At 41.9% G+C, this 105,620-nt stretch overlaps 7 protein-coding genes and 2 pseudogenes across 10 annotated transcripts; 7 read left to right on the forward strand and 2 right to left on the reverse strand.

The window, feature by feature from the left end:
* Positions 1-12,149: 12,149 nt before the first annotated feature.
* On the forward strand, positions 12,150-31,328 carry LOC146571628 (uncharacterized). Of its 2 annotated transcripts, XM_085281324.1 has the most exons (4): positions 12,150-12,339; positions 12,438-12,493; positions 30,311-31,149; positions 31,267-31,328. In XM_085281324.1, exons 1-3 carry the CDS (start codon positions 12,260-12,262, stop codon positions 31,144-31,146), a joined length of 972 nt encoding a protein of 323 aa, XP_085137450.1. In that variant the 5' UTR covers positions 12,150-12,259; the 3' UTR covers positions 31,147-31,149; positions 31,267-31,328. The 2 variants fall into 2 exon arrangements, 1 of the variants encoding a protein (XP_085137450.1); XR_014893251.1 differs by lacking the exons at positions 30,311-31,149; positions 31,267-31,328 and adding an exon at positions 12,746-13,191 and having other exon boundaries at positions 12,255-12,339.
* Positions 16,953-18,444, reverse strand: LOC146571629 (uncharacterized). The gene has a single exon (XM_085281347.1). The coding sequence runs from the start codon at positions 18,354-18,356 to the stop codon at positions 16,953-16,955; it is 1,404 nt and encodes a 467-aa protein (XP_085137473.1). The 5' UTR covers positions 18,357-18,444.
* On the forward strand, positions 18,839-22,104 carry LOC146571630 (uncharacterized; annotated as a pseudogene).
* A 4,055-nt stretch (positions 31,329-35,383) lies between the features above and the next one.
* Positions 35,384-38,439, forward strand: LOC146571631 (uncharacterized). Its single transcript, XM_085280900.1, has 3 exons — positions 35,384-35,601; positions 35,695-35,750; positions 36,479-38,439. The coding sequence occupies exons 1-3, from the start codon at positions 35,576-35,578 to the stop codon at positions 38,326-38,328; spliced, it is 1,932 nt and encodes a 643-aa protein (XP_085137026.1). The 5' UTR covers positions 35,384-35,575; the 3' UTR covers positions 38,329-38,439.
* A 10,570-nt stretch (positions 38,440-49,009) lies between these two features.
* Positions 49,010-53,875, forward strand: LOC146571632 (uncharacterized). The gene is made up of 4 exons (XM_085280901.1): positions 49,010-49,231; positions 49,325-49,380; positions 50,548-52,908; positions 52,983-53,875. Exons 1-3 carry the CDS (start codon positions 49,206-49,208, stop codon positions 52,653-52,655), a joined length of 2,190 nt encoding a protein of 729 aa, XP_085137027.1. The 5' UTR covers positions 49,010-49,205; the 3' UTR covers positions 52,656-52,908; positions 52,983-53,875.
* A 4,831-nt stretch (positions 53,876-58,706) lies between these two features.
* Positions 58,707-70,089, forward strand: slc12a3 (solute carrier family 12 member 3). Its single transcript, XM_085280902.1, has 26 exons — positions 58,707-59,093; positions 59,168-59,311; positions 59,871-59,946; positions 60,041-60,136; positions 60,240-60,379; positions 60,478-60,588; positions 61,317-61,428; positions 61,513-61,643; positions 61,790-61,874; positions 62,169-62,329; positions 62,936-63,043; positions 63,381-63,504; positions 64,413-64,514; positions 64,619-64,774; positions 64,858-64,957; positions 66,038-66,149; positions 66,261-66,398; positions 66,560-66,666; positions 66,839-66,921; positions 67,125-67,202; positions 67,299-67,397; positions 67,492-67,603; positions 67,963-68,049; positions 68,810-68,948; positions 69,060-69,127; positions 69,265-70,089. Exons 1-26 carry the CDS (start codon positions 58,809-58,811, stop codon positions 69,404-69,406), a joined length of 3,096 nt encoding a protein of 1,031 aa, XP_085137028.1. The 5' UTR covers positions 58,707-58,808; the 3' UTR covers positions 69,407-70,089.
* Positions 70,090-70,613: 524 nt separating this feature from the next.
* herpud1 (homocysteine-inducible, endoplasmic reticulum stress-inducible, ubiquitin-like domain member 1) lies at positions 70,614-80,613 on the forward strand. Its single transcript, XM_085280903.1, has 8 exons — positions 70,614-70,964; positions 71,722-71,799; positions 74,121-74,198; positions 74,917-75,050; positions 76,049-76,159; positions 76,249-76,617; positions 78,759-78,870; positions 79,088-80,613. Exons 1-8 carry the CDS (start codon positions 70,812-70,814, stop codon positions 79,259-79,261), a joined length of 1,209 nt encoding a protein of 402 aa, XP_085137029.1. The 5' UTR covers positions 70,614-70,811; the 3' UTR covers positions 79,262-80,613.
* Positions 80,614-81,692: 1,079 nt separating this feature from the next.
* On the forward strand, positions 81,693-95,493 carry cetp (cholesteryl ester transfer protein, plasma). 2 transcript variants are annotated; one of them, XM_085280904.1, is made up of 18 exons: positions 81,693-81,826; positions 82,060-82,353; positions 82,859-82,973; positions 83,053-83,184; positions 85,099-85,169; positions 86,682-86,769; positions 86,842-86,911; positions 86,999-87,059; positions 88,953-89,044; positions 89,195-89,294; positions 90,242-90,321; positions 90,910-90,960; positions 91,034-91,186; positions 91,320-91,387; positions 92,755-92,797; positions 93,169-93,238; positions 94,401-94,486; positions 94,567-95,493. In XM_085280904.1, the coding sequence occupies exons 2-18, from the start codon at positions 82,212-82,214 to the stop codon at positions 94,642-94,644; spliced, it is 1,500 nt and encodes a 499-aa protein (XP_085137030.1). In that variant the 5' UTR covers positions 81,693-81,826; positions 82,060-82,211; the 3' UTR covers positions 94,645-95,493. The 2 variants fall into 2 exon arrangements, with proteins under 2 accessions (XP_085137030.1, XP_085137031.1); XM_085280905.1 differs by having other exon boundaries at positions 81,711-81,826; positions 82,055-82,353.
* Positions 95,494-95,671: 178 nt separating this feature from the next.
* Positions 95,672-97,525, reverse strand: LOC146571636 (uncharacterized; annotated as a pseudogene). The gene is made up of 4 exons (XR_014893252.1): positions 97,273-97,525; positions 96,701-96,947; positions 96,232-96,369; positions 95,672-96,112 (listed from the first exon to the last, which is right to left on the reverse strand). The product of XR_014893252.1 is annotated as an uncharacterized LOC146571636 (transcript).
* Positions 97,526-105,620: the final 8,095 nt, after the last annotated feature.

Below are 105,620 nucleotides of genomic sequence, written 5' to 3' on the forward strand. Positions count from 1 at the left end.
GAATCACACTGGTTAATTATTTGCAGAGTAAAGCGATGTGCTGAAAGACTAAAAGATCCCTGAGAACACAGGCTAATGAGCCTTTGTGTCTTCATCATTTTCTGCTGAATATAAATTTCATGCCACAGATGGTGGAAGTTTAAAATTGAACAAATTCTTCAAAGTTTTTCTTTCCTTTTCAGAGAAAGCTTCTTTTGCAACATAGCCCTTGTTAGAAAATTGAGCTTGTGTGGAAACTGGACATAGTTGCAGTTACCTGTTGCTCAGCAATTCAAGTAATACCTGGATTTGGTACACTGTCAGGGTTTGTGCACATGTGTCTTTGTGTGTCTCTGTGTGCCATTAGAATGCCGAGTGTGTGTGGCTGAGCCCGGGCCTGGAGCTTGCTGGAGCTCTGGGACAAGATCAGGGTCCGACCTCTAATGGGGTCGGCTGCCCGTCTCCACTGGTCCTCTGGGACTCCCACCCTTTGGCCGTGGGCGCCCCAACTAGGCCCTCCCTCCTTCTCCTGCTGGGACGGGCTCGGAGATATCGCTGAGATGTGCGGACTTCGGTCTTCAGTACTCATGCGGGGCTGTGAATGGCCCGGTTCTCCTGGATCCTTCTCGGTCTGCCTCTTGCTCCTGGGGGCCGTTATTGTGACTTCCCTCATGTTTAAATACATTTTGTAACAAAGACACACACACACTTTCATATCTTAGTGAGGACATCTAATTGACGCTTATCCTAACCCTAAACATGTATGCCTAACCCTGACCCTAACCTAACTGTAACCCTGACCCTGACACTAAAACCACTTTTTGAGTTTTAGAAATGCTTCAAACTCACGGGGACGGGCATTTTGTCCCCATAAGGGTCCCCACATGTATATTAGCCAAGCCAATTGTTGGTCCTCACAAAGATATCTAAACAGGTACACACACACACACACCACTAGAAGATTTTTGTACCTGTGCCTGTCCTGTCTTAGATGTTGTCATACTGTATACCACACACACCACCACATTTAATGTACTAACTGGAATAACATGAATAGAAACGAAGAAATACGCATATAAAATTTACACATGAAGAAGAGGAGCCTGTGGAGAACTCATAGAGCTGCTCTGGTAAAATGTGTTTGGCACAACAGTTCAGATTATTCAGACAGGATTTTAAAAAGTAAATAAATAAGATTTTTCCTCCATTACTACACAGCTATTGTCATGACACAAGGTCTTTGCTAATGGCTTCATACTTTAACCACAGTGAGTGGAGTGAGATGTTAAATAGCATTCAAGGACACTAGAGTTGTTACTAAAAGTCACTGAACATCTTTCTGCTCACTTTTATCACTAAGTGATTGTTGATTACTTGGATGAGAAAAGTCAGCCAAGATCATAAGCATGGTTTGATTCGCTCAATGACAAGAGGCAGACTGCTTAATGAGCTCAGTTCAAATGCAGTAAGTGAACCTCTGGATCTATACTGCAAACAGCTGGTGTTTCACTGATGAAGCTGGTTATTAAAGCTCTGTGATTGAGCCTTGACTGGACCATGGAGGTTTTTTCTGTTCATGTTCAAGCTCAGCTTTGTTTTCTATGTTTATAGTTTATAAGTCAGCCTAATTTGAAGATTTCCCTGGACTTTGTGAGCTGTGGGTATGTGCACTAGCCTCTGTTTTCCCAGGAACACGCTGAGCTCGCCTGCATGCTGTGGTGAAGCTTTCGGATTCAGCCACAGACCTGCACAAAACCTCTTCCAAACATGTTTGCAGGGGATGCGGTGGTAGATGAAACCTGCTGTCCTCACAGTCTGAGCAAATCAAATCGGAGCTTTATCTTCAAAGTTATGGCCACAGGCCCTCATTGTGTTTCTTCAGACTGGCTTTCTGTGCTGTGCTGCTACGGTATTTGATTCAGCCGCCTCGGTGTGCTTCTATCTTTGCAGGAAAAGCACAGGTGTAATTTAGTACTGCATTTCATTTAGCAGAGCTGGCTGTGCGCGCTGATGGTAACTGCCACTGCCACAGACTGTGAATGGGACTAAATTATTGTAAGGAAATTTTGCCCCAGCCTCTGCTGTTTTTACAACACGCCAGAAAATCTGCCTTGAAAAAAGATTTGCTGACATTATGTACATATATGTAACGTGTTACGGAAACTTAACCTAAACAGCCAGTTTTAGCTGTTAGAAGACACAAAAGGAGGGAAAATGGGCTCACTCTCATGTGGCCCAACAAACAATGCAAAAGCTGAAATCAGACTTTAATAATAGAGCAATGGTCTGGACAGTGAATAATTCAGCTCACCGCCGATAGACCTCCTGCACAAGGCTGAATGCATAGTTGAGCAGCGTGTAGTCACTGCCACCTAGTGGCTGCTGTGGGAAAAATCAGATCAGGCATTGATACAAAGTAACCACAGAGCTTTTAGAGGCAGGGGCTTATTATCAGTTTGCTGCCATCAGGAAGGATACTGAAGAGCCTCCGGGCCAGAAGACGCAGACTGAGAGACAGCTTCGTCCATCGGGCTGTCAGGATGCTGACCATCTCTGAATCGAGAAGGGGGAAGAGCTGTTGCCAGTAGTAAGACGCCAGTTTCCACCTGAGAACATTTCATGTTTGAGGTGGTCACACCCAAGGTATCAGTGAGCCTAAAGTTGGCCAGTGGCTGGAGAGAATGAGAGTGCGAGCTGAGCTCAATCAGCACTCCTCCCTCACCACTGAACTTACCGATACCGGTGAGATACCCCTTACACTTGTGAATCTCCAGTGGTCTGTCCTTTTTCTGGGTCCCTCTCTTGTGGCTCCCTTCGGTCTCCGCCCTCCAGGATCCTTGCCAGCCCTGTGGTCGCCGAGACCTCCAAAGGGAACAAAACACCTTTTCCTACGCCTCCCTAACTTATCACGTTTGGGACTCTTTAATCAAAAGCATGATCCTAATTATCTTCTCCCTTATCTGATCATCAACATCCTGTACACAAAACTGTCGCTGCTGCAAGTGCCTCCACTCTGACCTAAAAGTCACCTTTCACAATAGATCACAAGCAAATCATTAGAAGCGCCTATTATACTGAAAGATCAAAGAGAAAACAACCATTTTAATCAATTAGGTTTAAGCATATAAGCAATTACTCATGCGTAAATTTCATCATAGCTAAAAGCTGCCTAGAAACAACTCCTGTGTGTTAACACCAACTTCATTTTAAAACTCACATTTCCTGTGTTATAACCTGTTCTTGATATAGCATTTTTATTTCATTTTGCTCCTCTATAAACTCTAGTTAGCTTATACAGTGGCCCCTTTTGTTAATGGCACGAATTATATCAACAAGTTTCTCCTCTTTTAGCATTAACAACACATAAGACACCTGTGGAGCTGCATGTGTTATTTCGGTACTTTACACGTCACACAGTTTCATTACAAGCAAAACTCCTATTCAGTTCCTCTTTTCTATCACTTGTTGCTAGGCAAGCTCAACTTCAGTTATAAGCTAAATGAATTTCAGGCCTTTGGCCTGACAGGTTTATGGATTCTATGTGTTTGTAAGCGTGTGCGGCCTTCTATGCTCTAAGTCTCTTACACAATAGATTGTCTGGACATCGCGCCAAACAAAGCTTAAGACCCTCTGTAGACCAAGCAACAACTCCAAATGAGCACAATCGCAATGTATATACAGTGGGGCAAAAAAGTATTTAGTCAGCCACCGATTGTGCAAGTTCCCCCACTTAAAATGATGACAGAGGTCAGTAATTTGCACCAGAGGTACACTTCAACTGTGAGAGACAGAATGTGAAGAAAAAAATCCATGAATCCACATGGTAGGATTTGTAAAGAATTTATTGGTAAATCAGGGTGGAAAATAAGCGGAGTTTAGACCCAGACACGGCTAGTGACGTCAGACTGAACAACCGGATATCAAGCTTTTAGCCAAATATAAGCAGAGATATTTGTATCTTTCTTAAAAATCCAGATCCTTACAGATTATTTGAGAAATGGATCAACAGCTATCACTACTTGAAGCACTTTAAGTCCTGCAGTGGAAAAATATCCCTTATTTCACCTTTGATCACACACTTTGGTTTTCCAGTGCAGAGCAATGGCCAAGAAAAGGAAAGACTTCCCCGAGTGAAAAAAAAGATGAAGATACAAGCTGGTGATGATCCAGAGCAGCTGGTCTCAGGAAATGAAGAAAAACCCTGATCACCTTCTCTACAAACACAAGGTGAGTTTAATGTTGTGGTTGATTTAGTTTTTCAAGGTATGTATGTTACTTTAATTATAAACTGCTTTTGTTGCAACAGAATGGTGTTATGTGTATGCAACTCTACGTGAATTATAATCCTTTGTAGGGCTGCGTGATATGACCAAAGTCTCATATCCCAATATAAGACGTATCTCTCCTGATAACGATATATATCACAAAATAGTGCATTTTCTGTAAATTCTGTGATTCTCGGGCAACTCGACTTATGTGAAATGTTTTCAGTTGGGCGTCGTGTACCTGGAGTCGAGTGTTTTGACCGATGCATGAAACTATACATTTTTAGACATGAGTTTAAACGGCCGCCATTTTCTTTCTGAGTATTTATTAGACGGCGTGCTGCAAGGAAAAGCCTGTTCTAACGTTTGAGTCTAAGGATTATTTTGAGCACCTGACGACTCTTTTTTGCTTTTCATTCGTAAACTCTCTCGAAACTCTTTCATGTGATTCTTGTGTAGGTGGTTAAAGAGGTTTGTCGTGTTCGAGTGGTGGTGGGGACCAGTTTGTGGCATAATTTGCATAGTACAGTTTTCTGGGGCGTGTCAGACTTTTCATAACCAAACCATGTCCATGCTACACTGGTAGCCCCTCATTTAACAATAAGGTCCTCGATTTCTTTTGACTGGTCCTTCTGGTTCTGCCTCATCCTTGCTGGCCATGCTGGTATTCTCTGTGCCTTCATCTGCGTGGTGACTGTAAGCACCATTTATAGTTACTTGATGTTTTTATTTGAGGTCATTTGTTTGATGCATATTCTGAAATTTTATGTTTGAGAATAATGTATATCATTTCAGTTTAGTTTGAAAAGTCTCAACAGAAACTTGAGCTTTATTGTGAAAGGTTTATGTGGAAAATAAACAAGCGGACGGCGGAGCCACACGATGGTTTTATCCTCACTGTTGGTAACGAAAGTACGCGTAAAAACAGTCACTTGTCCGTCCATAGTGTGGTTATTTTAAGTATAAGAGAAGGAGAGAACTTTAAGAAATAATATAGCAACTACAGTGACCATCAAAACCATGAAAAAAATATTGCCGTAAACAGTTTATTTTGCAACACCACAAAACAAAGAATAGTGTATAATATGAAACGATAGACATTTTTATATCGTAATCTGATATATATCGTCATATCGCACAGCCCTAATCCTTTTTTTGTTTATGTTGTTTATGCTCTAGGTAAAAAAAAATTATAAAAATACAAACTTTTTAAAAATGTCTTGTTGTTTCTCTTTTTTTCCTCAGAATAAATTGCGACTAGTCTCAATGGCTGACACGGAGGAGCAACACAGCGACACGTTAACTCCGACTGCTGCAGTTCCTGTATGAACTGAGCAACTCTTAAAATCCAAGGAAAAGCTGTGTGTATTTTACTTAAAGCTCAGATGGACCTTGATGTACTAACATGCAGGCTGCATTCAGGACTTTGTCACACTGTTATATGAAGAGCGGTAACAAGACTTTGTAGTAATTTGTCTTACTATTGTCTTATTTGTTGTGATTTAGGGTCTGTGCGCACTAGCAGAGGTTTTTGTTTGTAACTGTAACCTCGTTTTCAGAGCCTTGTCTAACATTTAATGGTCATGAAATATGTCAGACTTTTTCCTCTACTTAACCAGCTTAGAGAATTTGAACACCGTGGAGAAAAAGGTGTGCATTAAGGATTTTGAACTATGATGTTTAAGTGTTGTCACTGCTGAGGATTCGTGGACACAGATCCTTATTCACTATGCTGCTGTTTACAGTTTAACTTTTCATCAGAACAAGCACTTCTAATTATACTTTGCTCCTCACTGACAAAACAAGTCCCGTAAATACACTTTTATCTTTAAGTTTGGGACAGTAATCTGTCTTAATTTATTATGTGTTGTAGTTATCATATGGGGAAAAGTCCTGTGGTTATCCATCAGTCCTGTTCGAATAAACCCAAAGTTCAGGAACATCTTCTTTAGATCTGTTCAGTTGTATTCATGTGGCACCACTTAAACAGTCAACAAATTTTGACTCAAGTATGTTATATTGTAAGGTAAAGAGCCCAAAGAGTTAATCTCAGACAAATGTTCACACAAATGTGAATTACATTCACTTCATTAATGAAGTGAATGCAATTCAGTAATCAAAGGTGTTTGGCTATAACTGACTACATGTGTATACTGTATCATAAGTGGACAGAGATGGATGTAAACCACACCTTAACCATTTGGCTGAGGCAAAACTACCACAAGGCAGTGATTCTAACTAAAAGGTACTCTGGATATTATTAAATGTGAACATGTCGTTAAATATGACATTTTTTGTTTGTCAGGTGTCCTGTTTGAAGAAAACACTTGGTAGCCACTTGAATGAATGTAAATAAACACATTTACATGAGGGCAACCTGATTTCAAGGAAATAAAAATGCTCAAATTTGAAAGCTTGTGAGTTATTTTGTTCATGTATCAGCTGTTTAGTAGTTTTATGACAAGATGGATGCTGTCATTATATTTAAGTATAGTGTTTGAGTTAAGGAGAATAAAAGAATATTTAACATTAATTGTACCAATGTTGTTGTGTACGAAGCACAAATTAATTTAAGTTTTAATTTATGAATTTTTGAGTACATGGTGTACTAGGTTGTAATTGCATAGAAATGTACGTTTAAGGATATAAAGAACTATATTTAATGAGTTACAGTGAAAAGAAGTGCTTGGAAATAGTAATATAAACAGAAATTTCAATTTTTCTATTAACGGAAAATATCAGTTAATGATACAGAAAATATACTGTGAATAAACGGAATTTTCTGTTTTATAGCTGAAGGAAATGTCCGTAAATAGTACAGAGAGTATACTGTAAATCTACAGAATTTTCCGTTTTATCATTTACAGAAAGGTCCGTCAAACCTCCGTAAAAAAACAGAAAATGTACTGGCAGAAAATTACCAGGACATTTTCTGTTTTCTACGGAATATTTTTTTACAGTGTACACTTAGCTAGATTAATGCGATGGTGTTGTGTTTAGTATTATGCTTTGTTTGTTTTTTTGTCTTTTTTGCTTGTTTTCTATTCTTCTCTCAACAGGTGATCCAGGAGATTTTTATTTTTTTTCTCCCCCCCTTTCTCACTGTCCCTCTCCCCTTCTGTTTTTCCTTTCCTTCCTCTTTCTTTCTCCCTTTCCTATCCCTCACTCATGTCTGTCCCGTCTGTAACATCTGAAAATAAAATATAATAAATAATAAAAACAAAGATCGACCAAATGGACCAATACGGCAATGCCACGATGATCCATTTGGCAAAGTAAATCCATTGGGTATCCTTGTTGGTCTTCGACAACAATTCTGATGGCTAAAGAACCAAATGGGACAGGAAAAAAAAAAAAAAAAAAAAAAGAGAATGTCTCATGACAGTGACGTAAGCGAGTGCGACGTTCGTGACAACAGCTGTGTGCAGATCAACAATGGATCATATATCGAGTGCAGAGAGTATGAGCGTGCAGCGTTTAAAGCGTGGAAGTACTGACCTTACTTTGAGTTTGATTCCATAAAAAGTGACAAAAACATTAGTGTCTGTTGTGCGTGGGAAGAAAACTTCTTTTTACAGCGAAAAAAAACCCCTAAACTTGCGAGCAAGCACCGAGTAGCTACGACGTGATGGGAAACACAGAGAAACTCGCGGATTCTTCCACTGACCGCGGCACACCTGCACCAGGGTAAACCTCCGCCTGCCCCACTCCTGCTAAACAGGTGAAAATAGAGCAACAGGACCGCTGAGTCTTTGACTTTATTTATTTTCTGCTGTGTTTTACTTGCATCTATTTGAAAGACTGAGTGTAAACACAAAATATTTTATTTTATGTGCTGGAATGTGCAGAAAATAGGTTTAAATGTTAAACTAATTTCTTCCAGTCAGAGAATGTTGCAGATAATTTTCAGGTTGTAAATCGTGTTTTTAAAAAGTAACTAAGTAACTAAGTAATTAATTACTTTTGAAAATAAATAATCAGTAAAGTAACGGGATTACTTTTTTGGGGAAGTAATCAGTAATTAGTTACTGATTACTTTTTCAAGTAACTTGACCAACACTGCTGAGGACCAGATTACTTTAATTATTGTCTGATATATAAAACCTTATTTACACACAGAAACTTTCTGTTTACTGTGTCACCTTATTAGAAAGCTCAAATGTTTTGCAGCTCCATTCAGATGTTTGTGGTCGAATGTTGCTCGGTAATGGCTCTCGTTAAGTAAAGATAAGATAAGATAAGATAACTCTTTATTGTCATTGCACAGTCATACATAGTACAGTAGTACAATGAAATTGGAAAAACTGTCCTACGTCGGCACTACATATAACACAACACGACACGATATGAAACATCACAACGTAACAAACAACACAACACAGTATATTAACTTAGTATAAAAAAGAAGAATAAGTGTATGTGTATTGCACACTGTTATTATTGCACATTAATTATTATTGCACCTTGTTATAAATATAAATATTATTGTTATCGTTTTAAACATTGTTACCTCCCCCTAAAAAGTCCAGGGAGGTATCCAGTCAGGTCAGCTATTTACATTGATCAGGGTTATTGCCCTGTTGTAAAAGCTGTCCTTGAGTCTATTTGTTCGGGACCTCAGCAGCCTGAACCTCCTGCCAGACGGCAGCAGCTTAAACACCCGGTGTCCTGGGTGTGTGCAGTCCCGTAGGATGCTGCGTGCCCTCTTGAGACAGCGAGTGCTGTACAGGTCCTTCAGGGAGGGAAGAGGATGTCCAATGATTTTTTGGGCCGTGTTGATGACCCTCTGGAGTGCCTTTCTGTGTGCTGTGGTGCAGCTGGAGAACCACACACCGATGCAATATGTCAGCACACTTTCCAACTCCTGCTCCAGGAGCCTCTTACTAATAATGACAGATTGATAAAAAGCTCGGGGAGAAAGCAAACAACATCACTTTCAAAGTGATTTTTTATTGAGCCCAACTATGGTTGATTGGTTGGCATTTGGGCTGCATCGTTCACTTGAAACCACTTGGAATTCACTCATAATTCATGCACAATTAGCTCCAGATAGATAGCACCGCTTCAGCCACCTGATAGCAGCCCTATGATTTATCCACAAAGAATAGAACCATTTTTTCTCGGTTGTTTCCACCTCATTATTCACCAACACACACACACACACACACACACACACACACACACACACACACACACACACACACACACCTCTGTGCCTCACTTAATCTAATAACTCTAAAGTCCCCCCTCCCTCAGACAGGTGTCCCACACCATATTATTTCCCCCACGCGTGCCCGCCTTGCCTCTCTGAGAGTATACTTGACATTAAAAAGTTTGAGAAGCCTGTAATTCCGCAGCCTTCCAATTCACACGCCGCCGACCTGATTACCCATTCAGTGTGAAATGACATTTTGAAAGAGCCCCGGCTCTGACAGGTGGCTCTTTGTTATCATTATTCCAGTGTAACACCCGCTCAGCCCTGCTCACTGTGCTGTGCTGCGGCTTGTGCCAACTGTTCCCACAGAAAAAAAGGCACGGGCGCTCAAGACGCCCATACAAGCACACGCATATTGGATTGTTTAAATCAACACAGCCGGTATGAGGATGAAGTCCTAATCAGCAGAGCAATTAGCCACCGACTCAATGAGAGCTTTCTGGCAAATACATAAGCAAACATAAACAGAGGTGCACGTTTGCACACGCAGCATCTGAAAATGAAACAAAATGAGGTATTGATTGGCTGTCGGAGGGGCAAACAACATCATTTATCCCCCGCGGGATGACACGGAGCACAAAGGAATCAATCCAGAGGAGAACGAGAGGGGAATACATAGACGAAGAGCAAAGGCCAAACAAACGACAGCAGGCCGGCAGTAAACAACGCTACGGCTGATGGTCAAAAGGTTTAGACTGAGCTGCACAGCAACACACATTTTCCTTTTGAACATCTGACTTCATCATTTAGAGTTTTAAACGTTTGATTCGCAAATAATGACTTAACATATCTACTTTGAGCCCCCTTACTTATCATTTTAGAAATGTTTTATGGGACTTCTGTAGTTACCTGCTATAAAGATGTTTGACCACCAGGGGTCTAAGGAGCTTGGAAAGAAAAGCGTCTGGACTTCTTTGACTTGTTGAAGATGTTTCACCTCCGAGAAGCTTCTTTAGTTCTAAGAGTCAAATGGTGGAGAGTCCCAGTACCATTTGACTCTTAGAACTAAAGAAGCTTCTCGTCTTCCTTAGACTACCATGCCCTGGATGACTGAGAACCTTCAGACACCAGAGTGCAACGTTCACCAGAAAGGCTTAGCGTAATAGGACATGCCGTATTTTGTCTAACCTGTGTTTGCATGTGTCCGTGCTTAAACAGTGATTCTACAGCTGGGAGAGGCCTTCTCCTGTCCAACCCCCTCACTCTGTGACCTACGTCTATAAACGGATGGATGGAAGTGCTACATTGACTTGCTGTGCCATCTTGTGGTATGAATTAGTATTACACAAAAGTGCAGCCTGATCCTCGTTCAACTTCAGCCGATGTCTCACAGCGTAAATATTACTGAATGATATTTACTGACTAGAAGTAATAAATAGAGTCATCTTTTCCTTTTAACTTTAACACTGAGCCTGCAAAGCTAAATTTAATTTAAAATATGCATTTGCACTGTGGAAGACTCCAACCTGAGCTGGAGAGACAGAAATCCATCCAGAAAACAGAAGTCTGAAGCACATTAATAATATCACTGTGTGTCTCATAAATTGTAATTGGTAAATAAAAATGTTAAGTTTTTAATGTAGTTCTCCTTTATTCTGAAAGTGGTTTCATATCTTGACTGCTTTCATTTTTACAGCAGATTTATATAAGAAAATGTGATTGGTGAAGGGAGTTACAGCGAGGCACTGATGGGTCCCGGTATGTTTGTCAGTATTATTATTATGGGGGACTGGATTTAGGTTTCACCTGCAGCTACAGGAAGTAGATAATGCTGTGTTTGTTAAATTCAAACCAGTTCATCAAGCAAAAAGTCACTGCTGCTGCTGCTGCTGCTGCTGCTGTGGGCCTTGGGAGGAAATAAACCGGCGAGGAAATGAATAAGTCAAAATAAACAAGTCGACACCTTGTGCAGATCCATCATTATTAAGCTGCAACGGTGACTGCACAGCCGAGGTTCAATCTTTATGGCTCCGACAGCCAGCTTGCTTTGTTGTGACTGGAGTACCAAACAGACTGTTGGAGTACTGTGCATGCATGCAAAGTCACAGTCATAGCTGTGCGATCAGATGCATGGCTTCTTAAAGCAGTTAACATTATCAATTCAGAAAGTTTACTGCAGTTTTTTTATGATTTTAATGGATAAAAACTCAACTCCTAAATATATACTTAGGACGTTTGAAATACAGTGCATCATAAATAAATAAAATAAGTTTATGACAGAAATTTTTATTTCACTTTTCCTTTGTAAAGTCTGAATTTAGCAACACGGGTGAGGAGAAGACAAAGATCTGATGACTTCGGTGACATTTAAAGTATTAGGGATCTGCTGTATTGGGTGACCAATGTGCTTCGGCTTGTGGTCTTCATCAGGGTCATAAAGTCAGAATCTAGACAGAATTTTTTGGTCTTCTCTGGATTAAACCTGCGAGGCCCTGGAGCAACAGTTTATGTTTGAGCGACGAACAAAATGAACATGTATAAGTAAAAGGAGAGAGCAGCTGAGCAGAAAACCCTCTGCTGTAATGCATCATATCCTCTGCAGAAGACAGGCAAGTGCTCTCTGCTGGAGCAATCACATCTAGTGGTCACACCTGCGTGAGGCTGCCTGTGTGTGTCTCCCTCACACTTGTATGGGGGAGGGAGGTTGACCTGTTGGGTACCTCAGTTCAACTTCTCATTAAAACAGGCTAATTGGAAACACCTGCAGTAGGAAGGACCTATAAAGACAGCAGCATGTCCTGAACACTTGACTCAGAAGCACACTGGTGTTTGGCTGGAGTAGCTGACAGGGCACGACTGCATGCACAGTCCGGTTGGAGGGTTTGAGGACACAGCGAGTGCAGCTGCAGCAGTCATGGCTGCTCGGTTCCTCATTGCAAGGTACCACGTTTAAATGTGCTTTCATGATCTACACTTCCTGTACTCAGATGTGGACCTTTGTCTGGTTTTATCTTTACTGTATTTGTGCTGTTTGACAGGTTTTTACTGCTTTATGTTTTGAGTGATGTGAACTACTCCTCAGCCTTTCCAGGAGGTGAGCATGCTGAACCCGTGCCAATGATTTATGAAATGATAACTTGCTGTCTGACGTGAAGACTCCAGTGAAGTCATGCCTGCACCCACAGTCTGCAGCATCCCTTTAGAAAATACTTTATTCATTATTCTACAGACTTATGTTGGAGATTTAGGGAGAAAGTCTGACTGGGTACCCTCCCGGGTACCCAGTCAGACTTTCTCATTTCCTTCGCTGGTAACATAACCATTAATGTTCATGCTTTTGTCACAGCCTGATCAAGATGACCACGTTCTCAACCTCCAGTTCAGCTGGCACGGTGTGGTGAAGCCCGTTGGCAGTGCCTTCATCGGCACCAGCCCCGAGTTTGAGATGGCCGTCTTCACCATCGTCTTCCTCATGAACACGGAGAGAAGCACCACAGTTGTGGTCAACATTGACCAGTGTCAGATGGAGCTGGTGGTGATCAGACACGGGCGCTCACTCGGGACGGCGTACCCCAAACTGCTCAGCAGCAACGGCAGACATGTCAGGCAGCACGCACACTGATGTGATCCATCATTTTATTCACTTCTGATAAAAACTAATCTTTGTTCAGCAATACGTGGCCTCATTGATAAGGAACTGACCTGCCTAATGTACTGCAAAGGACATTTACATGTATTTCAAGATCACTGTGACCTCAGTAGCTTTCAATAAAATGTTACTTTGGAGTTCAACATTTTTATTTTGCACAGGTTTTTTTGTTTTTTTGGTTTTTAGAAAACAAGTCTTTCTAGGCATTTACATTTATTCAATGTAATATATATAGAACTGTGGCATGACCCTTGTGGGGACAGTAAAAGCGAACAAAAGCGAGATCCCGCAAGTGATGAAAAGTAAAGAAAATCATGTGTCCTTCCTCCCTGATGAGGCTTCAAAAAAGGTTGTCCTGCTCCTGTCATCCATGCACATACAACCAAGCATAGGACCCACTGAAAACCTGAAATTATTGGATTTTAAAACCAAGCAAAGGTGGTGTTGATACTTTTGACCAGATGTGCACTCATATGGCTGTGGAAGAAAAAACAAGAAATGGCCCCTTTGCGTCTTCTATGGCATGATCATTGTTGGTGTGAACTCGTGGACCATTCACAATAAGAATGCAGTGAAGAGAGGTGACAACCAAATGCAGAGGAGGCATTATATGCAGGCTTTGGCACCGACACTTATCAAACCATTGGCAGAGGCTTCCCTCTTCAAATCTGACACGTCAACTCACAGTCCTGATCTGTAGCATCCTCGACATCCCTACCCTTGTCACTCTTGCAGGTAAGGCAGGACCAGCAGTAGAAGAAAGTAGTATTCCCTTAGTGAGGTGTGCTGACTGCCCCGCAGGCTTGGACAGGAAGTGTGTCCATGCCATTATTACCCTGCGTGTACTGACAGCATGTAAGAGTGGTCCTAGAATTTCCATGTTATCCTTATTTAGGGCAGTGCTTATGGATAAATATCACAAAGTGGTGATTACCAGGGGAATTCATAGGGTGAAGAAAATATTTTAGTCAATTGATCATTTTCACCCACTCAAAAATGCCATTTCTTGTTTCTCTCTCCTGCAGCTGTTCGCATGTAGAACAGCTGTGCCTTCACCAGGGAAGTCTCAAATGTCCCTGGAAGGGCAGGTCAAACCCCAACTTTCCAGTGTCATTATTTTTTGTTTAGGAATTTTTTATTCTCATATTCCTAATTTTTCAGTAACTTTGGAGCATTTCTTTAGGGTCCCCCCATGACATTTGTTTTGTTAGACATGTTGAAAATACCACAGTTGAAAACAAAAGAAGACCACTCTAATTTTTTGTCATAATTTGATATATTTCTGATGTTAGTGATGGTGTTACTCTTTATAGTGACAGTGTTCTAGGGTTAAACATGACAGTGAGTTCAGCACACCGTTACTGTATACCCATTCGTTTCTCCCATACTTGAAACACATTTTAATCAAGAAGCATTAAAATTTATCAGAGTGTGTAAGGGCTGGTGTGTTCTGTTACCTTCAGGAGGGCAACAACTTCCATTTTTCCAGTTAAAAAGGGAAAACAAACAAATAAACAGCAAGTTTGTTTTTATTCATAAATTATGGAAAACTATTTGCACTGGGTGCATGTTTATGCACGGTCTCCAAATTGAACACTAGAAAAAACAATATGTCAGAAATGACAAACTGGGACAGCACGTTCCCCTTCACTCTGCAACTCTCTGTAAGCGAACAGCCTGCACACCTTTACAATGTTTTCTTTCTTCCTTATTGGAGTTATTTCTGAACCAGCTGCCTAATCCAGATCTTATTTCACCTAACTTCATATTTACTCTATCTCTCTATCGCTCTCCTGTTTTCTTTAATGAACTGCTTTGATGAAATTTTCAATTCCATTTTTTTTATATAGTGACAAATTACAACCTTTGACTTTGGAGGGTTGTACTTGGCCTGCTACGCTGGATGTAAGAAGCTCTTCTCTCAACTGATCAACATTCCCAAGGCCACAAGGTGGTCTAGTACATTGGCTGTTGCCTTTTCTGTGTACTGAAATGAGGGGATGCAGATAAATGCAATTGCTGTCGGACTATCCAGTCTTTGAGTGATGACGTGATGAATCCTGTTTCTGGGCCCAAAGTGGTCTGCATTTAATAAAGCTGATGTGTTTTTATCATGTTTTAATGTTTTCTATCTTGTTCTATTTAATCTCAACAAGCCTCTAAAACAGTCAGTGATCACTGTTGGCTTCTCTCAGTTTTTATTAGGCTACTACTAATCATTTTAAAGCTCAGTTTTTAAACCCTTAAGATGTAACTACAGCCCAGCCCATGCAGCAGTATATTAATGACTAACTTCGTATTGTGGATGGATTATCTCAGTGGTTTTCCTGTTTGGTCCATTTACAGCATCCTGCCATGGGATTGCATTTGCCCCTAATCATTGGGAACCCTCACATTAACTTTTATCGAGTGGGAAAAAAGGTTTCCGTTCGTTAGCGTTCCTCCTCCAGCTTTACTGTTTATGTTATGTTAATATAGCTTTGTTGCGCTAGCGATAACGTAGCACATCATTATATACCAGCTAGCCCAACCTCAGTAGCCCTACAAACGTTGCTGCTGTTTAGTTTTCTGTCTTCATTTATGTTGGAAGTGATAGCAGAGCTGTACGTTTTAATTTGTTTCATAAATTGCTCAGTCAGAACATGGTATATTATATTTAGATGGCCGCTAGCGAGCTAACTCCCTGCTAACTTCTAACTCCGTTAAATATCATAAATTGTGTTTTCATGGATGTCTGGATGTTAAACTTAATTGTTACACCTGGTAGAACAGCCACACTGATCATTTTATTACAGATGAGAGAATTTAGACAGTTTCTAACTCTCAGTAATGCTGCAGTGATCATTTGACTAAGGGACTTGCAGCGGAGTTTGGGCCCAGACATGGGCAATGACGTCAGACTTAAAGACCGGATAGGAAAACCCGGACATTTTTATCAATCTCAAAAATCACCCCAGACGCTCCGGATGGAATGTGAAAAGTGGACATGTCCGGGGAAAAGAGGACGGTTGGTCACCCTAATCAACTTACCTATGTCACTATACTTAAATATGTAGTATTCTAATACCTGGGAATACCTTAAACCTAGCTGTGGGCTGCACAGGGTTCTCAGGGAGCGCAATATTGAGAGACCAACAAAAGCACCACAAGAGAATAAGAAAACAATCCATAATGCAAAAACACACCAAAACATAACAACTCAAAATACTGGCTCAAACTGACCCAGAACCGTGACAGGTAAGGAGATGTCATTTCAGGACTTAAACCAGACTCTAAGAAATTGCTGTGTCTAATTTTGCGATGCTGCGAGTATCAAACTGGGTTCCGTCTGGAGGTTGAAGAGGAACTCTCCCTCGCCAGGCCGACAGCCGTCTGTGCCACAGTTTATCTCATCTCAGTTTATCTCATGGAGTGCAGGGCTAAATTTAAAATTATTAGATATTTAAGACAATGTATATATTCTTCTATGACAAAAAATACAAGTGTTCATTTAAGCAAATAAACAGAGCCGTAAGAGATGTTTTTCAGAAATTGTTGTCTTTATTTTGATTTGCAACTAACAAAATTTTTAAAAATTTGTAGTTTTTGTCGTGCTCTCTATTATGTGAACCCCTCACCTAATTTGTTATGTTTTTTAACAAATTAAACCCCAACAATCAAATGATCCCCTGTGAGCAAGCACTAGGCACAGTGGAAAGGAAAAACTCCCTTTAAACAGGAAGAAACCTTTGACAGAACCAGGCTCAGGAAGGGGCAGCCATCTGTCGCGACTGGTTGGGGGGTGAGAGGCAAAAGAAAAGAAAAATGAGAGCACAAGTTAGCTAAATGTTGCGCACGTTGTCTAACATGAACAACGTATGGTTTTCTGGACTGTGGATGAAAAGCAGTCCATCATTACTAGTCTTTAAAAGGGAACTAATCCATCACCAAGGTGGCAATATGGCTCAAGGAGGCCATAGACAGAGTTAAATAGGCAATCACTGTTAAGCATTGAAAAGCCCCAGTAAGCTGCAGGTATAATAAGGCCTACTGCGGCAACACCTAAACCTATTTTAAGTAGGCGTTTGGCACCATGACGCCATGAACCACTAGTCGGAGCCACGTCAGGAGATGGTTCTGAGACAGGACAATCAAGCTCTTCAGGTTGAAGACCAAGATTCTCCTGTGTCGACACCACATCAGGAGGTGGTTCCAAGGCAGGAAAAAAAAGCTCCTCGGGTTCAGGAGCAAGATTCTCCAGCTGCAGAGGTTCACCAGTGATGTTGTGAACAGCAGCTAATATTTCTTCTTCCTCCTCCCTTCTCAGCTCATCCTTAAGATTATTAATTATTTCTCTTTTCATTTTAAGATGTTCATAAAGTTCATCTATGAGATCTTCGTTATGAACAATCTTGAAATTTTGCTCTTTGACTTTTTCTTTCAGCCAAAATATTTGCAGTGTCAGACTTTCTGTTGTCTTTTCTTGATACTCAAGATTTTGTAAACGTTTCTTGAGATTTGTGTTCGCTGTTTTTAATTTGTTTATCTCAGCAGCAATGCTGCTGTTCTCCTTAAGGAGATATTCTTCCTTTTCCTGAAAGTCACAGTGCATCATTTGAACAGTTTTAACCTGTTCCTGCAATTTAGCCTCCAGAGATTCCACCTGTGACTGTTTGTCATCCAGAGCCTGTCTCACCCGACGCTGAAGAGTACAGATTTCTTTTTTCAGCTCAACTATCTGTTCAGTCTTGTGATCTATTTCTCTATTCTGTTTTTCTATTATCTCTTCTTTTTTTGATATTTTATGGTGAGCTTCTCCCACTTGGTGCTCAAGTCTCACTAACGCTTCCTTGAGATGTGCGTTCTCTTTCTTCTGTTCATTTCTCTCCCTTTCAATCTGAGACAACTCAGCAACAATGTTGCTGTTCTGCTCAAGCAGAGATGCTTCCTTTTCCTGAAATTCATGGAGCATCATCCGAAAGGTTCTAACCTCTGCTTGCAAATTTTTATTCTCTGCAACAATTAGAGCTTGGATGTTATCTGACTGTTGAGTCACTTCTTCAAGCTCAACCATGCTTTCCCTAAAGTGGACATTCCTGTCATGCACATCTGTACTCATTTGTTCACGCTCATTTTTAAAGCGATAGTAATTCTTTTTGTAATATTTCTTTTCGCGCTTTAGGGTGCTTAACTCCAACTGGAGTTCTTGTATTTTCATTTGAAGGTCCCTAGGCTCCGATATTTCTCTCTCCACTAACCCACATAGTTCGATTGATTCCGCTGGAATCGCTCTGTCAGACTGTGAATTATTGACTATTTCTCGTGACATTTCTTTAAAAGCTTAATGCAACGTGTCGAAAGAAAAATACGTGTGCTTAATTATTTAACTTTAAAATAGTCCCTTTCTGAAAGGTTTCTGGTTTTCTAAACACAACTCGCTGTTTCTGAAAATGTTCCAAGTGAAACTGTGTTTGCAACGGTGAAGAGGGGGTATTTATAGACTTTCGTGGCTGCGAATTTGACGTCAGCACTCTTTGAGCCTTTGATCCTTTGATTCTTTGGAACGTGATGTCACAGCAGGGGGCGTGGCCAGGATTTTTGGTCGAGGCGTCACATTAGCAGGCCAAGCAAATGTTTGCTGTATGGTCGGTCATATTATTCGTATGGTACAGTACGGAGCCCCGCAAGGGACATGGGAGAAAAAAATGAGAAGAACTTTTGCGAGCGCTCGCAAAAGTTACTCGGGATCTTGCAAAAGTTTTGCGAGCGTCCGCAAAAGATCCTGCTACTTTTTGATGGCGGTTCTGTTGAAGGGTGCGGTACGGTACGGAGCAGAAATGGAGGAGGATTTAGAACATTTCCTGCGGTCAAGAGAGGTCCCACAAGAGGACATCATACACATGCATCAAGACAAAGTAGGGGAGACCGGGGATAGTTGTAACATTTTTGACATTTCTGTCTGTAAATTGGAGCTCTTTTAAGGTAGTGGATTCAAAATGTAATGCAAAGTATTTACATGTCTCAAGTATTAAATAGTGCAGCTATTTTCTCTGCAGCACAATTACCCATTGCATGGTATGGCCTCAAACACAAAGAGTGAAATGTTACAATTAACCCCATAGTCTGGGTTAGTTGTAACCTATCCTGGGGTAAAATGTAACACAATGAAATAAGGGTACTAACAAAACATTAACGTGTAATCTTTGTTTATTCAACACATGAATGCACTTAGAGCCATTTATGTAGCTGTGTGTGTGTGTGTGTGTGTGTGTGTGTGTGTGTGTGTGTGTGTGTGTGTGTGTGTGTGTGTGTGTGTGTGACAGAATGCAGAAATCTAGCTTTTGAACATATTCCAACCCCCCAAAAAAGACAAGTTATGGAATTTTCTGCAACTGAATATTTCATTAATTTTGGTTGGTCTTCCTCGAGGTTGGCCTCATTGGCTCAGTGGGCATTATAACCTACAACTCTTGCACCAATTTTGAACATAACAATGAAGCTGGAAAAATGTATTTGTTCACCAACATCGCAATTCCATTACTTTTTATCCTGGCTTACCTTGGTGTGGTTTGCAAAGTTCTTCAGAAAGATGAGGAAATCTGTTTCTTGCACCCATCCTGATTTATTTCCACTACCAGTACTTCCTACTGGTCCATCTCTGACACAGTGGTCTGCATAATGTATGTGTGGGAACACAAACAGTGGAGGAATTGTGTTGCCAATGGCATTAACCGCATATACAAATGAAACCAGTGAACCTCTCTCTGCTGATGTTGTTGCCCCAACTTGTTTAATATAAGTTAAAGTAATAGTGTGGTAAGTTGTAACATCTGCATTATTGTTACAACTGACCCAGACTCCTATAGCCATGAACTAGCTAACATTACAGCCAACGGCTAAAACACTAGCACTAAAGACTTACACAGAATATATCCCCATAGACATACAAATAACATAATTTAAGTTTGATGAGTTTAACTGCAAAGCAAATAATGCTATTAGAAATTGAAATAAAGTAGAAAAACTTACTTTTTGCCATACAAATTACTTTTTTTCGTGTTAAATTGTCTGTGTTTGACAAAATGTGCTGATTTTTCACATGTGATAGCAGAACTGAATTGGGCGTGCACAGGATGAGTCACATCATTTGAAACTTAGCCCTGACTGGAGAAATTGGAAGTGTTACAACTGACCCACGTTACAACTATCCCCGGTCTCCCCTACGTATAAAATTCCGTAAGTCAAAGAACAAGACAGCATAAAACACCGGGGTTGAGAAGGCGAGTAACTTGTTGAAAAACACTTGTTGTATATGCAAGCCTTTAATGTTAACTCTTGTAAATATGTTCAGGTTAATTAACATAACTGGTTAAGTGCACATATGTTTTGAAATTTCATAAAGTTATCTGGCTGTGCCGTTACCATGGTAACGTGGACGCCACTGTAATACATCCTTTTACTCTTGTAAGTGAGACATGTAGGCTGAAAATAAAGAGGTGTATCTTTTTTCAATGTCTTAAAATCTATTGACATATTTTGTAGACTTTTTAAGAACATTCATGATTTTTAATAGGCTAAGGTAAAAGATTGAAGAAGAGTCTCATGAACTTGAAGGGTTAATGTGTCTGCTGTCAATTATTGCAGTACTTGCACAAATAAATTTCAAACATATTCAGAACATTGATATTTTAGAATCTGTATAATTCATTTACATTTCTTATGGAAAGTGCATGTTTTTTCTTGTACCCAGGACCATGGACTGAATATCATCGCACAAGGTTTGCCTTTAGATTCAAGCAACCAACTTTCCCCATCAAATTCAGGAGATCCACAGAGCCCCCTACGTGTATCAATTGGCAGGATAAAGGTTGTTGATGATCTTTTGACTGTATTTATGGACAGTAGCATAATGAATGTGACTTTAAAGTTGAACTTTGTAAATGAAAATGCTGTTGATGACGCTGGGGTGTCAAGGGAGGTTTACACTGCATTTTGGGAGCAATTTTTGGAACAGTGTGAAGGTGAAACTGAACGAGTTCCAAGGCTGAGGCCAGACGTTTGTGAGGCTAAAAGGCAAGCAGTTGGGCAGATATGGGTGAAAAGGCTTACTAGATCATGGTGTCTTTCCTGTGAGGCTGTCAAAAGGCATCAGTTGATGTAGACATTCTGATTACCGTACATCGTTTCTCAACTATCTCCCTCCTGTTGAGAGATCAGCTGTTGAGAAAGTTCTAAAAGGCACATTGGATGAAAATGATGAAGAGGACCTGCTTCACCTTTTCTACAAGGATGGGTTCCCACTTCCCATCACCTAAGAACAACATGCATCCTGCCATTGAAACAATGGCTCATGAGGCCATTCTCCAAGAGCCAAAGTATATAATGGATTGCTTCTCCACACCCATGGCACGTCTGCAGCTGAAACTGTCAGACAAGGAAAGTGTGTTGTCTCTGTATGAGACAAAGAAGGCCACAGGCAAAAGAGTAGTGCAGCTATTTGAAACAACAAAATTGATACTGTCTCAGGGAGAACAGACAACCTTTAACCATCTTCAGCGTTATGTCAAAAACACTGATGAACCAAAGCTGAAAAAATCCTGCACTTCTGCACAGGATCTTCTGTGATCTGTGTTGACAAAATTTGTGTGTGCTTTAATGCTGAAACTGGGCTCAACAGAAGGCCTGTTGCTCATACCTGTGGAGCTACCCTTGAAGTGCCATTTACTTACAGTTCTTATCCTGAATTTTGTACCGGGTTCGACAATGTCCTTTCCAGCAATTACTTTGAAATGGACATCATTTGAACTTGATGTGTGTACTAATGGTTACAGCTGTAATTGTTATATGTATGATTATCCTTGAGTTCATAAATTCTGTCTTTTTTTTTTATTTATCATTGAAGCATTTCATACATTCAGCCGTATAGTGAGCAGTCATCAATTTAATTTTCCGATGGTTTAGTTGTATGTTACCTCAGATTTCACAAGGACTTTTCATTGTTTAAAATGCTTTGAAAATGACTTTTCCTCTGCTAATGTGTTTCCTCTTTTTTGATAAATGAGTGCAAATAAAAGCAGCTCCAGTTATTCAGATATTTTAAGATAAAATAAATGTTTTAACTGTTCTCAATTTTCTTCCATGGTCCATATTTTTTAGTCCATCCATCTCTTAAACGTTAATGTTGATTCAGAACAAAACCCTTACTTTAGCTTGATGCTGAGAAACTGAACTTTTTAACATGGGGTTCTATGAGGGCTGGCTGGCTTTTGAATCCAGCACACCAGAGCCTGACCAGAAACTGGTCGCTCCTGATATGGGCGTCACTTATGGCTGCCGTAATAGCATTTGAGCTTCTGATGAGGTCACGCATGAGGCGTTTTCATAATAAGACACGAAACGAATGCTGAATAAAATTTGAAATGTTTCTGCTGAGCTATTTAACAAGTCAGCAGCGCCGCTGTGTGGCCAAATGAGCGTACTGCATCAAAAATCAAACGAGACGCTGAAAATGAGAGACGTGGATAGTTTTCCATTGTTTCTAATGCAGGACGCTTCGCACAGCATCACGCACACAGACAAAATTCTTTTAAAATAAATTATGTTAAAACGTTGAATTATGTTAATCAATGATGCGACAAAGTAAAAATACTCCATTACTGCACTCATGTAGAGTTACAGTATTCGAGAATTCTCCTGAGAGCTTTGGTTTTACACCAAACATCTGAAGTCAAACGTCTCCACTGCAGTGCCTTGCGGTCAGCAGCGGATCAATTCCCATGACAAAGTGGTCAGGATTCTACAGAGCATCCTGGTATTACCTCACCCTGTGAGGATTTTAATATGTCAGATTATATTCTTTTTTTTATATATATACATTTGTCAACAGAACACAAGTTTCCACTGAAATCACAGAAAACATACCTGACAGAATCCTTTGGTTGTTCCATATCCACCTGCACAGGAAACACCGGCAGGAAGACCAGGCCAGTGTTTCTTACAGACCTTTGGTTCAATGGCAGACACGTCCACCACCACTAATCGAACGTTCACACACAACTGGAGACACAACATGAAGTAAAAAATAGAAACACATTTTCATGTAAAAACTCTTTTAAAAATATAATTATTCTACAAATACATCACATGAAACTGATGCTGCTTTCAATGATGTCATTAGCATGTTCAGTGTTTTTGTATCCTTCATGGATTTCATTTTCTCTCAATCTTTACTTTGGGATGATCAGTGTGTGCGGTCACTGTGTGAGTAATCATTGAGAGGGAATTAAAAATGTCAACAATTTTAAACTGATATCTTTATTTCTCATTAGGCAATTGTCACAAGCAGGTTAATGTCAGCATTGCTGTAACCAACGGCTGTCAGAAGTCAAAGGTCATTTTTATTTGATGCTATTGCACTTAATTGTGTTTTATTTTCCCTCGAAATAACATCTGCCTTATCAATAACTTAGAGTGATCTGATCAATAAACACAAGTTTGAAAAAGTTTGTTTTTGGATGAACTTCATGAACAGGAAATCTAACTCACAACCGGTCACAGTGTGCAGCAGTGAGCACAAAGTCTTCAGTGATGAGGAATTCTCCACAGACATGTTGACCCTTGTTATTCTGAACTGATCCCATGTAGGGTATCGAGTTGTCCGGAGCTTTTGTTCCATGAAAAATTCCTGTTGAAAACTCTGGTAAATTAAAAAAAAAGAAGATGATAAAGTTAGTGTGCCGTTTACAGCCGTAAGATAAATCAGGTATATTTGATGTTCACACTGATGCCTTGTAGACATGGTAGAAAACAAAGAAGAAACTTGTGAAGACAGTGCATGGTGCCAGCAGGACACTCAAACTGTCCTTTACTCAGTAGAAAGACTTTTATACATCACGCGTCTTAGTTTGAAGGCTGGTCTATCGTTATCATCTCGACTTCCTGTCATGCCAACCTCTCTGCAGTGCAGGTTTGATTTACCATTATCTAATGTCAAAAGGGGGATGGTGCGTTACAAGGCAGCAAGAGAGACAGAAAGGCAGGAGAGTTCAGGTAAGAGTTGGATTTTAAATAGAGGGTTCTGTGTGCGGGCAGGCGGAGATGAGGATCCAAATGCAGGACTCAAACACAGAATTGTAACTCAAAACCTCAGCTTTATTGCTGGAGAAATTAAAACATGAACTGAACAAGGGTAGTGAACACGAAAATATTGACCACAGTATAAAACACACATCCGACGGTACGATGCGGCACTGAGCAAGGGCAAACACAGGGCTAATATACACAGGGAAGTAATCAGGGAATGGAAAACAGGAAACAGGGAAACAATACACACTAAACTAACACTAAACTAAGACACGGACTGGACAGAGAGAGACAGACTAGACACTGAACTAAACCAGCAAAAAACATGAGAACACAAAACATAAGAACTAATCCCTAAACAAGAATAACTAAAACATAGATTAATAATCATCATCATCATAACCAACAAAAGCACCACAAGAGAATAAGAAAACAATCCATAATGCAAAAACACACCAAAACATAACAACTCAAAATACTGGCTCAAACTGACCCAGAACCGTGACAGGTAAGGAGATGTCATTTCAGGACTTAAACCAGACTCTAAGAAATTGCTGTGTCTAATTTTGCGATGCTGCGAGTATCAAACTGGGTTCCGTCTGGAGGTTGAAGAGGAACTCTCCCTCGCCAGGCCGACAGCCGTCTGTGCCACAGTTTATCTCATCTCAGTTTATCTCATGGAGTGCAGGGCTAAATTTAAAATTATTAGATATTTAAGACAATGTATATATTCTTCTATGACAAAAAATACAAGTGTTCATTTAAGCAAATAAACAGAGCCGTAAGAGATGTTTTTCAGAAATTGTTGTCTTTATTTTGATTTGCAACTAACAAAATTTTTAAAAATTTGTAGTTTTTGTCGTGCTCTCTATTATGTGAACCCCTCACCTAATTTGTTATGTTTTTTAACAAATTAAACCCCAACAATCAAATGATCCCCTGTGAGCAAGCACTAGGCACAGTGGAAAGGAAAAACTCCCTTTAAACAGGAAGAAACCTTTGACAGAACCAGGCTCAGGAAGGGGCAGCCATCTGTCGCGACTGGTTGGGGGGTGAGAGGCAAAAGAAAAGAAAAATGAGAGCACAAGTTAGCTAAATGTTGCGCACGTTGTCTAACATGAACAACGTATGGTTTTCTGGACTGTGGATGAAAAGCAGTCCATCATTACTAGTCTTTAAAAGGGAACTAATCCATCACCAAGGTGGCAATATGGCTCAAGGAGGCCATAGACAGAGTTAAATAGGCAATCACTGTTAAGCATTGAAAAGCCCCAGTAAGCTGCAGGTATAATAAGGCCTACTGCGGCAACACCTAAACCTATTTTAAGTAGGCGTTTGGCACCATGACGCCATGAACCACTAGTCGGAGCCACGTCAGGAGATGGTTCTGAGACAGGACAATCAAGCTCTTCAGGTTGAAGACCAAGATTCTCCTGTGTCGGCACCACATCAGGAGGTGGTTCCGAGGCAGGGAAACCTCCAGCAGAACCAGGCTCAGGAGGGGACAGTCAACTGCTGGGACTGGTTGGGGGGGAGGGTGAAAAAAGAAAAAAGATGAAGAAGGTGGAGAATATGTGTTAGGGGGGACAGGAGAGGTGAAAAGTAAGATGGATCACAGGTGGAGGAGGACGAGGCTAAATCATCTGAATAAGCGGCAGAACCAGCCTTTTTTCTTCTTTTTCAGGTATTTTTCCATGAGCTCGTTCTCCAGGATAAGGGTTCTCAATTGATCATTTGTTTCTGCATTCTGCTGCTCGAGTTGCTGGCATCTTTGCTCCATTTCTTTTAAAGTTTCTTGTTTTTTTCTAAGCTTTTCTGTCAGGTCTTTGTATGCTGCCTCCTCCATTAGATTTGCCTTGCACATGTCTGTATTTCTCTCTTGCTTTTTGTTGTGCATCTCTTCTAACAGCTCATTTTTTCTCTGGATTTCTTGACTCGTACGCTGCAGGTCTTCATGTATTTTCTCTTGTTGTTGCTTTTGTGCCTGCATTTCAATTATTTGGCTCTTCAAGTCATTGGACTTCAACAACATCTCCTTAATGACCGCTGAGTGTTTCCTCTTCATTCCATCAATCCTACGCTGCATCTTTGAACATCGTTTTTCCAGTATTTCCTTTTCTCTTTGCAGTTCAGGTGTTTCATTACAAAATTCTAGATGCCTTCTCTCAAAGTCCCGGAGAATACGTTCTTCTTCTTCCTGTTGCTTTTTTTCTTCAAGAAGCTTTTTATTTTTGCACTTTGTTTTACCAAACCTGACTATCAGATCGTTGTACAATTTCTGTGTGGCTTTGAGTTTGTCCTGCATTTGTATTTCCTTTTCTCTTTGCAGTTTAAGTGTTTCGTCATATTCTTTATTATAAAATTCTTGCAATTCTAGATGCCTTCTCTCAAAGTCCTGGATAATACGTTTTTCTTCTTCCTGTTGCTTTTTTTCTTCAAGAAGCTCTTCATTTTTGCACTTTGTTACACCAAACCTGACTATCAGATCGTTGTACAAGTTCTGCATGGCTTTGAGTTCGTCCTGCATTTGTATTTCCTGTTCAGTCTTCTGTTGGTGGATTTTTTCAATTGTTTTCTCCGCTTCATTGAGCTTTCCTCGAAGCACCTGATTCTGTTTCTCAATGTTTTGGAGATCCCACTGTATCTCCTCAATATTAGCTTTCTTTCGTTGAAGCTGGGCAGATGTTTCTTTTAATTCAGCACTCTGTGTTCCTGATGAAAGAAAACGAGAAAAGATCTTCTCTCGTCCTTCATCAAACTTCACTCCCGAGCCCTCATTGATCATTTTTATATCAGGCTGGCGTTGCTGTTTTTCTTCCAGGTCTTTATTTCGTGCTTCCAGTTGTCTGCACTTTTCCTCTAGTTGAAGCTTCTCTTCTTCAATTTGTTTAATTTTGTAATGTAGGTCAGATTTTTCCTTCTGACTTTCCTGTAATGCTCTTTGGACTGATAAGACACCATCCGTGGTAATTTCTCCTGGAGAGATTGGCCGGCCAGAACACAAAGGACAGGGAGCATAATCTTTTTGTGTTTGTTGGCCTTTTCGTGGAGGCATGTTGGAGCCTGTGCACAGTGACTCTGAAAAGGCTTAGAAATATTTCCAAATGTATCTCTGGTCGAACGTTTGAAGGCTGTGAACAAACTGATTTTAAAATTGCTGCTTCTGATCCCTATTTATAGACTTTCGTGGCTGCGAATTTGACGTCAGCGCTCTTTGAGCCTTTGATCCTTTGTTCGATCACAGGATCACAGGATCACATGACAGCTGTGCGTAATTCTGCGCATGCTCAGAGAATACACATTGAGATGCACGGTTTTGTTTTGTTTAAATTTTTTTTAAATACCCTGAAAACAGTGTTGCCAACTTAGCGATTTTGTCGCTATATTTAGAGAGTTTTCAAACCCCCCTTAGCGTCGTTTTTTTTTTCTTCTAAAAAGCGACTAGCGACAAATCTGGCGACTTTTTCTGGTGTTATTGGAGGCTTATTTATGACGACTTTTGACGTGAAAGCGCTTGTTGCTCTTACTATCAACAAGCAGCGGGTGCTGCCGTGGGCACATCGCTCGTGCCAAAGCGCTCACAGGCGGAGGATAGTCCTCCTCCAGCCGCTATCAGGGCAGGAGATGTTCACGTGCGTCCAAACTGCAAATGAATCGCGCACGAGCAAAACCGCCGCTCCCGCACTGACTGTAACGCAGTCAATTCTTCTTTTACTGTTATGCTGTTTTGTGGATCACAAGGTTTAAAACTACGAGGGCCGGTGTCTTTTAGATCTCACCCTGGGTCAACACACCTGAATCAAATGATTAGTTCATTACCAGCCCCCTGGAGAACTTCAAGACATGTTGAGGAGGTAATTTAGCCATTTGAATCAGCTGTGTTGGTTCAAGGATACATCTAAAACCTGCAGGACACCAGCACTCGAGGCCTGGAGTTGCCTACCCCTGGTCTATATGATCTGGTCAGAGAGGCTGACTGCATCACCGCTGATGATGAGTACTAGCGGTTCTGAGACAGGAGAATCAAGCTCTTCAGGTTGAGGACCAAGATTCTCCTGTGTCGGCACCACATCAGTAGATGGTTCTGAGACTGGAGAAACAAGCTCCTCAGGTTCAGGAGCATAAAGAACGAGCTGACATTTTTCTCACGAAACCAGCGATCAGCTCAACAGACCCTCAGTTTACCTGCATGCATCCTCCTCCTCATCAGTCAGCTGTTTAACACCTGCTGCTAATTCAAGAAACACGCCTACGTTACCTGGTGATAGTAACTGGGCAGCCGGTACTCGATATAAAGCAATGTCAGCGCATTTTTCTGCACAAGATAAGTAAATATAGTGTTTTCCCAGAGCTGCTGGAGCTTGTTTCCTTACAGAGCACTTTATAGGCGAAGCAGCTTCATCAGCGGCTGATGTCCAATCACCGGCACACAGCTTTGAAACCTCACCTTAGTTTTAGCTCTCAGTGGTTAAACGCATGACTTCATTCACTCAGGTTCTGTCTGTCGGGTCACGTTTACTTCGCTGTTTTATTTACAACTGAGCAAATCGGTTTGGCTGAGGTTAAAGTTACAAACTCAAATTGTCGGAACAGGTTTGCTCGTTTCTTGGATTCATTTGGTGATTTATTAAATGTATAACTGTTATTCTAATCTGCTGCTGAGTCTCTTACACTTTTCTTTATGCTGTATATTTTCACGTCTCTGGAATAGTTGGCAGTTAGATAGTCAGCTGGGAAACTCTGTGTTAACTCATGGAGCTGAGGATATCGTGGATATGCTGACCTCGCTCCGTGGTGTACAGGGCCGTTTACCCTCATGATTAATATTCACAATAAAAATATTAGCCGAACATCATGAAGTCTGTATGTGTTTCATAGTGTCGAACAACCTTTGTACAGTTAAAGCCAGCAGTTACTACATGACGGAAACACCAACGTTATCTCTTTTATGTGTTTATACACAGGTCACGCTGATTACTGAACAAAAACCCAAAGATCAGATGTTAAACAGATTTATTTGCTCTCTCTCCTCCTTAAACATGTTTTTAATGTTAGTTATAATTCAGAATTGGCGACTGAAACACGTAGGACACATAAGAACATCAGGAAATAAAACACTGATAAATATAACCTCAGTAAAAGAAGTCAGCGGGGGTTATTACAGCTGTGTACCGGGGGTCCAGCGATGGACTTGTGGTTCTGTGAACAGCACAAATGCCAGGTGACTGTGAAATAACTAACAGCACTTCTTCCACAAATGAAGCCAGTAACTTACTATCCTAAAAGATTAGTCCTAGTTGCTTGTGCTTTACCTCCATGCGTGAGATGAGTATGTGCAGCAGCTTAAGCTGTACAATGTTTCAGGAAATAGTTCATTTCACCTTTTGACACTGTTAGTTCCACACGAGGTACACGAGAGATGCAGTAGCCTTGGTAAAAGTTGTAATATGATCGAGAGCACATCAATAATTGAAGTCTGTGAAAGGAGAGGTTTAAGAGTGTCCTTTTATTATTTACACTGGTGCAAGTTGTGTAGTATGTTATCCAGGCAGTCTTTTCTTTCACTCCCCACTTCAGATGATAAAGCTGTTGGTCACTAAACGTCTCTCAGTGTACTTTTTCAGGACTTTAAAGATATTGGGGTAAAGTTGTGATGCCTCATGTCCAAATCAGCAGGCTTAATTCAGTCAAAGGTATTTAAACAGATTGCAGTAAAACGAATCTACTGATGTGTTAATTGCACTGCCGTCCTTGCTCTGTATTTCTAATGTGACAGCTGCACACTTGGAGCTCCACTGCTTTAACGTGACAGCAGACTTTCATTCAGTGAGGTGGAAACTCTACAGGTTGCATTTACGACGCTTGTAATCAGTCATCGTAAGCTTGGCTGTTTCACTGGTGTTTTATTACCTTTTTACTCCAGTAATCACTTTAAAAGGTCAAGTTCTTCCCTGTTAAATTTGGAAAAGAACAATTGTAACTGTAGATGGTATAAAAATGCATGAATAGTATGCTTTGCCTGAGTGGATCAAGCAAATTAAGCGATTTCTTCTCTGATGTTAAAAAGGTATAAGAATGCAAAGGTCTACGACACTGGTTTAAACTCAAGACTGAAGTTGTATCCAAACAATACTGAGAAACTGAAGATGTACATGTGTTTTCAACCTGATAATCTGTATTCTTACCCATGTTCTCTCTCAGCCACAAGTCCTGTGCAGCCTAGAGCGTGGCAGGGTGGAAGAGGGGAACACGATGTGTATGGAAGTCCTCGTCCTTTCCAGTACATGAGGGCTCTGCGGCCGACAGATCCAAAGATCAACCCTAATGTGCGCGATCAGGTCCAAGTCCAATCCCCGAGCTCGTATCAGCCACGCTCTAATATTCCCGCCCACAGACCCATGGAAACGTATCCGCTCCAGCCTCGAGCACACAGAAACCACCTTGTGGCCAAGCCCAGGAGCTTTGACTTGAGCCTGAGGATTCCTTTTGCTCAGTCTCGTGATGGTGCTAATCCTCCTCGGTACGGACCAAGCGGCTTTATTATTGACAACAGTTTTAATAATCCCGGCAGACGCCATGGCCATGACGCTTCCAAGCTGGGCTACCAGTTCAGCTTATCCGTTCCCTTTTCACGAGGTTCTCCACGCCGCCAGGAACATCACGGCAGACATCGACACAGGCCTGAGGAAGCTGATTTGGGTCACCAAAGACCGCAGGTTTATGTGCCGCCTCATACAAGGCCGCACCCCAACGAGCAGCATCATCATCATCGTGAGCATCATCATCGTGAGCATCATCATCGTGATGAAGGCCGCCCTGGTCGGGTCTCTGCATTTCCGGAGCCAGATGGACTGGAACGCCCATCAAGGCCGCGCCATCCTCAGAGATATGTCGACCCTTACAGTGGCTACTACAACTCCCACATGAATCCTACGTGGAACGACTACTGGTGGTATTACCATGGACCTCACTGGGGTCATGTAAAGCATCCATCTTCTGACCCTTGGCCAAATTTCCATCGGTCAGCTTCAGACTGACATGGATGGAAGAGACGAGCCAAACTCGCAGGGCTCAGGTGGGTCACTGGTTTTTGGATATTACAACATGGCATTTCTTGATGGTTAAAACCTGTTCCTCATATTTCTTCCTCCTCCACAGCTCTACAGTGCAACAAGGATCTCCTGTATTTATCTAAAATAAAGTGTGAAAGCTCTCCTGCAGTTTCTCTCGTCTTCTGTCAGGTTGAAAGAATAGCTGAACATTTGGATTGAGGTTGATCTTTAGAGCTAATGACATTCATGTGTTTGCAAGCAAGAAGCAACAAGTCTATGCCTGAATATTAAAAGCCACTGACTCTGCAGCTCACTAAATATTTGGGTGATGTACATTTTGAACTGCATCTAGAGATGCAACTGAGCCCAGTATTTCACAATTATCGCAGGCTTGACACAAAATCAAGTGTCCCGTCTTTGAGCCAACTCTAGCCCTCACTTTCACTAGAGCTGCCATTTAAAAGTCCCCGAGAGTGAATCAGACGTTCCATCCTTCAGTAGTTGCTTGCATACAAACTTGAAATGGTTTTGGAACTTTAGTCGAGTGCCTGTCATAAGATTTTAATATTGCTACTCCTTAATCCAGTGCATCATTGTGGAAGAACTGTAAAATGGTTCTACTTCAAGTATTCTGTGCTGGCTGACAGTGGGGCTGATGGTAGGGGGAGTGGCAGAACATCTGTAAAGATGTGTTTGAGGGTTTTGTTAAAAGCTGAACCTCCAAGGTTTGCAAAAGTCAATAGCAATGCACAAAACACAAAGTCCATCATTATTCAAATAAGTTTCTTTAAAGAGGTTGAAGCACAGCAGTGACGCATCACAGCATAAAGGAAATGTGCAACAGACTAGAAAAATGCAGCAGTGCACTGGCACAATGAACGTCCACTAGGTGACAGGTACGTGCTCTGCAAGAGCAATCGCCTAAAACATGTGTTTGAAGGAACCGGTGAGCAGAAATTGAATTGTATGTTGGTGCTCTGTTTTGCAGAGAGCAGCAGGTTTCTCCAGAATGTGAGATCTACCTGGAACATCAAAAAAAAAAAAGCAGTGGGGCTCTTATGGCTTGGTGCACTGACGCCAGTAGTCTACAATGGGTTGTTTCAAAGGTTTCCACATCTCAGCCAACAACTGAAACAGTATTTTATTAAGCTGATGACATCTGAACCTCAGTGGTACAAGAGGCTCCTCCCACCAGTGTGTGGGTGTGTCTCAGTGTCAGAGAAGCTTTTAAATGCAGAGAGAAGAGAATGGCAAGACTTTTATACACATTTCCCCTCATGATTGCTCTTGAAGGCCACAGCATCCATAAATATTATTTTTCATCTCTTGCTATAGAGGATTATAGCTGCTATAAAGCAAACAAATTAACAATGAACTTAGGAAAAACTGATTATGGAAACTTTGTCCACTTCCATTCACTACTGTTCACTTCTTTCATGTTGGTTTTGGACTGTAGATCAATAAAGTTGTTTAGCTTGACTGTTTTGTTCTAACTGCAGCCACGATCTAATGTTGCCACCAAATGGCCAAAGGAGACTGTTCTACTCCAGCCTCCACCACAGAAGAAATATCAATCCCCAAAGCCCAAAAGCTACGAATTTGGTCTGAGAATTCCTTATTTTGATCTTTTGGTCAGAAATGAAGAGGGGGATTTGTCCAGTGAAGGACGTGATGGTGGAAATGATAAGATAAGATAAGATAACCTTTATTAGTCCCACACGTGGGAAATTTGTTTTGTCACAGCAGGAAGTGGACAGTGCAAAAGTTATGACGCAAAAATTAGAATACAATAAGAATAAATACAGTACACAACTGTACAGAATAGAATAAAATAATATACTATATACAGTAGAATAAAATAGAATAAAAATATACAATAAGATAAAAATAGAATACGAATGCTATATACAACTGAGTAAAAATACAACGATGACAGAAAGGATTATTGCACTTAGTGTTATTGCATATGTGTGGATGTGTGTGTTTGTTCAGTTAAAGTCTTTATTATGGAGTCTGACAGCAGTGGGGAGGAAAGACCTGCGAAATCTCTCCGTCCCACACCGTGGGTGCCGCAGTCTCCCACTGAAGGAGCTGCTCAGTGCTGTCACAGTCTGCTGCATGGGGTGGGAGATGTTGTCCAACAGGGATGACAGCTTAGCCGCCGTTCTCCTGTCACTCACCACCTCCACTGGGTCCAGAGGGCATCCTAGAACAGAGCTGGCCCTTCGGATCACCCTGTTCAGTCTCTTCCTGTCCCCAGCAGAGATGCTGCCGCCCCAGCAGACCACACCATAAAAGATAGCAGAAGCCACCACAGAGTCATAGAAGGTCTTCAGGAGTGGGCCCTCCACCCCAAACGACCTGAGTCTCCGCAGCAGGTACAGCCTGCTCTGCCCTTTCCTGTAGAGGGCGTCTGAGTTATGAGTCCAGTCCAGTCTGTTGTTCAGATGAACACCAAGGTACCTGTAGCTGTCCACAGCCTCAATGTCCATACCCTGGATGTTCAGTGGTTGCAGTGGAGAATGCTTGTGCCTGCGGAAGTCTACCACCAGTTCCTTGGTTTTACTGGCGTTGATCTGGAGGTAGTTCAGCTGGCACCAGTCCACAAAGTCTTGGGTCAGACCTCTGTACTCCTTGTCGTCCCCATCAGTGATGAGGCCGACTATTGCAGAGTCATCAGAGAACTTCTGCAGGAAGCACTGGGTGGAATTGTGGGAGAAGTCTGCAGTGTAGATGGTGAAGAGGAACGGAGCCAGAACCGTTCCCTGTGGGGCCCCCGTACTGCAGACGACCCTGTCCGACACACAGCCCTGAGTCCTCACATACTGTGGTCGGTCGGTGAGGTAGTCCAGGATCCAGGTAGTGAGGTGATGGTCCACTCCAGAGTTCTCCAGCTTGTCCTTCAGAACCGAGGGAAGAATGGTGTTGAAGGCACTGGAGAAATGCTCCTGCTGTCCCCAAACCAGGTCAAACCGACTTATCTGTTCCCTCTTCATCAGTACAGATATGATTGGATCAAGGCAACCCTTCTTGAACTAGTGCCTCCGAAACACAGGAGCAGACTCATGAGCCAGGTCATGTAAAACCACAAAGTCCCACTCTGCATGAAACAGAAGGCCTTTCTTCAACTGTGAAACCACACTGCAATAGACTTTTGAGCCAAGTAGAAAACGAGTTAAAGAAGGAAAATGAAAGAAAAATAAGATGTTCTTTGTGTACAGGCTGTGATCAGCTGATCTGGGCTACTGCTGCTCTGAGGTTTACTGCTCTTTGTGGATTTACACAACCGAATTTAACAAGATGTCAGCAGGTGTTTTATGAGTTGTACTATTCCATCCTCTACACTGACAGTTTGTTTTTCCGCACGTTTCACAGCATGAAGAAACACGATGTCACATGTACAGATCGGTATCTCATTGAAAACCACGAGGCTTTACATTTGCAGTTGATCAAATCCCACTGAGCAGAGGTTAATGATAACATCTCTTCTTCCTCTCCTGTCCTGTCTTTCTTATCTTTCTCCATCTGTGAGTGAAGTTAGCTCTCTTTCTTTTGTCTCCCTGTGAAATACAACAGCTGGGCCTTCAGCTGCAGCACGCTGTGTCACAGTCTCACTGTGTTTGCTGATGTTTGTTGAGCTGACAGAAACGCTGCATTTGAAATTACCTGACACTGAAAAACTTTTACTCCCTTTATTTGTGTTTTCTTACTTCAGCGTGAAGCATGACTAGCAGTTTTTATATGTAAATGTCATAAAGATAATCACATTATTTAAAGATTTATGAGAAACCAACCCCTCAGGTTTCTCAACCACGTGAGTGAGCAGTGAATCAGCCAGATCCAACCCTCACTGATCACGTTCAGTTTCCAAACACCAAGAGCTGGTCGTGAGAAATACTGAACTTAAGGGTTCAAGACGGGTTGGGGGACATCACAGAGGCTACATTTATCTTCAATATGGGATCATCGTTTTTTACTGTGGCTCCTGATGTCAATACAAGGCCTTTAAAAAAATGTGTGCAAGGTGTATAAAATTATAAAAGAAAGAAAACCCCACTATAATACAGCTCTGCACTTAGACAATCAGGTCAGAAGTTGAAATCAAATGTGTTCTTATTGTCCACATCCCCTCTGGGGCATAGATTCAATCATTCTAACGTCTCAGCCAGGCCAATCACATCAAGTGTTTGCACCTGTGTGAGGCAGAGTTTGCTTCAGCCCAACTTTTCATTAGGAAGATGGAAAAGACACACACAGACAGCCGCGTGGCTTGGATGCTCGACTTTGAGTCTCGTGGGTGTTTGGTTGGAGGAGCTGGAAGTTGGGCTTTCTGGATCCACGGCTGACAGGGCAGCTGTGCTGCACAGTCCAGCTCAGCGCTCGCAGCTGTGAGGACACAGCGACTGCAGCAGTCATGGCTGCTGGCTTCCTAATTACAAGGTAACACATTAAATATGAAACCAAATGGGTTTTATTAGGTCCATTTTATTTACTTGAGTCTACCTTGACTGTGTATTTGTAACTGTTTAACAGATTATTGCTGGTCTGTTTGTTGAGTGAGGTGAACTACTCCTCAGCTTTTCCAAGAGGTAAGCCTGACTCACCTCCTGCTGAGGGAACTAATACAAAAATCCACATGTAACTGTTTTACTCTTTCCTTTATTGCAATATTGTTTTGCTATACAGCAAATGGAGTATCTATAAAGGGGACTCGAGGTGGCACTCTTCTTCAGTCCTGAAATGTAATTTTTACAATCTGAATCTAATAAATGATTAAATATTGTCAGTTAAATACCAGTGTAAGTAAAAAAAAAAAAAATTAATTAAAAGTAAGCTTTATTCACAGTCCTGTTTCAAGACCATGTACATTGAAACAGGACTGTGTAGAGTATATCTGCAGTATTTTAATGTTATGGAGTTACAGGGTCTAAATGCTCCACACTATTAAATATGAGTTGTCCTGTGCTTCATGTTACGCTGCTTAAAATGTCGCACAGGGAACTAAACAAGAACCTTGTTTAAGCCAACTGTCAGGCCGGTTTATTCTTTATGGCACATCTCTGCTTTGTTCTTGTTCCTCCCAGAGAAACCTCATTTGAAAAAACGGTAATGTAGCTCTGTGCATTAGCAAACTGTTTCTGTGCTGCTAATCACCAATTATGAAGCTAAATAGATCAAATGAATTATGCTCTCATGATAGATTCCTGCAGAAATGTGTTGTTGAGGTTCTAGAGGCGTTGGTTTGGAAAATATAGTCTAAATGTCCAAATTTTACAATGTAATTTGTAACTTAACCTTCACCTGTTTTCTTTCATAGCCAGACGTTTTGTGCAACCGAGAGTGTGGCAAAGTGAAGGAGAGGAAGAAGCCTACAACTATGAGAACTGTCATCCTTTCTACTACATCAGTGCCCAGGACAAAACATTGGAAAAGCAGGGACGTTTAATGATGGCCCCTTTCCATATCTGTAAACAAAACCATCCCATTGTGTACCAAAAAGCCTCAAACCTCAAGCCTGCAAACCCCTTGCAGCCACGATCTAATGTTGCCACCAAATGGCCAAAGGAGACTGTTCTACCCCAGCCTCCACCACAGAAGAAATATCTGTCACCCAAACCCAAAAGCTACGAATTTAGTCTGAGCATTCCATATTTTGATCTTTCGGTCAGACATGAAGGGGGAGATTTGGCCAGTGAAGGACATGATGGTGGAAATGATACCGCTCCTGTCTCTAAACCAGGCTTTCAAATCGACTTATCTGTTCCCTCTTCATCTGTCTCTCAATATCCCAATATCCCAATGACCAGCTATGTTGACAGTTCAGTAAATCAAGAAAATCCAGAGAACACAGAGTTTGTCAATTACGGTAACATAAAGCAGGAAATGCCACAATCAAGGCAACCTTTCTTAAACTCTGCTGGTAGTAGTTACTCAGAAACACAGGAACCGGCTTATAAACCATATTCCATCGAAACACAATCAAGTTCAACTCTTACTGGATCAGAAAGACCTTTTCTACATTTTCAAACACAGGAGCAGACTTATGAGCCAGTTCATGTTAAACCACAAAGCTCCACTCTGCATGAAACAGAAAGGCCTTTCTTCAACTTTGAAACAACACCACAACAGACTTTTGAGCCAAGTCGTGTTAAGCCCCAGTCAAGTTCACCAATAACTGGATCAGAATGGCCTTTCTTTAACTCTGCAGCAACACAGCAACAGACACATGAACCAGGTTATCTTAGACCTCAATCAATTTCAACCCTTGGTGGATCAGAATGGCCTGCCTTGAACTTGGCACCTCCCTGGCAACAATCCTTTGAGGCAGATGGTCTTAAGCCTCAATCAAGCTCAACCCTTGGTGGATCGGAATGGCCTGCCTTAAACTTGGCACCACCCCGGCAACAATCCTTTGAGGCAGGTCATCTTAAGCCTCAAGCAAGTTCAGCAATAGCTGGATCAGAATGGCCTGTCTTCGATTCAGCACCACCCCAGCAACAATCCTTCGAGGCAGATGGTCTAAAGCCTCAATCAAGTTTAACACTTGGTGGATCAGAATGGCCTGCTTTAAACTTAGCACCAATTCAGCAACAGACTCATGAATCAGGTTATCTTAAGCAACAATCAAGCTCAACCCTTGCTGGATCAGAATGGCCTGCCTTAAACTTGGCACCACCTCGGCAACGAACCTTTGAGCCAGGTCGTGTTAAGCCACAGTCCAGTTCAGCAATAGCTGGATCAGAATGGCCTGCCTTAAACTCAGCAACACAGCAACAGACTCATGAGTCGGGTTATCTTAAACCACAATCAATTCCAGCCTTTGGTGGATCAGAATGGCCTGTCTTCAATTTGGCACAGACTCGGCAACAAACCTTTGAGGCAGATGGTCTTAAGCCTCAATCACGTTCAACACTTGGTGGATCAGAATGGCCTGCTTTAAACTTAGCACCAATTCAGCAACAGACTCATGAATCAGGTTATCTTAAGCAACAATCAATTCCAGCCCTTGGTGGATCAGACTGGCCTGTCTTCAATTTGGCACCGACTCGGCAACAAACCTTTGAGGTAGATGGTCTTAAGCCTCAATCACGTTCAACCCTGGATGGATCAGAATGGCCTACCTTAAATATGGCACCAACTCTGCAACAGGCTTTACACAGGAACTAACTCAGTGTCAACTCTGTTCAATCTGTGCACAAAGGTTATTTTACTTTTGGAGCGCATTTCTGCCAAGACTGTAACTCACCATGCAAATAAATACACAATTTCCTTCTTGCATCTGATGTCATTTATATTTTTATACTTTTACTCATACATCTCGAGTCCCTTTAGGGCAAAAATAACTTGGTGTTCACTTATATTTTCTAAAATGTCCAATAATAGTTTTAGAAATCTTTAACATTTTATCGTACTTCTGTATATTGCCTTCTACAAAGATATTTGACCACAAGCAGGCTGCTTTGCCGGGAATGTTGTTACCTCTGTAGTAAGAAATGCAGTGTTTGATCTTACATCAGGGCCTGCTGTTTCTGTGTTTAAATAGTGATTCTATATTGGTGTTGGGTGTGGATGCCAGAGTGCCTTATTACAGCTGGAATGGGTCCTCATTTCCAAATCCCTCACTTACTTTTATAACTGGTAAGATAAGAATAGAAGGATGACAGGATAAAGACATGCTGTGGAAGAGAGACAGAGATTAATGACAAGTATGATTCAAGGAGGTGTATTAACACATAGTGAGTGAAGAACTATCAACCAATGCATCATGGGAATCCCCCAGCAGTCTACATCTATTGCAGCATAACTGAGGATTCAGGGTCACCTGGTCCAGCCCTAACTATATGCTTTAGCAAAAGAAAGTTTGAAGCCTAATCTTGAAAGTAGAGATGGTGTCTGTCTCCTGAATCCAAACTGGAAGCTGGTTCCACAGAAGAGGGGCCTGAAAACTGAAGGCTCTGCCTCCCATTCTACTTTTAAATACTCTAGGAACAACAAGTAGGCCTGCAGTGTGAGAGCGAAGTGCTCTAATAGGGTGATATGGTATTACAAGGTCATTAAGATAAGATGGGGCCTGATTATTTATTTAAGCCAATGAAGGGAAGCCAACAAAAGAGAAATCTGCTCTCTTTCTAGTCCCTGTCAGGACTCTTGCTGCAGCATTTTGGATCAGCTGAAGGCTTTTCAGGGAGTTTTTAGGACTTCATAATAATAATGAATTACAGTCGTCCAGTGTAGAAATAATAAATGCATGAACTAGTTTTTCAGCGTCACTCTGAGACAGGATATTTCTAAAATGACACCAAGGTTCCTCAGTGTTACTGGAGGCCAAGGTAATGCCATCCAGAGTAAGAATCTGGTTAGATACCATATTTCTAAGATTTTCAGGGCAGAGTACAATAACCTCAGTTTGATCTGAATTAAGAAGCAAAAAATTAGCAGCCATCCAGGTCTTTGTCTTTAAGACATTCCTGCAGTTTAACTCATTGGTGTGTGTTATCTGGCTTCATGGACAGATAGAGCTGGGTGTCATCTGCATAGCAGTGTAAATGTATGCTATGTCTTCTAATGATGCTGCCTAAGGGAAGCATGTATAGTGTAAACAGAATTGGTCCTAGCACTGAACCCTGTGGAACTCCATAATTAACCTCAGTGTGTGAAGAGGACTCTCCATTTACATGCACAAACTGGAGTCTATTAGATAGATATGATACAAACCACTGCAGCACAGTACCTGTAATACCTACAGCATGTTCTAATCGCTCTAATAGGATATTATGGTCGACAGTATCGAACGCTGCACTGAGGTCTAGCAGGACAAGCACAGAGATGAGTCCACTGTCAGAGGCCATAAGAAGATCATTTGTAACCTTCACTAAAGCTGTTTCTGTGCTGTGATGAGCTCTGAAACCTGACGGAAACTCTTCAAATAAACCTCTGCAGATGATCAGTTAGCTGCTTGACAACTACTCTTTCAAGGATTTTTGATATGAAAGGAAGGTTGTAGATTGGCCTATAATTAGCTAACTCAGAAATATCAATTGGAGAAAAAGACTCTAAATGTTGAATCTGTGGGATGATTATGGGTAATTTTTTCTCTAATTGTTAAAATTTTATTTGTGAAGATGTTAATGAAGTCATTACTTGTTAACGTTAAAGGGATAGTTGGCTCAACAAACACATTACTGTAATCCGATTACTTTTTCCAACTAACGAGTAAAGTAAGGGATTACTATTGCAAAAACGGTAATTAGATTACAGTTACTTTCCCGTAGGAATGCTGCGTTACTAAAACTGTGATTTTTTGCGAGAATGTCTCATGACAGTGACGTAAGCGAATGTGACGTTCGTGACAACAGCTGTGTGCATTTAAAGCGTGGAAGTACTGACCTTACTTTGAGTTTGGTTCCATAAAAAGTGACAAAAACATTAGCGTTCGTTCAGCGTGGGAAGAAAACTTCTTTCTACAGCGAAAAAAACCCTAAACTTACGAGCAAGCACCAAGTGCGCAACGACGTAATGGGAAATTCACAGAGAAACTCGCGGATTCTTCAACTGACCGCTGCGGCACACCTGCACCAGGGCAAACCTCTGCCTGCCCCACTCCTAGAGCAACAGGACCGCTAGTCTTTGATTTTATTTATTTTCTGCTGTGTTTCACTTGCATCTATTTGTGTGTAAACACAAAAAAATATTTTATTTTATGTGCTGGAATGTGCAGAAAATAGGTTTAAATGTTAAACAAATTTCTTCCAGTCAGAGAATGTAGCATATAATTTCATTTTTGCTTGATGCATAAAGTTAAAAGATTAAAATTGATAAAACAAGTTTTAAAAACAGACTTTTCCATTTGTTACTTTTCCATTTGTATGATGGATTATGCAGAAAAAGTAGAATTGGGCTGAAAATTCTCTCGCTTTATCACCCATTCAGGTTGTAATTCGTGTTTTTAAAAAGTAACTAAGTAACTAAGTAATTAATTACTTTTGAAAATAAGTAATCCGTAAAGTAACGGGATTACTTTTGGGGGGGAAGTAATCAGTAATTAGTTACTGATTACTTTTTTCAAGAAAGTTGACCAACACTGCTCAAAAGAGCTCTGACTTTTTGTCAGCCTGGCTACAGTGCTGAAGAGAAACCTGGGGTTGTTCTTATTTTCTTCAACCAGTGATGAATAGTAAGATGTTCTGGCTTTACAGAGGGCTTTCTCATAAAGCAACAAACAGTTTCTCCAGGCTAAATGATGATCTTCTAAATTTGTGCTGCGCCATTTCCTCTCCAACTTACAAGTTATCTGCTTTAGGCTACACAGAAACTACACAGAAAACTCTGTGTAAGGCCCAGGTGGACGATAGATGATAACAAGTCAGACTGGTTTCTGAGTTTTACAGCTGGGGTGGACGAGGCTAAGCATCAGGCTTTCAAATGAATTAAAAGTCTGTCTGGGTCTTTGGTTGATTAATAAGCTGGTGTGGAAAATTGCTGCCACACCTCCCCCTCAGCCTGTGCTGGTAGTTAGAATGACTCGGGGGTGTTGATTCATTTAAACTAACATAATCATCCTGCTGCAACCAGGTTTCTGTCAGGCAGAGTAAATCGATTTGTTGATCAATTATTAACTCATGTACTAACAGGGACTTGGAGGAGAGAGACCTAATGTTTAATAATCCACATTTCACTGTTTTACTCTTTGGTGCAGTTGAGGATACTGTATTGTTCTTTCTTTGTGATTTTTTTATGTTTATGTCACAACATCAAGCAGCACTGAGTGGACGAGAGCATCAGGAGGTTGACCCTGTGACCCGGTGCAGAGGGAACGCTCGGCGTTTGTAATGCTGACCAAACAAAACCATGTGGGAGATTCAGTGTCAATGATTCGTACCATCTGAACTCGTGGGGTAACATTTTTGAAAATGCTATAAATACAAAGAAATATAATATAAATACTCTTTCTGCCACGATGCCACGTCTCTGTTTGAAATTGGATTTTTAATCTTAATTAGATGTTTTTACCTGGATAAATAAAGGTACTGTACTGGGCTAAGAAATAATAAAGTCCATAGCGTGAAGGCTCTTCTTCTTTAAAGCCTAATGGCAGCTGGTAAACCAACTTAAAGCCACATTACTGCCACCTACTGGAGCGTGGGTGGGAAAATAGCAGGAAAAAATAACTACGTTGTCTCCTTCAATCCTGTAACGGGAAGATATTCAAATGAAAGATTTTGTAATTCTGTGTTGCTGTCCTAAACGAATTCCTCAGGTTGCTAAATATAGCCACTAATTTCTTCTCTCTCCCTCACACGTGTATGGGGGAGGGAAGTTGACCTGTTGGGTACCTCAGTTCAACTTCTCATTAAAACAGGCTAATTGGAAACACCTGCAGTAGGAAGGACCTATAAAGACAGCAGCATGTCCTGAACACTTGACTCAGAAGCACACTGGTGTTTGGCTGGAGTAGCTGACAGGGCACGACTGCATGCACAGTCTGGTTGGAGGGTTTGTGAGGACACAGCGAGTGCAGCTGCAGCAGTCATGGCTGTTCGGTTCCTCATTGCAAGGTACCACGTTTAAATGTGCTTTCATGATCTACACTTCCTGTACTCAAATGTGGACCTTTGTCTGGTTTTATCTTTACTGTATTTGTGCTGTTTGACAGGTTTTTACTGCTTTATGTTTTGAGTGATGTGGACTACTCCTCAGCTTTTCCAGGAGGTGAGCCTTACTTGCATCTTGTTGTTATGAATTTTTTCCAAAGCCTGTAGCAAATAACATTTTCAGCCTGTGCTGAAACAACCTGCTCCACAGTTAAAAAAAACTATAACAACTTACTGCCTTACCTGAAGAGTCCAGCAAAGTCATGCCTGCACGCAGAACCTGGAGCATCTCTTTAGAAAACACTTAATCATTCTTTAGATTCAAGATTATTGGGGAAAGTATGAAGGCCTTCAGTGGGTACTAAACAGGAGACAAAACAACCTTGGAAACGGCTAATATTCTAGCGCACATAATTAATACATTAGAAGTCTTTGAAAGCTGACTGTTAATGCCACTAAATGGGTCTGCAGTCTACCTTTGTAAGGACAACGCAGCCAATGGGCTAAAGTTCTGTCATGTCCAAATCAGCAGGTTAAATTTGGTTTGCTTTGGAAGCAGAGAATTGAAGTGGATAAAATGTATCAGACACTGAGAAATGTCACCAGAAGACTCTAAAGAATTGAATGTTTCTGATGCTAGAGCAACGTTAAACTGGAAATGCTGATTAGATCCAGTGGTGGGACAAAGTATTCCAGACCAAACCAAAAAGCCAGGTTTTCTTCATCTAAACTGGCTTGACAACATCTAAAATGCCAGTTGAAGGTGACTGGTGTTAAGGTTCTTGGTGTTTTGTATGCAGCACATTTCCAACAAAGTGCTTTACAGACTAAAGTGTAAAATGCACAACAATAATAAAATTTTTAGAATAATAAAAATATAAAATGATACAATAAGAAACATCTGCAGCAACAGTGACCAAAGCTGTAAAATTTGATGTTTGGGTCAACATGTGCTGAAAGTCAGTCCATTAAAGCTGTGTCTTTTAGAAATGTAAGATGTTCCAGTGTTTGTGCAGATCCAGTATTTAGAGGCAGGGGTGTCCAACTCCAGGCCTCGAGGGCCAGTGTCCTGCAGGTTTTAGATCTCACCCTGTGTCAACACATCTGAATCAAGTGATTAGTTCATTACCAGGCCTCTGGAGAACTTCAAGGCATGTTGAGGAGGTAATTGAACCATTTGAATCAGCTGTGTTGGATCAAGAACACATCTAAAAGAAGGGGTTTGGTCGTTTTCATGATGTAAAAACACAACTTGGATCCTGTAAGGAAGCCAGTGTAGGGAGGCTAGCACTGGGGTTATGCTCCATCAGTTTGATACCTGTCAGCAGACAAACGGCTGCATGTTGGCCCACCTGAAAATGGTAAATTGAGGACTGGTCCAAACCAAAAAGTGGAGAGCCTCGCACTAGTCCAAACTGCAACTGAATGAAAAGATGGTAACAAACAGCTAAATCCTCTTCATGGCACTGAAAATTAACCCTTTGTAAAGTTTTAAACACAGGGAAATATCTGTTTATGTAAATGCTTTCGGGAAGAAACTGAAATGACTGATTCTAGAAGCAAATTTCACTTGCTTGGCCCACGTCGTCATTTTAGGGTTGACAGTGTTTTAGTAGGTAAAGGTGAATGGCTTGGCCAGTTGAGCTGCGGTTTGGGGACCGCAAAGGGTACTGGCAGCGGCTCCCAGGCCTGGCAGATCCCCTGTGTACTAAATAGATGTGAAGAAGATAAAGAATTTAAAAAAGGGGAGGCAGGGTCTGTGCAAAAAGGTTTCTTTAGCTGCAATCATCTGCGTTTCTTGCCGCCTTACAGATTAGGAAACAAATTTTGGTCCTCTCAGAGAAGACCTCTGTCGAATTTAAGTCACTTTCCTCCTGTTAAGATAAATATGCATCAGTATACTGAAAAACTGTAGATGTGGTTTTTTTTTTTTTTAGCTTGGTTTAATCTGTATTCTTACCCATGTTCTCTCTCAGCCACAAGTCCTGTGCAGCCTAGAGCGTGGAAGAGGGGAACACGATGTGTATGGAAGTCCTCGTCCTTTCCAGTACATGAGGGCTCTGCGGCCGACAGATCCAAAGATCAACCCTAATGTGCACGATCAGGTCCAAGTCCAATCCCCGAGATTGTATCAGCCACGCTCCAATATTCCCGCCCACAGACCCATGGAAACGTATCCGCTCCAGCCTCGAGCACACAGAAACCACCTTGTGGCCAAGCCCAGGAGCTTTGACTTGAGCCTGAGGATTCCTTTTGCTCAGTCTCGTGATGGTGCTAATCCTCCTCGGTACAGACCAAGCGGCTTTATTATTGACAACAGTTTTAATAATCCCGGCAGACGCCATGGCCATGACGCTTCCAAGCTGGGCTACCAGTTCAGCTTATCTGTTCCCTTTTCACGAGGTCCTCCACGCCGCCAGGAGCATCACGGCGGACATCAACACAGGCCTGAGGAAGATGATTTGGGTCACCAAAGACCGCAAGTTTATGTGCCGGCCCATACAAGGCCGCACCCCAACGAGCATCATCATCGTGACGAAGGCCGCCCTGGTCGGTCTCTGCATTTCCGGCGCCAGATGGACTGGAACGCCCATCAAGGCCGCGCCATCCTCAGAGATATGTCGACCCTTACAGTGGCTACTACAACTACCACATGAATCCTACGTGGAACGACTACTGGTGGTATTACCATGGACCTCACTGGGGTCATGTAAAGCATCCATCTTCTGACCCTTGGCCAAATTTCCATCGGTCAGCTTCAGACTGACATGGTGGGTCACTGGTTTTTGGCTATTACAACATGGCATTTCTTGATGGTTAAAACCTGTTCCTCATATTTCTTCCTCCTTCACAGCTCTACAGTGCAACAAGGATCTCCTGTATTTATCTAAAATAAAGTGTGAAAGCTCTCCTGCAGTTTCTCTAATCTTCTGTCAGGTTGAAAGAATAGCTGAACACTTGGGTTGAGGTTGATCTTTAGAGCTAATGACATTCATGTGTTTGCAAGCAACAAGTCTATGCCCGAATGTTAAAAGCCACTGACTCTGCAGCTCATTAAATATTTGGGTGATGTACATTTTGAACTGCATCTAGAGATGTAACTGAGCCCAGTATTTCACAATTATCGCAGGCACTCCAATTTATGTAGAAACTCCATTCGGCCATCGAATGACACTTCAGTCGAATTCCTGCTCTGAGGAGTCTCAAGCTGGGATCGCTGCCTGCCAAGACACGAGATTAGCCACCCAAACTGTCAGTTTTGGCAGACTATTGAATAGTTTCTCACATCTTAAACTTGTTCTCCAGGACAGTTCTTGGCTGCAGAGGATGACTTGAATGTTTAACGTTTTCTCCCTGGTGAATAATGACAAAGATTTAGGTAAGATGATTCTTCTAAGGGTTAAATGAGACCTGTCCCCTCCTGAGCCTTTATCAAATGCAGTGGAGCACTGAGGTTTGGCAGTTGCTGAAAGAAGACGTTCTGCTGCACCCAGTCAAGATTGGCTGGCCTTGGCTAAATCCCTTTAAGCAAAATATGTAATTCTCAGATTATAGTATTCACCAACATGTTGCCTCTAGACGAGCCCCTAAAATTGAGGCTGTTAAGTTTGAGTGTGCCTGATCTAAAATGGCCTGTATTTATATAGCGCTTTACATATCCAGTCATCCACCCATTCTCACACACACACACATCCACACACTGGTAATGGCAGCTACATTGTAGCCACAGCCACCCTGGGGCGCACTGACAGAGGCAAGGCTGCCGGACACTGGCGCCACCGGGCCCTCTGACCACCACCAGTAGGCAATGGGTGAAGTGTCTTGCCCAAGGACACAATGACCGAGACTGTCCAAGCCGGGGCTCGAACCGGCAACCTTCCGATTACAAGGCGAACTCCCAACTCTTGAGCCACGATCGCCCTAATGATCTAAAACTTAATTCTGCAGGCTCTCAAGCTTTTAACGCCTGCCACACCACTACTAGCATATCATTCAAGAACCTTGCGTTTTCCTCCAAATCAGACTTGAAAATTAAAGTGACTGGATGTAGCGCAAAACTGTAAGTGGTAGTCTGCTCAGGTACCAGTTTCAGCCCTGTTAGAGGCAATGGACAAAATGCTGATTGGCCTAGAACTGGCAAGAGCTTGAGCAGCCCCACACTTGTGTACGGGTAAAAATGGAGGTTTTCGTTTAAAAAATTTCTGTCCACATGTAAACGCTAAAAATGAAATGTTGGCAAATCAGAAGCCTGGGACGGAAAGACTAAAGTACTTCCAAAAAGGTTTTGTTTTCTTGGAAAGGCAGACAAATTTGTTACTTTTCAAATGCCTTCAGCATTTCAAATGTTAAAAGTATTTTGGTTGGTGTAGACTTGCAACTAGGAATGAACAATATAAAGTAAATTTATTCAAAACCACGTTAGGATTGTGGAAGCAGCTGTGTTGACTGTAGAGGCCACGTCCGAAGTTCCCTCTGATGTCTCTGTCTTTCTAAACGGACGGACAGTAACTGTGTAAGAACTGCAGATAGTCAGATTAACAGCAACAGTATTTTGTCTCTATCTGCCATTGTAGAAATTCATCTCATGTAAACAATAACATGGCGCACAGCGTCGCGTCGAACAAAGCGCACACCTGTGACGTTCCGTGGCTAAATATCAGTTTTCCTCATCCACACGTAAATGCAAAAACTGAGTATTTGAGATTCTCCACCCTGGCAGGAGTTTTTAAAAATCTGTTTTCAGTTTTACGTGTGGACGAAAGGTGCAAATGCACAGAAAAATCTGCGTTTTCAAAAATACCCGTGTACATGTGGCCCTAGCCTTACTTCAAGTCATCCCTTGGATATGGACAAATATGATAATTTTTCATAGCTAGATGTACCGCCACTAGATGCCATGAGAGATGCCACATTTTCAGCAAACAGCTCTTTGGGAGTTTCATTATTGGTGAAAAATAAAGTTTTATGGCTGTCGTTGGAGTTTCTTTTATTTTTAAAGTTGTCTGTTGTGTAGATAAACACTGGCTCATGTGTGTTAGATGCCTGTTTTATGCTTGACTGATTTGTAGGTCAGTTTTACATTCCTGCAGCTGTGTCCATGGTGGGGGTTTGTTGGTTTTTCACACCAACCACACAAAGAAAATCATCAGATCGGGTGAAGTTGCTTTTTTAAAAAATAAATAAATAAATAAAACATTTTCTGTTATCACATTTTGGTGAGTCTGTGTGAACTTGAGCTCACTGGGTTAAATCCCAGTGCATCTTATTCTTTAGCCAGAGTGGATCGTCTGCCGCCTCCTCCTATCCCAGCATCCTTCTCTTTCACTCCACCCTCTGCTTGTCCTCCTTAATTACATCCATGAATCGTCTTTGAGGTCTTCCTCTTTATTGCCTGGCAGCTCTATTTTTGACATCCTTTGTCAGTGTATCCACTCTCCCTCCTCTGTACAAAAAAGAGGAAAAACAGTCTACTCTAGAGTTTGAATCGGATATTAAAATTTTATTCATCTTTCATCAACCTTTTGAACATAGCTTGAAAGCTTTTAGAGCTGTATTCAAACATGTCAAGCTGATTAACGCACACTGTAAATGTGTTCTGTCCCTTTACCATTTTCTGTTCAGTGTTCATTTATTTCTCTCATGATTTTCTCAGTAACGTCAAAATAAAAGCACCCAAGTTCACTGTGTGTATGTTGGAGCCTTTACATGTTTATTTCCTGGCTTGGCCACAGATGACAGACCGACTCATCTTCCTTCAGCTGTTCATGAATTTCCACAGCCAAATCTGGTTGTGGTGATACTTTCAGGTTCTTGTAGTGTGTCGTTGAATTAGCTTCAGTTTGTGGTTGAAGGCTAAACAGCACATTCAGTCATGTAGTGTTGCCTCACCCCAAGAACAATTCAGCTATTTAATCTTAAAGTATCTCAAGTCTTTTTTTTTTGTTTGCTTTCTTAACATAAAAAACATATATTTCATACCTCTGATAAATTTGCCTTTAATGTAGCCAATTTATTTTATGTTGGTGCTTGAGCTCAATGCAAGACTTTTATTATTAGTCTTTTATTTCATGTCAAAATGTGTATAAGCGCATAAAACTGTAAAAGGAAAACAATACAGCGCTGTACTGTAGAAGTTAAAATCAAATGTGTTCTTGTTGTCCACATCCCCTCTGGGGCATAGATTCAATCATTCTAACGTCTCAGCCAGGCCAATCACATCAAGTGTTTGCACCTGTGTGAGGCAGAGTTTGCTTCAGCCCAACTTTTCATTAGGAAGATGGAAAAGACACACACAGACAGCCGCGTGGCTTGGATGCTCGACTTTGAGTCTCGTGGGTGTTTGGTTGGAGGAGCTGGAAGTTGGGCTTTCTGGATCCACGGCTGACAGGGCAGCTGTGCTGCACAGTCCAGCTCAGCGCTCGCAGCTGTGAGGACACAGCGACTGCAGCAGTCATGGCTGCTGGCTTCCTAATTACAAGGTAACACATTAAATATGAAACCAAATGGGTTTTATTAGGTCCATTTTATTTACTTGAGTCTACCTTGACTGTGTATTTGTAACTGTTTAACAGATTATTGCTGGTCTGTTTGTTGAGTGAGGTGAACTACTCCTCAGCTTTTCCAAGAGGTAAGCCTGACTCACCTCCTGCTGTTTGGAAATGGGGCTAAAACTCTTCTTGTTAAAATACCTGTGTTGCTATAACGTCCTGCAAGTCTAACCCTGTTAAGAATTGAGCCATTAGCAACAATTTACCAGCTCCCCTAATTAAAGTAAGACCAAACACTAGGCCTACGATCTGATACACAGCACTGACAAGTCAGGGTGGTGCTTTAAGCAAACTGTGCATTTGCTTTTGTTTGTATCTTGATGTAGTTTTCTGATTAGGAACAGGTTAAGTTAGCCTTTCAAATTAAAACTGTCTGGGTCCATGGCGTGGCGGATGGCTGCCATTCCTCCTCCACCTTCATGGATTCAGACAGAAAGTTGGAGGTTGAGTAATTTAAATTAACAACTTTCCTGATGTAACCGCATTTCTGTGTGGCAGAATAAAGCAATATGTCGGTAATTAAGTCAGTGACTGACAGGAAAAAGAGGGAACTAATACAAAAATCCACATGTAACTGTTTTACTCTTTCCTATATTGCAATATTGTTTTGCTATACAGCAAATGGAGAATCTATAAAGGGGACTTGAGGTGGCACTCTTCTTCAGTCCTGAAATGTAATTTTTACAATCTGAATCTAATAAATGATTAAATATTGTCAGTTAAATACCAGTGTAAGTAAAAAAAATTAATTAATTAAAAGTAAGCTTTATTCACAGTCCTGTTTCAAGACCATGTACATTGAAACAGGACTGTGTAGAGTATATCTGCAGTATTTTAATGTTATGGAGTTACAGGGTCTAAATGCTCCACACTATTAAATATGAGTTGTCCTGTGCTTCATGTTACGCTGCTTAAAATGTCGCACAGGGAACTAAACAAGAACCTTGTTTAAGCCAACTGTCAGGCCGGTTTATTCTTTATGGCACATCTCTGCTTTGTTCTTGTTCCTCCCAGAGAAACCTCATTTGAAAAAACGGTAATGTAGCTCTGTACATTAGCAAACTGTTTCTGTGCTGCTAATCACCAATTATGAAGCTAAATAGATCAAATGAATTATGCTCTCATGATAGATTCCTGCAGAAATATGTTGTTGAGGTTCTAGAGGTGTTGGTTTGGAAAATATAGTCTAAATGTCCAAATTTTACAATGTAATTTGTAACTTAACCTTCACCTGTTTTCTTTCATAGCCAGACGTTTTGTGCAACCGGGAGTGTGGCAAAGTGAAGGAGAGGAAGAAGCCTACAACTATGAGAACTGTCATCCTTTCTACTACATCAGTGCCCAGGACAAAACATTGGAAAAGCAGGGACGTTTAATGATGGCCCCTTTCCATATCTGTAAACAAAACCATCCCATAGTGTACCAAAAAGCCTCAAACCTCAAGCCTGCAAACCCCTTGCAGCCACGATCTAATGTTGCCACCAAATGGCCAAAGGAGACTGTTCTACCCCAGCCTCCACCACAGAAGAAATATCTGTCACCCAAACCCAAAAGCTATGAATTCAATCTGAAGATTCCCTTTCTTGATTTCCTGATAAGAAATGATGGAAAGAATTCTTCTAATAAAAAACATGATGGTGGAAATGATGCGCCTGCTGTCGCCAAACCAGGTTTTCAGGTCGGCTCATCTGTTTCCTCTTCATCTGTCTCTCAGTCTCTCAACACCCCAACCAATAGCCATTTTGTCCACTTGGCAAGTCAACACAAACCAGAGACTCCTGATGTTTTAAACCCAGAAAAACCCATTTCAGCCACGACTGAATCAAGGCAACCCTCCTTAAACTCTGCTAGTATGGGCCAGACGGAAACACAGGAGCAGCCATTTCCCATGAAACCACAATCAAGTTCAACTTTATTTGGATCAGGAAGACCTTTCGTAAGTTTTGCAACACCCCAGCAAGAGACTCGTGAGCCAGTTCATATTAAGCCAAGTTCATCTCTGGCTGAGTCAACAAGGCCTCTCTTAAGCTTTGGAACAACACAGCAGCAGACTTATAAGCCAGTTCGTGTTAAACCTCCAAGTTCAACCATGACTGAATTAGAACAGCCTTTCCTAAACCTTGGAACAACGCAACACGACGGTTATAAGCCATATCCTATTAAACCACAATCAAACTCTGCCATGATTGGATTAAGGCAGCCCTTCTTAAACTCTGCTGGTACAGAAGCACAGGAGAAACCTTATGAGCCATATCCCATCAAACTACAGTCAAGCTTGACCCTGATTGAACCAGCGAGGCCTTTACGTTTTACATCACCACAGCATCACATTCATGAGCCAGTTCGTGCTAAACCACCAAGTTCAAATCAGGTTGGAGCAGAACGGCCTTTTGTGAACTTTGGAACAACACAACACCAGAGTTATGGGCCATATCTAGTTAAACCGCAATCGAAGTCTGCCATAATTGGATTAAGGCAACCCTTCTTAAACTCTGCTGGTGCAGATGCACAGGAGAAGCTTTATAAGCCATATCCCATCAAACTACAGTCCAGTTCAACCCTGGTGGAACCAGTGAGGCCTTTACGTTTTGCATCACCCCAGCAAAACATTCATGAGCCAGTTGGTGTTGAACCACAAAGTTCAAAGCATATTGGAACAGAACGGCCTCTTGTGAACTTTGGAACAACACAGACTCGTGAGCAACATCCCATTAAACCACAATCGAATTCAAACCTCATTGCATCAGCAAGGCCTTTCCTAAGTTTTGCAGCACCACAGCAAGAGACCTATGAGCCATTTCACATTAAACCACAAAGTTCAACCCCAGCTGTATCAGAGCGACCTTACTTTGGAACAACACAACAGCAAACTTATGAGCCATATCCAATTAAACCACAATCTAGTTCAACCATGGCTGCATCTGCAAAGCCTTTCCTGAACTTCGAAGCACCACAGCAGCAAACTTATGAGCCATTTCATATTAAACCACAATCAAGCTCAGATCGGTTAACCTCAGACTGGCCTGCCTTAAACTATGCTGCTATTGGACACTCACAAGCACAACAGGCTTATGAGCCATTTTACTTTAAGTCGCGGTCAACTTCAACCCACTTTGGATCAGAACGGCCTGCCTTTAACTCTGCAGCTGCACGTCAGAATTATGAGCCGGTTCATGCCAAAATGCAATCTTATGACAGTTGGCCATATTTTCAGGACAGGTCAACGATGTCTTCAAGCCAAATGAGAGTCCAAAGACAGGACTCTGCCAGAAACAAACTCAACAGGAAATGCGACTACCCAAAACTTTTTGATGTGGCTGGAAGTGATGGTCATAACAAACTTGCTTATGTTTAACAAGTTCAGGCTCAAGGTTTTAAATCTGCAATTGTCAAAAACTATCAGAGTTCACAGTTCATCCCTTTGCTTCCAAGACTTCTTTTTTCATATCCAGCCACCAGCCCTTCTGATTTCATCTCCAGTGACAACCAGGATACAAACCCAAACAATCTGGAACCATTTTCATCCTCACCTCTGTTCATCCTACCTAACAACACTTTGATAACAGCCTTGTCAGTTCAATTGGAAGCAAAAAGTACCTGAGGTTTAGGTGAGTCATTACATTCTTGTGATTTGAATACATCTGTGAAAACTGGTATAATGTCTGAATCTCTTGTCTTACAGTTGTGCACTTGAACTGAAGAGATGTTAATCTACTGTCTACTCATGTGAAAGTGCCCATGCTCCATCCTGTTTAAGTCTTTTGATTGGCTGCTCTCAAGACGAAACAGTGACAGTCATGTCTGTGCACTATAAACTGAAAGCAGGTGACAGCAAAGGCTAGAAATATCTAGCTACTTCAACCTGTTAAGCTGACCGAAGTCTTTTTGTTTTTGTTTAATCCATACAAAAAACATGAAGTATAGATTTAGCTCTTGCAGAGCGCAGCTTTCCATGTTTGTGTGGCCGGGTGCACTGATTTTTAGTCTAATCTTGTGCCCTGCAGCTTCACAGCAAAAAGCCTCCAGGATGTCATGGTATTTCACAGAGCTGCAGCCGAGCACAGTGACCTGTAGTTTCTTCAAACTGTATAAATGCAGAGGTGCAAAGAGGCTGTTTTCATGTTTTTGTTGGAGGTTTGAGATTAAAACACTGACAAGTTGTTGCACTTGTTGCATTGGCACTGCATCACTACTAGGACATTAATCTAAGATAAGGTGAAGGAGGCACATCTGGAAACCTCAGGGTTTCCATGGTTGAAGTCAGTCTACAGGCCACAGAGAAGCAGTCTGGCTGGCCAAGAGTTTACCACCATAAAGCATTTTCAGTTAAAGGTAGAGGAATGTCTTGTGTTGTTTCTTGCTTTTTTGTGTTTTAGTTCCTGCATTAGCTCAAACTTTAATTACCAACAGATCCAACAGAGTTGTAAATGGTGTGATTGGGAACATAGTCAGTTACGTGATTGTTACATGGTTTATAACCCTTAGGTCACCATCTTGTAGTCTGACCTGTGGGTTAACCACTTGTGGAAGAGTGGCACTGATGGAAAATAAACGATGTTCACTATCTATAGAAAACTAGTCACTCATCCTTTTTGGTCTCTAGAATTGTATTGAGTGTAAAGCAATCCAATAACATTTCATGGTTATATACTGGCCAACTCTGAAACATTTCTTGCTTTTAGTTTTTCTAAAAGTCACTGAATGGTGGATCTTACCCTTTGTATGAAAAGAAAAAAATTAGTCTCCAAATCTAAGCTCTTCGAGGCTTCCCCCCCCCCCTCCCCCAACAATACATCCCTAAACCTTCTTTTTTGTTTTCCCCTAATGCAAAACTGGTTTATGAAGTTATCTGCTCACCACTGGCATTTTTTAATTGTTAGCATAAATAATGAGTCTGTCTAGATTCCCGTTATTCCACCACTGGTGAGTCTGGTGGGGCCCTGAGCGGCCCTTCTACCCGTGTTATTATCTAAGAAATATTCAAACACCAGTGTGTTTTAAACAGTGTAAAGACAAATTGATCACTCTGCTCAGTCATGTCTCGGTCAGAGTTGGACACACTAGACTGCTCTGCTAGCTAAATTAACAAATATAAAATGTTAAAGCAAAAGAGAGAAATATTGTGGTACTGGCTGAAGTTGTTATTCAAATGTCTCCTCTGTAGATGAGGCTAGCCAAGCAGCATTTAGTTATATTTAACCTTTATTTGCTTTACTCACCACGGTCTTGTTTTTTCACACTCCCAGAAAAGTAACTCTCCACTTTCATGGAGTGGCTTTTGTTGTCTTTAGCTTTGTCTAAAGAGAATCATGTGTGATACTTGTAGTGGGAATCTGGTGGCGCCTCCGTGGGAGCTCAGGTTTTTCCTACTGCCACTGCAAACCTTGCACACTGCCTCCATTACTCTCATAGTTTACTTTTCCCTTCTAATTGCAAGTTGGTAACTTTGCGTTTTTGAAACCTAATCTGCTCGTACCCAGTATTTTTATCACAGCGGGGTATAGTGTTGAGGTACCCGTTTAGTTTTTATTAGCTCCAGTGAAAACAGTTCAGAGTCTTTGTCAAATCTCAAGACTCTTCACAAATGTGTCGTCTATTGTATTCAACGATGAGAACTCACTGGAGTAGTTGAAGGAGCAAGTACATCGAGAGGGAGAGGAGGAAGAGGACTCCAACGTAGCTCTTGAAGTGAGGTTACTGCTGCTTAGTGTGCTGGAAAATCACCACCCATTCACACACATTTTAATTGCCCTTTTAAAATTGGCTGACTGTAGATTATTAAAGGTCTTTACTTTTTCACTGGGTTCAAGAGTTGAGGACATGAATATCATATTTACATCCATATCACCAAACCATATAAATTTTCCATTGAAAATAACTAGTCTGAGTACTTGTACAGTTTGCCAGTGTAACGAACACATCTGGCACGAATGAGAGGAAGCCGGTGTAACATTGAAGCTGCAAGGAGCAGGGGGGGAGGACTTTAAATACCTGGAGTCAAACGTCCAAAACAACAGACGGAGCAGAGAGAAGAGGATAGAGCAGGCAGGGCGACATGGGTGAAGACGAGTGTCAGGGGTGTTTTGTGATGGACTCAGAGCAGTGAGAGTAAAAGGAAAGGTTTTTAAACTGAGAGCGGCTCTGAGAAGTTAAGATGTTCATTGGGAATGAACAGAATTAGAAATGAGTCCTCGGAGGGAAGCTCTGAGTCCGAGAGGTCAGAAATGGTTTGCACACGTGCAGCCGAGGGAGAGTGAATATACCAGATAAATGCTTCCAGACGTAGTGAAGGAGGACATGCATGTTGACGTTACAGAGGAGGATGCTGGGATAGGATGAGACTGAGGAAGATGATCCACTGTGCCCCCCCCCCCCCCCCCCCCCCAAAAAAAAGAGGGGAAAAAAACGAGCAGATAAGGAAAACGTTTGTTGCTGCAGTATCGCGTTTGAAATTCATTACAGTTGTGGGTTTTCCTCAGTGGAATCAATGTAACTATTTCCTGATGAGATCATCATTACAGGAAGCGATGGTTTTGTTCCCTCAGTAAGGAATCAAATGATAAAACATAACAATGATCAACTACATCGAAATGTCAATGAGGGCAGAACAAAAAGCAGAGTCATGTTTATCTGTCCAGTTTACCTTGGTGCAGTCTATGCCGGGGTGTCAAACATAAGTCCTGGGCCCACAGTTACCCTGGCAAAAGCTCAAATATGGCCATAGTTTTGTAGTTTTTCCTATTGAGATAGATGCTTACTTCACCACTGACACAACACCTAATAACAGAGTTAGACAAAGTTGCTTTTCCTACTGTCGATCACATAAATGTAATAATTTTTGTTTTTCATTTTTGTTTGGAAATTAAAAGACTTTTTGGGAATTAATGAAAACTTCAAATTCTGTAATTAAAAATGGCTCTTACCATGAAAAAGCATAGAAAGTGTTTGTCTGACTGGGTGAATGAGGCAAGTTGTGTAAAGCACTCTGGGTGCTCGCAGTGGGAAAAACTCTATATAAGAACCAGTTACAAGAACAGGCTGGACAATGAACTAGCAGAACTTTTATTTTACATATTTAATTTTACTCGGTTGTCTCACAGTGTAAAATGAGTTTGGTTATACCTGATCTATGGGAAGCATGGCAGAGCTTAAAATGCAAAATCCAATAGCACTGTTGTAAATGACAAAATGAAGGTTAATTAAGTAGACGGTACAGATTTAAACAACATGTGGGGCTTAGTTACATTTTACCTGAACACTGAAGGACACTGCAGTTATCTCAGATTTATATAAGAGAAAACGGATAAACCCAGAGCTTTAAAACCTGCTGGGTGTCTCTGTTTGTTTTTCTGCTTCAAGGTCAGTTCTTTAAACTGCAGAGCTGCAGCTGCCGAACACACAGCCCAGCTTAATTATTTAACTGTTTTAAAAAGGAAGAAGTAATTCAGAGTAATGAGCCTCCACCTTTAAGTGGAAATGGGTCTTTTCTTTGTTATCAAGGTGTCGTAACAGCACTGTTCAGCTGCAGGCAAAAACTAAGAAGTTTAATTCTGGAAAAATAACCAGGTGACATCACAGTGATGTCACCAAAGTTACTCTTACAGCCCAAAACTTACAAACAGTAAGATTCTGGATTTTGTGTTACGGTGGTCCGGAAAAAGACAGAATTAGTCCTGTGAGCAAAATAAATGTTTCAGGTGCTCTGCAGCTCGAATATGACAAGAACGTCTGAGGAAGCTGAGTGACGATGTTATACTGTGACAAAGCAGCGTGAAGAGATGCAACAAGTTACATCTGTCAGATTAACAACCGTTTGTATCTTTCCATGAATGCATGTAGTATGAGTTAATCTGGTTTATTCCCAACATGATGCAGAGTACGAAAAGAATACATCAGTGAAGTGTTAATACTGTTGTTTCTGAGGACGGGTTGGTTACGTTCTAGGTTTACAGTAGACTAAAAGTTATATTTTGTCACAGTCTCGGGTGTATGTTTGTTCCATAATGTTTCCATGTGGTGGTCGATAAAGTGACGATTCTGCTGTAATCACAGATTGGCACGCTCACGTTAAATTGTTCTAAAGCAAAGACTAAAAGCATCTGATCTTCATTAAATTTGAAAAGATGAAACGTATCAAAATTGAGTATTTTGGTCTAAATAACCCAACATGTGATGTCCACATATGTGGACGCCAGGTGCTAGGAGGTTAAAGGATCTCACACAACAAACTAAATATTTGAAGATCATTTTTAGTTGTCATGCATCATGCAGTAGTAAATATGACACGAATCTCTGTGAAAGTTTGCATTAATCATAGCTTGTATGGAGAGCCTGTGACTTTTAAACAGTGAGGTTGGCATTTGTTACTGTGGGGGAACAATGACGTTCTTCCAGAACGTATTCATAGGGGTGGCCACATCGAGGCACCTGAAAATATTGGGGTGGTACACCAAAAACAGAACAACGGAGGGGAGGGGGTGGCGACGGGAAATTGTGAGGGGCCGACAAAGTGGCACAGTGTGAATGACAACAATTCTATATGAATAAGTAAATGTTTCAGCTCATTGTAGGGTGTCTTCCTCGGTCTTCTGCTCACGTTTACTAAAATTATTGCCAACATGGGGCAGTCTTGCCAGGGGAGGCCCAGTATTTGGGTGGTGGCTAGTGCCCTCCTGACCCCCCCTTCCCATTTTGGGTGATACACGTTTGTGGTGCTGTGTAGCGTCGCCAAGAAGAACTTTCACAGTGATGCATGTTGTCTGTAACTCTGTCTTTTAGCCAAGATATCCAAACAAAATATCCAGTCGATTTTTTTTCTTCTAAATTTACATTTTCAGACATTAGATATTTGTCTTGATTGTTAGGGTATAATTAACACCATATTGGTTTGATGCAGAGAAACAAGTGAAACTGAAATGCGACTGGAAAAGTCATGATAATTTCAAACTCTTTCGTGCTCTGTTGACTGATTTAACTGTCGAGGATATGCTGCAGGTGCGTGTTTGTCTGTAATGATGCTGTTTTACATCTTAACCAAAAGTCCCCTCAGGAGATTACCAACTTCTCGAAACTGAGCAATAAGAAGTACACACAGGCTATAAAATCCCCCACTTCTGGTAACTCCTCCATTATTTGAGCTTTTGGAAAACTTTGAAGTGTTGAAGGGCGTTGCGCATGTGACTCCATAAAAATGGAACCGTGTGTTAACTGGCCCTGCTCAGTCCAAAAGGGGCTGACCCTGTCATGTGAAATTGTCCGTGTCAGGCTTAATAGGTTGTGTAATAAGTTGTTTAATTGTTCACTGAACTAGCCCTCTACCACGGCTTCAGGCTCTTCCTGCATAGTTAAGGTCAAATATAAAACCAACACCTCTTTCATCTTGAACTACAGCATGGCTCCTGCACAGTCACTGACTCAGACGCTGGGATAGGACGCTCAACGTCGGCTCCCTTTCTTCACTAGACTCGTGGTCACAGACATTTTTAAAAAGATAATTCTGCTGTTCTGAATGGAGTTACAAGGAGCCAATGATGGCATTCGCCTGGCTGCCTACAGAGCCAATCTCCCTGCGCCAGTGGCTAATGGTAAAGCGACATCAGGAGGCTTTGAGTCCGATTACTACAATGGGGGTGATGGGGATGGCAGCAGTGTCGCATCTCGCGTATCTGTTGATTTAACTGGCTACGAGACTCTGGATGCCCCGCCGCGCTACGACTTCTATGCCAACACGGAGGTGTGGGGCCGACGGAGGCAGTTCAGGCCGTCTCTGTTCCAGCTGCACGCCGGCCCTGAGGTGAGGGATCTCTTATTTATTTAATTACGAAAACTAAGAGAGAAGAACTGAGTTTGGTTTTGTGTCTTGAGCAGGATGACTCCAGACCTCCCATGTATGAAGAGACAACAGGTGGACAGGCGGAGGCAGGAGGGAAGGACAGCTCTGAGGAAGATGAGGATGAGCAAAAGGAGCCGCCAACTGAACCCACGCGCTTTGGATGGGTGCAGGGGGTCATGGTAGGTGGAGGCTTTGACCGATGGGAGGCGATTTTTCTGCTGCTGTTTTTGAACGTGGAGCAATCTTGAATCTCCAGATACGTAAAGTTAAAAGATATTTTTCTTAGACTTAACGTTGAAGGCCTCTAAAGCAGCATTCGTCTTGTGTTTCCTGCAACTTAATTCAACTTAAACAAGGAATTAGAAAAGATTAAAATCTGAGACTAATGTAATTTAACTGTCGCCTGTTTTTGCACGTGAAGCTGTGAAAATGTGAAATTGTTTCTGAACATGTTTGCTTGTTTTTGACTCCCTGAGGCATTAAAGGGTTACAGAGTACAGTCAACGACTTATTGTTAAAGGAAGTTAAAAATATTACCCGTGTGAAACTTTAAGTTTCTTCCAAAACCAAAAAAAGTAGATTGATGACGATTTCATATTTGATGTACTTTCTACAAGCTCACTTTCACCGTGCATGTAGGCTGGGACAGAAACAGGACTTTTACTGAGCCTCCACAGTGATGCCGTTGATGATACTTAGACACCAGCAGGCTTCACTCAGTGTTGCATCTGTTCTCAGATCCGCTGCATGTTGAACATATGGGGGGTGATCTTGTACCTGAGGCTGCCTTGGATTACTGCTCAGGCTGGTATAGGTATGTCCAACGACAGCATCCTTTATCCACAGCACATGTTTCCCAGACGGTGAGTATCCCTCACACTCACGGTGTGTTTCCCTGTTCTCATCAGGGATGACCTGGGTCATCATCCTGCTGTCCTCGACTATAACTGGGATCACTGGTCTCTCGACCTCAGCCATCGCCACCAATGGCAAAGTCAAAGGAGGTTGGATTTGTTCACTGCCACATGCAACAGCCTAGCTCTTTACTTTTAATGCTGCTGATTCCACACACAGTGCTCACTTTTTAATCTACCCTCTCATCTGCAGGCGGGACGTACTTTCTGATCAGTCGCAGCCTCGGTCCAGAGCTCGGCGGGTCAATCGGTCTCATCTTTGCCTTTGCGAATGCTGTAGCTGTGGCGATGCACACCGTGGGCTTTGCTGAGACTGTTACTGACCTCATGCGTGTGAGTAGCATGCCGTTTTATACGTGCGCTTTTATAAAATACAGTAAATAATGTCTGTTCATTGTCTTTACGCGTGAAATGTCTTTGTGCGCCATCAGGAAAATGGAGCCGTCATGGTGGATCGAACTAACGACATCCGCATCATCGGCATCATCACGGTGACATGTCTGCTGGGCATCTCAATGGCTGGCATGGCCTGGGAGTCAAAGGTTAGCTTTATCAGTTGTATGTGACACTATGATAAGCTGCCATAGTGGTTTGGATTTAAATGAATAGAATTTTTGCTAATTTTGTATTCAGATTATGAAGCCAGAGTCCCTAACCAGTCCAGTATCTGGAAAAATCATTAATGCAACATTTTTGAAGCCATCTCACTCTTTCACATAAGAGCAGAGGACTCGCCCTCTTCCTAGTTAGCATGTTGACGCTAGTCTTTGTGATAAACCCGACAAGCAAGACACCAAGTCACAGCCGCCAATGATGAAAGACTGAGCCACACTTCAGCAATAAAATTAACACGTTTCCAGCCTGGTGCAAAAGCAGCTAATGTCCCCTTCAGATTTTGGTAACTCAGCAGTGTGGTGTTCTTAACTGAAAGGTGTGCTGGCACAGGCAGGCTTAGCTCCTGGGTCTCGCCTCCGTTAGCTGAGAAGTTTGCGTTGGTGAAACTGTCACATTTTAATGGCCTTTTTTCTGCATTTTTTTTTATTCATGCATGGGCGTGTTTATGCTTGCTAACCAAGCTTTCCATGTTTCCATCTCCACCACCTTCATTTCTGGCTCAATAAATAATCTAAATAAAATTAAAAATTAAAATCAAAAAACTGCTTTTTAGTTCAACCTGGATACATAATCGATGCATAACGATGTGACTTTGTCCATCTTTTGTTTACAGTGTGTGCATCTGCATGTTTACAGCCTATTCTTCCTCCCACAGGCACAGGTTCTCTTCTTCATAGTCATCATGGTCTCATTTGCCAGTTACATTGTTGGAACAATCATTCCTGCTTCACCTGAGAAACAATCCAAAGGTTTCTTTAGCTACAAAGGTGACTATGCAGTGAGCCGGTCTTGCAGTTTACGGTAGTTTATTGCCGAGCTCTCCTGTAAACTCACTCTCTTCCCTTTAACAGCAAATATCTTTGCTGCAAATTTTGTACCTGACTATCGGGGGCCAGGGGGCAGCTTCTTCGGCATGTTCTCCATTTTCTTCCCCTCTGCCACGGGCATCCTGGCAGGAGCGAACATCTCCGGAGATCTGAAGGCATGTTATACAAATGCTTCTTTTCTTTTTTTTAATAGTGGGAATGATATACAGATAAGACAGTCGGCTTCATGCACACACACACAGCTTTAAATTAAATTTACATATGTTCATGTTTTTAAAAGCCTTTGTCGTCTCCTCCTCAGAATCCAGCAGTGGCCATCCCCCGAGGGACGCTGCTGGCTATTTTCTGGACCACAGTATCCTACCTCATCATCTCTGCTACCATTGGTACTGCATGCCTCTGGAAAAAGCTCTGCTTTAGACTATAACTGGGATTTATGTGAAATAAGCTTACAAGCAAGTCTTGTAACTGCATTTTGCACCAGCAAAGTATACAAACCACTTTTATTGCAGTTTCTGCCAGAGCAGCCGTTTCCACCACACTTTATCATAACGCACACACACGGCTCTATGTGCATAGTATCCCAATAATTGTTGTTTTACAGCTCCCTGATCGCACAGTTTTCCTCCTGTAGGAGACCAAAAAAAGCAACCCTTAAATTCGTCTTTGTGTCCTCCCAGGATCCTGCGTGGTGCGGGATGCGTCTGGCGTTTTGAACGACACGCTGTCTCCCTCATCAGCAGTCGAGGATTGTGTTGGTACAGCATGCCAGTATGGCTGGGACTTCACAGGGTGCATCAACAACAAGACGTGCGTCTATGGTATTCACAACTACTATCAGGTCAACTCACACACACACACACACACACACACACACACACACACACACACACACACACACACAGGAAATAAAAGTCAGTGCTGCATTTTCTTCCTGGTCATCATGGAAACTTCTAGTCTGTTCTACCCTGTCCTACCTATGGGGCGATCGTGGCTCAAGAGTTGGGAGTTCGTCTTGTAATCGGAAGGTTGCCGGCCCCGGCTTGGACAGTGTCGGTCGTTGTGTCCTTCAAGACACACTTCACCCGTTGCCTACTGGTGGTGGTCAGAGGGCCCGGTGGCGCCAGTGTCCGGCAGCCTCGCCTCTGTCAGCTGTGGCTACAATGTAGCTGCCATCACCAGTGTGTGAATGGGTGGATGACTGGATGTGTAAAGTGCTTTGGGGTCCTTAGGGACTAGTAAGGCGCTATACAAATACAGGCCGTTGACCATTTACCTGACTAAGGTGATCCCGTTTACACACTTTCACTACTTTTCTGTAATTTCCCCTTACTGTCACTCCACGGTCACACTCCCATTCTATTAAGCAGCCACAGCAGGTCACCTTGTAAACACAAAGATGTTTCTGCCCTCTGAGTGTACTGAGTGAGCGTATTTCTGTCTGCAGTCGATGAGCTTGGTGTCAGCCTTCGGCCCTCTCATCACAGCTGGGATATTTGGAGCCACTCTGTCATCAGCTTTGGCCTGCCTGGTGTCTGCTCCCAAAGTCTTCCAGGTACACGCACAGTCGGTCTTCACGGAGGTTTACAACCATCAGATATTTCTTGTGACTCTTTAAATGTTTTTACAGAGTGTTTGCTTTACTGTGGCTTAAAGAGATGAAGTCTCACATCCGTAGATACGGGCAGTAAACTCACTTATAGAGTATGAGAGGAATCTGGGATATCTGCAGGAATATTGTTTAGACACAGGGTGAACATGTTAGACCAAATATTACATTTTCTTGTTTCTTACTCCACAGGTCGCAAACTCAGCTTTAACGATGAAAGTCCCTGAGTGTCTTCTTTCTTGTATTAATGTGTTTCTTATTCTAACCTTTCCCCCCCTCACAGTGTCTGTGTAAGGATCAGCTCTACCCTCTCATTGGCTTCTTTGGCAAAAGTTATGGCAAGAACAATGAACCGATCAGAGGATACCTTCTCACATATATCATCGCTGCTTGCTTCATCCTCATTGGTGAGACTTTGAAAGAGTCCGAGTTGTGTAATATCTTTCAAATAAGATGAGTTAGAGGCATACCCGACAGGTTCAGAGGGCAATAACGGAATCATAGACGCAGCAATCAAAATGCTTTTGACAAACTGGAGGAGTCTCCCCCTGCTGGCAGTTAGAAAGAATGCGGTTTCAAGGCACTTCTGCATTGGGAACAGTGTGTCCATCTTTCATCATTAGTAGTCCCTGTTGTTGGGGTTTTAAATGTCAGTATGTGAGTGACATTTCAAACCCAAACAGCAGAGACTACCAATGATGGGTAGCTGCTGAGAAAGAGTTTCCTAATTCACAAACATTTCTGCTGTTTTCATCTAATTTAAGAAAAAAAAATTCTTCAAAACTGTTTAGAAATACATGTTATTTCATATAATCATATTACATATAATTTATCTAATAAAATCATAATAACCATAGGATCAGTTAAAATCTTCAATCCCTTTAGTCAAATTCATGTCATTTCTTTAAATGCATTTCAATAGCATTTAATAAACCAGCTCTTTGCAGAGAGAACGTTTAAAAAGAACCGTTTTGCACATTAAATGACTGTTCTGTAGCTTTACAGAGCGCCATAAAGATCCAGTAAGATGTTTCAGTAGGAGCGTTTGCTTTGTAAAGGGTCAGCCAAGTTACCAAATGTACATGAAATCAAACAGTTTTGATATGTGTGATGGCATACGCTCTATGAAGCCCAAAGGCAGCCAAGTACTTAAGCTCATCTTACTGCTGATATCTGTTAATGCCAAATCAAAACTGTATTAAGTTATTAATTATGCTATCAAGCTTTTTCCTTGCGGCTTCATATCAAACGCTTTTTTCATGTGAAGCCATCACAGAAAACAGACAAATCCTCATGTCTTTTATTGCATCACCAGCTGAGCTGAACACCATCGCGCCCATCATCTCCAACTTCTTCCTCTGCTCCTACGCTTTGATCAACTTCAGCTGCTTCCACGCATCCATCACCAACTCACCAGGTAACCAGCTGAGAGATGGCAGAGCTGACTTTATCATTGTATATAAGAATGAATCATCATCTCAAGTTAAAATATGAACATATGTTAACTGTCTGTGTGTGCAGGTTGGCGTCCGTCCTTCAGGTTCTACAGTAAGTGGCTGTCGCTGCTGGGCGCCATATGCTCCGTGGTGATCATGTTCCTGCTGACGTGGTGGGCGGCCCTTATTGCTTTTGGCGTCGTCTTTATTCTGTTGGCATACACACTCTACAAGAAGCCAGGTAAACACACACAAACTCTCTCACGCACACGTGTGTAAAAACAAAGCCATGCTGCTGCTTCACTCCCTCTCTGCTGCGTTTAGACGTGAACTGGGGCTCATCAGTGCAGGCGAGCTCCTACAACATGGCTCTGAGCAGGTGTGCAGGCCTCAACAGCGTAGAGGACCACGTCAAGAACTACAGGTGAGCCTCTCCAGTGTCTCTTTCTGTTGTGAGGTACACACCCCAAACAGCTGAAGATCCACTATTAGCTCACACTTGAGGAACTCACTTTTAAATCTGACTTCTTCTTCTCTTTCTCTCTCTGTCCCCTCTCCCGGTATTGCCACCATGGGGAGCTCCTCTGCTCCTCGACTCTGGAATTCCTGACCTCCTGATTTAAGAAATATCTCTTCCTTCTCTCTCTTTAAGTCCCAACTCAAAACTCACTTTTTCAAAATAGCTTATCCCACATAATCTCTCCACTCCGCTATTTTAAATTTGTTTTATGTCTTATATGATTCTTTAAACTGCTTGTTTTTATGTTGCTTTTATTGTTCTGCTGTGTACAGTGTCCTTGAGAGTTCTGAAAGGTGCTTTCAAATAAAATGCTATGTATTATTATTATTATCAAAATTTGAAGGTTGGATGAGTGTTTCTGGAGATCCTAAATGAAGTTAAGTTTCCTCTTTAGTCCAGGGGATTCTTTTTTTTTCGTTCAGTTTGCAACAGTGTTACCAGTTTTTATACTATTACTAAAGTTGGATCCACGGTTGAAATGCAGTAGTTTAAAGTTTGTTTTGAAGGACTTTATCAACACTTCAGTTACTTTCACTAACCTCATAATGACATTATGGCAACGGTGGGGAGGAAGAACACTTTTAAAGCAAAGCTTTTTTTACTTTTACGTTCTAAGATTGAACCAATGTTTCTGGAACGATTGATGCTTATTTTAACTTCTTCTGGATTCATGAAGACATGAAGTCTAGTGACTTTTTTCAGGACTGCAATGACCTTGGTCACCAAGGACATGCCCCTCAAAAATAAATGGTAAAGTCTAGCTTATGCACCAAGATACAAAAAGCAGACTTGTTATTGTAAGTCCAGACGCTTTTCTTTGCAAGCTCCTTTGACTACGATGACCTGGATGACTGAGAACCTTCACAGACAAAAAGCAGAGTAGGACTGATAGAAGTTTATTTAGTGATTTTCCAGGAAGAGAAAAGACAAAATACGTGAGACATGAAGAGTAAACTGCTCCGTATCTAACTCCAACACTTTCAGGCCCCAGTGTTTGGTGCTAACGGGCCCTCCCAGCAGTCGTCCAGCCCTGGTGGACCTCGTCAGCTGTTTCACAAAAGATCTCAGTCTTATGTTGTGTGGAAATGTGTTAACTGTGAGTTCTCCCACTGATCGCACAATAAATCCAAACAATAATCGGAACAATGATTAATTGTTTGAAAGCGGAGTGATGAAATCTTTCTACCTTCCTCCCCGTGTTTCGCAGGATGATCCCTCTCCTTCAGTACTGGAGAAGGCCATGAGCGACAGTCACCTGAACTGGCTCAACAAAAGGAAGGCCGGGTCGTTCTACAGAGGAGTGGTGGCTGCAGATCTGCAATCTGGGGTTAACGTGTTGCTACAGGTCAGGGGTGAAATACTGTAATTGATAGTTGAGATGTATCAGCAGAATTGGGCTGAGGGGCAAGGCCCACCCACAATGCCAGTGCTGCCCTTTTGTAGTGACTGAGGTGTGAAAAGCACACCTGTGAATCCTCACCTGCTGGTGTTCTGACTGTCCACCAGGGGGCAGGTTTGGGCCGTGTGAAGCCAAATGTTCTCATCATGGGTTTCAAGAAAGACTGGCGGAGTGACACACCTCAGGCTGCTCACAACTACATAGGAGTAATGCGGTAAGCCAGAAAACTTTTATGACCAATACCGCTGCTAAAGTATTGCTAACAGAGTATTATTTTTGCGATATCAAATATTTATTGTTTAAAAACTGAACCTCAATTCCATAAAAGCTAAAGGGTACGAGTGTGTGTTGATGCACATGGTCATTCATTTAAATGTCGCTTTCAGTGATGCGTTCGACCTGCAGTTTGGCGTGTGCGTGCTGAGGATGAGAGAGGGATTAGAGGTCTCCAGTCCCTCTCAGTCACACGGTGAGAGCCTGCATGCATATCGCAGCAGGCTGCACATCAATGAACCCGGGAATGCTGCAGCCACTGCTACGTTCCCACGGCACTTTGCTCTTGGCATCAACAAGAGGCGTGCTAGGATGTGCAGTCCACATTTATCCATCATCTTTTAAGTAGCTGCCTGCAAATAAATGAATGTGCAAAGAAATTTCTTGTTTTTGTTTCAGTTAATCCAAGTTTTGACGGTGGACCAGAGAGCATCAACAGCATCTCTGTTCCTTCCTGCGTTCAGACAAACCCCACATGTATGTAAATGCATGATAATATCACAGACACACAGAATACCCAAAGACCCTCTATGGTGTCATTTAAATTCTATAAAACACGTTGTCTGTTTGCAGCTTCTGTCTCCATCGAGCCCGAGCCTCAGCATAGTACACAGTTTCAGAAAAAACAGGGAAAGAAGACCATCGACGTGTACTGGCTGTCTGATGATGGAGGTCCGAGTACATCTCCATTAGTCGCCTGCTTTATGTCTTAATTCAAGAATGTCCACAGACATTTACTCCTCGTGCGTGTGTGTGTGTATTCCAGGTCTGACCCTGCTGCTGCCTTACCTGCTGACCCGCAGAAAGCGCTGGGCCAAGTGTAAGGTCCGAGTGTTTGTGGGAGGAGACGCAGAGAAAAAGGACGAGCAGAAGCAGGAGTAAGTATCATGCACAGGTCTACAGTGTAGATCGCTTCAAAAAGTTTCTTTCTTCTCTTGGAGTTTTTCCAAATGCCCAAATCATCTCAGGAACGCAGCACTTTAGAGTCAAACTGTAGTTTGTTTTTTAATTGGTCAGTAATATAAAAATAATCTTACTGACAGCCAAGTTTTGCTATTTTCACCGTAAAATTGAACAATCTTGCATCATCATCAGTCTATATTCCATCAGAAAGCCTTACTTTGTTTTCCCAAGAAACGGGGAAATGCAGTATATGGTCTGACATCCTGCGTTCTCGCAGACACAGACTGCACGCTGTTAGACATGTGCTCACTCCAGCCTCACGTTCTCTTTCCAGGGTGTTGGAGCTGATCAAGAAGTTCCGTCTTGGTTTCCATAGTGTCGAAGTCCTTCCTGAAATCAACCAGCCTCCTCAGCAGATGAAGTAAGCTTGAAGATGAGAATGAAGGATGGATGTTTGGGAATGTGAGCCAAAAAAGCTGCTGTCAGCTAACATAAGAATCCCGATCACTCAGTTTTTTGTGGTTTTTTAATTTTATTTTAGGCTTTGTTTGTTTTGTTTTTTTGTGGTATATGAAGTAAATTAGCCAAATCACTAACTTTAATCTTTTATAATATCCCCACCCACCAAACAGCTGTTGTGAAGAGCCGGGAGAGTCTATGAGGACTGACTCACTTTTGAAAGCCGCCTCTAGTGGCCATTAGACGAACTGCAGCTTTTGTCGCCATGCTGACTTTAGAGATTGTTGCTTATGACAAAGAATATATTTGAACACAGTATTTCAGAAAAATCTTTAGATAACTGTTTTAAGATTTCACTTAATCTATGAGCTGCTGCATCTAAAAATATTCAATTTACCTGAATTAGGAGTTTTTTCTTCTAAAACTAATCAGCAATTGTTTTACATTTTCTGCTCGGGCGTCTCAGATTTGAACAGGATTGTTTTGGTTCAGAGTTTGAGCATATATAGGGAGATATAAAGTTTTAGCTTCCCTATTTATTTATTTTATAATGTGTCTATCTCAGACTACAGCTGATTTATTTAAATGAATTTGAAAGACTTAAAAAAGTCTTAAAGTACAGTATGATATGTGAAGCTAAAATTTAAAACCAGACAGTTGAACAGAAGGCCCACGATGATTTGAGATGGAATAACTCCAAACTCTGTCTCTGTGTGCTTCAGTGTCCATCAGTTTGAGAAGATGGTCAGTCGCTTCAGGGTGGATACAAATTCTAAGCCGGACTCAGATTCTGGATGTGCAAGCCAACATCAGGAGCCCTGGATGATCACGGACCAGGATTTCGAGAAGAACAAGGCCAAGGTCAGACACAAACTGATCAAATATGTTTAAACCAAGCCAAAACATTTCTTCTTTCCTCGCGCATCCCATCTTAGTTTGAACGTTTTGTTTGTTTTTTCCTGTGGAATTCAGTCTCTTCGCCAGATCCGTCTAAATGAGGTACTGCTGGATTACTCTAGAGAGGCCGCTCTCATTATAACGTGAGTAGTTTTTCTGCTTTTATTTAATAAATGATGGAAAGTGCTGAGTTTACAGGTGTTGTGAAGCTTTCACCTGAGAATGTTTCAAGCTCATTGTTACTGGGTGAAAATCAGCGGTTTGCTGTGTTTCCTGACAGCACCATGCCAGTGGGGAGGAGAGGAGTGTGTCCCAGCACGCTCTACCTAGCCTGGCTCGACTTCTTGTCTCGTGATCTGAGACCTCCAGTCCTTCTGGTCAGAGGAAACCAGGAGAATGTTCTCACCTTCTACTGCCAGTAACATCTCCAGTGAGACCAATGGACATATATGAAACCAGTTATCGTGACATTACAACACCTTTCAGGCCACAGAAGACATTTATTTTTCCATAGATTTATTTCTTGTAATTTGATTTTCAGGTATCAGTGAATGTACTTTCTTCAGTAATGAGCACATGAAATGCTTTGTTACATTTTGATTAACTCTGATCACAAAAATTAGTCAAAAGACGTCTACTGTACAGTGTCCTCTGTTTGTCAGTTAGGGTCCCTTCATGCTAATGTTGCACTCTCCACTTCATAATATACAATAAAAAATAATAAATATAGCTAACATAAATAATTGAAATAATTATGCAGGTCTTTGTTTGACAGATAATTGATATTGACAGAAAATGCTAATGCTTCTTTTTTTTAAATCTTTCTATTTATTGATTTGTGGCACAGGAGCAATGGTCTCCTATAGCTTCACCATCAGTCTAATTTAACTTTGTAAATAAAGTCTTCAGTACTCTTTTTAATATTAAGGTACAATATTAAGGTAATGAGGTACAATGGGAACACACGGTATCACAACATGTCCTTGTTGTAACTCTCTTGTAGTTAAACCAACGAGCTATGTAATAAATCGATCATTAAATTAATAAATGTATTTGTAAGTATATGCATATAATCAAAACATGATACAGTATTAAATATGTTTAAAGGTGCTGTTGTAGTTTCTGGTCATTTTTTCACGGCAGTATTTATATTCCGATGTTTTGCTCAGACGTGTCGTTAACATCTTGTGGCTCCGTTCACTTTTCTGCATAAATCTTGTGGGAATATCTGAAAGTTTACAGCTGATGTAACACGCCTGATGCAACTTCAGCTGAGATAGTTTTGCTTCTCTTATCAGAGACGGAAGTTGACAGGAGCTCTCACTATGACTGTGTTTTAGAAAACAGCAAAAGCAAAACCTTGAAGAAAGCTCACAGGAAGTGTACAAAAGAAAACATACAAATGTTTCACTTTGGTGGTGTGTGTTCGCTTTTTACTTGGACTTTAGCCCGGGTCTAAGCGCGTTTATCTCTGCTTTTCGATACCTTCTCAAATGGCACCAGAGTGTGGGTTATTCCTAAATAAACGATCTTTGGAAGCATAATCATAACTGCGCATGCTCAAGCGGCGAATATTCTGCAAACCTCCACGTCTGAGCACGAGCAGACGGTAGCCAATCAGGAGCGGCCACAGTGTGTTTGGAAACAACCTTCCTCCTCTAAAGTCCCGTATGAGGACCAGCGGAGACACTTCTAGAGCCACCCAGGTCACTGCAGTTTCTCGTTGACATAAGACGCACTTTCCCCCGGCTGTTCTTCGTGTTAGGGAGTCCAGCGAGTCACGGAGACATCCTGTTTTTCTAGCTCACACATCGGCAGACGGTAAAAATGGATGCAGGAAATTCTGAACAAAAGGCGATCACTCTCATCATAAAGACGCCCAACCAGGCTCAGGAGGACCGGACCATCGAGGGAGTGAGCCTGCAGTGGACCATAAAGGAGCTGAAAGCGCACCTGTCCGCTGTCTACCCGACCAAACCGGTGAGTTTACACAGAGGGCGGCGGAGCTATTCGCGGCTGTGCTGTGGAATGTGATGAGAGTAAAAAGGAGCTGTCAGCCATTTCCCGGGTCACGCGCGTGTATATGCGCGCGCTCACACGAAACCAGCGCAGCGTGCCTGCGAGTTCCATGAGCGCGAGCTCGCAGTCATGTCATTTTTTTCTGTTTAATTAATAAACTGAACTGTGACTGACACACCTGCAGTGAACACGTGTTTCTGTCTGTCTGTTGTTTTGGTATCTCTCTGTAGTTATGTCTCTGAAATAAGTACAACTTCACGGGAACATTCGTGCTATTCAGACCACATCCAGAGGTGTGTCTTAGGCGGGGGGGACTACACATGTCAAACATCAGTTTTGGACAGGAAGCAGAGAAGCAAAGGATCTACGCTTCAGTGGGGTGTAGCCAGGCACAGGCAGTGGACTGAAAAGGTTCAAGTGAGGAGCCAGGTTTCGTCTGTTTACCCAAATGTTGTGGGAACTTGGCCATGTGTTTCTGGTTACGAAATGTTCTCATCAAAATCTTTGTTTTATTGTTTATTCTTTGTTTGATACTAAGAATTATTTTTTTACTACAATTAGATATAAGTCTTTGTGATCTACTGCAAACAAATTACTCGACTTTGGCCATATTTCATGGTTTCAGTTTAGTACCTTAAAAAAAACAAGCTCCCCCACCTAACCCAAAGCAGCAAGGAGATCTGATTCGTTACTGACTTTATTCTTGTTTCGTCTTCAGGCTGTGAGTGACCAGAGGCTCATCTACGCTGGCAAACTGCTGCCTGATAACCTGCACATTAATGGACTCTTCATACAGGTGTGTGTGATAGCACGAGCTGTCATGTCAAGTTGTAAATGTCACGAGCTGATTATGTGCCACTATGCTGGTGACAAACTGGTGGAAGAGGGCTGCTCTCACTGCTGCTTGTAGGAGAATAAGGAAGTACACAGTAATTACTGAGACCTGTGAAAGGGCTGTGCCACAAAAACTAGGACAGACTATTTCATGTTTTTTGTTCAAGAATCCCAGTAGAGGCTCATTGCCTGAGAAGGCATGATAGACGTAAGACAATACCAACCGTGCACAAAGGAGCTGTCAGCCATTTATTCTGTAAACCAATCAGCATACAGCTGTAGAAAACCTGCACGCAAGCTTTGGAGCTTCTGCGGCCTTAGTTCTGTGGGCCCGACCCCACTTCCTTTTAAACTAGAAAAACAAAACAAACAAAACTCATCTTACTGTCTGTCAGCGCTGGGAGGAACCACTATAGAAAAGAGTGCAACAGAGGGACAGCTCGGACTGAGAAGGTTGAGAGCTGAGGATGAGATGGTTTGGACACGTTCAGGGGGGACAATAGCAGATCTGTTGGACAAAGGATGATGAAGATGGTGCTGCGAGGTAGGAGGAAAAGAAAAGGACTTCAGTGAGGATTCATGGCTGTAGTGAAGGAGGCCAGGGATAGGGTGAGATGGAGATATAAACTTAAATTTCAGTTGTATACAGCGCTGTAATGAAACAAAATAACTGTGGACTTTTTTTGTTTGTTTTCTGTAAAAATCATTGATTTGGCGTAGTCTCAGTTTTTTTTCCTCCCATGGTCATCCACAGTTTGAGAACCACTGGCTGCTCTGAGTAGACAGAAACCCAGCAGAAGAGCTTCATACTGTACCAGAGCCATGCTTCCCTCACTGTAAGGGTCAAGAGTGCAGTTTTTTTCCTTTCATTTGTCACTGGTTATCAGACACACACACACACACTGCAGTGAAAGGCCACATGCAAAAAGAAAAAGTCACAACCTGGACACTGTCGTACAAAATGACTTCATTATTTCTGAGAAAAAGATTCCACAGAAGCATCAACAGCACAAACAAGTTGGTTTAGTTCAGTGGCTTAAATGAGCACAGATGAAGGCTAGTAGACCCCTATCATCTGCCTGATATGGCTAGGGATGGGTATCGTTTAGGTTTTATCCAATACCAGTACCAAACCGGTACTTTTGAAATGGTGCCGGTGCTTAAACGGTGCTCGAACCGGTGCTTAAACAATGGAAAACACAAACTTTGTCCTAAAACCTCTCATATTTAGCTGTTTGTAAAAAGATAACAATGTTAGCCTTTTCTGCAGCTTTAGGGCATATATGGTATCACTCTATCAAACAAGAAGACAGCCGCATGTAGCTACGACGGTGTTTGCTAGTTCACCTTACATGCATTAATGTAATAACGTGGTTCAAATTACACATGAACAACATTAAGCTACTCACGCAGAGAAGAACAGCTGCTGCTGCTTCATCATCCTCATCATTTCTGCTACACTGGCAGGGCTAGGGGCCAGGACTCTCCTCTTCGGGTTCTTGGGGGATGTTGCTAACTCCGGGTCGATAACAGGCACCACACCCGCAGTAGATGTGCACGGTGTGAGGTCTCGCAGCAAGCTATCAAATACGGCGCATTTCTCAGCTTTTTAAAAAAACGCTATGCGTCGCCAGGTGTTTCATCAGATTCGAGGTGTTACCTCCTTTGACAGTATCACAGTATCAGCTTAAAGCACTTGTTGCTGCTGAGTTTGCATCTTTTGCTGTGAAGTACAGCCAGACTTTGACCGCTTCGCCTTGGGCATTTTTAATCTGTAGCTCTGCATAAAAGAACGTACGTATCTGGGCCCGCCTACTATCCTCGGAAACGTAAAATGATTGGCTAGAATCTAAAGTGTATGACATCTCAGGGGGAAAAAAGCACCGAAATAAAGCACCGAAATGTGCGCTGCTTTTCAGTCTGGTTACTACCGTTTATGTCAGAACCGGTGCCATGATGGCACCGGACACCGGTACCAATCCCTAGATATGGCACTAATGGAAGTCACCGTGGCCACGCCCCAAATCGTACGTTCGGGTTCTAAAAAAATTCACGGTCAGTGCAGGCCAAAACATTTTTCAAACCAGGCTGTAAACATGCCTCATAATCAGAGTCTGTGGGATCGACACAGGTGACGTTAAGTGGCCTCCAGAGCTCGTACGTTGGTGTAATTCTGCAGGCTTTGAGGTTCTCAAAGTTTAATCGGGGTTCATTCAGACACAAGTCTGTATGTGTTGGGTGGATGTCACATGTTGTTTAACTGTTTTACCTCCACTTCCACAGACGGACTCAATTCCCACACTGCACCTGGTGTGTGCTGTTAGGAATCCTGCCCAGGGACCTCTGGGAGCCAGACCCAAGGTGAGAACACTTTAGAAGTAACACCCAGTGACTTTTCTCTAACATCAGCACGTTGTTTCGGTCCTCCTGGCTTTATAAAGACCTGCATGTTCACAGCGAAACTCCTGTTGGTGAGGTATTTGAATTCTGAGCTCCTGTAAACAAAGCAGCTGGCTTCATGCCGCCCTCGTGTCCCTACGTTTGCATACAGGCTAGTTTCACACAGCGTCCTTGTGTGCCGTCTGTTACATCCTTGTGTCTCAGAAATGACACCTGGCTGAGGCAACAGTGTAGTTTGCACTTCAAATGCTTTTCTAAATATTTTGTAAGTTTTGTTGAAGTTTCGAGGATATTTTCAGACTGAGTTAGTTTGGGCTCTGATGATGACAAATTCCAATCAAGAAATCAGTGTGAGGTTTTGTAAGTAACCTCAAGACACTGTGGTAAAGAGCGCTGCAGATGTGCTTCTTCACCTCCGCCCTTATTGTTGCCCCGCTGTGTAGTGGAACTGTTCTGCTTCAGCTGTTATCTACCAGAAGTCAGCCCAGACACTAAAGCTGGCATGCATTAGTATCAGTACACTTCCAAGCCGGAAACAAAGCTGCAGAAACAAAATGTGGTAGATCTGATAACACAGGTCTCAGCAGATGTTTCTTGCTGGGGATTTTTTGTTTGTTTTATTTTGTTTTGGGGGGGGTTGCAGAAAAAAAATGACATCAAACTCTTCTTTCCTTTGCAGACCAAAGAGCCACATTCCTCCAGTCCACAGCCCACACCAGCCCAGACTCCCAGCCCACCAGAGCTGCGGCAGAGGAGGCCGGCCTCCGCAGCTCCAGCACACACACAGACTCCAGTGTGGCCTCCTGCTGCCATGTAAGCAACAAAGGAAGAACTTCAGCTTGTGTGTCAGTGTGCTTTAATCCATCGCAGCAGTGTTTGCACTGTCAGAGAGAATGACCGCTATGCAGCCAAACCACTGAACATTTTTTATTCACCTTTAATACAACGCAGCTATGACTGCTAACTGTACAGTAAGCCATCGCTGACTTCCCTTCTCCACTTCCCCACTGGGGGAATCCCAGTTTCAAAACCAAGTGGCCTTCGGTTAAACTAACCTTTTAAAAGCTGAAGAACAGTCGAATCCTGATCATGTGATTTCTGGATCTTTGTTATTGTTTGTCAGCGACATTCAACAAAAACCCCAAAAGCTGAACTTAAAAATCATCAGTCGTGATAAAGATGCAGAACATGGAAGAAGCCACAGCTTTGCAGGTTGTGCTTTCTGAGGGGCCACTGTTTTCTGTGTCAGGCCGTTTTTAAATTGCAAACATGTAGCTGCTTTTAAGGTGGATTAAGGTATAATTTGTAGTTCATTTCATTTAAGCAGTGCAGAGCACTACCTCTGGAACCAGTATCAAAGATCACTGTTTCAGGAGCTCACAGCAAATATCAAAGTGTTTTGAATTTTCAAAAGTAACCACCAACAAACAGAGATGGTGACTGTAGTTCCTGGAACCAAGAAGACTGAAAATAATCAAGCATAGCTGAAAAATCAGCTGATGTTAGTTGGAGCTCCGCTGACCCCGCTCTACACATACAATTACTAAATCTCATTTTATTCATCGTATTAAAGCTGCTTTAGTCTACAGTTGCTGTGCATCTGCAGGCCGCTTTGCAACCCACCATCGCTCAGTGCCTGCTCTGCTTTGTACCGGCCTCTTTCTGCTGCACTCCACGTATGGGACTGAAGGCAAACACAGTCCCAGCACAGAGATGTTCTCTCGCGTATAAACGACTGCAGATGTCAGAAAATGATTTCTGTTTCCTAAAGAGAAGTGAAGATTAACAGTCTTGTGTCATGTCCCCGGCAGGACTGGAGCTCCTCAGATGACCCAGCCAACCTTTCCCACCTACTCCCTGTACAGCCCCCAGCAGCTGCTGTGGCTCCAGCATGTCTACGCTCGACAGTATTATATGCAATAGTGAGTTCTGCTTCACACACTGAAGGTTTTACACCTACAGCCACGTCTTGTGTTTGTCTGACTACTAATTCTCATTTTCCCATCACCAGCCATGCAGCTTTAGCAGCAGCAGGCAGCATTCCCACAACAGCTCCAACCATTGGCCAGTACCCTCCTGTTCCCGCCCACCAAGTACCCGTCCCTGCCCCGCTAGCTGATCAGAACCCCATCAACAACCTGCCAGCCAATCAGAATCCAGTGCAGGATGGCGCTTTCATCAACCCCGGGGAGGCCAACCAGAACATGCGGATGAACGCGCAGGGCGGAGCCGTTGTGGAGGACGAGGAGGGCATGGAGCGCGATTGGCTGGACTGGTTGTACTCTGCTGCAAGATTCGGGGTCCTGATGATGATCGTGTACTTCAACTCCAACCTGAGCCGCTTCCTGCTGGTGATGGGCACCCTGCTCCTCATGTACCTGTAAGTGTGCAGCTGTGGGTTCAGAGAGCTGCTGTAATCACTAGATTTAAGTCACAGGGGTCAACAAGAGTCTGGTTTTCTGAGTTCTCCCTTTTTAGCGTCTCTTGGTGAATTGCACACCAACACGCCTCGCCCATTTAAAGCCCAGCAGCCTGTCTGAGTCACAGACGGAGTGTGTATACACAGAGCCCCACCTGCAGGACATGGATCCTTTAAACCTGTTACACCAGCAAGGGGAACAAAAAAAGGTCCCTATACAGACCGATATAAGAAATATTATATTTATTTGTCTAGCAGACCTGTACAAATTAGACTCGAGCTGCTGTTAGAGCAGTTTTGGTAACACTTTGGTTACACTTGATATTTAGTGATAGGTACACTAAAATAAGGCAGTAATGTCAGATTTTTAAGATAAGACTTTATTGATCCCAGGACGGGGAAATTTTTTGCGTTAGCTCAGCTCAGGTACAGATATCAGAAGGAAAAATACCAAAAAAGTACAAACAAATTAAAAATAAGTAAGATAATACATGCATGCAACGGTAGCATACACAGTATGTGATTATGAATATGGTCGTGGAAATATGCAAGACATAAACTATATAACATAACTATTCTACCACTGCTACAGAAGACAAATGAATAAGTTAAGCACTGCAGGTGCTTCAGTTACTACTTTCCTGGTAATTTAGTGGAAAAACAAACTATTTCTTTCTATCCCGTACTGTTCAGGGGCAGCCTTATTATAGAGCGGCTTACCCTTTGCCAACTTCGTGGTATTGTGCAGGAAAGGAGACAAATATGAAAATGTAAATATGATCTGAAACCGTCACCTCTCAAAGTAAAATAAACTTTTTCAGTGATTTACTGTTAAAGTGGAAGTGCATTAGAAGTGAAGATGGTAGACCTATGATCTGACAGCAGACACGTTCAGAGTTAAATGAAGTGTCATTTCTTTTTTTAACATTATTGCTCTTTTGGGTCGACGAATATCAGTCATGTTTCTGTCAGTACTCTGCTTCCTCATATGTACTGACTCCTGTCCTAAGTGAGTCTAAACCACTGAATAAAGCCTGAACTTCCTCTTACTGATAAAGCTCAGACCGCAGTACTTCCTCGTGCTGCGGGGCTGCCACACAATCATATTTGCATCTCTCTGTGAAGGAGGGAGTTTCCGGGCTCAGCTGTGTACTGCTGACTTAAAGTCGAGTGATTTCATTAATGATGGCTGCACTGATAGCCTATCGTGACGCATACGAGTTGCTGTTGACATCTATCAGCCGTGTTGGCAGGATGTGCTTCCTTTAAAAAGTTTTTCTTTAAATCTTAAAACTCTGGAAGCTGTTAAAGAAAGGAGCGCTCACCGAAGGCTTCGTTTGAAGGGTTTGCTGCTGGTCGTGCTTTCACTCTTATTTGAGGCTGGAGATCACGCTGTCAGCATCAGCCGTGCTGCCCCCGGCCCACTTCCCTCTTGCTGACCGACGACCTCTACGGCTCAGTTCTGTTTTTGTTTTTTACTTTTAATCATGATGGTAGACTTTAAATCCTCACAAATGAGTTCACAGGTGTCAGCACTCAGCTGAAGGTTGACTGAAAGCATCACCTGCAGTTAGTTTCTAATCACTTCTTAGTTTTTGGAATAAAAGGCTCTAGACGAGCGCTCACGTGTTTTGTTGCCGTGACAACTTTATTAAGTGCTTAAATGTCATGTGTAATGTCTTCAGCTTCTCATCATAAGCAGAAATCTGATCTGACATTTAGTTTTTCTCAATAAATGACTCATATCGAGTTCTGTGAGATCATGTTTTCGAGCCTTGTGCTGCACCCAGCTGCCCGCTGCTGACCCCTAGTGTTCACTTTCAGATTTATCTAACTGGTGTTTAGGTGGTGCAGCAGTTTTCCTTAACCACAGAGAGCAGAAAATGGGGGGCAAGAAGTTTTTAACCACAGGCCTGAGCTCTTGATCCAGCGTTCTGATGGAGACTAGCGTGCTGAAACGAGGCACTGGCAGCTCTATGTGGGCATCACGGTGCAGGAAGCTCCAACCACGATGTGACATTACAAACCTTTGGAGCTTCTTTCAGGATTATAGATGGTTAGCTTTTCCTTGTAACCCCTGAATTTCCTGCCTTGTCTTCCAGACACACCGTCGGCTGGTTTCCCTTCAGAAGGAGAGTGCAGGTCCCAGAACCCAACCAGCTGCAGCCCCCCGAGAACCAGCAGAACCAGAACAGGAACCCAAACCTGAATCCAGTAAGAAACTCATCATTTTTCTCTCTTGTTCACTTTTTCCTACATTGATGAAACTCCAGCTAAGTGCTGCACACTGAGAAAAGACTGAATGTTTTTGAAATGAGTTAGCAGTGAGACCCGGGTCAGGTCGAGTCGCTAACCTGCACACAGGCCCTGATGTTTGCTGTAGTGGGTGAATTAAATGCTGCAGGCTGATGTGTGACGTGTGTCTCCTCAGGCAGGTGAGCACGCCGACAGACAGCAGGATGAACCAGCAGCTGAAGGATCAGAGGGAACGATGACAGCTGTGTTGGTGCCTCCTCACCGAGTGTCCGTCATGTGGACGGCCTGGGTTTTCTTCAAAACCTTCTTCTCCTCCCTCGTACCCGAGGCCGCTCAGGCTGTGGCCTAACTGAACATCTGGGACGGAGGACTGATTGCAGACAGTTCCCGCTCTTCTGTCATCTCTGGAGATGTTTCTTGAAGCGTGGGTGGAAGGCGTTTACCGAATAATAAATGGATGCAGACAAGAGCGCTGCACCTCAGTGCTCCGAGTTCCTGTGACTTTGATCTTTCAAGTGAGCGGGAAGCAAACCACACCAGCAAGATCCCCAAGAACTGCCAAAAAATGTGGACAGAATCAAAGATGCAAGACCTGAAAATATATTAATAAATCCTCCAACAGGATCCCAGCCGACCTGACCACAGACATCCACTGCCTGCCACCAGCCCCCCACCCTGATCATTCCCTCCTTTTGTCCACAAAGTGGCAGCGGGTGCCGATAATCCTCCTGAAAGCTGAAACTGTTGTGCCTAAAACGCTCTTCATGTAACGACGTTTACATCCACATGCCTTCTGATTTAAAATCATGTGCCACGCCGTGGTCGTTGCGTGGCCCGGCTACGTGAATCAGTATTCGGCTCATCTGAGGACGCGTGGGTGCACGGGTGTCTGTAACACTCAATCGGACTGAAACGTTCGCCTCTTCCAAAAGCGGCTAAACTTATCTTCGCATTGAATTTTTAAAATCAGGGTCCTCAAAATTATATGTATATATAAGGATTTCTGTTATTCATATACTTAGGGACCTTTATTTGCTTCCTTACACTTTTTATAGTTAATCAGAAACAAGCTGAAGGTTTGTCCAAACATCCACATTAACACAAGTGAAAACGACACTTTACTCATGTTATTTTCCCTTTCAGTGAGTGGCAATTGTGACCAAATACAATTTGAAATCCATCTGTAAAACAGTGATGGTGGTGCAGCTTAAAATGCGTTTTGTAATTGTATTGTATGTACACGAAGCACTTTATAACATGTATCTTATGCAAAGAGAGGTTGTGATTTCTATTAATGCCGAGTTGCTTTTACTGTCAGAGACTGGACAAAGTTTCGTTTTAAAGTGTGACTTGATGTGAAACTGAAATTCAGTTCATCAGCTGTGCTTGTTTTGGGTTTTTTCTTTGGTCCTCAGAAGAGAATAAACAGATGTTAATATCATAACAATGCCTCTGAAAAGAAGCAGCTTTTAGCAGAGGTTAAAGGTCACAGCCTTTCCTGTAATCCAGTCTAGTTTGCTTAGCGCTTAAGCCCCGGGTGTTAGCACTCCGGTTCCCTGTGAGGGGACGACGGTCGCTCGTGGGTCACAGTGTGCAATTGGAAATTTCTTTTTTTAATCATCTTTCCATTACAAATGGATGAATGCTGTACAGTGAAGTGTGTTTTCCAATAATGGATGCAATAAATATTCTTAACTTTAATGATTCCTTATTTTGTGGATTTGTTTCTTCTGATGTTTGAGTTTGATGACCGCATGTTTAAACATACTGAGGCTCAAGTCCCCCCACTGCATGTGCTGCCTGCAGGCACAGTCACAGTACAAATACATTCAAATTATAGGTTCAGCACAGCAAGCTAACAATTATATTTGCAGGTTGGCTTGATTTGCCGAATGCAAATAATTAATACAAAGTAGAATCCACTAGTTAAAAACAGGCCAATGCAAAGTTTGGCTGCTCTGCCTGCATCCAAGGGGTGTAAGCCTCCTGTTATTAAATGGAATTTTAGTGTATTTCCTTTTGAAATTAAAATGTAATCAGATACAAACACAGGTTATTGCATTAGAAGTCAGAAATAATTATTTAGGTAGTGCAAAATTTCCTGGTAAAGGGAAAAGCGAAGTCAAACCTTTCACCACCAGGGGGCAGTCTTCTTTTTCCATATGGTGTTATTGTAGCTGATGAATAAGTGTCCAGAAAACGCATGTTGTAGCTCTGCCTCCAGAGTTTTCTGCTCCAGCCTCCTCCCTCAGTGTAAACAGGTAACGTGTGGGAATCAAACTGGAGCTGACACGTTACCACAGCAAGCAGCTCATCCACCTGCATGCAGACAGCCACGCTGGATCCTCATGCAGTGAGCTCATGTTCATGTGCTGATAGCAGAAGCACAGAAGATGCGGACTGCTGAGCGACGTTTCTTCATTCATGTAGATGTTTTGCTTGACTTGGTTTCAGAGCTCGGGAGTACCTGCAGTGTGTCCAAACCTTTCAGGAACAGAGCAATAAGCAGCTTCGTGTCACTGGACCAATCATCTGCAGCAGCTGAGAGCGGGCTGCCTTTGTCCAGGTTGGTGAACTTGTGCCTCCCACAGCCTCTCGTTTCTGTCTCACACTCGTGTTTTTAGAGTGGAAGAACCAATCAATAAAGTCAGCTGATGCCATCGCACATAAAACACCCACACTTATTGATTCCTGTTAAGGCCCCAGCTAGATCAGTGCCCCCTTTGTTGTTACGTCCAGGCTCCGTCAGCTGTACCTCCCCTTTCGTCTCCTCTTACAGGGAGCTCCTGTTTCATTGTGACCCTGCATTTATTCAGGAACGCTGGCCCTGAATGTTAGTCCCCTGATGAGAGGAGGAAAGGCTGGAATCAGAGGCTCCGTGTCCTTTTGCTCACTTTTAAGGCGTCTTTGTGGGGTACGTATGCTGGCAGTGTTGCCTTCTGCTTCTTGTTTTGTCCCAGTTTGAAAAGAAAGGGATGCATTCTTTGTCCCGCTGAAGAGCTCAAAACTCCAGAGTCTGTGCTCATACCTGAGGTGATAGGACAGGTTGGACTTTGATCAGTTTACTTTAACGGGGACAGACCTGAGTCAGTGTTTGTCTTTTCAACGAGTCTGAAGCACAAGACTTGTCTTTCTCTGTCAGCACAGATATCAGGAGCACAGTTTTCCATGTTCCTGATGATCCGTTAGTAAAGCCAGAACCGAGGGAACCAGGATTCACCTGCTGTGCTCCGACAGAACCGTCCACAGGGTTAGACACCTCAGCCAGTTCTCAGAGAGGGAAAACCACCTCATGCACGATGCCCGGCAAAGTCCCGCTGCTGCTGCTGCTGTCGTTGCTGTCCTGGTTCGGCACATCCCACTGCTGCCTGCAGGACCCCGCTTCAGCCTACAGATTCACCGGAGCCGTGTGCAGGCTCACCTACCCTGCTGCTGTCGTGTGTGAGTCTTTTTTTCCTGGAATTTATTTGACTCCATTTATTGATTTTATCTAATCATCCACTCAAGCAGCGACTTTCTGGAACCAAAGAGCAGGAACAGAGTGACGATTTTATTCAAACACATACATTCAGTGAAGTTTCCGGATAGTTTTCCCTGTTTGCAGTGAAATAGCAGCAGCAGCTTTAACATGATTTCATTCAGTTGGTCGTCAGGTGAAGTGCACGTCACATCTATCTGCCACAAACCTCAGTCTGGTTGTGTTAAAGTTTCTTTTCTCCTCACTGATGTTTTAGGGTCTTATGAAGTTCATTCATGTGATTATTGCAATTTGGTGCTAATAAAACAAAAAGATTAAAACATTTAAATGGAAAATAAGACTTGTTTTCAGCCAGTTCTGAAAGTTGTACTTAATGGGAAGTATTCACGTCGGCTCATCTGTCAGATTAGGTCACCACAGATCACAACCCTGTGGTGTTTTAGAGCACACGTGCTTTTATCTTTGCAGTGAATGAGAAAACCACTAAAGTGATCGAGGCGGCTTTTCAACACGCCCGATACCCGAGCATGAAGGGGGAGAAGTCCCTGCTCTTCATTGGAAAGGTCATGTACGGCCTGGACAAGTGAGGAGACACACACACACACTATAAACATATATGTGACACCCATGGTGAAAAAGCGTGTCCGTCCTTCACCGTCCAGTTTGGAGATTCACAACCTGTCGATTGGTCAGAGCGCGTTTGAGCTGCATCCAGGTGAAGGCATCGCCATGGAGATAAGCAATGTGTCTGCAGTGTTCAAGGGCAGCATCCAGTATGGATACGGCAGCTGGCTGTGAGTATGTGTGACCGACAGTGACACACACACACACACACACACACACACACACACACACACACACACACACACACACACCACCATATGATCTGATCTACAGATTCTTAGAGACTACTGCACATCACCTCGCTGAATCATGTTACTGTTTGTCTGATGAGAAGTGTGGATACTGGACTCAGTGATGCTACTGTCAAGTTGTGTTTGGTTGTAGTTTAGCCACATGCTGCACAATTGTTACCTTTAAAACAAGATCAGAGAAGCAACGCTGCTAATTTAAACCATAAAAAATCCAAATCCACGTTCGCATTAGAGAGTGTGGAGCAGGGAAATTATTTTACTGCTATTGTTAAATAATTGTCATCATTACCATTGCATTAATAATATAATCTGGAGTTTATATTGCATTCAGGGGTTAAACAGTGTCTCTTTCAGAAAGACTGAGTTGCAGGCTGACAGGAAGTTGTATGCAGAAGTGAAAGCAGGAAGTTATTTTGAGCAGCAGGCTAAGACGAGGCTTTAACAATGTAACAGATAGCTTTAAGAAGGCTTTAAGGTTTTATGCATACAGGTATTAAATTAACTTTGTATTCCAGGTGCAGTTATAACTATTTTATACATATTGCATATCTGTGCTTATTTGAGTTGATGTTCAGGTTCTTTAAAGGTCTTAAGCTTCATCTAGTGAGAGTGTCTAGATGATCCATGCTGAGGGAAAACTAGAACATAGAAGGAATTGCAATACATGCTTACAAAACACTTATATATCAGATCATTTTATATTAAGGTTTTAGTAGAGGTTCTTGGTTAAAACATTTATTTAGTAGAAGACAGACACATAGTCTCAGTGAGCCTCTGTCCTGGTGAAAGGTCAGAAGTGCAACAGGTGAATTGAGAAAGAGCATGTGAGGTCGTGACACACACACATGAGTTAGATTTATTTAGAGGAGAGAGAGGTTACTCATGTCTGGCTGTAACTGCAAAAGTGTCTCGGTAAAAGAGGAACCGTTCCTTGTTGTCTCGGCAAGAAAGAGGAACAAGACAAGAACTGAAAGGTAGACAGGAAGGGCCAGCCATGAAAATAGAAGATGATCTTCTGGGTTAAAAGTCTGATCTATGTATAAAATGTATCTGTGACGCATGAAGGGGCGTCAGTAAATCAAACCCTGATGCTATAAAATATCTGTTCATGCTTTGATTAAGTCGAGGACTACTGGCTGTCTGCGTACAGAGTGTCTTCCCACACGTGTGTAGTCATTAAAATCATTGTTGGACCAAGATCCTCTGGACCATGAGTGGTTTGTACTCTCCCTCCTCAATTTTGAACCTTAACAAGAGCAGCCCTGGTTTTGCTCAAAACAGGTTATAGTTTTAACACGGGTCTCTATGGAGACCGACTTTCTTTCATGCTAATGCTCTTCATACTCCAATGCGCCCAAAACTTCCAATTTAATTTGAATGAATGAGTCTTCACTTTGGAATCAATGATTATTTCTCAGTAATACGACCACAGCAGCGATCTGATGTCATTTCCTCCTGTAGTTTTGTTTTCAGGGCTTTAGAAATGATTCAGTTCAACGATGACTGAAAGTCGAGCAGTTTTTCTTTGTTTGGTGGTTTTTGAAACTTTGACACAGAGTTTAAATGTCAAATAGCAGCAACATGGCTGACTAGCTGGGATAGCTTTGTTGCAGTTTGAGTCTGATGGGAAAACCACTGCACTAATACTTTGTTTTTAGCATAGGTAGATGGACTTTTGTGCATTTTGTGGGTGTTTTTAAACATTTTTTAGTTGAATTACATTATTTTCAGCGACTGGGCGATTACTAATTCTCAGGCAGTGAGGATTAGTAATCCCTCCTGTTTCCTGTGATCTTTGACCTTACTCTCATTTGTATTTTTCTTTTTCTTTAGTGTTAACTTCGGACATTCAGTTGACTTTGAGATTGACTCTCAGATTGATCTTGGAATCAACCCCAAACTTTGTAAGTACATCATGTACCAGTTTGTTTGACCTCTCAACAAGCCACCCCATCAGCAGTCACCGTTCCTGGGTTAGGTTTGTGTTTTGTTCCACATTCATCTTGGTAGTTTTTTCCATTTTTTGATGCTTTACGTTCTAGCTCCATTAATGTATTCAAAGCTTTCAGAATGTATCAGGACTGAACATAAAAACATACAATGATCACATAAAACTCAGTGGATTGTTAAGGTTTAGTAAAACAAAAAAAGGGCATAATGAGAGGTCAGAGGAGAATGGCGAGCCTGCTTTGAACTGACAGGGTGGCAGCAGTTGTTACAAGTTCTAACCAAGCTGTGCAGAAGAGCCTCTCTGAACCTGAAGCAGATGTGCTACAGCAGCAGAAGACCACACTGGATGTCTTCCTGTCAGCTAAGAACAGGAAACTGAGGGGACAGTTCATACAGGCTCACCTAAACTAGACAACAGAAGACTGGAGCCTCCATTTCTCCTGCAACATTCAGATGTCAGTGTCAGAATTTGCCATAAACCACATGGATCCATCCTGCCTTGCATCAGGGATTCAGGCTTGTGGTGCTGTTGCTGTAATGGCACATGTAAGTAGCCACTGAGCATTGTTACCTGAGTGTTCCTGCTGACCGTGCCCATCACAGTGCAGCCATCCGTTGACGCCTGCTTCCAGAAGGAAAACCATGTCACATCACAAAGCTGAAATAATCGCACACTGGTTTCTTAATAAACATGATGATGACTTCACTCTACGGCCTCCACGGTCACCTGGTCTCAGTCCTGAAGAGCACCTTTGGGATGTGGTGGGATGGGAGATTATCATCTCGGATGTGCAGTAACTGTCCGCATGGACCGAGTGAACGTTTCCAGTACCTTTTTGAAGGTGCTGGCAGTTCTGATGGTGAAAGGAGATCCAGTCTGACACAAGCAGGGTCTACTTTATAACATGTAAGATTATTTCCACTTAAACAAACATGTGTGCCTTTAGTATGGGAAGAAACCCATGAAGGAACAGCAGACGCATGCCCTGGTATCTTGGACGGCTACACCAAAACTAAAAATCTAGCAAAAGGCTGCCCCCTGGTGGTGAAAGTTTTAGTTATTTTTTTGAAGAGGTTGATTGAGTGAAGTACAAACTCAGTCTAACTGCGCCGCTGCACAAATATTGCAGGGATTTAACGTGTGTCGTTTGTGTTGCAGCTTGTCAGCCTTATGTTTGTTTTCCATTAATACTTTACATCTGTATTGTATTTCACACTGTGTTATTAGTAGCATTTTACTTTTCCTCCACAGAAAACTGCAGTAACTCCCAAGAGCAACCATGTTTGTGTATTTTATAATAATAATAATAATAATAATACAGTGAAAGTTTGATGTCATCATCCACCATCTTAAAATGTGGCTGCTAGTGTAGCATGTGGCGGTCTCTTTTGTTCCAGCTGACACACAATGAAGCATCATATAAACACTGACTAGCTATCCTCTGTCACCTGTGTGTCCCCGTCAGACTGCGGTGATGGAAAGGTAGCAGCAGACACAGCAGACTGTTACTTGAACTTTCACAAGCTGCGTCTGCACCTGCAGGGAGACAAAGAGTAAGTAACAGAAGTGGGAATGAAGCATCTGCATGAATCTCAGTGTCTGACTGTCAACATTTTTGTGGTCAGGCCGAACTGGCTGAAGAAGCTCTTCACCGACTTCATCACGCTTACTGTCAAGCTGGTCATCAAGGGACAGGTGAGGGCGACAGAGACAAACCTATGATGTGCACAACAATGATTTTTGAGAAGAATAAAGCAGTGACAGGTGTCTTCTCAAATACAGATCTGTAAGGAAATCAACAAGGCGGCAAATATACTGGCTGACTTCATACAGGACACGGCAGGTACGCGAAGACCTGAAGGAAGTGTTTGAAATCTAGAATTAAAATCACTTTCCTTTCCTTAACCCTTTAAGACCTACCATAGAACCAAGTCCGCCAGAGCTTGTATTATATTTGTACATGCTGTGGAGCCATTTTTGGGAGCATTTCAAGTTGATATACATCAATACAACAATTATAGCCCAGATTTTAATAATATGTCTGCATTAAGTGCATAGTAATTACATAAATTGCAAAAAAGTGCAATAAACTACAAAAAAATTGAAAATCGCTTTTGTTTTTTTAACATATATTTCTAGTTAGAGAAATTTAAGAGGCTTATCCCTCAAAACAAAATAGTTTCCCACCACAGGAAATTTATTTTGAGTGTCTTCATAGTTTTATTTTTGAAATACACCAATTTTTATATACTGCAGGAAAAATGAAAATAAATATTATAATGCAGATTTGCAAAAAACAGCATGTGCATCAAAATAAACTATTTCCAGCAGTGCAATATGAGTCCTAAGCATCCCAGAAACGAAACAGAAAGTCATAAAGTCAAACATAACTTTTAAAAACACCAGTATAGGCTCATGAGGCCCTGATAGTAAAAAAACTACATTTCCGCTAAAATGACGTCACTCCCGGTTTCGGGCAGGTCATGGCGGACATGCAAAAGTTCGCGCTGACGTCTATTCCAACGTAGGAAGTGTTACAAACAGCTGATCGGAGAGGCAAAGCGTGTTTCTAGAATATTATGTTTTTGTTGCTGCAAGTGGTTTTTATGCAATTTTTGCAAAGCTTTATGTGGAAGGAAACTGTGACCTAGCACAAGCTGATGGCATAAGATGTAAGTACAACTCCTCCGGTTTCATATGCAAAAAAAAATTATTGCGCTAGCTTACACGGTTGCAGAGCTACTGGGATTTAAAAGTAGCCCGCTCCGACCGGTTTTAAAAGGTTAAGCGTCTGTTTCTGCACAAGCTTATTATTGGCACCAAATAATCTCCCATGAACGATGTCTTAGCACATATTTAATAGAAATGCTAAAACATAGTGTGACTCTTACTTCTCGGCGGGTGTTTGAGTTGCACGGTGCTCCTGCGGCGGTCTTTTGATTTTGAGGTTTTCAGCTCTTGTTCTTGTTGGATTAAGGTCAGCGTAGAGCTCTTGAGAAAAGCCCGGCTCCTGCTATGTTTGTCGTTTCTTTGTATCGTTTGTCGCTTCCAGCTCGTCATAAACTGACAGTTTTCCAGGACATGTTGGACTACCAATCATGGAGGGCAGTGTGGATGTAAATGTGTGAAACAGCCTGCATACAAATGTTCTCTACTGCCGTGGTGTCTGAAGACTGTGGTCTTAACCTTCTGACTATACAGACAGACGAGGTGCAGTGAGGAATTAGTCCTGTCAAACTGCCTCCTTTTTTATCTGTTTGAAATCGACGCTAAGGGAGTGCACATTAAAATAAGACAGGAAGACGAACTCTTTGAAGCTGAAATTGATGTTTTGCTCCAGAATTCTTCAAAAAATTAGATTTCATTGGATTTTGAACAGATATTTAAGACAATGAAGCAGCTGTGTCTTGATTTTGTACAGCGTCAGTTTTCATGTTATGGATTATTTTTTCTCAGTGGTGGCGAGTCATTGCTCAACTTCTTCTCCTGTCGTCCCTGGTCATACACGCCAAGGAGAATAGACTTCTTTAAGTTATCACTGCACATGTTCAAAGCAACAGAAAGTGGGAAAAATGCTTCACTTTCCACAGTTTCCTATAAATGCGTGCAGGCGTGCCAGCAACACTTCAAAGGAACAACATATGATTGTTTCAGTGAGATACCAGAGAAATCAGGTCTTTGGCCTTTTATGTGATCGACCACTTTTTGAAGTTTTCTATTTTATCCATGTGTGCAGAGCAGTTCCTCACTGATGGAGACATCAGTGTGGACATCGGTATCGCTGCTGCTCCGGTCATCACAGCAAACTACATTGAATCATACCACAAGGTAAATGATGACTTTAGATACATAGTTGAATACACAGCAGTGCTGGATCTCCTTTAAATAGTGCAATGTGCAGTAATTCTTCAGTACTGGAGGACACGTAGGGGTCTAATAATGATCTCGTTGGTCACTGTGGGGCTCCATCTCTCCCAGGGACTGACCAAGTACAACAACAAGGTTGCTGTCATCAATGAATCGGTTTTCCAGCCGAGTCACCTGACTGAAGACAGGATGATCTACTTTTGGATTTCAGGTTAGCAGCAGACGCTGTGTTTATCTTGTGTATTTTATTTTCCAGGTAATTTACACCTTTGTGAAGTGAAATTCCACCAGGTACTATAGAAGGCAATGACCACGCTCCCCGTTTCTGTCTTCTCTATCCCCTCACCCCCACCAGTCACAGCAGAGGGGTGGCCCTCTGTGAGCTCGGTCCTCCTGGAGGTTGTTTAAAGGGAGTTCTTCCTCCCCACTGTTGCCAAGTCCTTGTTAATATTGGATCATCCACTTGTTGGGGCTTTACAAGTTTCAGATTAATTTGTAGCTTTGGAAGTCTGCCACAAAAGAAAGAAACATGAAAAACAGCATGTATGTTGGTTAACACATAGACATGCTCAAGACGGCCTGCTGGAGTTCAGTCTGAGCTTCAGAATGGGGCTTGAGTGGCTGTAAACGTGGAGTGTTTTTGGAGCCAGACGAACTGTCGGAGTATTTCAGAAGCTGCTGATCTGCTGGGATTTTCCCACACAAACATCTCTGGGTTCACAGAAAATGGTCTGAAAAAGAAGAATATCCAGAGAGAGGAGCAGCAGAAACTGAAATAAGCCCAAGTTAGAACCAATGGATGTAGAAGAGCGTCTCTGAACCTTAAACCAAAATCAGCAGAAGACTCCTCCAGGTGTCACATCTGTTCAAGAACAGGAAACCGAGGCTTCAAATCACCACACAAGACTGGAACCTGAAATTGGAACATTTCTCCTCAAAGCCGTCAAGTCAAGACACTGAGCCAAAAGAGTGTCGAGGTTATGTAGCTGAAACACTGAAACCAGATAAAGGATGATCAAACTGTGTCCCATCCATGCTCTTTAACATTCACAGGTTTATTTGTACAAAAATAAAATAAAAACAATTTTATTTAAATATATTGAAAAACATTTATTTGTACGTGGAAAGCTATTAATGCAAATGTTGTTTTGGCTGCAGACCAGTTCTTAAACCCGATGCTCAAAGCTGCTCACCAAGATGGCCGCTTTCAGCTCAATGTCTCTGGAGAAGAGCTCACCGTAAGTACTTCAGCCTGACCTAAAAGCTCCAAGTCAGACATTTGTGGTATCTTCTTGCTCGATCTGGGATCAGATGTTTGAACTTGCCTGCTTCCTAATTTCCTATTTTTTGTATGTTTGTCACATTTAAATGTTCAGATCATCAAACAAATTTTTCATTCACCACAGCAAGTCCTCCAGGTCCGGGGCAGCAGACCATCACGCTCACCATATTTTACTGTTGGTATGATGTTCCTTTTCTGAACTACTGCGTTACCTTTACGCCAGATGTAACGGGACACACACCTTACAAAAAGTTTAACTCTGGTCTCGTCGGTCCACAGACGAGCCTTTATGTTCCTTTGCTCAGCAGTGGTTTTCATCTTGGTCTACGCCACCATGCAGGTCCTATTGGAGGAAGACTTTAACTTTGTTTACCCCTTAATAAAAAACACCTTTATTTAGAAATGTGTTATGTTTATCTAATATTTAAATTTGTGTGATCATCTGAAACATTTAAGTGTGACAAACATACACAAATATGAAGTCAGGAGGGGCAAACACGTTTTCACACCACTGTACATGTTTGAGTCTTGAATATCATTTCAGACGCTCCTCAGGACAAACCTCTCTACTGCCATGCCTGAGCTTATTAGGAAGGTAGGAGTGAAAGCTGCATATAATATATACTTTCTGAGATGGGACGTAAAGCATTTTGTGTTTTTGTGTTCAGTGTCTGCTGGATGCAGCTTCCCCAGAGTTAAGACTGTGGAGTTCATCTGTTCCACATTTGAACAGTTCCACCTCGGGAACCACAGTTTGGGTGCAGGCATCTGGACGGCTCCACTGTGAGGGCCAAGGCACACCAGTACTCTTCTTTCAGACGGTACCAGCTGCCTTTTCCTATACTGAGACAAACTGGGAAACACTTCTAATTCTCAGTATTGACACATTGCGTCTGTGCAGTGAATAAGAAAGCCATGAATTACAAAGTCTTGATCTTTGTGTTTGATGTGTAGGACATGGCCGTAGACATCACAACTTCCTATGTTAACAAGAAAGTCCTCCTGCAAGGTCATCCAACAGAGTAAGACTGGTTGACTCATATTTTTGAACACCTTGACTGATGACCCAGTTTGGTCCCGGCGGCAGCTGTGGCCTAACATTTGGCTCTAGAATGCTTTGGTGTACAGAGGAGCTCGTGCATGAGGTGTTTGGTTTCCTCCAAACGTGGTCCTGAGCATGATGGACGAACATCTCCACTTTGGTCTCGTGTGTCCAAAGCACATTGTTCCAGAGATCTTGTGCTCGTGGGTAATTTCTCTGAGCTTTGCACAGTCTGACCTTTGCTGGGACTTCCACTCCTGGAAAGATTGGGCTTTAATTTTCATTTTTTTACGTTTTTGCTAAGTGAATATTCAGACAGTGTAATGTGGTTGAATGTGTAACACACTGTGTTTTATACAATGACCCCAATAACAAGTTGGTGATCTTGGTATCAAAACAAACTAGTTCAGAGTCTAGTGTAAAGGCAAAGGTGTTGATCTTAGGCTGCGTTCACACTGCAGGCGAAAGCGCATCAAATCCGACTTCTTTGACCCTCTGCGACCATCTATCCCATCATGGTGTGACAGTGTGAACGGCACAAATCCGATATTTTCAAATCCGATCTGGGTCACTTTCGTATGTGGTGCTGAATCCGATAGATATCCGATGTTTTAGAAAGCGACTGCTGTGTGAACGGTCATGTCGCATTAAATCCATCTTTTACGTCACTGAGAGAAGACAGACGCCAACTATCAGCGCCGGAGAAGACGACGTGAACGCTTCCTGTCCATCCAGTGAAACTGCTGAGAAGACAACGTTGGAGAAACGTGAACATTTTCTTTGTTCTGTATAACCTGCAGATTCTGACAGAAATCTGCAACTATCCTTTGAAGCAGCGCTCCTCTCAAACAGCAATGAGGATCATTATTAGGTTATTTACATCATTATGTAAATAACAAAATAACTTACAGCAAAAATTGGGAAACGTAAAGTCCGAAGTCTTTATATTAAGGCCATCAGTCAAACAATACTGTTGCTCTGGGTCTAAACAGAGCGCGTTGTGTGTGACGTCTTCTTTTGCGCATGCGGCGCTTTGAGCGTTCACACTAGAGCACGTTTGCTGTCGCATTTTATTTGTAGTGTGAACGAGCAGACAAAAATCTGAATTGAGCATTAAGACCTGCAGAGTGAACGTAGCCTTAGTCTGTTGCTTGGAGAAAAGATTTAAAAGGAACTCCAAAGGCTCACCTGTGCTGTCTGACTTCTACTTTTACTGTTCTCACCTAAGTGTAAGGATGTAAGTGTTAGACTCTGATATCTGATATAAAACTTATCTGCAGATGTAACTTCGGTCAGTTTGTCCTGTTCGTCTACGCCTGTGTGTGATTGTGATCCTCTTTCATTTAGGATCTCAGCATTCAGAGCTGAGCTGCCGTTACAGGATCAGCAGGTAGGCAGTCAGAGTAATACGAGTGCTTTTAACCTGCTCCATTTCCTTTATTTTGGATATTGTGGTGCGGTTGTGCTAATTTTGTACCTTTGACATCCTTTATAGAGCTGCTGTCAAACAACACGTCAAACTTTATGCTTTAAAAAATTCAATCACTGCTGAAAAAGTAATTTTCATGAATTCACCCTGAAAGCACTACACACGTTAAAGTGTTATTTTAGATGTATGACAAGCTGCACAGATTTGTACATTATTACTGAACTGTTAAGTGTGAATAATTCAGTCTTTCTTCAGATTATTTAATTCCCAGTTAAACTGAACATTTCCATTTCTGGTTAGACTTCATCGGTAACCTTTCCCTTTCTTTCTAGCGACATGATGAAGCACTCGAGTTCCTAAAGGAAGCTGTGGTGAAAGTTGGAACTCCCAAAGTCCTGTCTGGTAAGAAACACAGCGCCTCAGCTCCGTCCTCAAACCTTTCACATTATTATAAAGCTTTCCTAAAGTCTATAAGACTGCATGAGTTTTATCATTACTACGCCTCTCTGCCAGACACTTATGAAAGCACTTGTTGATTTACCATCAAACAGCTGATCCAGTGCTTCAGCTTGAATGATTCTTCAAAGTGAACATAATCACTGCATGTATAAAGGCTCATTTACACCATTTCGCTCTCAAAAACAGGTCAGTAAGTGAAGCTGGATCAGCGTTGACAAAAGTGTAGACTTTCTTTACGAAATTACAGAACTCTGTGTTACAAATACTCCTGTAAAAAGTTTAAGCACTAAATAACTTCTATACTCCAGTAAAAGTAAAACCGTGCAGCCTCAGAAATATAGTTAGAAAGTAAAGAGTAGCGAATTCTACTCACCACTTTTGTAAAAAGGTAACTGAACCTTTTGCTATGTTAATATAATAGGAAACAATATTAGTCCAATCTAAGTTCTAATTGTCACGAAAGCTTCAGTCTGTCATGTCGGACACGTGCAGTGAAGGAGAATTTCATCAAAACAACTATTTTCTGTTGCCTACATTTTTTCAAAGTACTTCTTGGTCCTGTCATTAGTCAGCTGGCATTAATGAATCTAATAGCACAAATCAACCTGGTGACGTAACCTTGTGTACTGACAGAAGATGGTGCTAGACACTTTCTAAAAACTTGAAGCACTTCTTCCTTAACCTCCTAAGACATGAACTCTTCCACGACAGCATTTTTAATTTCTCTTTGCTATTTGGGCTGATTGGGGCCCGATGAATGTAAAAACAAAGAATTACCTGATTTTATTTTTTTACCTGATTTTTGTTTCTAAGAAAAATCAGAGCCACTTATGAGGATATTCGTTTAAATTTTCGATAGAACAGTAGCAGTATAATGTCCTCGTAAGTGGATATCAGGCCCTTGTAGAGCAAAATTGAGTATTTTGGTCTAAATAACCTGAAGTGTGATGTCCACATATGTGGACGCAGGTGCTAGAAGGTTAAATCCAGCTTCACAGCCGGTGTTACATCTGTGTCAGAGAGCGAGAGCAGATGGTGTAAATAAGCCTTTGTACAGTTAGTGTGTCATTTCCACTCTGAAGGATGCTTTTGTGGTTTGTTCCAGTTCTGGGAGTTGAGCTAACCAGGCTTCTGGACAAACAGGGATTGTACCAGTTTGATCTCTTTAACCCTGAGGTGCTTCCCCGGGACGTGAGTCTTCTCCTTCCTCTCTTTCTGCATGTGTTGTATCCCTGCATTCTCACAGCTTCTGCCTCTTATCTCTGCTGCAGGGCTTTGTGGTGATTCAGATGGATTTTGGTTTCCCTCATCACCTTCTGGTCGAGTTTCTCAAGAGGACACTTCAGTAACCTTTAAATGTCCGACCCGAGAGTGTGTTTTAATCTGAAAACTCAGCTAGGACTGATGTGAGTCAGAACATGCTTCTGTCAGTTAGTTGGTGAACATTTTGTTTGTTGTCGTTTGATTAAAATTAAATACCATGTAAAAGCTTCTGCAGGTGATGTACAGTCAGTAAAGATTACCACAATTATTGTGAGACTTTGCCTCACCTGATTGTGTGAGTTATTGAGATCAACACAAGGTGTGAGTGAAAGAAGGCGTCCACGTCCACTGTGAACGACCATCCTTGAACAGAGGAGCTGGCTTACACCTGTCTGCACCTATAATCTAGTTTTGAGATCCTCTCCTAGACGCCTTATCGCCCACTCACAGCTTTGACAAATGCCCAGCTGGGACAAGCACATTTACTCAGGGCTTTGATGATGTGGTGTTCTTCTGTTTCCCTGACGGCTGTATCTGTGGGGATGGTGTTCACTCTGTGCTGGAGCGTCCTGTAGCATACGAATGTTTATTTTCACACTGACGTTTGAGACACTCTGATAAACATAATCACAGGAATCTGTTATTCTGTCTGGAAACAGGAGTGGAGGATTTCACGAGGATGAAAATATACAGTTATTAACTGTTTTATATATTTTGTTTGTTTTGTGCCTGTAAAGTTTAGTTTTGCTTTGTGGACAGTCGTTGTTTGAGAGATGCTGTAGAAGGACAGAATACCTGCACCGTGATCCAAGTACACTCGTAAAGGACTGACCCTCAGACAGGAGTTTGGATGTTTTACTAGTGTATGTTTGTCATAATCTAATGCCCAAGATTGTTCATTAAAACTCATTCATATGCTGAATAACGTGCTTTGTTGGTTAGCGTTCTCTTACAAAGTTTAATAACTCCTGTCCCCTGGTCTGATAGTAGAAACATTTGTTTGGGCTGTAGCTTCACCTCTTAAAACACAATTTAATGGGATATTCTTTACTGACATCTGAACACAGAAACATGTTTTCAGTGCAAGAAATTCACAGAAGCAGTTTTAGTGAAGCTTTTTTATTCCAGCTTTCAGACAGCAGTCACACAGCCTTGGAATCCTTTACCCACATTTTTTCTTATATCAACTACAACAGAGTTTACGTTTAGTAAACTTATACAAGTATAAAAAAATACTTTATAGGTCAGATTTGTGGGTTTTATTGAGATGTGTTTCTCTCCATTTTAGACCTCTTTCAGCAGAAGGCCATAAGGACGGATGGCCCGTTTCACCATCTCCTGTTCTTTTTCCACCGGTAAATCAGCTGAGACGCGAACCAGCCAGTATTTACCGTCGTAGTGTTTCTCTCTATAATCTGGGTTGATCCGATTCTGCAGAATCACGTTGTAGTTCTTGCCATTATGAGCGGAGGTGAATATTCTGGAATAATGGATGGCCTCGTTGATGTAAGGAGTGGAATAAATCCCTCTGCCGTAGAATTGACCCGGGCCCGGCTGTTAAATAAAAGTGAAACATAATTTACATTTACAGCTACAATTTACTCTGGGCTAACCAGTAACACAGTTTTATTGGAGACAATAATGCACTAACAGTAGTAATAATAAAATTGAACCTTGTAGAATCCTTCGATGATGCCCTCAGCACCTTCCTTTGACGTCCCGTGGTAGGACACGGGCCACTCCCCCGGCACTGACTGGGTGCTCCGGTACTGGGTTCCGAGCCATGCATTTCCATCATACTTGTCCAGGACCTAAAACATTTTCGTAAAATAAAAAAGTGACTTTAAAAAAACGGAACAGCTTTGCAAAGTTTGGAGCGTTCAGGTGCAAAACTCAGAACAAAACCATTGATCACCGTTGATGAATAAAGGAGCAAAAGCTATTAAAGCATGTTACTTTCTCCACAGGCGCCAGCGCTGAGGTGAGCTTTACGACTGGTGCTAAACTGGATGAACTGAGGGACTATGTTACTGATTTAGCATTACTGACGAATACTGTGATATATTTGATAATATCGATGATGACTGCCCAGATCTTTTACTGTGTAATGTAGTAGTACTGAAGTCAGTCATCTGTGTTTACCTTGATGGCAAAGCGTTGCCAACCACATGGACGTTCATACACCTCTCCACCTCTGCAATAGGTCTCTGTGTCTCTCAGCCCAGTGAAGTCGAAGTCAAACTTGCGGTCAAAGAATTCATCCTGATCGATGATATAAGTCTCTCCCCCTCTTGTCCTTTCATCAAATGTCAAGCTGGTGAAGCTTTCAGAAAGCTCTCCACCTTGGAGAACACTTTGAATCCTGGCAAAGTTGCTTCTTGACAGTGGGCTGTAAGTTAGCAGAAAAGGATGCAGGTTCAAAGCAGATTAGCTATTTCTTCATGTTATCCTCAACAGGCTGCTTTCTGTTATAGAGGTTAACAATCTCTAGGTGAAATTAATCTTTCTTAAATTAAGACTAAAAATCGAGACTCAGGGGTAGTTTAAATTTAATCCAGCATACGATGAACAATGTCGAAATTTGAATTAAAAAATAACAAACACTTAAGGTCCTAAGTCTCTACCTAGACCACTAAATAAAAAGACTAAATACATAAAGATAAAACCTGCATTCAGTTTTGATGACTAACAAGAGTGACATCAATCATATTTACCAGGTTTGATCGCCACCCAAGACCGCAGAAATGAGCTGGTTTGCAGACAGAGTTGGTGCTGCAGAACTGGAAGAGGCCAAGCCTTGGAAAGCTACACTGCGTGCTCCGGATCTGAAGTTACTTTTGCATTGCAGATTACATCCAACGCTTCAAGTGCTACCTCTCTGTCAATCATCTTGAATTGGTGTCTTTAAGCTGCAGCTGCTCACTTCTTCCTACAAATGCTCTGGCCTATGTGAAAACAGAGCTCATATTTATAACACCTACTGAGTGATGCTTTAAAAAAGAAAAAAAGCAGGACATAATATTTTCCTCGTGAGACTAACGTCACTTCTCAGGAAGCCTAACGGACAAAGCTCGTGTCGTAACTCGAAGCCAAACCGTGAGAAGCCTCAATGTTGCATCAGGCCGCCATCAGTTAGGCTTTAACTGACAAAGGTGTGTCGTAACAGTTGGCATCCTTATCACTCATCATCCTTTGTCCATTATATCCACTTTGCCTCTCCCTCACATGAGCAATCTTGTCACATTCTGGCGAGGGCAGACTGTATGAATTGATGAGAAGGACCCAAAATGCAGACACAAAGAACGTGGAAGAAAACTTGAATATTAACAAAAAGCGAGCCGTTAAATAAGGCTGGTAAAAAAGGTACAAAGAAAGGGCAAACTGAAGTAAACTAACATCAACCTAAACTGGGAGAACTAAATAAACAACAAGAAGAACCTAGACATGAACCATGCCATGGAAAACGTGGCATGAACAACAAACAACTTGACAAGGAATGAACAGAAACACACAGACTAAATACACACAAGGGTGATTAGGGGAAGTGGGAACACACGGGGAAAGAGCGGACACTGGTCTGACATAACGAGACAAAGGAAGCAAAGCTGACTATACTGACATAGGACACAGACCTTCAAAATCCTGCTCCTTCCATCTAAAATCTCTGTTTGTAACCGATTTAAAGAACTGCAGCACAAAATTTTGCACAATGTGTAGATTTCTCCGTATATTTATAGTAAGTATAATATGGGAACATCTCCAAACTGTCTCAAGTGTAAGGTCAGAGTGGGCACTAGATTCCACTGCTTGTGGGAATGTGCTATTATCTAGTCACTTTGGAAAGAGGTCTGTGCCAATGTTAGTACAGCCATTGGTCATCAGGTGACAGAAAACCCATTAATGTGTATATTGGGATATATTCCTGTCTCACTGGTACAACATGAGCATGTAATTCAGTCACTGTTAATGTTGGCCAGGAAAACCATTGTGTTGAGATGGGTGGGGGCTGAGCCTCCCTCCATTCCTCTATGGAAGTCGCTCGTCATTGAAGTTATGACTCTGATCAGGCTGGGACATTATGTTGATGGGAGCTCCCGAATTTTTGTGGACAAATGGAAGAAACCACTGGAAGCACTGGGTGTAACCTGTAAACTGGATCCTAGTGAACAACAATTATGGACATAATGTTGTAATATTCTAGTGCTGTGTAGTGTTATTATTTTGGATGTGAACCAGTCTTATATTTGTTGGGGAAAAAAGTTAAATAAAAGTAAAAAAAAACCAAAAAAAAAAACCATAAACATCAAAATAAACTAAAACTCAAAACGCTGTATCAACAGACCCGGGAACGTGACAAATCTACTACTAGATATGAACAACTCCAAGCTGTAAAAAGTATGAAGGCCAAACCTTTGTAAATATATGCAACCGTGAATCATATCAAGTAATTTTAAGCCAGAAATAACTTGACTATAACAAATTAAAAGCAGCCATCAGTTTGTAACAAATTGGCTTTTAGATATCCTGGGTAAAACTTTTCATTGAAATCAAAAGAGGGCAACAGAAATTAAAACAAATATAAATTTACAGTTCTATAAACATACTTTAAGGAACCAAAAATAACTAAATTTATTAGAACGTGGCTACAATTATGCAGTGCAATAAAAATTCTTGCAAGACTTGGCCCAACTCTGTGTACTGCATGTGTACAGTAGGCAGCCAGCTTATAAACAGCTATAAAATGCTTTTCTTTTTTCAGTTTAGTCCTTTAGCAATCACCACAACAGGTCATCTGCCTCCATCTGACCCCTATACCTGTCACACCAACCCCCTTCATGTCCTCATTCTCTACATTCTAAATCTTTTCTGGGTTTGTCCTCTTTTCTTCCTGCCTAGCAGCTCCATCTTCATCATCCTTTGTCCAATATATCCACTCTGCCTCTCCCTCGCATGAGCAACCTACCATTTTGATGTTTTAATCTTTAAATGTCAGCTGGACATTTAAACATGCTGCTGTTGTTAGACGGCACCATAAATTCTACTAACAGAAAAGACTCTTATTCTGTTAATGCACAGCAGCAGCAGCCTGTTGATTCAAAGGTTTTATTTAGACATCGGCTGCTTTTTCACTCATTTTCAATCCGGTCCTTGTACCTGCCCTTTTTCACAGGAATGCTGTGTTCGTTAACCCAGTTAACACTGACCTGTGAATCATTCAAGCACAAGAAGGCTCCTAACTGAAGAGGTAAAGCTGTGTTGCATCCATAACAGACAACTTAACAAAGAAGCAATTTTCAGTCATTTCTCCGAACACTTTACCAGCAGAAAAAACATCATTTGTCCTCATTCTTATAGTTCAATCTAAAAAAATCTTAAAGATCTACATTTCTGCACATAGAGAGAAGGGTTTCACTTCCTAACTTTAAGTGGTATTACTGGGCCATCGACATAAAGCACATTAAAATGTGTATTAACAAACTATACAAGTCATAAATGACTTCAAACATAGTTTATCTGAGCACTGAAGTGTAATATATATGGAATAAGCTGAGCCGAGATGGGAGGCAGAGCCGCTGCGCTACGGCAGGTGAGTGAGGCGGCTGGCGGGCGAGCGAGGAGCTGAATGGCGAGAGACGCTCACTACAACTGGTTGGCTGACTAAACTGAACACACAGCAGTGACAACATCAATGACAAGACAATGAACTGGTGGAAACTGAGGACTTAAATACAAGATTAACAATGATGACGATTGGAGATGGGTGAGAGCAAGGCTGAACATAATCTGGCCAATTATACATGGAAATAACTGGAAATTAATGCATATGTTCATATGGAACATATGGAAGATAACTAGTGAACATGAACTGAACGACCCAGGAACCCTGACACCTCGCTGAGGTAACGGTCCATTTCTATCTGCGCCTTCTCCTCCAGTGTGCAATTTGGCATTTAGTTTGTCCGTGTTTGGACTTCTTCTGTGTTCTAGACGCATAAATCAGTCTGTGCATGATTAATTTGCTCCATCATCCATCCATCCATTCGCTTCCGCTTATCCTTTTCAGGGTCGCGGGGGGCGCTGGAGCCTATCCCAGCTGTCATAGGGCGAGAGGCGGGGTACACCCTGGACAGGTCGCCAGTCTGTCGCAGGGGTAACACACAGGGACAAACAACCATTCGCACTCACATTCACACCTAGTGGCAATTTGGATTATCCAATTAACCTATCCCCACAAGCTGCATGTCTTTGGACGGTGGGAGGAAGCCGGAGTACCCGGAGGGAACCCACGCAAACACGGGGAGAACATGCAAACTCCACACAGAAAGACCCCGGCCTGATGGTGGAATTGAACTCAGGACCTTCTTGCTGTGCGGCAACAGTGCTAACCACCGTGCCACCGTGTTAGCATTATTAATTAATTTATTATATTTTATTTTATTTTAAGTTATTACAGACAGGGCAGACATGACTGGGGGATAGGAAAGAAAGAAAGAAAGAAAGAAAGAAAGAAAGAAAGAAAGAAAGAAAGAAAGAAAGAAAGAAAGAAGGAAGACACTAAAAAGCGCTGTGCGGAGACGTGGCCGCAGTCAGGGCGCAGCAGGAGCTGCTTCTGGGGCTTCTGGAGGAGGTAAAACAGCTACGCCTCCAAAATGCCGAGAAGGACAGACGGATCATGGATCTCGAGCGGCAGGTGGATGAGCTGGAGCAGTACACCCGTACGAACGACGTGGTCATCAGCGGTATTAAAATCAAGCCGCGCTCATACGCGCGCGCGGTGGCCGGGAACGTCGGGGAGCCCAGCGACGAGGAGACCCGCTCGGTGGAGCAACAGGTGGCGTCCTTCCTCCAAACCAAGGGGATAGAGATGGACCTGGAGCACATAGAAGCATGTCACTCACTGCCCAGGAGGAGTGACAGACTGCCGGCCATCATTATGAGATTTGTCAATCGGAAGAACAAGGTCGCACTGCTGAAACAAGGACGCAAACTGAAAGGCACGGACGTTTTCATTAATGAGCATCTGACACGAAAAAACGCAGACATCGCGAGGAAGGCAAGGCAACTGAAGAAGAACGGTAAAATACAACATACATGGGTAACAAACGGTAAGATTTTCATTAAGCTAAACGGGACACCAGAAGAGGCAAAAGTACTGATAGTGAGGAACATGGAGGATCTGGACAAGTATAACTGACACCAATCTATCAATTACACCAGGAAATGACATGGACACGTTGAAATCAATTCTTCCACAGAAAGTAATTGATCTAGATTGTGAATATAAGGAGCATAATATAATAGATCCAGAAATAGATTCTGAAAGTAACTTTCTCTCTACTTTTGTTAAAAATTGTAATTATTTCACTCAGGAACAATATGAAAAAGAAATTAACCTAGACGGGAAGCTCTCATTAATTCACTTTAACAGCAGAAGTATGTACTCTAATTTTGATTTCATTAAGGACTATTTGCAACAATTTTCTCGCCCCTTCAGTGTTATAGCCATCACTGAAACTTGGTTCAATGTCGATAAAGGAATAGATTTTTGTTTGAATGGATATGATTTAAAATACATGAATAGATTAAATAAGGCGGGCGGTGGGGTTGCTATATATGTTCATAACTCTATAAAATATAATGTTGTAACAACTATGTCTATGGCTATTGATGGAATTTTGGAATGTTTGACTATTGAGATTATGAATGAAAAAAAGAGAAATGTTATAATACAATACAAACTCATTGTGAAGTTTGCGGACGACACTACAGTGGTGGGTCTTATCACCAACAGTGATGAGACAGCTTACAGGGAGGAGGTCAGCGCCCTGACCCACTGGTGTCAAGACAACCATCTCACCCTCAACGTCGCAAAGACAAAGGAGTTGATAGTGGACTTCCGGAGGTGCAGAGAAGTACACACCCCCATCACCATCAACGGCGCTGCTGTGGAGAGAGTGAGCAGCTTCCGGTTCCTTGGCGTACATCTGGCTGAGGATCTTACGTGGTCAGTACACACAAACAAAACAGTGAAGAAGGCGCAGCAGCGCCTCTTCTTTCTCAGGAGACTGAAAAGATTCGGCATGAGCCCCCGCATCCTCAGGACCTTCTATCACTGTGCCATTGAGAGCATCCTCACTGGATGCATCACCACCTGGTATGGCAACAGCACCGCCTACAACCGCAAAGCTCTCCAGCGAGTAGTGCGGTGCTCTGAACGGATAATTGGAGGTGAGCTTCCCTCCCTCCAAGACATCTACAGGAAGCGGTGCCAGCTTCCAGTTTGGATTCGGGAGACAGACACTATCTCTACTTTTAAGATTAGGCTTAAAATTTTCCTTTTTTCTAAAGCATATAGTTAGGGCTGGACCAGGTGACCCTGAATCCTCCCTTAGTTATGCTGCAATAGATGTAGGCTGCCGGGGGATTCCCATGATGCATTGAGTTTTTCCTTTCCAGTCACCTTTCTCACTCACTATGTATTAATAGACCTCTCTGCATTGAATCATATCTGTTATTAACCTCTGTCTCTCTTCCACAGCATGTCTTTATCCTGTCTTCCTTCTCTCACCCCAACCGGTCGCAGCAGATGGCCCCGCCCCTCCCTGAGCCTGGTTCTGCCGGAGGTTTCTTCCTGTTAAAAGGGAGTTTTTCCTTCCCACTGTCGCCAAAGTGCTTGCTCATAGGGGGTCATATGATTGTTGGGTTTTTCTCTGTATCTATGAAGCGCCTTGAGGCGACTTTTGTTGTGATTTGGCGCTATATAAATAAAATTGAATTGAATTGAATTGAATTGCCTGAGGAAAGCGGGGAGGATCATCAAGGACTCCAGTCACCCCAGCCATAAACTGTTCAGACTACTTCCATCAGGAAGGAGGTTCTGCAGCATCCGGTCCCGTACCAGCAGGCTGAGAGACAGCTTCTTCCACCAGGCCATCAGACTGCTGAACACGTCATAGACACCTCAGCTTCACTACTGGAACTTCAACATTATGCACTCCATACTGTACAGTAATGCCACTGTTTTGCACATATTCAACTCTGTATATTTTATATTATATATTTTATTTATTGTTTACTCTATTTAATTTGTAAAATATGTGTACACACACACACACACACACACACACACACACACACACACACGTAGAAAAATATTTAGTATACACATCCAGAAATGCATACACTATTATATATTGTACATATATTTATTAGTTTCAGATGTAGCCATTCTTGTATTTTGCTTGTTTACATTATTGTATTTTGCACAACTCTGTTGCTTGTGAAGCTCGCACACAAGAATTTCACTCACATGTGCTGTACCAATGTACCTGCACATGTGATGTGACAATAAAAGTGATTTGATTTTGATTTGATTTAATAAGTTGCATATATCGGACACCCAGTTCAAGTATTGACACTTTTAATGAATGGATAGAAAAAACGTTTGCTTTGATGAACCAAAAATTACTATTTATCTGTGGTGATTTTAACATTGATTTGCTAAATCCAACAAGGTTAAAAGCCATTGATGACTTTACTGACACAATGTACAGCTTATCACTATATCCAACAATAACAAAGCCAAGCAGAATAACTTCACATAGCGCCACTATTATTGACAACATTTTTACTAATGTCATGGATTTCCTAATTAATAGTGGCCTGCTTGTCTGTGATATAACTGACCACTTACCAGTTTTTACTTTGTGTGACTGTGATTTAAAAAAAAAATAGATACCAAGATCATGATAGCAAAGCGAACAATAAATGAAGAAGCAATTCATGCCTTCAATTTCGATTTAGCACAACAAGATTGGAGTTCGGTGTATGAAGAGTCAGATGTGGACAAGGCTTATGATAATTTTCTAGATATTTTTACTATGTGGTACAATAAACATTGTCCTGTAAACGAACACATGACAAAGAAAAAAAAGATAAAAAGTCCTTGGCTCACAAAAGGAATTATTAATGCTTGCAAAAAGAAAAACAATCTGTATAAACAGTTCATCAAAGTAAAAACAAAAGAAGTGGAACAAAGATATAAAGCATATAGAAATAAATTGACTGATATTATAAGAACAACTTTATTATAGAAGAAGATTATATGAAAATAAAAACAATATAAAAGGAACTTGGGATGTGTTAAACAACTTAATTAAACAAGGATCTTCTGGAACATCATATCCTGAATATTTTACTGATGCAAATGGTGAAAATCACAACATGAGTAATATTGTCGATGGGTTCAATAAATTCTTCATAAATGTTGGCCCTGAACTAGCAGCGGACATCCCGTGTCATAAAAATGAAAACATCAGTAATATAAAATCAAATCCCTTTTCACTGTTCCTCTCAGCTACAAATGAGCAAGAAGTAATAAATATCACATTAAAATGTAAAAGTAAGTCTTCAATGGATTATCATGACATAAATATGTCTGTAGTTAAACAGGTTATTCTGAATATTGCTAGTCCCTTAACATATATCTGTAATTTATCATTTCAGTCCGGTTGTTTTCCAAAAAAAATGAAAATTGCGAAGGTAATACCACTATACAAAAGTAATGGCAAACACAGTTTTACCAATTATAGGCCTATTTCTCTACTGCCTCAATTCTCAAAAATTCTAGAAAAACTTTTTAATTCAAGATTAGAAAAATTCCTTGAAAAACATCAAATAATTAATGTTGGTCAGATATGGTTTCAGAACGCAAAGAACCACTTCAATGGCGATAATTGAGGCAGTAGAAGAAATTACTGATACACTGGATAAAAATAAATATGCAGTTGGTATTTTTGTTGACCTCAAAAAGGCCTTCGACACAATCAATCACTCAATTTTATTGGATAAATTGGAAAGATATGGTATTCGAGGGAAAGCTGGTAACTGGTTAAAAAGTTACCTAACGGGTCGGGAACAATATGTTAGCATAGGGCATTACCATTCAGAGAAACTTGGTATTACATGTGGTGTTCCCCAAGGGTCAGTGTTGGGACCAAAACTTTTCAATGTATACATATATGATATTTTGATGTTTCTCAAGTACTTAAACTCATACTGT

This window comes from Mchenga conophoros, linkage group LG7 (assembly GCF_057382185.1).
Source record: "Mchenga conophoros isolate Kocher_MC1m ecotype Shallow Benthic linkage group LG7, M_conophoros_male_GT1.1, whole genome shotgun sequence".
Lineage (NCBI taxonomy): Eukaryota > Metazoa > Chordata > Actinopteri > Cichliformes > Cichlidae > Mchenga > Mchenga conophoros.

Coding starts and splice junctions, on each gene's coding strand:
- LOC146571631 (XM_085280900.1), top strand. CDS start 35,576: ATGGCTGCTGGCTTCCTAATTACAAG. Junction 35,602..35,694: donor GCTGGCTTCCTAATTACAAG/GTAACACATTAA, acceptor ACTGTTTAACAG/ATTATTGCTGGTCTGTTTGT. Junction 35,751..36,478: donor CTCCTCAGCTTTTCCAAGAG/GTAAGCCTGACT, acceptor TTTCTTTCATAG/CCAGACGTTTTGTGCAACCG.
- herpud1 (XM_085280903.1), top strand. CDS start 70,812: ATGGATGCAGGAAATTCTGAACAAAAGGCGATCACTCTCATCATAAAG. Junction 74,199..74,916: donor CTCTGGGAGCCAGACCCAAG/GTGAGAACACTT, acceptor TTTCCTTTGCAG/ACCAAAGAGCCACATTCCTC. Junction 78,871..79,087: donor GGAACCCAAACCTGAATCCA/GTAAGAAACTCA, acceptor GTGTCTCCTCAG/GCAGGTGAGCACGCCGACAG.
- cetp (XM_085280904.1), top strand. CDS start 82,212: ATGCCCGGCAAAGTCCCGCTGCTGCTGCTGCTGTCGTTGCTGTCCTGG. Junction 86,912..86,998: donor AGCTGGTCATCAAGGGACAG/GTGAGGGCGACA, acceptor TCTCAAATACAG/ATCTGTAAGGAAATCAACAA. Junction 90,322..90,909: donor TCTCTGGAGAAGAGCTCACC/GTAAGTACTTCA, acceptor ATATCATTTCAG/ACGCTCCTCAGGACAAACCT.
- LOC146571632 (XM_085280901.1), top strand. CDS start 49,206: ATGGCTGCTGGCTTCCTAATTACAAG. Junction 49,232..49,324: donor GCTGGCTTCCTAATTACAAG/GTAACACATTAA, acceptor ACTGTTTAACAG/ATTATTGCTGGTCTGTTTGT. Junction 49,381..50,547: donor CTCCTCAGCTTTTCCAAGAG/GTAAGCCTGACT, acceptor TTTCTTTCATAG/CCAGACGTTTTGTGCAACCG.
- LOC146571628 (XM_085281324.1), top strand. CDS start 12,260: ATGCACAGTCCGGTTGGAGGGTTTGAGGACACAGCGAGTGCAGCTGCA. Junction 12,340..12,437: donor GCTCGGTTCCTCATTGCAAG/GTACCACGTTTA, acceptor GCTGTTTGACAG/GTTTTTACTGCTTTATGTTT. Junction 12,494..30,310: donor CTCCTCAGCCTTTCCAGGAG/GTGAGCATGCTG, acceptor GTTCTCTCTCAG/CCACAAGTCCTGTGCAGCCT.
- slc12a3 (XM_085280902.1), top strand. CDS start 58,809: ATGGAGTTACAAGGAGCCAATGATGGCATTCGCCTGGCTGCCTACAGA. Junction 59,094..59,167: donor AGCTGCACGCCGGCCCTGAG/GTGAGGGATCTC, acceptor TGTCTTGAGCAG/GATGACTCCAGACCTCCCAT. Junction 66,922..67,124: donor CAGTCCCTCTCAGTCACACG/GTGAGAGCCTGC, acceptor TTTTTGTTTCAG/TTAATCCAAGTTTTGACGGT.
- LOC146571629 (XM_085281347.1), bottom strand. CDS start 18,356: ATGTCACGAGAAATAGTCAATAATTCACAGTCTGACAGAGCGATTCCA.